Source organism: Natrix helvetica, assembly GCF_964273705.1.
Source record: "Natrix helvetica genome assembly, chromosome: 5".
NCBI classification, from domain to species: Eukaryota; Metazoa; Chordata; class Lepidosauria; order Squamata; family Natricidae; genus Natrix; species Natrix helvetica.
The window spans coordinates 51,817,932-51,939,827 of record NC_138551.1 but is presented as its reverse complement, the minus strand read 5'-3'; the positions used below and the strand labels follow the sequence as shown (position 1 = coordinate 51,939,827).

At 39.5% G+C, this 121,896-nt stretch overlaps 1 protein-coding gene and 1 long non-coding RNA gene across 4 annotated transcripts; one reads left to right on the top strand and one right to left on the bottom strand.

Annotated features, from left to right (window-relative positions):
* Positions 1-20,425: 20,425 nt before the first annotated feature.
* Positions 20,426-86,283, bottom strand: TRIM8 (tripartite motif containing 8). 3 transcript variants are annotated; one of them, XM_081954365.1, is made up of 7 exons: positions 86,141-86,283; positions 81,493-82,174; positions 30,116-30,211; positions 28,873-29,106; positions 26,386-26,417; positions 25,502-25,617; positions 20,426-21,785 (listed from the first exon to the last, which is right to left on the bottom strand). In XM_081954365.1, exons 2-7 carry the CDS (start codon positions 82,060-82,062, stop codon positions 21,178-21,180), a joined length of 1,656 nt encoding a protein of 551 aa, XP_081810491.1. In that variant the 5' UTR covers positions 82,063-82,174; positions 86,141-86,283; the 3' UTR covers positions 20,426-21,177. The 3 variants fall into 3 exon arrangements, with proteins under 3 accessions (XP_081810491.1, XP_081810490.1, XP_081810489.1); XM_081954364.1 differs by lacking the exon at positions 86,141-86,283 and adding an exon at positions 84,787-84,976; XM_081954363.1 differs by lacking the exon at positions 86,141-86,283 and adding an exon at positions 82,382-84,648.
* Positions 86,284-105,562: 19,279 nt separating this feature from the next.
* LOC309392856 lies at positions 105,563-112,400 on the top strand. The gene is made up of 3 exons (XR_014175506.1): positions 105,563-105,692; positions 106,737-106,865; positions 111,889-112,400. It is a non-coding gene; the product is annotated as an uncharacterized lncRNA (long non-coding RNA).
* Positions 112,401-121,896: the final 9,496 nt, after the last annotated feature.

Sequence of the window (121,896 nt, the reverse complement as noted above, 5' to 3'; positions counted from 1 at the left end):
ATTTTATTATAAGTTACTATCTAGTAACATTGATGTAGTATCTGTCTTGATAGGGGCCCAGCTTGCTATATAAAACTGTCTCTCCTCACTAAAATATATATATATTGAGAACTTTTTTTCCTTTTTCAAATTAGCTGGCATTCCCTCAATCTGTTTCTCAAGATAGTTACAATACAGGTAGTCCTCGACTTACAAAAGTTCATTTAGTTTTGTTCAAAGTTACAATGGCACTGAAAAAAATGATTCATGACTGTTTTCACACAACCATTGCAACATCCCTCATAGTCATGTGATCAAAATTCAGATGCTTGGCAACTGACTCATATTTATGACGGTTGCAGTGTTCCGGGGTCATGTGAGCACATTTGTGACCTTCCGACATGCAAAGTCAATGGGAAAGCCAGATTCACTTTACAACTGTGTTACTAACTTAGCAACTGCAGTGATTCGCTTAACCGCTGTGTCAAGAAAGGTCATAAAGTGGAGCAAAATTTACTTAACCATTGTCTCACCTAGCAGCAGAAATGTTGGCCTGAATTGTAATTGTAAGTCGAGGACTACCTTTATAGAGAAATATACCAACTGATGAATCACTCTAGAAAAGTATAGTACACTGTTTACTTAATCAGAGCTGAACCGTTTATCCCAAGATTAAATCCAGGTCATAATTCCAGCATTAATACAGTATGACAATTTCTCATTCCCCTTATCTTTACAATGATACTTAGATTGAATCACTTGCTTTTAAAAAGAACCAGTCAGTCCCAACATATAAAATATTGCACTATGGCTTTCAACAACATCTAATAGTATGACATTTGGTTTTGATGGTGTTTGGGACACATCAAGTGTTGTTGAAAGTAGCATTTAACTTTTGATTAGTGCATCTGCCAATTGAAGATGGAGGATGAAATGGAATACTAAATTTGGTGGCAGTGAAAAGGAAACAAAATAATTCAGATTTGTATATATGACATGATACACTGATCGACAAACTAATCACCTTGTTTTAACATAATACGTTGTATAAATCCATCTTAATACGGCAAATGAGTCAAGATATCATATAAAAAGAATATGGATTAAAAAGTAAAACATGTTTATTAACACAAATATGTAGGATGCACAAACAGACACACAATGTGTCCAATGTCTTCACTAAGTTTAATAGAGTGGCCAAAGTGATGATGTTTCTTCCCCAGCTCTGTCCTTTCCCAACAGGGATACAATTCTCTTTATTATTTGTCGGGTATATATTGACACTAAAGGATATCTGTGGATGCACTACCCAAATGCTAAAATTAATTACTGTATAAAGGATTACTGTGCAGAAATATTTTACAGACTTTATGCTTCCCAATTATTTATATTGTTAGTGACAATCATTAACTATACAGTATTAGATCAGGCAAGGCTGGGCTTGTAAGGATAATTATTAACTACTAATTAAAAAATACAGTTGGCAACAATAGTTCACTCTTATGTTGCTTATTTTATAGGATGCAGATGCATGGTCACAGTGCTTTATTAATTCAAAATCTGCTATTCATTATTTTCCCCCCTTTAGTTCACTAAAGAAATCACAACAGCCAGCTGACTATGAGGTTGCTTTTTAGACTTCTACGCCTTTTAGCAGTATAAAAACAGATTTTCACTTTTTGAGAAAGACTAGTTTGAAGAGACTTCTTTTCTTGGTACTGGGCTTCTGAAGTCTGGGTTAGAGGTCTTCGCTGTGATTAAACAGTGTCTCTAAATAGAATCCAACTATCTAAAAAAATAATTGCTTTGGTATAGCACACCAAAGGCCTCTAAAAATTTGTAGAGGGGCCTAAATAAGTGGAATTCAGCTTTGTTCCTCACCTTCCAGAAAAACTCTTTTTATTCACCTGATCCCTATTGTCCACTGGCAAAATTGGGGGAAACTATTTGCACCTTTATAATTCTATCAAGGATAATTCAGAAGGAAAATCTTCAATGTGCTGGGTAAATCCAGGTTATCAAAGATAAACATTTTCCTTGAATGGGCAAGGCAACAATCTCTATAAAGAGGCTGATCCTCCAAATTTGATAAAACTGAAAATAAAAAATAACAGATCTTTCAAGTTGAACTTGACACATGTTGACTTTCTGAAGGCATCTCTATTGTTCCCTTAAGAACATCTCACCATTTAGTTGCTATTGTCGTCTTCTGGAATACTTACGAAGAAGAATACAGCGGCCTGACTAACAATATCCAAGCAAGAGGTGCAATTGAACATCCACCCTCTCTGTAAAGAACATTTATTGAAACCAACAACTTATTCAACAGATGCTGGCTGTACTGTTTTTATTGAAAATGATAGGTGTGGTGGTTGATTTTCTTGATTTTTTCCAACATCATCCTTTTCATGGTATAATTATTTAAAAATTTGGCTTCATTAAAAAAAAAGAAATTATCATTTAAAATCTCCAAATCTCTTGCATGATTACTAGGCTGCCCTGTGTGGATTGGCATAAAATGTGTTCTGTATTTTTAGATTTTAGGCAGAGATTTTTAAGGGGAATGATTATTTTTTCCCTAGAACTGGGTAGAAGGGAGAACCTTTGATCAAAAGGCTGAGAAAGGTTCCAGCCATACCAACTAGGTCAGGATGTCTCAGGAGTCTCAGCCTGACTGGTGACACTTCTTGGAAGAAGTGGCTGTAAACTCTAAATTGGGAGTGGCGAGGGAATTCAGAGAATTAAAGTCCACAAATCTTAAAGTTGCCAAGGTTGGACACCCCTGTTCTAAATTATCTCCCATCCCAGTCCCCTCTCCTCCTTCTATAATCTACATACCTGGTAAAGCTCTTATGGAATGAAAAAAGCAGTGTGATTCTTAGAAATATACTTCATACTCCTTGAGTTATGAGCAATTAGTCTCAGCAATTAGTCTCTATTAAAACAAAATATTCTGGTTTTAGAGACTGTTTGTTACTCTGGAATTCCTCTGATTTCTTTGATCATAACTCTGTTTAATTCTGTTTTCTGGAAGAAATAATTTGGTGTGACAATGATGGATCAGTTGGCACTGGCTTCTTTTTCTCTGTTCCTTCCAACTGAGACTTAAATTCACACCCAATGTGATATGTAAAAGACATAAAGGGAGGGGAATTGGTTCTGAATCACCTAGATTTGTCGTGTTCTTGTTAGGCACACTCAGTCAAGCCTCTTACTATTACAACAACTAACAACACTAGAAGGGTGTGTCTTCTCGTTCCCATCCTATATGCTGATTTATTTGCTTCACTTAAGAGTGCATGTGAAATTGAGTCAGTATTCTGGCAATAATCCCAATACTATAACCGTATTCCGTAATTTAGTCAGACTGGGAGTATGACAGCCTTGGTATATATGAATGATGTGCATGAGCATTTGATCTATACATTCAGAAGCTTTCCTTTAAGGAATACTACTGAACTTTGCTTTTGCAAGGAATTCACAATTCTCCCAAGTAAACAGCCACATTTGTGTCCTAGACTGTAGTTTGAAGATGGTTGCTGAGTCGTTGGAAAACCCTACTCCACTGAGCAAGAAACAAGATATATTACCCACAGATCAGCTCCAAGTATTCTATTTTCTGTAGCCCTGGGTACCTGCATTTTTAAAATAAAAAGTTAATATTTATGCAGGGTCAGAAAAGCTCCCAATTTAGATCCCATACCAAAATGTTGGAGCACTTAGGGACTTGGTGAGCTGATACCTCTTGGCTTGACTAAACGTTCCTCTGGTCCAAAAAAGTTTGACAGGTTGCTGTCAGTAAGGCTGCCACAGGACAGCTGGCTTCTCCTCAAAGAAAGCCGATTCTGTTCCCAGAGGGAAGTGTCACATCTGCTCATGTGATGTATTGAATTGGAGTGTCCTACTGTTTTGCAGTAAACCAGAAGGCAAAGGAAAATTTGTAAATGTGTTGTTTTGAAAGCCCAAGATTTTAAAACAAGCTTGAACTTTTAAAGGGTGGCGCTGAAAAGCAAAGCCATTTAAATGTGGTACAGTTTGGAATATTTGCCAGCTTTTTCTTTTGTCTGCGTGTGAGGGGTAGCGCGAGAGAGTGACTGAGAAACAGCCTATGAGAGTGTTTTTAGTAGCAGCATGAGTGTGTATCATTTGACTCAGGAAAGAGCCAGCTAACATTTCACTTCACTTATTGAACTAAGTTGTCTTAAAATGAAACTCTATTATTTGTACAACCCACTGAGACATAGACTAGCTGATTGGCCTAGACTATGGGGTGATGCCAGTTTATGTGGTTAGTAGTTGTTCAGTGTATCTTGTAATATTTGAGGGAACCCAAAATATAGGGTGAAATTTTAAGCCATGGTTATATCAAACACCAGTCTGATGATGTCATGTGAAAATAGCCAGTACTTTAAATACAGAAATAACACAAGCAAAACAGTTTGATCACATAGATCTGTCATATGTTTCAACGGTACAGTATCTTGCAACTAATATCAAATTTTTGTGCCTCACTATCAATAAGAAAAGATAAGAATAAGCCAATTTTTTTCCAGTCAGCCCAGAGGAAAGTATATGTCTACAATCACAAGTCAGATCAGGAGTAATTTGCTCAAGCGTATATTCAGAGCCTCCGGGCTATGCAGTCCACATCACAGCTCATTTAGGTTCCATTACAATGACAATCATGCCATTTAATAAAAAGAGCTGCACGTATGATGTTCTGTAGTCTTAAATACTTTGAATGGTGAAACCATCAGCCCTCCCCCATTTTAAACTCCCGAAGCACATAAATAATATCAAATGTTCACAAATGCAAATATTATTTAAGTAGACTCTAGATTAAAACACAATTGCAACAATATTGAAAGCTTTATTCTACTGTCCTATAGTTCAGAAACCAGTTTCAGACTTTCTCATAGTTGGTTCCTTGGTCGTTGATATGGTGTTCCATAGATTAAGTGCAGTGGTGGGTTCCTACCGGTTTGATCCGGTTTGGCTGAACCGGTTTGGCAGTCTGAGTTGTTGGAACTGGCAGTGATCCAAGACTGCCACGCCCCCCCCCCCCCGGACCAGTTCCTCGATCGGCACCATTGGAGCCGCCATCTTGCTTTTCAGTTCTGCACATGTACAGAACAATTTTAATTGGACTGTGCATGTGCGTGCAGTGCACATCGTTTGCAGTGCGCATCAAGCATGCAGTGTACAACAAGTGTGCAGTGTGCATCAAGCGTGCACACGAGCGAACTGGCAATAGTGCCAGCCTGTACCCACCCCTGGTTAATTGTGAGCATGGGAAGAATAAATTACATATATTTATGGGAGGCTGTAACCATACATTTATTTCTGTGATCTTTCCAGTATAAATTTTATTTTGGAATTAACATGGAAAATAACTATAGAGACAAAAATAGTTGTTAGAACTCATATAGCATGTAGATATTGTATGATAATGGCACACACACACACACACACACACACGAACTGCGCTAAACATATCTGCTATAAGTTCTGAATGACAAGATCAAGTTCTTCTAGAAATACACGAGTTAAACAAAGTTGGGGCTGGAGTACAGTAGAGTGGAAGGATTTCTGAGACTTTCAGGGGTGTTCTAATTTGGGTTGACATAAGACATTCTTGGTTTTCCATTATCATCACAAGATAGATCAGAGAATACTTATCTCTAAAAGGCAAGGTGACATAGAAATTCAGTACAAACACCATATGGATGTTGCCACAACTTTCACAGCTGTCTGTGACTCCAGATCACTTTTTTATCAGCTTGTTTTGTGTAACCAATTTGTAATGAGCTCAGCCAGTGAAGGAACATTGGTTGAGCAGCCAGTGCTAAGACAGAAGGATGTCTGGGGCTTGCAGTTTACGACCAAATTATTTAACTCTTGTCTTTGCAATTTACGTTTTGTTCTTATTTTTCTTATTGTTCTTATTTTTTCCATGAATTAGAGGGGTTTCTTACAAACTCCAATATTTTCCATAGAATAATGCCCCACAATGTGCTTATTCCTCTGGTAGTGTACCTTCCTGCACAAAAATCGGACCTATCATCCTGCAGGAAAACGAAGAGACTTGCAATTCTGCACTGATATATACTTTACATGAGAGGGATGGGCAAGCTGGTTATTAGTGCCACATATGGCCCCAAGATGTCATTGCCCCCCCTATAATTCGCACACACCCCATATAATTGCTAATGAAGAATGATATACGGTTCCTCCCACTTTGTATAAGTGGGAAACACAAAGAAATTGCAACATAAGCTCTAAAAAGTCTTATCATGATGAAAACAACCCCCCCCCCCAAATAATACCTCAGTTGCCAGCCAAAGTGCTGCCACATAGCCTCACCCACTTTGCAGGTTCGCCCGAAGCTGTAGTAAAAAAATACTACCGGTTCGGGCAAACTGGTAGTTCCGATGATCAGCCGTGCGACGATCAGCTGTGCCACACAATTTATATTTGCTAGAAAGCACAGCTGTTCCCCCCCTCGCTGCTCTACTTACCTTTCCATACTCAGAAAAGGCTTCTTAATCCTCGTTTTTCAGTGCTGCGTGGTAGCGCCTGTGGTGCACCTGCACATGAAGCAGGCATTTGGCATGCCTGTGCATGAAGCAAACCAGTAGCAAAGCAAACCGGTAGCAGACTTCAGAGCATTTCACTCCTGTTTCAACACAGCTGTGCAGTTGAAATAGTGTGAGAGTGTACTTCAATACCTTATTTTAGTAATTCCCAGTTCTTTGATTCATCCTTTGACCTGGGATTCTGCCCATATGATCCTACCTAGTATTTCTTTATAGACACACACACACATACACACTCACGCATAAAAGCTCTTAGTAGTTCTGTAGGTTGTGGTAATTTTCTGCAATCTAGTGTGTGTGCATGAATATACCTTCATTTTCTCTGAAATTCCCACTATGTTTACCTTTTCAGTCAGCTGTTTCCATAGTGGTTAGCTTCAGGTCTTAGATAGGCAGTACCAGTGGAGGGTTTCAATTTTTTTTAGAACCTATTGTGTAGGTGTGGCCTGTTTTCTGGGAGTGGCTTGGTAGTCATGTGACCAGGTGGGAGTGGCTTGGTGATCATGTGACTGTGTAGGAGCAGCTTGGCAGTCATGTGATTGAGTGGGAGTGGCCAAGTCGATGTCACTGAATTCTTTGCCCCAAAGAATGACCTACAAAAAGAAGATATAAAAAAAAGGAAATTTATTATTTTGTGCACTTACTACTGAAATAAGAATAAAATAAGTACACCAAACAATAAAACAGCTACTTACAGAGGAAATATGGCTGCCCTTGCTGGTCTTCAACATTACTGACCGCCTTACACACCCACTTCCAGCCCTTCTGCCTCTTCCTACTTCCTGGATTCACTCAGATGTTTTTAAAAGAGTGGAAGTGTGTGTGTGTGTGTGTGTGTGCAGAGGCTGTGAGTTTTAAAAACATCTGAGTGAACCCAGGAAGAGGGAAGAGGCACAAGGGCTGGAAGTGTGTGTGCTGTGCACAGGCTGTGAGTTTTAAAAACGTCTGAGTGAATGCAAGAAGAGGGAAGAGGCAGAGGGGATGGAAGTGTGTGTTCCTATAGTATCTTCCAGCCCCTCTGCCTCTTCCCTCTTCCTGGATTCACTCAGATGTTTTTTAAAACCCACAGCCTGTGCACATGCACACATTAGTCTAGCAGGCCCTCTGCCTCTTCCCTCTTCCCCAACATCCCCCCCCCTCAAGCCACTCACCAGTTCTTTCTTCTTCTGGTTCTTCTTCTGAGAACTTTTCGGCAGCATGGTGAGGATGGGTGGGGCAAGTGAAAGAGTGAACGACGGGAGGGAGCATTCCAGTACGGGGCCTCCTGACCAATGGGTACGGGAAGGCACGCTAAATTTCACCATCCGGTATGGCCGTACCGGTCCGTACCAGTTGAAACTCATCCCCGGGCAGTACCCTGATTATTCTTCATGCTTTTGGAAAAGAAAGTCAGCAAGACCAGTGAGGAATTTTAGAGATCTTGAGTCTTGGCTGAATAGGTTTTCCATACATGTCTAGGTAATTAAAGCCTGCAATTACTATTATGTCTTTCCTCCATTAAATTACATAAGCTGGTGCAGGAAAGTATTACAGAATTCAAATCTTCTGCCTGGCTAGGCAATCTATACTGTAATAGTACTCCTTCACAATAATAGCCTTCCTTTATATTCTTACCCAAATGCCCTGGATTAGACCTTTATGCTCAGATTTCTGGATCTCTATTTATGCATTCCTTCACATTAAACGCCGCTCCACCTTCCTTTTATCTGCCAACATTTCTTGAGTAAGTTGTATCATCACTCTTTGAATTTGTTTTGTCCCATTATGATTCAGGAACACCCACAAAACCATTTTGATCTTCCTGAATTTAGACTTCTAGTTCTTCGTCCATCCCTCCTTGCAAGAGTGCCACAGTAAAGAAATAATAATAAAAATCAGCTGCATAAGGCAACCACTATACACCTAATTCACACAACCTAGTCATAGTTCTCTTGCAGTATAGACTTATGCTGAATACAGAACTGCCTGAAGACGTCATTGAATGACGGGCTACAATAGCTTATCAAGAAGATGCTGTGGCCCACTGTTTGACAGTGTCAAAATATCTTTCTTAAAATCATACAATTTTATTTATTCCAACACAGAAATCCATTTCTGCAATTTCTCTTCTCTAATCCTGATGCTGTAAATAAGTCACAAGAGTGAATTTCTCCTACATCAGATCTTTGAAGGCTATAACTAAGTGGGAAAGCTACCAGGTTTTCCATTTCTGCTTTGTGACATCCCAAGATTGAGCTGGAATCAATTTTCTAGGCTTTCATTCTGAGGTCTGTGTTCGTGCACAAATGTAGGTATAAGCAAGTAAAAGGACAATCTGTGGTGATTCACCTACTCTTCACCTGGGACTTCAAAAGGCAAATGTGGGAATAGTAAGGAAGAGCAGGATTGGACAGGAGTGACAGGAGAAAACGCAAAAGGAAATCAGCCGTTATCTCTCAGCTATATTTGCATCTTAATGCCTTCCCATTTCACAAGCCACAATGAACGCTGCTGTTCAGTTTGGAAAGAACAAAGCCATTTCTGCTTTCGGCTGGGAGAGGCCAAATGGGTCACCTCGATTCACAGAATGATTTGAAACCTATATAGGTATATTTGAAACTGATTCGGGGGGGGGGGAAGCAATGCATTTTGAGTAGATAATAGAAACTATGAAAGTTATATTGAAGCCTAAGAATAAGAAATTGATTTAAATTCGCCTATTATAAAAGAAAGCCAGAAGTGATTTCATTGTATTGTGCACTTCCTTCATGTTTGGTTTTGATTAAATTCCTATCTTAAGTATTAGGGTTTTTTGTTTTCATCTTTTTAGTTAAAAAAAAAATTCTAATAAAATCTTTTTAAAAAGAAAAAAAAAGGAAAAGGCATTGCATTTTGTAAGCTTTTGCTGAAGCTATGTTTTAAATTGCATAATACTCTGAAACGCAATTCGCATTGAGGAATATTTATGTGTGGCCTAAAAGTGGGAGGGCAGATTTTGAGTATTCCCTCCCCTTCACAATTGGTGGCCCCCAGACAGCTTCTTATATAGTTATCAAATCTGTTTCTTGTTATTGCTCTTCATGAAAGTCGAGCTGCTGCTGGCACAGCCCCTTCATTTGATCTTGTCAGCCCATTTTTGATTACCTCTTCACAAATCTTTCCTCGTCACAAATCTTTACACAAATATGTTCAGCCTGAAAAGGCTCTTTCTAACATTTATTGATTGAACATAGATTTAACCCAACCACGATTTAAAAGGTTATTATAAGAAAAAAGGGCAATTAAATCATAAATAAAACTGCATAGTATGAGAGCAAATAAATAAAACTTTAAAAAAAACACTACCATAACATATTATCAAGAAATTAAGACAACAGAAACAATCTAATATTTAAGATTCCTGGAGGAAAAAAGGAAACACACAGCAAGACACCAAGCAAGTCTTATTGGGATTGGTGTCCATAAGCAAATTCCCAAACTGAGAAAGTTAAGAAAGAGAACTGTAAAGCTGATGAAAGCATGTGATACATATTGGACAGCTGAACCCTCCTTTAGATTTTCTGACTCCAAACTGTTCAAGAAAATATCCTGAACCTTTACCAGTAGTGTCATTTTGACAGGAAATGAACATAAATTGGGCAAACACAAGACTTCACCTGACCTATGGTTAGGCCTTAGAATATTAAATAATGGTAGGAAATTGTGAATTTTTAACTCTGGACTTTTAATGTTGTATATTGCCCAGAGAGACTGCATGTAAGTTGGGTGGATATTTGTTCGATAAATAAACCACATTTTTTAAAAAATCTAGTCATCCTTCCTAGATATTCGCTATCACATATATCTTCCAAGAAATATGAATAGTAACTTCTCCTTCGATCACCTTACTTAAGGTGACCAACCATCCTCCTTTAGGGAGGACAGTCCTTCTTTTGTAAGTTCTGTCCTCCCTCAAAAAATGTCCTCCTACATGTCCTCCTTTTCGATATTTGAAGACTAATCTGTTGCGCGTTATGTGACGTATTTGTATTTGACATGACAATTCGTCAAGACTCGGTATAGTGCGGTATAAGACGTGATTATGAGACGCATGCGCTCCACACGGGAGACCTTGAGAGAGCGCCGCGTGCAAGTGGCTTTGTTTACTTCTTACCGAAACACAACACGGCACATACGCACGCAGTAGACTCACGGCACGTCGGCAATTGAATGATTCACGGTAATTATTTCTTTCTCAGTGAATATTCAATTATACAGGCATGTAAGCATAATTACAATATAAAATGTTGCAAATGTTTTTATTATGCATATATCATATTTTAGTGTATTATTGTTGCAATGAATAAAATATTTCTTTTATTTACGATATATTTTTTCCAATTTATTTGTCCTCCTTTTCATTGTAAAAAAGTTGGTCACCTTAGCATTTTGGACAATAGAACGTGTTTTGTCCTCCTTTTCATTGTAAAAAAGTTGGTCACCTTACCTTACTACTTCATAAAACTGGAGCTGCTGCTAAGCAGACAAACAACTGCCTTATGCAATAGACATAGGGTAGTACGAAATGTCAAAATCAACAAATTACGTTATTTAATTTGTAATTGCATTTCACCAATAGAGAGAAGGGTGGCAATATTTTTTCCCCCATTATGGGCCAAAACCAACATGGATGCCTTTGATTGTAGGCATTCTGAGTTGAATGGGGAACATCATGGGCAGGAACTATTTACAGCTCTGACTCAGGCAGCAAAGTATCTTGGGTCAGCCCTGTTCCCACGCTGGCAGGTCTATGATTCATTCACAGTCTTTCTTTACTTCCATTTCCCACTCTATATGGTGGCCCAGTTTTTCCTGCACCTCCCATCCCATGCTGAATTTGTTTTTTCCTGCCAGATTCTGAATAATGTTGGGTCCTTTCTCTTAAATTCTCTCCTGGGTATCATTAATACTATTGTATTCAATAGAATATGGCAGAAGTATATTGTACCCTGAGGGACTAAGAACTTACATTGCAAGCTCTTGGGTATATCTGGGCTAAAATCAGACATGTTGGGAGGTGTTTTATTGTCATATTTTATTGGACAGTAATCCAGATGTTCAGCAGCTGTTCTTGGATCATGCTGGTAGATCTTAAAGATGGCTAGCAGACCTAGTAAGAAATCAAAACCAGCTTCTCTGTGCACAGGCTGATGATGCTTACTACATCAGTAAGAATTCCTAATGTTCCTGCGTGTATAAAATATCAGCTTTCACCCTCTTGGTACCCTCCGGAGATGATGAATAGAAAGATGATATTGGCTGGGAATTATGGAAATTGACATCCAAAGCACCACAGAAGCTAGAGGCTGAGAACAGCTGAGATTCATAACCCATTTGTGTATTACTGTAGCTGTTAAGCAATTACCCAGAGGTTGTAAGTGATCACCTATGATGAAGCAAATAATAGAAAGTTAAAGCATGCATCTTGAAGTGAAGGAACTAATAGCAGTTTAATTCATGCTATAGCTATTCAAGGATTGGTGCAGTGCTTTGCTGGTGAGTTCCTAATACAGATTTCATGCTGGAAAAAGGTGGCTTTAAAAATCAGAATATTGTAGTTAAATGAAGGTATTGCAGATTAGTTTTTCAGGAAAGCTTCATCATGCCTAGCATTTATGTCCTAGATCTAGGGTGACCCAATATTAAGGCACAAATGATGAACACCTTCCCTTCCCTTACACAGATATAGTTACGCTGAAGTCTTTAAACATTCCTGGATTTTCAGTTCAAACATACCTGGAGGTTACCAAACTGAGAAAAAGGTTTAAAATGTAAATATAATTTAGATCAGGCATATCCAACCCACAGCCCAAGGGCTGGGGTGGCCCTTGACAGCAATTAATGCAGCTCCACAAGATTTTAATATTATTATGTGTTATTTATATACATTAACTATATTATATATTTTAAATACGGCCCAAAATAAGTCCTCTTCACTCATTGCAGCTCGTGTCCAAAGATTGGACAGAATTGAGATAATTGATTCAAGACTTTTAGTTCAGGTCTTTGTTATTTTGTCAGAACTGATCTTACTTGCAAAGAGATGAATAGGTCTGGAATAGTAATAAAGGCAGGAAAACTCCCAAGGCCCCCTTACAAATGTACAGATTTGAAAATTGGTAGAATTACACCAAAATAAGGGATTTGTAGCCTAGAATGATCATTGCTCTCCCAAACTGCTTTTTACAAAAAATGAAAATTGCATTTGCAGCTAGCACTGCCTTAATCCTTAGTTTATAGTAGTGAAAAAAACGTATTTCAGTAAACATTTTGAGATACATTTTAGAACACAATCGTAAGACATTTTTCTTAGAACATTTGTCTGTCTGTATGTGAACTTGTATATATGCATGTGTAAATAAACAACTTTTTAAATTAAAAAATGGGGAATCAGTTTAGGTTTTGCCTCTTGGGGGAGCCTCATTTCTCAAACAGCGAGAAACACTGAATGCGGGCAGAGATTCCTTTGGCCACCGAAAGCAGAGATTCTGGCTGGATCTGCGACTGGGGGAACAGGAGGAAGCGAGAAGCTGTTGCTGCATCACAAAGACTGCAAAAAAAAATACTGATGAAATACAAAGCCTCTCATTCTCCAGTCTGAATCCTCAATGTGCACAGCTGTATGTTCTGGCACATCTGCACCTCCTGAGAAAAACAAGCAGCAACCCCCGCACTCTTCTCCAGGGAGGCATGCTTTGCATTAAACGTCTTGGGGGTTTAACTATTTGTTGCATGGAGTCACTCCAGGGCACTGAATTCATTGGCCTCTCACTATCTGGCCTGGCACACTAAAAGTGTCTGTTGATAGAACAGATACTGTTCTCTAGTGAAGAACAGGGGCTCCACCCTTTTATGGTATTTGATTAAGACATTGCTATTACTAAGCCCAGGCTTTTTTAAAAAAAATAACATCCGCTTCCCACAGACATCCAAATTCAATTCATAAGGAAGAATGGCTTTCTTTACAAATCCCCCCCCCCCAATTTGGAGCCATTAATAACTAGTTAGTTGCCAGATCAGGGAAAACCAGTCACAGCTTGTCCTTGGTATAAAGGGGTGCGCTTGGCTGTGTACCTGGCAACCTGGTTTGGACTTAGAAGCTACAAAGGTTTGTGCCAGATTAGTAAACACATAAGGGTCATCAGGCAATTCACTAGCAAACAGGAAAGCCTTCCCAAAGTTGGCAATGCTAAACTGTATGATTGTCCATGTATTCAGTAAACTCTCAGTGAAGCTCAATGTTTCCTTTTTGTTTTTGCTGCTTGCAACATAGGGAATTTACTATCTTATTCTTACTATCTGTATATATTAATCCATATAACATTCCTTTCACTTGTTAGTAGGAACAAGTGACACAAGCAATATTCTAGATAGTATACCTTTCTTTAAAGAATTGAGAGAGCATCTGAAGAAATTTTGCAATTTCTTTGAATGAATGAATTGAATGAATGAATGACGTATATTGGACAGGCAAATACAGTATTCTATCTTGTGCTAGCTCAATAGGTCAAAGACAGTATCTTTAATAGCTCCCAGACAATTATATGTGTACTCTTTATATCACATGTAAACAATGCACAAATTCCTTTTCATGAATGTATTTGGATAATTTGTCATGTGTTGCCCATGAACAGATATTCCTTCTGACTGTTTGGAGGGGTCTCATTCTCTCATTAACTTTTGGATCAGAGGGAGGGGAAAAATGTTGATACACACACATTGTCATTCTCTAACAGCACATAATCTGTGGATAAATGCATCCAGATTTGAATTTGCAGGAACCTGAAGACTGTAAAAGTATGCTATCCCACTACTTGCAGAATTCCTTGGTTACCTGAATGGTGAATTGAAATATTCAGTTGAACAAGACGCCTTGAGAAGTTTTATCCCTCAATTTCAACCTTATTTTATAAAAAAAAAGAATAAGAAATAATCTATGTGATAAAAAAGGATAGATCTGATGAGGCACCTCTCATGGACTTTATTCTGAATTGGCCTCAGTTGCCTTTCAGGTATAGAGTGGAGCCTTTGCATGTATAATGCTGGACTGTAGCTACTGAAACCTCTTTACCACTGGCGATGCAGGATCAAGTGGGAATTGGTTTCAGCATTGTCCATCCTTGTGTTGGTTGTACATATTATGTTACCTCTGTTCTATTTGCTTAAAAATATGGCAGCAAAGACCTGCTGTGGCGAGAAATGAACACTGTGGGTGGGTCTTCCTAAAGCATGTGGAGGTCTTCCAATGTTTTTTCCATCTTTTCTCATGCTAAGGAGTTGGATAATACCCCCATTTCAGTCTTAATAAATCAATCCTCTTTTTTTCAACCTGGCCACCCTTTTCCCCTTTCAACAGATTTATCACATACTTTAGTCTATAAATGATTTAGAAGGCAGTAGAATGATGAGCTAGGATTTTTATTACCCTTTGATGGCTAGTTAGGCAGTTCTTTCTGTCAGATATACATTAGAGCCGCAAGCATACAGTCCTAATGTAGTTGGCCTAAATAATGCAGATTCCATTGCCGTATCAGAATCAGCAAACTTTCTGGAGACACTGATCTTCTACGGTTTGTTTTCCAGAGTTGTTGTTTTTCTAACTTTTTCATCTTTAACTTACCTCTTGGGTAGAATGGTAGCAAGGAAGTTAAAATATCTTCCAATATTACAAGTTATTTTACAAACAATTTTGCCATAGGCTAGCATTCAAACCGACAGTAAAAGATGAAAATATGGAAATCAGAAGGGATTCCTGGTTGTTTTACATAAATCCTTTGGTTAAACAATTTCCCTACCTTCAAAGCACCACAACAGGCAATAAATTTCTCTGTACTGTTAGCTATCCAAGAAGAATAAAATTAGATTTTTTTGATCGAGAGCACGTTGATCACTAACTTTGGTGTTATGTCTGCTGCTGTTATTCTTATTTGAGCTTTGCTGGACAAATTCTGTATTAACAAAGAGCATCTTGAAAGGCATCTTTTTTAAAATTTCAATTTGACAAATCCACCCTCAAATAGTCCCACGGAAGAAATCTTCACAGGAGCTAGAAAATGATTGTTCCTCTATGCTTTTAGACTAGCATATAAACTAATAGCCAATGAAAAACATTGCCATTTTTTTCTACACTTGATCGATCTAGGGAACACCCTAAAAAACTATTTTGCAAATTGACCTGGTAATAAAAGGTCAAAAAAAAATGAGTACTGAAATTTGAACCAGGGATTTCCCCACCTATTTCAGTTGCTTGAACCTTAAGCAAAATGACTCAAGTGGTATTTTAAATATTTTTACATTGCTGAATTGTATGTTATTGCTGCAAGATAATTTAAAGAGAAGAGAGTATTTGAATATATTCTAGTGAAGGTAGAATCATTACTTGGATAATGAAAGAGCTAGAACTAAAAGAACTTTTTTGGTCACGTATTTGATTCCATTTTTATATTCCCAGAGCATTTGAATATGACAAGGTTGTTCAGACCATTTATACTCAGCTCCATAAGGCTTAGTGCTGCAAAATCTCTTAGGAAAGTTATCGCCTTTCTTCCGACAACAAAAACAGCATGCATATTTAGCAAAAATGTCATTCTGCCCCTTCAGCCCCTTGCTGTGAACTGATTAGGCTCTTAAAAAGAAATAAGACTAATGCATTCACTCAATCAAGAACTAAGAGTGTGGTTGGAAAAAAAATCCTAATTCTAGGAAGGTCATCAGCTGTAGGTTATAGAAAGACTTTGGTATTTCACATCCTTTCTTATAACTATGAATGAACGTTATTAAGCACTTTTCTCCTCCCTACTGAAGCTAGTCTTTATAATCTCGTCTTTTTTTTTCTATCCACCTTGTTTGGAAATCCTACTCATTCCATAGTTCCTGGAATGCCCAGGTGAGGAAACTTGGTACTTGGAGCTGTATAAAATATTTCCTGGGAAGGCCAGGATCTGCAGTGGAACAGCCAATGACGCAGAGCAACTTGAGCTGCACCATGGACATGGGCAGTGCCAGAGTTCTTACATGGAAGTTTCTGAATCACTCATCGCCAAATGGCAAGAAACTGTATCACTCAGAGATAAAATGAGATTCTGTATACTACAAAAAAGGGCCCCTGGTCGCCCAACTTTGCACTACTAAGTTATACTCACTATCCATCACAATTCTAGCAACTAAATGACTTCTTTCCCAGGTGGCTTTGTAAAAAAGGCGGCACTAATGATTCTTACACATCAGAGCCTTGTCAGGTACAGCAATGGCACCATCCTTAGTTTTTTCCTCAGAAACATGCAACTAATAAAATGCTACCCCTATGGTAATATTTTAAGACGCAGAAAACTATAATGGAATTATGATTTGTGCATTCCCCCAAAGGTTTCTAATCTGCTGGACCTCCTACAAAAGTAGTTTGCAATATTTCTTGGAACAATTACTCAATGCACCTTTGAGGTCGCCTGGTTTCTAACTATTACTACATTTTGTTCTTAAATCTCTCCAGAGCTAAGTTTGTACGGTCTGTTTAATGCCAAAGTATATGAAAGTCAGAAGTGCCCTTCTCAACAGGAAGCGGAAAAGCAGTACTTCTAGAAGAAAATATAACAAGTAACTCTTTTGTATAGTACCGTAATGTACAATATTACTTCCTCTGCAATTTACTTTATAAACATCCCGCATAAACAGTTTTTTTTTACTAAATAGTGGCTGTTAGAATAATATCAATGAAAACCAATAATTTTTTCCAAGATTGCCCAGTTAGAAATGGAAATCCAAAATTGCTGTTTTTTATCTAGCATGCTCAGATGGGCATGAAAGGAGTTGCTTACATCGCAGTCTTCAATGCCTTTTGATATAGTGGTCTGCCTGAAGAGTGAGTTGGAATTAATCCATGGTTACCATTCACTGTACCACAGTAGACTACAGGAAACACCAGATGAAAAAATCTATTCTGAGTCAAATGCAGGGCAACCTCAATATACCAAGTCTAGAAGTAATGCCTCTTCCAGAAGTGTCCATCAGGAAATCAAGAGGAGGAAAATGCATTGTATTGGAGAGACATAAGCTCCCCACTCCCTTTTCTATGCATTGTGAGAGTGTCTGCAGGTGACCTTTGAAAGAGATGAAACTTGTTTTGCAAAGGTACAATGTTGTTTTGTACTTTTTGACAAAAGCAACGGATCCTGAAAATGCATCTGGTCTTTTTCATCAAGTTTGAGTTAGGATTAAAACTTGTTTCTTTGAAAAGAGCAGTTCCTGCTTCAACTCTGAGAACCATTTCTTATGAGGAAATGTTACTTTCCACCAAAACAAAAAACACACAGATAAACAATGTGTGAAGAACTGATTGAATGTCTTCTGTGGGTTTATGGCCTGCTCATTGTCATTTTACATCAATAACAGGACCTTAAGGAGTTTCCTAGGCTTCATCGAATCTTATAGATGAATTTGAAGGCCAAATAGTCCATAGCAGAGACCCATTTCTGTACTGAACGTCTGTGTCCAATCCATGTAATAGGACCAAGGTTTAAGAAAGAAAAGATATTTGTGCATGAGGGGAAGGGATGTTTCAAAAGATTTCATCGATATGTGCTTTCCTATTTGGAATAAATAACACCAGAATACTGTTTTAAAGTGAAATCTGCATTCCGTGTACACTTGTGTTGAATTAATCCTCCTTTGCATGTAAAAAAATGACAGGCCCGTGACAGATGTAATTTGCTCTTAAAAACTACCAAATCTGACCTTTTAATTATCTTGCAAATCTAAAATTAAAATAACTCTGGGATGATTATCTACTCCCTCATTAAGCCACCACTGAATATTACAAAACTTTGTTTGAAGTAACATTTGATCAAAAGTTGATATGCAATCAAGATTGGTAAACAGAACAGACGAACAAGATGATTTTAAGTTAAAAGCTAAATAGTGGTTTTTCTTTAAATAATGAAATTAAATGCTATTTAACTAATGTCAATGGAAGACACTATTTGCTAAGCTCTTCACCAGGAGAAACCACACACTAGTCTATCAGTTTCCAGCAAACATTTTGTCTTTTTCATATAAACCAAACAGAAGACAAACTTAAACAAATCTAGAAGTTAATGGTACTGCCAGAGTCTTGAAACCTGATTATAGTTATTTTTTTTGTAAATAAAAAAAAAGGATTCATTTTCTGCTTGCATCATATAATGTATTAACTCCTACATTGTTTGATAGAATAAACAGTGAAGGGGGAATGCTGGAGACATTTAAAAAGGCTATTTCCAAATACGTTTGTTGGGCAGATTTGTTATAAAGAGAGCCTCTTGCTTGCTGTTATTGCTTTTTGGGTGCTGGGCTTGTTTGCTTTTTATTATACTGATTTATTTTAATTTTCTTTTGAAGAATGTATGCCACTGAGCCCTGTTTAAATTGGACCAACATCTAAGTTCCAGTAAATAAATAAATAAATCCAAATGATTGATGCTGGTACTAGCTGTGGATTTCTTGTCCCTCCCTTTATAAAAATAAATTCTGTGCCTTTTTTTAAAAAAAATGGCAGAGAATTGGAAGTTAGGCTGTGATATTACAAGATCTTTTCTTAACTCCATCGGGATACTTCCTATATAACAGATGTGGCAAGACCAATCACAAAGGTAAAAGGAAACTTTTTTTTTTTTAACTTGGGCCTCAAGGCATCTAAACCCAACTTTCCCACTGGGGTCGTTTGCAACTCCTGAAATTTCCATTCAACATTTTCAAAGGTTGGGAATTCTGAGAGTTTATAACCCAATATATCTGAAGAAAAATAGATTGAGAAGATTGATTCAAAAAATGACCAATAGAAAGCAGCTCTAAACCATAGGGTTGGTTTAAAAAAAAAAGCAGTACAAACCTCTATAGGTTTATGTAGAAGCGTATTCCATTGAGTTAAGTAATCAAATGTTGCAGAAGTGTGCATAGGTTTGTTGCCTAAATGTGTTATAACAGCAACATATGGACAATCAAGATTAGTTTAAAAGCAGAACCTCAGGTATAACTCTGACAAAGCTTAGAATGTGATATTTTTGTTTTAAATAAAGGAGATACCCCAGAAAGCAAAATGTGGTACTATATTAATAATCTGCTTTGCTTATCAAGTTATTATGACCGTCTCTTTCTTAATTTGCAAATCTCACATTTTTACATTTTAACCAAGTTTTAGCAAATAAGAAGCAAAGTCTGACCATTATGCAATGCCCATATCATTCTTAATTATAGCACCCATATACATTATATGTATCGTTTATTCTGAAATACTTTTCTGATCATGTGTTTTCATTACCTCCAAACAGAAATGACATTGCTATTTCATAGAGTAAGGAATTGCCAGATATTTCAACCCATTTTTTCAATATTTACCCCATTATCTATTTAGAGCAGGGGTGTCAAACTCAAGGCCCACATCCGGCCCATGCAGTGTTTAGACCTGGCCTGTGGGAGTGCTCTGGAAATAGAGAAGGACCGGCCCATGAAAATGGAGCTTTGTTTTCAGCCGCGACAGCCTCCTGCAGCCCTCTGCCAGCAGAAAACAAAACTCCCATTTTCATTGGCAGAGGGCTGCAGAAGGATCCCTCCAGCCCCACCCGCTGCGCTAGCCACGCCCATCCTGGCCACGCTCTCCTGGCCCCCCAGGTCAAAAACAACCCTGATGCGGACCTTGATGAAATCGAGTTTGACGTGCCTGATTTAGAGTTTGTCCCAAGGGCATGCATAGACAAAGAAGAGTGTGATCTATTTTTTTAAAGGCTTTCTGAGCAACATATCCTTTTTTCCAGACACAGTTGGGTAAAGTAATGCCCACACAGGCAAACCAGAACAAGGCATTGCACTAAGTGATCACATTTATTTGAATATTTTGTGTGTGTGTTCTAAAATTGGTTACAGAATAAATACCTGCATCTTATAACAGGAAGTCCATTTTTTTTTAATACAAAGTGCTTGTTAGAGGAAGTTGCATCAACAAAACACAGGAAGCCATGTGTGTACTTAGGCACACACTTCCCTCCTGGAAACTAAAACAGATTTTTAATTTTTTTTTAAGTTTCTTTTCCCTTTTTTGTGCATTTCATTTCCTGCCATTGTGTATTTACAAATCTCTGAAAGAAGAAAAAATGCCAATATGTACGATACGTGGCCTTTTAACACACAAAAAAAAATCAGCCTTAAAAAAAAAACCTCTACAAGTGTCATTTCTTAATGAATCAATGATAGAAATTTGTCTTAAAAATGGGAAGGAAAAATAATTAATAGGAAAACCAAAGAGCCCAGACTTTGAAATAAAAAGGATCATCTGTCCCTTTAAGTTTTCCCCACAGGAAAGTAGCAATGTCACATGATCCAAAGCAAATACTTGATTGAAATTCTTGTTAATTTTTTCCCCACGGTTTCCCATTCCCAACCTGATAGAAAGAAAGGAATTTTAAAGAATTAAATTAGAAATAACAGATGACAACAATGCCCCACTCTGAATCTGGCATGTGGTAGGGATAGATGGAAATGGATTTGATTGAAAACAACAATAAAGACTAGATTTAAAAAATTCAAAAATCAACAGGATTCTACCAAGATCAGATGGTTAACTGGTGACATAGTGTTTGGTGGAAGGCTGACCATAAACTCTATAGAAATCCTGGCGTCCATGTTGCTGAGATGCATCAATCCATTCTCTCACTGCCAATCCTGGAAGCGACTGAGGTACAGATGGAGCAGGTGGGAGTGGGTGGGAATATTCCTGTGACGACACTGTCCATGGAAAGTGGCCGGATCGTGGATAGGGCTGATGCCCACTGTGATTGGATACTGAGGAACAGTAACAGTTGTCCACTGAGCAGACAAGAATTTTGCGCCCACCATACTGGGACAACACAGACTGCTGAGATGATGTGCTGTTGGGATAGTGAGAAGGGTTGAACATGGAGCTGGAGTGAACTGGTTGGGGGCCACTGGGGAGTCCTACTATGTGCTGTGTGGAGCTACAAGGCACCATGGGTTGTGCAGACTGGCCTTCACCAGCCGAAGCCCCCTGGCTGACGTATTGGTTGGCAACGGGTCCCGAGGAAGGCTCCAAGAAACTGGCTTCTGGGAAAGCTGTGGAGTGCTTGCGTTTTTCGGCTCCTGAGTTACTGACGCTGCAGGGGTACATAGGGATGCTCTGCAGGAATGGCACAGGGGTACTGAAGGGACCTGAAATGAAACAGAGAAAATAGGTGACATCTCCATTAAATGTCACTCTGCTTTTTCAGCTGAGTGATTAATGCAACAGCATAGATCCATATGTTTGCCAGTAATATAATCAACTCTGGCAGATAATGCCAGAGACAGACATGATCTCAAAACTGATAGAAACTAGGAAAAGAACCCCTGTTTATTCCAGCTATCCCTTGTATGCTTTCCATAAAAGTAATCTCTAGGGGCCTCCTCCATTTAGATGGAGACGTCTGATGGATTTCTGTTCTTATAATGAATAAATAGAAAGAGAAAATATTTTTCACTAAATGTTATCTATAATCTGCGGGAAAGATGACAGGGTTTTCCAATAATGGAACAATAACAATGTCAAATATAATTTTGATGCAGAACGTGAATTTCTGGAACCCAGAACAATGGGCTCAAAGATTTAAGCTTTCCAATGTATTAATTTCTTCACCTATATAAAGATTAGATAGAGTGGGGGTTTACAATCCTGAAAGAGCTAGGGGTGCATTCTCACAATAATTTTCCCAACAACAGGCAAATGTGAAATGCTTGTCCAATCATCCAGTCTCATCCTTGAAATACACAATTTTGGACCCTTGAGGAATTTCCTATCATTGACCCAGTAATCCATTCACGAATCAGCCAAATTTGACTCTTGTACTATCTACAACTAATTAACCTCCTTGTTGCTCCTTATTTCACTTCTAGCTTATTTTCTATTTACCTTTTCTCAATCAGATTAAGTGATTAATGATTATATGGTGAAAATAAATAATCTGATCCGAGGCAGCTTCTTATTTACTAATTTAAGGTAACAAACAATTTCAACCAACATGTACCATTTGGAGACTGATTAAAAAAAAAGGTCATATTATGTCAAATAGGAAATACTAACACTATAATACAAATACTGGTCACTTTTACCAGAAATATGTAATCTGGGACATATATACATTAACAAGCAAACACTATTTATATTATTCCAGCAAGAAACACTTCACTGAAGACCAGGAAACTCAGTGAAAAGGCACTTTTGGTACGTTTTCATCTTCTGAAGATTAGGTTGCTGGCCATTTTCATGCATGATGCACTCTTCAAATATTATCCAGCGTATATAAAAATGGAAGCAGAAACAGAAACAAACATTTTACGAAAAACCTCAAAATGCCCCAAGTGCCTGGAAATTGTCCTTTATGAGTAACTTACATTGCACTTAGCCCAACGGTTGACTTGGTAGCCTATAATCATTTGAGCATGAATCATTTACAAGTAATGGTAAAAGGTAGCTTTGGATACATAAAACTCCCCAACTTTAGCCTCAATGGAAATATGGTCTTACCTAAAATCTGTAGAAATTCCATTATTATATAAGTAATGGATTGGGCAAAGCTGGTAAGTAAAGAAGCTATCTCTTTTCAACATGGTTATAATTTCAGAGCAATATTAAGCTAACATAAAATAACTCTCAGACACATAATGCATAGTAACATTTTTATGGAGATACTCAGTCACCCAGGTCATGGTTGTCCCAAAGGTGCTTTTTAAAGAGGCAATTGAGCTTTCTAGTTTTTCTTTGAAGACGCTTCACTTCTCATCCAGAAAGCTTCTTCAGCTCTGACTGGATGGTGGAGAATGGAAGGATTTCATCCCCATCATCCAGTCAGAGCTGAGGAAGAAGCTTTTGGATGAGAAGCAAAACGTCTTCAAAGAAAGAACAAGGAAGTCCAGTTGCCTCTTGAAAAAGTACCTTTGGGATAGTAACATTATTAGGTTACAACAGAATACAAAATATAAAACACATAGTAGAGGTAATAGTAAGACCATATATTAAAGATAGAATAAAAGAAGCTGCAAATTGTACTTCCATGTCACCCCTTCAACTGACTTCAATCAGATTCACATATGCGGTTCTCAACTTTTGGATTTGTTGAAATAAAGGGCCGTATTATTATTACATCTGCATGTAATAATAATGTGCATAAATAATCAGGAAGTCTGCAATTGTGGCAAGATGTATTATTATTTAATATTAATATGCCGAGTGGTTCAGAAAGATTTTTGGAGGTAATATCTTACAGTCATTTTCTAATGAATTATTTCTATTAATATATATTTGAAGAGACTGTACAGCATTTCATATTACACTTGGAACATTTGCCCATTTAATACAATATCATGGAAGCCTTCTTCTCATATACAAATATTTCCATATCAGCAGAGTATAAACATTAAAATAATTATTCACAAATATTATAAATTAGGAATTGGTAACCTTTCCCATCGCCATAGCATGCTCTCATTCAGTAACGCAGAAATCTTTGATCAATATAATTAGCTGAAATCTAACGAGAATACTGAAATTCACAATGTGTCAATGTTGAATTCTTAAAACTTGATGATTTATCATTTTGAAGGATATAGAAATGCCATTCAGAAATGTCCTCAACATTCTAGAGCCAAGGGGCAATATATGTATAACCCCTTTTCATCCTTGCCTCATACATTTTAACCCATTAACAGCTATTCCAAGTGCAACTGAACACAGCCATATCACAGCTGGTGAAAATAGCAGGCTCCAAATGTTTTGGATAATAATCTACCACTCTTCACCTCTGGTATCTGACAAATAATAATAAGAACATATTGGTTGCTACAGAATTACTCAGGGGACTTAGTAGTATAGCAGTAATTGGAAGAATATCTTAAATAAAAGAGATCTAATGTCTCTTTTAACGTCTTTCCTAGATTAAGGCCATGCTCTACAGCACAGAGTAGAAATCTTATGGCCCTTCCAATGCTTTTGGATTACCAGTTTCAATCAAAATGGTAAATTGTGAAAGCTGGGAGTCTAACAACATTTGGAAGGAAACAGATTTTCTATTCCTATTCTAGACGTTAGGTAGAAAATAGCCAAGACATCAGAGCTATTTTTTCCAGAACTACTAAGACCACTCTGTAAAAAAATGCAGAATGCCTTTTTTTTCTAAACTATATCTTAATCTTAGTACATCTAGAACTAACAATATATAGTGAAAATATTGTGAGAAGAATATCATTTTGTGCCACATCCATGCCACAACTCCTTAACCCCTTTGAATTAAAATTAAATTGCCAATTAAAAAAGCAGCACACTGTAAAGAACGTAAAACAAATGAAAAGAAATAACACAAAAATAAAATGTTATTTTTTCCCTTAAAAATAAATTGTTGGAAAACCATGTACAGATTTAAGATTGGGATCCTGTCTGGGTTGGTCACTGGGACCCGAGGTCTAGTCTTCTGAGCTTTTGGACTCATCCTAAAGTCCATATTCAGGGAACATCTCTAGCAGAATGTGTGCTTTGGGCTATTCTATGTTTATCTATGTGATACCTGGTTGCCTGTAGCTTTTGATATAAAATCCCTATTCTATAGAACCCAGATTCTTCTCCTGGGATTATTTCCTTGAAATACAGAAGCAAATCTGTGAATATGTTGTGCAGTCTTTTGCTTATTCCTAGGGGAAGAGATGTAAAATTCAATTCAACGACACTCTCAAACCAAAAAAGGTCCTGTTCACATATATGTCACATTCCCATTACCCTGTTTCCCGTGGTTTCCAATTTTCAAAAAGAATTGTTTTAAAAAGATACTCTGTTCCCGATTCATGCAAATTGGAAATTCAGTAGTGAGTATACAAATGATGAAATGGGTAGTATCACTCACCTTCCAGGAGCTTCCGCAACTGTTTTTCCTTCTTGGCAATCTCATTCAGGAAGAGCTTGGAATTGAGGTGGCCAATTTTAGGAGGGGGCAGAGTGCCTCCCGTGCAGTTCTGAGTCCTTAAAATGAGCATTACAATCTATTACAACGTATTTTTTAAAATGAAAGCCAGCTGTAAAAATATCCACAGTGCCTCTTATTAGGCTATCTGATTCTTTCTTGCGGCTCCATCCTTCTGCTAATTTCAGGGAAGCCTTAATTGTTCAAAAATTTCTCTCCCAATGGATTCTGGCAAACTCGTTCTCCCTATATCCCTACGAATTTTCTTTCCTCCACATATCCTCCTTTCTTCTTGCAAAAAAATTTATGTAAATTTAAGACTTCCCATGTCTTTTTAAGAAAACAGTGTTCTCAACCGCCAAACGTCATTTAAACTAATATTTTTTCTTACATATTTCTGTCACTACTAACAGAGAACAGTTTATTTATGGAGATTCTCTGGTTTTGCAGATACAGGATTTTGCATAATTCAAAGCATCTTTTTCTTCTCTGATTTGAGTGGACACAAGTAACACAAGTGTGTAGCAGAAACTAAAGCAGAAATCCTCCCAAACCATAGTTCCATCAATGCAGAAGCAAAACTTGTATTTCTTGTGTTTGAGAAATATAGTTGTCATATTCTTGAAATCTCTCTCTGAGTAAACTACACAGCAGAGAGTTCCATTACAGTGCAACAATAACCCATGGTTATAATAATGGCAGCTGAGGAAAGAAATCAGCTTTGTTAATGTTATCTTTACAGCCACTCAGATGGCTATCTGGATTTCCTGCATTTCAAACCCACCCTCTATTATGCAATCCCAAATTGCAGCCAATAGATTTCTTACCTATCCATCAAGATCTTCACCGACTTTGTATTCTAGAACAGAATAAAGAAATACAATTAGTAGTTGTCAATCATATAAATCTCTCATGGCACATAAGTTTTCCCAATTCTGCAGATATCTCGGGTGTTCCCACTGATTATATAAATTTATTAAATTCATCTCCAACAACCTATAGGTCACTCTATAACCAAACTACCTGATGCTCACAGCTCATAGAGTCATGTGTTTTGCATATTATCAGATTCATTCTCAGCATTTTCCAAAGTTTTTCAGTTAACAAGAATGGCTTCTGGGTGAAACTCTAGAATCTAGTGGCCACCATTATGAATACTCTCAAGGTAGATGGCAAATGTTTCTTCTCATAAAAGATAATCTGGATTTCTTTTCAGAGTTGTTGTAAAGTTCATGAGAATATATGTAGAGCATTTTGAAGTACTATATTACTACTCTGCCCCCCAACTTATACAGTATTACATTATGCTTCTACCAATAACCCTTCATTTCTCTGTTGTAACTGAAATATATGGGATCAGTATGGAATCAGCTATTCAAGTTCAATCAGTGGTGTACAATATCTTATGTTAATTGCAAAAAATACTAGTAGTTTGCACAAAAATTCTTGGTTTTAGGTAGATTTGCTATGATCTCCTGGACTACAATAATGAAAATAAGAGAGCTCTCTTAATTAATCTTACACATTTAATTAATCTTGCAAATAATCTTAACTCTGAAACAAATAGAAGAAGTTACTAAGCAAATATTTTGAGTTAGGTGAAAACCCAATAACTTTATCTATTGCTCTATAACGAGTCTAGTTTTTATCATTTTAGCTGTAGTATATGGCAAGATAGACTCAGGATTTTAGAGCACAAGATTATCACTATTGCTGTCATTTCACTACACTTCCTTGACTTCATGCATCTACTGAACGTTAACCTCACATTCATTTTTTTAACTCACTCTGCCATTCTTCTAGTAGTCTGGTTTGGGACTCTTGCTGAAGCACAATTAAGTGTAATATGATATATAAACCCACTTGATGAGATATAGTAGAATGTAAATACGTTGCCAATCAATTATTGAGATTTACAAGGAAGCCTCTTTTTAATAGAGCCATTAATATTCAGGAGGCAAAGAAACTTCCTAAACTGGGTATTAGGCCATTTGGTGTACATGAAAAGATTTTTAGATAAGAATGCTGAGTAGAACCTTATTTGAAGTAAGGTCTACAGTAATCTTTTTACTCATTCATCTGCAGTATGACCTAAGGCGGCTACATTTAGAAAACAAATAGGAGGGTTGACTAGGCATCTCCAACCCAATTTGGATTTGAATCTCAAATCCAAATACATAAGCCTAAAAGATGTTGATTGGATTCTGTCCTTGGGCCACTTGACCCAAAATATAATAGTTTTCTTTTATTTCAACTACAATTTCTTTTATGGCGGGTAATAACATTGTTATCTTTGCCTTAATCTTTAAGGCAATTTTCTTGTCCAATTTAAGTCTTCAGCTCTACTTAAAACTAGAACATATATTTTATTCATAGATAAGGAAGAACGAACTTTAAAAAAATATTATGCTACCAAATTATCCAAGTTTAACATTTATCACCATTAAGTCCTTTTGATCAATTCTATATCCTTGCCAAGTGGTAAGATTAACCATATATTTGGATGTCCCCATGGTATACTATACGGTAAAATGAAAGATAAAATAATGTTCTACATGGGCTAATTTTCAACTCTTAATAACTTTAATTCCCACTGTTAATTTTGACACTGCTAATCCATATGCAGAAACTGTATGGGTCTTAGCCTTAGTTCGGAATATGAATGTTTAAATCCATCCATGAGAGCTAAGAGTAAAAACCTCTCCTACTATAGCCTAGAATTTTTCTATCAAACTTTGTTCTACTTCTCTTATCACTTCTATAAACCTTTTTCAGACATTCTCATCCTTTGTGGACAAAGTAGCATTTAAACATGCAGAAACAGTGACAGCATTTCTATATCAAACAGGGAAATGGAATAATAATTGAATACTCTTTTCTATAGGAACATATATTCTTTCATTCTCTGCACAATGTTTTTGTGTGTTGCTGCAGAAGCTTAAGAATTATTAAAGAGAGAGAAGCCATAAACAATCAAATAAGTCAGTAAAACTGACCACAGAAAGTTAATCAAATTGAAAGTAATATCGTTTTGCCAGGTAAATATGGAAGGATTCATTAAGGTAACTTGAGAAAAACAAATGCAGAGATGGGAGATGGCATATGCAAGCTGAAAAGGTTATAATGAAGAAAGGGGAGAAAGAAGAAATTCCTATTGATAGGATGGGAGACAAAGATTAGAAATGAAGTTACAACTTGTGAGCTTAATGAACCCAGTACTGGTTTGAAGCGACTGTTTAAAAGCTCTGAACCCTTCTTTTATTGTAAATGCTCAGCCCAGACCTCTCCTTCTCCAAACACATTCCACTTTTCACCTTCATGAAGTTGATGTCTTCTGTCTTGTCATACATGACCTGAACAGAGCTTAGCAGTTTCTTGGCCTCCTGCATGCGTTCGCTCAAATGCAGCACCTGGGCAGCATTCTCATTGCAGAATTTGGCTTGGGCCTTGTCAAGGATCTCCATTGTTTTGCGCAGGTCCTCATCAAGTATCTGATGCATCTTTTCATACTGTAGGCGCACCTCATCCTTCAGCTGGCTTACCTTCTCCTATTGGTACAGAGAAAGAAGAGTGCCCAAAGTCAATCTCCTCTCTTATTTACTTACTACATCACTCATAACGGATAGTGGTGGTAATGCTTGATTCAGAAAATTTATTCTAGGCAATTTTCACTCTCATTTTTTTTACACAGGTTCATTTGCTTTGCTCTATTGTCCTATATAAACGTTAAAAGAATAAAGCTACTTCAAGATGTGAATTCAACAGAGTGGTGAGGGTGTGCATCTTAGCAAATCACACATAGCAGCTGTGAAGCATCATCTACAAGAAAATATTTTTTTGCTTTTCTCCTTGATCAAGATCAGGCCAAATTAATCCTAGATCAAAATGGCAAAGACTGCATTCCAGCAGTGAATAAAGGTTTTTCACAGACACATTGTGGTACATCAATGCACCCCTTTAGCCCCACCTCCTCTACTACACCAGACAAATATGCTAGAAAGACAATTTCCCCATCTAACAATCAGCTGAAGTATGAGGCTGAAAAAAAAATTATATCTCATATTCAGTAGATTATTCATGCCCTGGGAGAGGAAGCTGCACTGGAAGACAGGGGCTTAAGAAAAAGGGTCTACGGCAGGGGTGTCAAATTTGCGATGACGCATTGTTGTCACATGACGTATCGCAACATTTTTCCCCTTTGTTAAATCAGGGTGGGCGTGGCCAGTGCATGACGCATCCGGCCCACAGGCTGCGAGTTTGACACCCCTGGTCTAAGGTATGAAAAATACCTGTAGATTAGTGGTTCCCAATGTTCATGCATAACGTAAGACATATTGAAATGATATAGTTAACATTAGAGAGCTGTAGTGAATGATGCCTTTGGTGGGGATTCTCTAATTGTTCCATGCATGGAGGAACAATAATATACGACTATGCCATTTATTTTGTAGGGATTCCAAAGATTAAACCTTCACTGGAAATTCCCCTATCAAGAACATTTTCTCGTAAGATGAATAGAATTCTTTTGGGTTGTAGCTTTAAGTAAATTAGAATTACTTCAACCAGGCGCTTGTCAGATTCCAACTTGTACAGCTGCTCCTCAATGTCTTGCTCACGCTCTTCCAGACGGTCCTGCTGCTTCACCAGCATCTTCTGCAAGAGAAGGAACAAGCGGAAGAAAGGCTGTTAAGATGCTGTAATGGAGAGAGGAAAAAACTGAAAAGGTATATAATAATTGCAATGAATGTTGGAAATGCTTGTGAGGACTAGTTCATTGCGTTCCACTGTTCTTTCTGTAAAAAGTAACAGAACGACAGTGGCCAGCCTAGATTTGTATTCCAGTAGTTAATCTTAAAAGTGTTCAGTAAATTAGAAAAAGAAAAAAAATGATAAACAATTTGTTCTTCCACTCACCATCACTACTTCTAGGGTAATATACTATGAACTAGAACGGTACATATTACAAATGTGACTCTTATTTGTTTAATCAATCAACTTATAGGCCATCTCAACTGCAGTTGCAATTCTAGGTGACTCACAAAATATAAATAATTAGAACTTTAAAAAGAACAAAAAAGAGAGAAATAACGAAGTGAAAACAATTAAGAACAGTAGGACTGCTAAGGACCACCTTGAGAAAGCAACGTATCATCAAAAACATAGATCAAAACATTGTGCTGCAAATCACCTGACCCTCAGCTTGATGAAAAACCTAGGCTTTTTGCAAAAGGAGCAAGGTTGGGGCCACACAAACACTGGGTGAATGCAGCTTCTCTTGAACTCCCAATTTTTTTTCAAATTCTTGAATGCCATGCAAAGATATTAAGACTAAAGACACGTGCCTCAAAAAAGGTAAATCCATTGTGTTACGTAAGACTTTATTCAAATCATTTATTTTGTATTTTGTAAGCACCAGGTATGTGCCAGGAGTGGAAGAAAACCCCCCTTCCCTCCCTCTCCCTCCCACACACACACACACCAACTACATGAATATTTTGCTAATCAGGAAATATTATATTGGGATACTTCTTGTTCTTAGATGGACTTTTACATCCTTAGTTGTTCAAATCTTTGCTAAGAGCCATCTTACCGAACTGTATCTTTGTTTCTTAAACTTTAAGAGATTAAAAACAGAATTTCCACCCAAAATCACTTTTTCAGGTTGAAGTGCAGTCTAGCTGTTCTATACATATTAGAGATGATAAAAATAATACAGCTATGATAACAAGACATTAAACATAATAAATACATAACTATGCAAAACATCCTTAGATAATTTCCTTTGTATTTATTTTATTCTTGCTATTATTATGATCTTATTTTTCACCTTCAAAGTTCTTCCAATTCTGAGGAAATTATTTCTGAAATCTATAAACCAGTGATGGCGAACCTTTTTTGGCTCACGTGCCATTAGTGGGGGGAGTGCAGGGGGGTCATGTGAAGGCGTGCTGCACCCATAATGCAATGTGCGACCCCCCAGTGTGCATGCACGCACTACAGGCATGACCCCCCACCCATTTTTGCATGCTTTTTTCGCCCTGCCCAGACTCCAGAGGCTTTATAAGAGCACGGGGAGGGTGAAAACAGCCTCCCCCGCCCCCCCCGGAAGCTGACAGGGCAGCGCCTTGCATGCCCTGACAAATGGCTCCGCGTGCTCATCTGTGGCACGCGTGCCATAGGTTCGGCATCACTGCAATAAACTATTGTGTAAACAAGGGCGTTTTTACTTCAATTGTCTAAACTATAGCACGTTTTAGGAAACTTTAATATAAACATAAATAACTGATAGCATTTTACATCACCTAAAAATTATTGATACTACTTTGCCCACTTATTATGCACTAAGCAGATAAGGCCATTTCTACTTAAAAAGCTGTTTCCCTGGGGTCATTTGGGTAGGTAGAAGGAGAAGAGGCAAAGAAAGAAAAAGATTCCCCACAGAAGACATTGGACTTATGAAAACACTTTAGGCAAACAGGTCTTCAGATAACTAAGCTTCCTTGTTGAATGTTACAAAGAACGTTACTGTAATTTCAAACAAATGAGTTTTCTGTGATAATGAAGAGCTAGATAAACCAGTCCTGTAGAATTCCTTCCCTTTGCTTTAATAAGCAGCTTCTACATACAAACAGAATGCAGTTTGATTTCAGATAATATTACTCAGATATGAAACTTATTTTTACATGACTAAGGTAATTTCAACTGTTGTATGAACTGTCTACCTTTGACCACTTATCACCCAGGTAACTGCAGGTTACTTCTCTGCCCTACTTCAATGGAAATGAAGTTGTTTTATTTTTTCATTGTTAGGAAGATGATGAGGCTGAAAGACACTGACATGCCCAAGGCCAACCCAGGCAGATTCTTGTCACAGCAGATTCAAGTCATCCTAGTTCAAGCCCAGCATTAAATCCTTACATTACACTGGGGAAGAATTCTCGTCAACCTATTGTCATTACTCACTAGATAGAATGGTATCTCAACTAGCTGGCAATAAATATTAAGCTAAAAAAAGTTTAGAAACACAGAGAAATACATAGCTCAAATAAATATGCTGATGCCATATATGAAAAAATCAATGCCACACCCTAAAATTTGTCGTAAGTAGTAGAGGATTAACACTGTTTTAATTACACGATAGCCCTGGCTTGTATTATTTTGAAATGCAAATTTTTCCATTTAAGTTTCATCACTAGCATTTGGGAATGGATAGCATACAAATAAGATAACTAAATAATCTATTACTGCTTAAAATAATGCATTTTGACATAAGTAATGTACCTCTGGACATCTATTGAGAAATGACCTTCACATTTTATATTTGTCTGCAACAAGCATGTGAATGTGTAGTGTAAGTATCATATTCATTCATTGTGGTCTGCTATATATGTGACATCTGGCTAGGAAAATCTTGTGAAAGAGTTTGACTGTTATTGGGAGCAAGGGAGAGATTGGGGTGGTTACTGTGTTTTGTATTTGGGTTTTTATTTCTGTAAGCTACCCACAGTCACCATGAGTGAGTTGGGTGGTCACAGGGCTGTCTTAACGCATGGGCCTGATGGGCACTTGCCCGTGGACCCCATACTAATCTGTGTATGTTAACCCTTCAATGTACCTTGTATCATATAAAATACAGCAACATATTTATTACATTTTACTGCATTTTTAATTAATACTAACATGCAAATATACGTTTAATTTTATCGACCATTTACATTTTTATTCCTGCGAGTAGTTGTTGTGCGAAACCCAATACACTGCTTTGCCCGGTGCCCATAATGCTGTTAAGATGGCCTTGGGCGGTCATATAATCTTTATAAATACATAAATATTGATTTATCTACAGAATTTGTAACCCGTTCTGCCTCCTGAGAATTGAGAACTTGGTGCCCTGGAGATGCCACCTCTTCAAGAAGAGCTAGGTCCCCTAAGCTTCCATAGTATAGATTTATCATGGGCTCTTTTGACTATACTAAATTGATCAAAAATTGATTATTCTAAATAAATAAATATCTATGTATTTCATTTCATTCTCTCTTCTCTGGCTACCTCCTCCAACTAATGAAATTCAACTGACACCATTCAACCTGAGTTCTGCAGAAGGAAATCATTATCTGTGTACTACTAGGGAGTTTTAAGCAGTAATAGATTATTTAGTTATCTTATTTGTATGCTGCCCATTCTCAAATGCTGGTGATAAAACTTAAATGGAAAAATTTGCATTTCAAAATAATACAAACCAGGGCTACTGTGTAATTAAAATAGTTGGTATGTTATTTAATTCTAACTATTTCAATTTATATAAACTGCAGAGAATCAGAATCAAAGATAATTATAAATATCTATATAATTTATAAATAATATAGATAATGCATTTAGATGTAACAGAATACTAGAAGATTCATTCTTTTCTAGGGATAAGAAATATAGGATAAATCTCCTAAAATAAATCTCCATAGTCAGCCATTCTGAACAGCTGTACAGGCTAAGTGGAGATGATGTAACTTGTATTCTAACACCTCTGATGAACAACACATCTGGAAAAGCTATTTTAAATATTTAACTTTAAAATAATCTGTTTCTTCAAAACGTTATGCAAAATAGTTTTGTTTCCTACTCAAGCTATGTTAGTAATTGATAACAAAATCTCCAGGAACTGGAGATAAAGGAGACAGCAAAATATTTTGATTTAACACAAAGTATTCATGTTTCTGATGTTTGGGGAAGAAAATCTCAGGTGACAGCATATTTGTCATTATCAAAACTTTTTAAAAATATACAATTACCATTTCAATAAAAGTGGGGGAAATTGAAAACAAGCTAACATAATTTACTAGTCCCCAAATTTTGTGTGTGTGTGAGAGAGAGAGAGCGGGGGGGGGGGGGGAGGGAGAGAGAGAGAGAGAGATAGTGCATGTCTATTCTCCCCATTTTTATCCATTCATTCTCTGGAGGGGAAAATCTACCTAGCAATAGGAAAATCAGTTCTGAAGGGTTTATTGCTATCATATATAGCTGATTAAGGTTTTTAATCAAGTACTTGATTCTTGTCTCAAGTAGAGAGAAGAGTAAATCAATATAAGTGCAAAGAAGGCCACTATCTTCTCTATCCATTAAGCAAAAATATTGGAACTCTTTCCTTGTTTCTATAATGTTTCCTGCAGGTCTCAGGTACCTTGAGCCATGTTATCTACAGAAGTTGGGATAAAACAATAGAGGGCTGCAACACAACGAATAAAACGTGCAAAACCATCCGTCTTAAGGAGAAAATAATTCATTTGTGCCTATTTAGCTAGCTCTCTCTAACCTATCCTTTAAAAGATTTCCCAAAAGTGATACCACAGGTTTCACTGAGGAATCCTTAGTCTTTTAAAAGAGAGCTGCATTCTATCTAGACGAAGTACAACTAGAGTTGTTTGTAAAAGCTCAGCTAGTTTATTAAGAAAAACTAAACTAAGCTCCGTGAAAGGCTCGGGCATGACTTGGATAACATCAGTGAATCCAAACAGAAAGTGGGATGGATCTTTCAGCATCCATTTAGAAATGTGAGCTGCATAGGGTGCAAATGCAATTAGTTCCTTGCCTAATTCTATTTACTCTCCTGCCAGTACAAGTGAAAAGCTGAGACTTTTTGCATTCCTCTCGGCTCATCCTCATTAAAGAATGGGGACATCCCACATTTGGCAGACTTCTCAGTTCTTTCCCTGAATTGAAACACTGATATGTTGGAGGGAGTGTTGTTCTGTTTCCAATTTTGAGCAAAAAACGATTCTAGCTGCAGTTAATATATGCAGTATTAAATATTGAATTTTTTTACACATATTTCCCCTTAATATGTCCAAAAGGCTGATTTCTCCATTTCCAGATATATTATTGCCTTCTGAAGGCTGTTCTACTGACCATCCTTGCGCAAGCAAAACCAAGTGCAATGAGCCTATTTATTTTTTCCAGGAACAAGTTAAATCCTTTCTGTTTCTTCCAGTGCTGGCATCTGAACCTCTACATGTTTGCTTTTGGGTTTGGCACTGAGGAGGGACAGGATGCAAATATCTGAAGACAGATATGGTGAAAATTCCCCTTAAATGAACATTGTCCCTTAAATGAACAAAGGAGCAAATTTAATATGTATTTTATGTAGATACAAAGTAATACCGTACTTGCTATGCCTTCTGTTGAATAATCACTAACAGGAATATTTATAGATACCAATGGCAATCACACTGGGTTGCCATTGTACAAGTACAATCATCTTTGATTTTGAGTGCAGCTAAAGTACAATATAAATATTCCAATGTTTCTAGATGAACACAGATTTCAAAACTGGGTAAATCTTTTGCTCAGATCTAGCAAACCATTACAACAATTCTGAGATTTATTCACTAATTTTGAATAAGAGATTCAGTGAAGAATTTGCAGTTTTTAGGAAATTTAATGTCTAGTATTAAAGATCTTTTTTTAAATGGCCCATAGAACGGAATGAAAAGTATTTTATATAGATCAGTATTTGACATATCCTTATATACCATAATAGTAAGTAGAATCAAACTTAATATCACCACAAACTGTTCAGCAATATAATGTCCTAAACACCTTTTGTCTCATTTTTTCTAGAAACAATGCAAACGTTTCTCAGAGAGCAAAAAGAGACCAGATGTGTTACTATCCTTTATTTTTTTGATGCCACTTATTGGAATTCATGTTCTATTTTAGTGCAAGCATTGGAAGTTCAGTGTATGTGTCAATGATATGAGTTCAGGGTGAGCAGAATAAATGTATTTTAAATTAAAATAAAATATTAGCCACAATCTCTAATGCTGGGCTGTTGCAATCAATCACAACCATTCAGAGAAATGAATTTAGAAGAGATGCTGTCTTGAAAAATGAAGCATCTCCTGTCTGTCATTAACCCACTGATATGAAAGAAGGATCTATGTCACTGATTCAAAAAACTAAAAAGGAGTCAAAGACCTGAGAGGATCAGTTCTAATATTATGCTGATATAGGATTTTTCCTCTTATGTCCCCTAACTCAAGCCAAATGACTCATCCAGTTCCATTTAAATAAAGTGGTGAGTATCTAGTGGTGAGTTAGAAACCCTGGAAAACTTACCAGCAAATCAAAGACAAAAGAAAACCATATGCCATTGATTCATTATTTAGGTATTCATTTTCCATCCTGACATTTTTAGTTTATCAGGACCTCTTTTTTAAGAAACCTGAATCCAGGATCAATTCTAATTCAGAGGAAGAGTAACAAAACTTACTTCATCTTTTAATTCCCTACTCACACACATAGATTGTATCTGCTCTCATTTATATAGCCACATTAAATTGTTATTTTTTTAAGTCTATGACATCTCAGTTTTTTGTTGATCAATTTGTTATAAGATAGTGATAGTTGCCTCTTATAAAGGGAGATGATCATACATCAAACAAATGAAGGGAACAACAGAAAATTACTATTTAAGATTGTCCTTGTATTTTACAGTTTACCCAACAGAATGGTACACTCTCCTCTTACATACTTTAAATTTCTTCCAGATATCTACTCCTTGAATTTAAGAAAAAAGTGATTTCTTTTACATGTGCTATTAAAAATAAAAAAAATATTTTACAATGTAAAACTGAGACATGTGGGTCTTGATAAAGCATGTATTGCAAAAAATAAACTTACATTTCTCATCATTGTAATTAACCAAGTGTATGTATGACAAACCATGGCTCATAAGCATACTACCCATATACTCGAATTTCATTTTATAACTGTTAAGTCCCATGTGAGAGCTAGTTATAACTAGAAACAATGGGATCTGAAACTTATATCTATTTATCTGTCTATTCCTGTGGCAAATTGCAAGATTTCAAAAATGGGGCAACGTAAAATGCTTAATATAATGTTTCACTTAGACCACAATAGCCTTTCCACACATGGAATCCTCTAGATATGTTGGATTGCAATTCTTACCACCCCAATTTACTGCCAGCCAGTGCTGACAGGTATGCTGTGAGCTCAAATTTAACACAACTTGGAGGGCATTGGGTGAGTGAAGGAGAGATTAAGAACAATTATAGCAGCTCGTTCAACAACATGGTTCATCTAATGACTACTTCCTTATAGATCATAAATGACAAATCTGCTTTACCCCTCAGCAAAGTCATATCAACTAAAAGACATACTACATTTATCTTCAAAAGACAAAGTAAAAGTTGGAACTTCAAACAAGATAACAAGCAATCCTTGGCTCGACCTCTACAAAAGTGTTTTGAGTTTTACATCCCCACCCTACACAAGGCAAGCTTATTAAATGAAACAGAATACTTTGCTGCATTTAGTAAAATCTCCCTTAAATTACTATAGCTGGTTCCCTAGCAACCGGTGACACAATGGTAGACAGGAAGAGTGCAGACACAATTCTGCTGTCTGAAAACAATAGACTATTAAATGAAAGGAAGTAGTATTCTACTTCCTTAGAGCAGCTTTAGCTATTAGAGATCCCCGTTTACATTGATTTGGAGACAAGACTCATTCAGGTAAGTTCCACAGACTGTAACACGAGAGAACCTTGTGCTTGAATAACCTATTTCTCTCTCTTTCCCTGCCATCCTGTTTCAATTAGTTATTTTCAATAATTTCATGGGGTTTTAGCAACAGTAATAGTTTTGAATACTACATAGACAATCTGAATAGACACATACCTATCACTGCCTGTTGTTCCAGCTTCTTACATGTTCTACTTAAGTGACTCTTTTTGGTTAATAAATCTCTTAGTTAAGAACTTTTTAGATTCATATACACACAATTACTGCCATAAGATTTCACTGATTGAGAAGTGATGTAAGAAATATTTTGAATAATAAATAAAAATGACCATTTTGAATTATCAACACACACACACACACACACACACCTATATACATACATACAATCACCAAATTTATATGCTGCTCATTTCACAAAAGAACTGACTGCCGGAAGACTGCAACTTCAGTGCTTATTGGAAAGTGGCTTTCAGCAGAAACTTAAGCAAGTTTCATTTCTGTGGTAGAGTTGTAAGCACAAGGCCTTGTATTCACTGGAGTGCAATTATGAAGGTTAGGGTTAGAGGCAACTGCAATAGTACCAGTGGTGGGTTGCAAATCCCATTCCAACTGGTACGGTTGGAATGGGGCCGGTGGAGTCCTCATGGATGAGCGCAGTACGCGCATGCGTCTTAGCGCCTCCGTGTCTTCAACTGTTCCACGCCCAATGCTGTACGTGCCATGTGCCTGCGCAGAAGCACATAAGCCTTTAAACACCAGTATGGAGCGCAAGTGGGCCCTCCGGAACACTGTACCGTACCGGTATCTGGTGCTCTGGGCTGGCTCCAGTATGCCCGTACCAGGGCGTACCACCTGCAACCCACCACTGAATAGTACAAATGTTTCTGTATGGCAATTGGAGCTGCTTATTTACCCTGCTTTTGGGCAGCATCAGTTTCTGGGAACATTCACACAACACCCTGTTAAAAGTTGGTATAAGTCTGTTCTGATTACATTACTGTAGCATTAGGAATAGCTTTCAGGAAGGGATTGCAAAAGTTAAAAAAAATAATCTCCCAATTCGGTATCATTTATATTTTAATTATTTTCAAATAGGTACAATAAAATTAGCAAAGGCATTTAACATAAAATAACTTTATTTTTGTAAGCTGCCCAGAATCATTGAGAGTGAGTTCGGAGACCATATAAATTCTCTAAATAAGCAAACATTTCCACTTAGGAATTTAAAGAAAACAACCATGTGCAAGAACAATTTTTTAAAGATAATTTTAAATTACCTTCTCAAAATTCCCACCTTACTCAGTGATGGCTGATTAGAATCCTATGCATTGTATAAGCCATGAATTAGAATCCAATTGAGAAAGAAAGTCTTAGAACTATAGTTCAATATTTGCCATGTTCATAAACATTACACAATTTAAGTCAACTACATGCAAATAGAAATCTATCGCAGCTGGCTAAAATTCCATATCTTTTCATACATTTGTGCAGGAACTCTACCAAGAATTTTCTGTTGAAGAGTTCATGAAATGTAGGCTAACCTCATGGCAACCAAGCAGGAAGAGCTGAACTTGGTGGAGCAATTCAGGAAACTTCCTTTCTTTAGTCTTATGGCACAAAGCCAAACCAAATGAGATGACACCCTTGAGGAGTAATGGAGTCAAGTGTGCTGACTACATAATTTAATGGGCCATAACTTTAAGTCATGCATGATAAGACCAGGATAATTAAATTTCATGCTTTAGAAATCCAAGGTCAGAAAGGCGTTCCCAGATCCTTATACTATATGTTGCATCACTCAGTCAACTGTATAGTTCTTCTCAAAAATTTGGTCTGGTCAGGTACAGAGAAAACTCAACAGCTGCATTGGACTTGTCATTTTCCTATGGAAAAATTCCATCTGATTTTAAGTTGAAAGTATTACAAAACAAATTAGAATAGAGATTATATGAAAACTTTTTTCCATCTTCTTTTGCCAAAAACTAAACCATTGACAAGAGCCAGTTTGGTGTGGTAGTTAAAGCAGTGGCTAGAAACTGGGAGACAGGAGTTCTGGCCTGGCCTTAGGCCCAGCTGGGTGATCTTGGGCTAGCCACTTTCTCTCAGCCCTAGAAGAAGACAATAATAAAACACTTCTGACAAATCTAGCCAAGAAAACTGCAGTGACTTGTCCGGCCAATCTCCCCAAAACAGACAAAATTGAATGGAAGAAAAAAATCCATTGCACCCTCTTGCTTTTGCTTCCAAAAACTGGAATTCAAGAATACTGAATACTAAAGAAGCATGAATACCACAATGAGATTTAGGAAAGCTACCACAGAAATTGCCCTGCAATTCAGACTTCATCCCATCCTTGTTTTTCTTATAGTTGCAACTTCGCCCTATTCCACAAAGCCCCCTCTTCCAAGTATATTTCTGATAGAGAGTCAGAAGATTATTTTGTTTATAAAAGGAAATGTCAAAATATAGAAATAAATTATAAGGCAGAGAATTCTTGACAAAAAACTAGCATATGTAAAATTTCCAGAGGATTCCCCAAGGATAGTAATAGAAATCTAGGGCATCTCTCTGAAATGAAGTATGGCTGATTTTAAGATTAACATGCCATAGAAAACTCCACTCATTATTGTTATCACTAATAAGATGCTTCCTGGCCATGAAGTGTCCTCAGACCTGGGACTCTCCAGACATAGTGCCAGAATGCTCAGCAGTGGCCAAGTTTATTCTGGGAAAAGAGGCTAATACATACAGGGGGCTCTCAAATTGGGGAAGGATGGCTGCACACATCAATTACCCCAAAACCTACAAGAACAGTTTATTTGTTAATAATAATTTATTTACAGCAAGATGAGAGTAAGAGTAGAATGAATGGGATTCAGAGAAGGGGTGGAGTGACCTTTGGCTTCTAAAACCTGAGTGTCATCCCTTTGACTCTGCTACTGAGTGCCGGGTTGATCTTATACAGGTTCGTTTTCAAGGACACAGGAGAAAAAATAATTAGCATTATCTGCAGAGGCTGTAGCCCAGTTGTCATCATATCTCTGTTTGAAATAATGCAGAAGAAAGAGGTATCAGCCCACTGAGACCCTGAAAGATTTGATATTTTTTGTACGTTGCCATGGAAGAGATCTGCATTTCTTTTCCAGCAGGTTGATTTTTCTATTTGCAATTGACACATTCTTTTGGCACCAGCAGGATTATTTCAAAAGTAGTACCTTAAATACTAATGATGAGTGCAGCAGAGAGTGATGTGCTTCCAAGGACACACTCAAAAGATCCAGAACAAGGGCAGGTCAACATGTGAATGCCTTCAAGAACAGAACATTTGTGGGAGAGGAGAATTCTATTCCATGTTCCTTCCCTTTGAAACAATGAATTATAACTAGACCCAGAACAGAGGCTGACCCATGCTTATACCTCAAGAATGAGTGGGTGGCCCAAGTACAATCTAGGTGTTTTAGACTATAACTTCCTTAGGCCTTGATCACTCCTGGTTTGCTTATCCCTGCCATCAATATTCCATTGTTAGTTTCCACTATTAATCTCCATATTATGCTGCTTATTTCACATGCAGGAAAAAGATACCTTATGGCTTTGCTTACTCGCCTGTGTGCCAGATGGAACATTTTACTCTGAACTGTTTTTTTTTTCCTGTTTGTGGTAGTAATGTGACCCAGATTTCATTGGATGAGTGCAAAAATAGGGCAGAGAGAGATGACAGGCCAGGTTTTAAAGCAAAATTAGCACTTGGATTCCTCTTTCCATCCAGTCAGCTTAATCTTTACAATCACTGAAGGAAAATGTGCTGAGGGTTCCTATCCTGCAAATGGTGAGGAGGTAGGATCCAATGAAGCAACTTCCATTCTTTAGAACAATATTTTTCAAATGTCAATTTGAATAAGTGGCTTTTAACTCCCAGAATTTCCCAGTCAGAATTTTGGGAGATGAAGTCCACATAACTTAAGAGTTGCCATGTTTGAAAAATGTCCTGTCACTCAATATTAGAAATGCCCTTTTAAGCTTTTAAAAATGTAATTGTTCTACAGAGCATATGGGTGCTAATAGTCTAAGGGCTATTCAGATGAGTTAGAATACATTTTGTTTTGATAGTTTTGTATGATTTAAACTATCTTGAGTCCTCTGTTAAAATGGGCAGTCTAAAATTATTGCACAAATATATAAACAAATGCATAGTTTACTTTCTAAAAATTCCTTGATTCTTACCATTGTGTAAGTCACCTGACACAAGAAACCCATAAATATTAGCTCATCCATGTTTATAACACAAATATCTCCACAACAAAATTTACAACTAACCTATATGTGCAGTAAAACTGCACAGCCTGAGGGCACATACATAACTATACTAAGCCAGATTGGGGGCCTAGTTATATTTCTGAATGCCGTTCCACACAAAGAACAGTCTCTTTGTTTCCTGGATGTTCTTTGATGGCAGACTGCTAAAAATGCAGCCCACAAGCATGTAATCTGAAGTGGGACACTCTAGATTGTCATGCAACTTTGATACACATTTGGATCAAACCCTCTTGGAGCTCAAAAAGAACATGGCTACAAGTGAGAAAAATGGGGGTGACCAGCTACAACACATAGACTTTACACCCATCCCTTCCTTCCCTTCCCTGCTCTTGCTAGGGGTTAAAATTCTGCACTGTGTTTTGCTGCAGTTATAGTGTCCTCTCCTGCTCTGGGGAAAAGAAAATGATACTGACCACCGAGGAACTTGTCTACTCAGATTCTAATTAGATTACACTCCCTCGCGCAGCAAAAGGAGTGGAATGTTGCCAGCCATAAACGCCCAACGCAAAGGCCTGCATCAAACTGCAATCCATCTATCCTAAGGCTATGTGGGCAGGCGGCTTGCTCTGGCCCAGTTGCCAAAGCAACAGGGGGGCGTCGCCATGTGCATTGGCGCTGTAGGGGACCAAGGGGAATGAGGTCAGCAGTACTGTATGGCCTCGTCAATCACAGTAACATTAGGCTAAGGAGCTAAAAGAGCAGACCTTATCCTCTTTAGCGAAAGGAAAAGAATATGCCATATTGAAAAGCAATTCAGAGAAAACTGGAATTGGGGGGAGGGAAATAATAGTCAGTCACTCCAGGCTTACTTGTTGAAACAGGACCAAGAGTTAGGACCAACAATGAGGAAGTGGCATGGAGGAAATTCCACTCACATTTCCAAGATGGCACTGACCAACCCTACTTCTGAATTTATTATTATTTATTAGCGCTTATAGACCGCCCCCTCTCCCGAAAGGGACTCGGGGCGGTGTACAGTCCGTATCGAAATACAACAAATTAAAACATAATAAATAGATACATAAATACGTATATGAGAGGAGGATAAAAATATGCCAAACTGTACAGCTAAATAAATAAATCAGAATATACAAAGTTTAAAATCCCAATATCATATAAGATTAAATTTAAAAGAGACTATCCCTCTAAAAACCAGTGAAAATGTGTATGCCAGGAGGTAGACGTTATAAATTATGCCAGACCAGCCAGTCGGAACAGGTGTGTCTTCAATTTCTGTCGGAAGGAGCGGAGGTCAGTAGTGGTTCTAATGTCGGGGGGGAGGTCATTCCAGAGGGTTGGGCCCATCACAGAGAAGGCCCTACTCCTCGGTGTCGCCCGTTGGCATTGCCTCGTGGACGGCACCAGGAGAAGGCCCTCCCTGTGAGAGCGAATTGGCCGCAGGGATGTGTGTGGGAGGATGCGATCCCGCAGATAACTAGGCCCTATGCCATGGAGCGCTTTAAAGATGGTAATCAGAACCTTGAAACGCACCCGAAAGACTACAGGCAGCCAGTGCAGCTCGCGCAGGAGAGGTGTTACGTGGGAGTACCTAGTACTCCCCATGACTACCCGCGCGGCTGCGTTCTGGACTAGCTGCAGTCTTCGGGCGCGTCCCAAGGGATGCCCCATGTAGAGAGCGTTACAGTAGTCTAGGCGAGACGTCACCAGTGCATGAGTGACTGTGCGTAGGGCATCCCGGTCCAGAAGGGGGCGCAATTGGCGCACCAGGCGAACCTGGTGGAACGCCCCCCTTGCCATGGCTGCCACATGATCATCCATTGACAGCCGGGCATCTAGGAGGATGCCCAAATTGCGTGCCCGTTCCACAGGGGGCAATTGTTCGCCCCCTATGGCCAGTGATGGAATCAGCTGGCTGAACCGAGGTGCCGGTAGCCACAGCCACTCGGTCTTGGAGGGGTTGAGCTTGAGTCTGTTGTCCCCCATCCAGACCCCGACGGCTTCCAAACACCGGGACATCACTTCGACAGCCTCGTTGGGGTGGCTTGGGGTTGAGATGTACAACTGAGTATCATCGGCGTACAGATGGTACTCAACCCCAAAACCACGGATGATCTCACCCAGCGGCTTCACATATGCGTTGAACAAAAGGGGCGAGAGGACCGACCCCTGCGGCACCCCACAAGAGAGTGGCCTCGGGGTCGACCTCTGCCCCCCAGTCAACACACATTGCATCCGGCCGGAGAGGTAGGAGCCGAACCACCGCAAAATGGTGCCTCCGACTCCCATCCCCTCCAGCCGGCGCAATAGGATACCATGGTCGATGGTATCAAAAGCCGCTGAGAGGTCTAATAGGACCAGGATAGAGGAACAACCTCTATCTCTGGCCCTCCAGAGATCATCAACCAACGCGACCAAGGCTGTCTCTGTGCTGTGCCCGGGTCGGAAGCCGGACTGGCGTGGGTCTAGATATACGGATTCATCGAGGCGACGTGGAAATTGCTGCGCCACCACATTCTCAACAACCTTCGCTAAAAAGGGGAGGTTGGAGACTGGACGGTAATTAGCTAGCTCCGTTGGGTCAAGTGAAGGCCTCTTGAGTAGGGGCCTCACCACCGCCTCTTTCAAGGCAGTCGGTAAGGAACCCTCACTCAATGAGGCGTTCACCAGGCCCAGAAGCCAGTCTCGCGTCACCTCCCAGGATGCCAGTACCAACCAGGAGGGACACGGGTCCATTGAACATGTGGTGGGTCGCAGCCGTCCACGCAACCCGTCTAAATCCTCGGGGGCAACAGAGTCAAACTCCTCCCAGAGTGGGCTCACAAGACCCACTGTTGACGGCTCGTCCGGTCCACTGGGGGGGGGCCCATCCGCTCCGGATCTGAGCGACTTTGTCCTGCAGATATTCCCCAAACTCCTCTGCTCTTCCCTGCAAGGATGCCCCCCGCGTCTCCTGCGACAGGAGAGAGCGAATCACCCTAAACAGGGCGGCAGGGCGGTTATCCGCAGACGCAATGAGAGCGGCACAATGTCTACGTTTAGCCGCTCTCAATGCCACAAGGTAGGTCCGTAAATAGGCTCTTACCTGTGTTCGGTCAGACTCGGAGCGTGAGGACCTCCACCTGCTCTCTAGACGTCTCCTATGGCGCTTCATCACCCTTAGCTCCTCGGTGTACCAGGGAGCCCGGGTGGGTCGCTGCCGTAGGAGAGGTCGCAGAGGCGCAACCCGGTCCAAGGCCCCCACCGTCGCCCTATTCCAGGCGTCGACTAGGTCCTCCGACCGAGCGCCGGTCAGGGCTACAGGTAATGGCCCAAGCTCCGTCTGGAACCTATCTGGTTCCATCAAGTGCTTGGGGCGGTACCAGCTTTAGCAAACTGGCTCCACCTCCTCGCGGTGGAGGGTAGCGCCAGGGAAGTCCAGCCGGAGACATGAGTGATCTGACCATGACAGGGGCGTAATATCTAAATCCCCTATTCCCAGATCACTCGTCCACTGCTTAGATACAAAGACAAGGTCCAGTGTGTGGCCGCCTTCGTGTGTGGGGCCCTGAATTAGTTGGGTCAGGCCCATGGCTGTCATGGAAGCCATGAACTCCCGAGCCACGTCAGACGCTGCTCCCGTCGACGGCACTAATTTAGAATTAGTGTAACCTACACAAGGCCCCGCTGTACTGTTGCCTGTTGATCAGGAGTGTAGGGTAAATGAGGCTGCACTCTTATCCATGTTCACCAAGGATTAAGGGCCATCAGACTTTAGTAAATGTACCAAGTATCAGGCCATAAAATGGAAATACACAGCACACTTATTTCAAAGGAACTCCCTATTAAAATTAATAGGGATTACTTGGATAGGGCTATCAAATATTGCCTGCAAGTTCTTTTTAAAACTATATATATTTAAAAGCACAATCATAAAAAGGAGCAGAGAAAGAAATGTGATCACCTACTGAAAATCAGGGGGGGAAATCAGTAATTGGCAGCAAAGAGATATAGACATCCTTAATTCTTTGTTGCCATCTAGTGGTCATCCACATTTTTACCATCTTGGTCTAATACATATGGCAGTGTTATTTCCGGAGAAACTTTGACTACCTTGTGTGGAATGATGGATACTGGTAAAATGTTATGCAAATAAAGACAATAAAGTCAAAAAGCCAAAACGGCTATGTAAAAGGTAGTAATTTGTGGATGAGAATTCAATCACCTAAAATGTGGTGGCAATCATTAGTTCTAATCTGGTCTCTAATTTCAATGTGGACTTCTCCAAGATCTGTAAAGTCTTGCACCTCAAACTGTTATACATTAAAGCAAGCAATTTACCACCTGTCATTTAAAGACACCTGCACAGCAATATGCCAGGAATTTGAGGTTTACACCTATAAAAGTTCAGAAGTAGCTGTAAAATACAACACTGTCTTGAGTTAGAAAACCAAAAACAAACATTTCTGGGGCAATCTATATGAAGATTTTAGTGTCACATGCTATAATAATACATATGTTGCTATACCTAAGGCTGACCAGTTGGCTTCCTATCTTTGGAAGCACTTCAGTTTTACAGAGAACATATTAATTATCAATAGGAAAAAAGATGCTCCTTATTTGTGTGTTAATACAATATTTGTGTGTGTTTATTTTTGGCCTGGACATCACATTTTTGTCTGCTGTGCCTTAGGGCTATCCAGAAGAAGTGGTCAGAGTGATGTTAGCAGAGCTGGTGAACGCTATAGCATGCAATTTTTTTAAACGAGAGCTTTATTTGAGTGCTGGTTAAGCAATATAGCACCCATTTTTGCTCCTCAAATTCCTTCCAAACAAAAATGTTTTTCTTTTCATATCCAACATTCAAGAGAACATGTAGCCAACTGCCCTATTTCAAAAATCATAAAGTAATTTTTGCAACAGGGAAAATTCATTATGCTTCCTATATACTGAAGCACTGAAAGCCAAGAGTAATACACCTCTTTATTTTGAATGAAATTCTTCCTTTTTATTCCTATTCAGAATCACATAACTAAAGATTGCAATATTTTAGCTTTCTGTATTTCCTACATTATTATTTTCATATCACAATTAGTTTTTTGTTTGTTTTTGCTGTGTTGTTTTTTTTACAGTCCTCATTTAAAATTATTTGGATCCTTGCGTTTTCAGTTTACTCTAATTGGCTTTACTCTTCAAATAAGCAGAATTTGTCATATGTTTTATCTATACATAGAAGCTGCACTGTTTTATTTCAAATAACAGCTTCAAAAAAAAAAACTTCTAACGTATGTTATTTATGGCTCCTTAGAAAAAATGTAGGAAATATTTGTAAAAGTATAGTTTACCAAACCAAGATGTCAAGCTATTCCTAATTTCTCCTTCAGAATATTAAGTAGTGTTTTTTGACTGATTATTGATTCAAGGGATTGAGGGAAAGAAAAAGAACGGTCTCTATTCCAAGTATATCAATCAAGCAATCAAGGCAAAGGGTTATCTTGAATAAGGCAGTGTACTGTATTTGTGGACATTCAAATGGCAAAATGTTTTTTTGCAATTGTGTTATGGAATAATCTGGCTTCTATTCTGAAAATGACATAGTCAAGCAACTCTGTGTTGGCAGCTTCTAGAAAACAAAACCAATGGAAATAAATATTTTAGATACTCTGTTTATGGTGCTACATGAAAGAAGATGTTGACTGATATGCAGTGTATACATGTATGGGTTCCAGTTTCCTGCCTCTTAAAGTAATCTACCTCCTGGAACTTTCAGAATCAGAGCAGCTGCAAGCAGGCCAGGTCTCCTATCAGACTTCCGGCATCTGTTGACCGGATAGTACAATTCCATGTTTTTGTTCTATGTCCCTTCATCATCAGCTGAGCTCTATACCTCCATGTGTACATCTTTCAAAGTTTCACGCCACCTCCAATCTCACTGATTTTTTTCTGGGAACCTTGAATAGAATACATACCAAGCGGTAATCAGTCTGATTAATAAATAAGTAAACAATAAGCTAAATACATAGGACTCCTAGGTGTGTGTTAAGTCTCCATTCTGTTAATGGAGACTACAAACTTTGTCCAACAACATTCAAGGTATTAAAACAGCTAAAAAGATGCACAAAGAGAAGCAGAGAAAATGCTCTAGCAATCCCTGGCTTCAAGATCCATTCATATAGGTTGTGCATTTCTGGGAAGCCTTTTGCACAACAGTCACCTAATATACAAAACCTACAACATTTCTCAATAAGTGTATGTTCTTGCATTACTAGGACACTTAAATGGCAATAATCCACAATCCACTAATGATTCCAAAATCCAGCAGAATTATTTTAATGATTTTAAGTACTGAGATAATTTGTAATTTGGTCTTTTCCTAGAGCTCTCTCCTAGCAAATCAAGTTCACATCTACTTAGCTTTAGCAATGCTACCATATTGAGAGCTCCAATGCTATTTCCTTGGCCCTGCATTTCAGCTTTGTGACTGAATTTATGTATCTGTTTTTAAAATAAGTACCTATGAATCTAAAGCGTACAACTAATCTGTCATAAGACTTGGAATGGTGGAGAAAGAAGCTGGGCAGAAAATTCACAGGTCCTTGACTGCCTGGGGTACTTAAAAATTTGCATCAGAGTATTAGCTTTAAAAAATTCCTATGTTCAACCATCAGAATATATATTAAAAATCCAGGGAAAATAGACACTATATACAGATACAGCTATTCACTTCAATGAGATTTTTTAATTTTCTGTGGATTTTAAAAGTTGCTGCAACTGCAATCTAGATTTCTGATCAAATCATTGTAGTTTGACTTATCTTCTTCCTTCTTAGTCTATAGTTTGGACAGCATTCAAGCAAAAGTACTTTCAACTCTTTAGTAGTCAAGCTTCAATTAATTCCTAATGAAGTAAAGGGCTAGGGAAAGGACTGAAATATATTATGTACTGATTGCATGATGGAACTGCACTTCCAAATAAAACTGCTGTTATATAATTTTGCTGCCAATGCATAAAAGAATCTGGGATTCTTTGACCTCAGCATCTCAATGCTATGTTATAACATATATTTGATCCTCTCCATCAAACAGAAGCCAATCACTTCTTTCTGAGAGAGAATCTTTGAGACGTGAACTAATAAAAATTGTAACCATGATGTACAATGATTCTTAAATTTATTTTTACTTTTTAAGAAAAGAAAAGTTTCCCATCAGGGCCGATTTCCCATTCAACCTCCATATAGCAGTGCTAATTACAAAGCTGCTGAAGCATCCTGAGTATTTTGCTAACACACCCTCCAGCTGTCTCCTTTAAAAAAATGCAGTAAAATCAGCTTGGATTTTACTTTTTTTTGAGGGGGTGGTGGTTCAGAATTCTAAAGGCCTGAATTATAATCTTTTATGAATCCTATCGTTAGAACAGCCCAGGAACACCAGATGTTCAAGCAAAGCTGCCAACCAGCAGCTGGCTACAGCTTGCAGCACAGGGTTTTTTGTTATTGTTACTTCTAAAAAGCAAAATGATATAGATCTATACTTTAAACAAGCACACTGCCAGGCTTTATAACATCATACAAAGTGGGGAGGGTTGTTTCTTATCTAGGGGTTGGCAGAGGTAGAGAGAATCTTGAAATGGATCAACCTTTTTCCCTCTCTGGGCTCCTCCTTAAGGGCAAAGCAAAACCTGGGCTTTTGATGAGAGTGGGATACTCCTTTTTTTGAAGGCCTGTCCATACAAGCCAAAGAAAATAAGCACAGAGCAAACCAATACTCTTCCTGTACCAGATTGGATAGACTAGACTCAATAGATTTAAAGCTCTACTCCTGTTTTTAGAGTAACTTTTTAAAATCAAGTATTTTGCAATACATGTTATCTATCTGTGTGTGTGAGACCGGAGGGGAAGTTGACGACAGTGACTTAAGAGAATTAAAATTTATCTTAAAAAATCCTATTAACATTTACCCATGTAATTGGTATTCAAGAGATAATTGGCCATGTTCTACCCAGGTACCTGGGTAATAACCAAAATGAGGTTTGGGAAGGGGCTACTATGGAACTTGTTTTTGTTTGCTTCCTGAATTACCTGAATACTTGCTGTATAGACACTTCCTTCTGGCACACATATACATCTGCTATAGAGGATTATAAACTTGACAGAAGAGATTGGAGTCCAGGCAGGAGGATAGTCTACTACTGTCTTACACCTGTTTGATTCTAATCTTATCTCAAAGGATAGAAAAGAAGATATATGAGCATTTTACTTTTTCTTCCTTACTGGATTTTACAGGCCTTTTTATCCCTATAAGCTTAATTTATTGCTCTATATACCGTATTTTTCGGAGTATAAGATGCACCCTTTTCCCTCAAAAAAGAGGCTGAAAATCTGGGTGCGTCTTATTCACCGAATACAGCATTTTCTGTCTCCCGAAACTCCACCCCCTTCATCAAAATTTCAATTCAATTTATTTCAATTTATTTGTGCTTCTAGACCGCCCCCTCTCCCAGAAGGGACTCGGGGCGGTGTACAGTCCATAGAGAATATCACAAAAATACAATAAAAAATTAAATATGTACAGTTTGGAGGAGGTTAAAATGCAATTAAAAGAACTGTACAAAGCTAAATAAATATAATTTTTTTTAAAATCCCTAAAACAGACACAACAGATTAAAAAAACCCTAAAATAACCAGATAATAATACATTTGCCAGGAGGGACAGTTGTAATTATGCCAGGCCTGCTAATCGGAACAGGTGAGTCTTCAATTTTTGCCGGAAGGAGCGGAGGTCAGAAGTGGTTCTAATGTCGGGGGGGAGGTCATTCCAGAGGGTTGGGCCCATCACAGAGAAGGCCCTACTCCTTGGTGTCGCCCGTTGGCATTGCCTAGTGGACGGCACCAGGAGAAGTCCCTCCCTGTGTGAGCGAATTGGCCGCAGGGATGTATGTGGGAGGATGCGATCCCGCAAGTAACTAGGTCCCGTGCCATGGAGCGCTTTAAAGATGGTAATCAGCACCTTGAAACGCACCCGAAAAACCACAGGTAGCCAGTGCAGCTCGCGCAGGAGAGGTGTTACGTGGGAGTACCTCGTACTCCCCATCACAGCCCGCGCGGCTGCGTTCTGAACCAACTGCAGTCTCCGGGCGCGTCCCAAGGGCAGCCCCATGTAGAGAGCGTTGCAGTAATCCAGGCGGGACGTCACCAGCGCATGAGTGACCGTGCGTAGGGCATCCCGGTCCAGTAGGGGGCGCAATTGGCGCACCAGGCGAACCTGGTGGAACGCCCCCCTCGCCACGGCTGCCACATGGTCATCCATTGACAGCCGGGCATCAAGGAGGACGCCCAAATTGCGCGCCCGTTCCACAGGGGGCAATTGTTCGCCCCCTATGGCCAGCGATGGAATCAGCTGGCTGAACCGAGGTGCCGGTAGCCACAGCCACTCGGTCTTGGAGGGGTTGAGTTTAAGTCTGTTGTCCCCCATCCAGACCCCGACGGCTTCCAAGCACCGGGACATCACTTCAACAGCCTCGTTGGGGTGGTTTGGGGTTGAAATATACAGCTGAGTATCATCAGCGTAGAGGTGATACTCAACCCCAAAACCACGGATGATCTCACCCAGCGGCTTCACATATGTGTTGAACAGGAGAGGCGAGAGGACCGACCCCTGTGGCACTCCACAAGTGAGTGGCCTCGGGGTCGACCTCTGTCCCCCTGTCAATACACATTGCCTCCGGTCGGAGAGGTAGGAGTCGAACCACCGCAAAACGGTACCTCCGACTCCTATCCCCTCCAACCGGCGCAATAGGATACCATGGTCGATGGTATCAAAAGCCGCCGAGAGGTCTAATAGGACCAGGATAGAGGAACAACCTCTTCCTCAGGATAGAGGAACAACCTCTAAAATGGCCGTGCATAGCTTTTAGAAGGCTTTCAGAGAGCTCTTGGGGGCTGGGGAGGGCAGAAATGAGCGAAAAACATCCCGTCCCATCCCTAGCAGCACTCTACAAGCCTCCTAAAGGCTATTCACGCCTTTTTTTTGAAAAGCGAACAAACCAGGCCCGTTTCATGAAAAACGGGCCATTTTGGGGAGGTTTGCAGAGTGCAAAAACTTTTTTTAAAATTTTCCTCTTCAAAACCTTGCTGCGTCTTATACTCTGGTGCATCTTATGCTCCGAAAAATACGGCACTTCAAATCTACTTTTAGATTTCAGCCATGATTAATTTATTCTCTCCCCAGTTCTTAATAGAACACAATGTTACATTGTTTTATTTATGCTTAAATATATTATTTCTCTATGGCTGGAACTTTTTATACTTTGTTTCAAGCTGGTAATTGTCAAAAATCTGTCTGTCTGTCTTACCTACCTACCTACCATTTTGCTTTTTCAACATCTGGATTGGATGCCTTAAATGCAAATCTACTTGGACCAATCCATGCCAGGTCATTTTTACTCAAAGAGAAATTTTCTGCTGTTAAGATAAGCTATCTTTTATCTTAAGAAGTAACAGGTTCTTTCTTAACTGAAGCCAGCTTATAATCACACAGGTAGGGTATGACATTTCTAATGCAACCTGCCAAATTTCAGGTTGAAAAATGGATTTTGTATTCAAGTCCCCTACTCAGGATTAAGAAAAAGGGAAGCATAATTAGAATCCCAGATAGATTTTGCATATGCCCATCCAATAACTGAAAGATTAAGCTACCTCCAGCTATGTTTCAGCATAAATTGACATACTATTATTTATTTAATTTGTAACAGCAAAGAGCTGAATTAATGCATTATTTCTAAAAGAGGGGAAATAACATTGCCATAATTTGGAGAAAGGGGTACACAACATCCACAGACCTAAACTGCAAAATATTCTGAAATTAGAAGATCATTTAATGATATAATGTGAGACTAAGCACTGGAAGAAGTCACTTCCAGTGCCTGAACATCAATGTACCCAAGCTGCAGAACACGTCGCTCCAAGGATAAGAAAAATTAAACGTAGATAAAAGAACAGGTATACAATATCTAACAAAATCAGAGGCAGCAATGAATAGACATCCTTTCCCATTGCTTTCCATGTGACACAACTAGAGGGAGTAGATTTTGTACTCCTCCCCAACAGTATAGGGTTGCCTATATTTTAAAAAATACAAAAACCCTGCATGAGATATTTATGGAGTAAATATTAGAAAACACCTTTGCTTTTATTTTTCATGAAGTATTCATGGGATTCACCTGAAACTGTATCTTTACAGTCCCACTGAAACTCAATCCAGAACATCAAGTTGTAGAAATATTATATTAAATCTAGTCTGAAGGAGTAACTCATTATATTGCAGTTGATACTGTTCAGTTTTTGCTTCACTAAACCAGAATAGAGAATAATATTTCTTGTTTTCTTGTTAGAAAATGAGGCTGGAAGGAACAATAATAAAAGTTATATTTATTCAGTACAGTACACTAATTCCCTTAAAAGTCCGCTATTCTCTAAGTGGTTTAACTGAAGAATATATGCTGTTTATTTATTATGACTTTTCTAAGCAAAGGTAGACAAGAAAATTTAATCCCAGATTTTTTGCCTGTTGACATAATTCAGCAATGAAGACATTTTTCCAAGCAATAAAAAGAACATTTTGATATACATCATGGATCATATTATATAAGTTTTTGACTAAGCAGCTAAATTTGTTGGGGACTTACTGCCATAGTCTTTCTCTATAAAATCTTATATAACCTATTTAGTCAATTCCCTTTAAATGGTAGGAAAACATTTTTTCTTATGAATTCAACAGGAGAGCTGTAATAATGGCAAGAAAGAAAGAGGGGCTTTATAATCAACCCCATAGAACTTTTTGGGACACTTATTTGCATTGCTTATAACAGACTAAAATGGAGGTGTAACTAGCTTATATTGATAAGCACAAGGAAGACTAGTCCATTTTTTTCAATGGCATTTCCCCAAACTAGTTCCAGCTGTATTGAATTACTGCTAATAGGTGCACCAGGTTGGAGAAAGCTAATTTAGAAAATGGATTCCATTTTATTATTTTTTATAAAGATATAGGGAGAAGGTTCCTCTTGATTAAACACTATACACTCAAAAAGACAATACTGTCAGCTAAGTGCTTGCTAATTTTGTTTCCACACTCCACATGCCAAAATTCTTGCATTTTTGTCTTGCTTGCCTCTCTTCTTCTTCTCATCTGAAACAAGGAACAAGAAACTGTCCAATTCATCTCGGTTGAAAGAAATAAACACATGGTGAGACCATCCAAATACAAATCTCCAATGATAAATTTCTATCTTATCTTCCATTGGCCAAAAAAAAAAAGAAGAAGAATAAAGTTATTAAAAAAACAACAGGTCAAATAAATTGTGTTTGAATTTTGTTGCATTTTTCAACATGATAGTTCATAGGGTTTAGAAAGCTTTATTTATGAAACAAATTTTGATTAATGATTATTATATCAAGGATAAATACTACAAAAACAAAATATATTTAATTTTGGAAAATTATTCTCAATCATGCACTCCAAAGAATTCCTAAAGCCTCTATCATAATAGATCTTACTGGCAGAAATGTAAACAGGCGTCCATAGAGAACTCAGTTTACAGGTATAGACTTATCCTAAAATTATTTCAACATTGCGAAGGTACTGTTTTATTTGGTTTAATGAAAATCAATATGGTTCCGATTACAAAAAGCAACAGCAGTTTTTCGCTTGGAATTTGCACCATCAAGACTATGTCAGATATAATGCAACTTGTCAGTTTCCAGATGTTGTTGAATCGTATCGCTCAACACTCCTTAACAATGTCTAAGCTAACTAAGGCTGCTAGGCACTATGACTGAACAACATCTGCAACTTACCTCTGGTTTAAAATGTGTAATTTCCACCCATTTTCTGAAAAGATTTCCTGGAAAGCATCTAAAACATAATGGACCAAAAATCCATTATTCAATCCCTTGTTACTAAAACATTAAACTCACAATTAGCTAAAAGATGTGAATACAGAAAAAGGAATAGCAACCCACCTCCCGTGGCCTACTATTCTGATGTCATAACCATATATTATGACATTATGTTTATAATTGTAAGTGCACTTTTCAGAAACTAAGATTCTTTGAATTTACTGAGATTGACTTTTTTTATATAGATTACATTGCATAACACTTCAAGAAATAGCATTTTTATTGTATTAAGTCCTTGTACCTCTTAAATAACCAGTATATTTTCTCTTGCTCTCTCTTTAACAGAAAAGTCCCCTATGTTCTTGTTTTCTCACACTAACAAAAACTGTCATTTATTTCTAAATGTTCAAGGATTTTGTATTGTTTCTATGAGTTTCATAGATAAAATTAATGCTGCATATAGCATTGTGGAATTAGATTACCTAATCATATTATGAACAAACTGCAAGCTTTGTTCAACAGATTTCTTTTCATTATGGGATTGCTGACATAAACAATTGTGTAACTTTTTTGTGTATTAAACCTGCATTCTCATCCATTTTCAATCATGGATTTATCATCAAGTTGATATCACTGATCTTAAAACTCAAAAACAATAATCTTTCCTTTAGGTGTTCGTCTTAGGAAATGTGGGTCAGTCTGTGAGTCATTGCTTTTTGTTTCATTTACATTATCTAATTTGTTATGTCCACAAAGAGAGTACAAAATGACAAAAAAGGCAACCTAGTTTAATGACTCTTAACCAAGATAAGGGTCTGGTTCAGAATAGTCTTGCTTCTGCAATGCAACCACATTGAACCTCAAAAAGTCTACAACTTCATGCTACTTGAAGTAGGTTCTATACAAATTACTAAACACAGACACAAGCTTTACTCCTCTTTGTCCACAGGTTAGGGACCCTGTCAAGATGCCCAGATGCATCACATTCAGCAATTAAAATCAACTATATAAGATTGTATAAGAAGTTTAAGCAGTAGGATATTAGATTAGAAAAAACCCAGGAATAAGGAAGTCTATAGAGATTTTCAGTCGTCGAGGTCATGGTTGTCCCAAAGGTGCATTTTCAGGAGGCAACTGGACTTTCTTGTTTTTGTCTTTGAAGACATTGAATGGTGTGGTAGTAGGAATGGAGTTCCAAAGAAAAAATTGCAACCAGGAGCACTACTCAGGTGACCCCAAGGACACAGATAAACCTCCAAGTGTTTCAACGACCCTCTCAAGGGATGCAAATGACCAGCTGTCTGCAAGGAATATAAATTCCCCACTATCCTGTCAGAGCTGAAGCAGCTTCTTGGATGAGAAGCGTCTTAAAAGAAAAAAAAACAAGGAAGTCCAGTTGCCTCCTGAAAAAGCACCTTTGGGACCAGGAATAAGGAGTTATCAGTTTAGTCAAGGTAACCACAGCTAAATATCTAGAAGTTCTTCAAATTCAAGTACAGTATTACATAACTAGCTTAAATAAACTATTCTTGTTATAAGGCAGGTAATTTGGTTAACAGCTTCAATCTCTATGGCTTTTATTTTTAATCTGCCACCATCTCCATATGCTAGCTGCATTCTTAGCTCAATTTAAAATATTGTTTTTTAAATTTTAAAAAAAATAAGGCAGGAGATAGGCAAGGTACTGATTAAGCATCTACCTTCGTATTATGCAAAAGAGGCCATTCTAAAGACACTTCTGCTCAGAAACATTTTTATCCAGCATACATAAAAGATTTCTTTAGCATCACTTCCAAACTGGGATACTTCTCTTTGATTTCCTCCATTTAGAAATGGTGTTGATACATTTCTCCAATCTAGTTTTTTACATTGTACTGGTTTCCTTTTGTTAAATAATATTTTTATGTAACTTTATCTAATTTCCATGACAATTATAGACAAACGGCATTGGTACTTACCTGATACACCTCTTCACATAGTGGGGGAGGAGTATCCAGGATGGGTTGACCTTGTCCTCTCTTAATTGGGCTGAGTCAGATAAGCTCTTTGGGCCACGCCTTGGTCGCCATGTTCCACCCAGTTATTGGCGAAGAACTCTATCCGACTCACTGTGTCATCCATTCTAGACTTTATTTTAGTTTCAAACCTTTATTTATTACTTCAACAGAACAGTTCAACAAACAACATAACAATTTCGCAAAATACCTATATCAGGGAGGGGCTAGATACCCCCCCCCCCACTATGAGAAGAGGCGTATCAGGTAAGTACCAACGCCCTTTCTCCATAGTGAGGGGAGGAGTATCCAGGATGGGACGTACCAAAGCCTACACGTTCCTAGGGAGGATTACACATTTGAATATATGCCCAAACTTATGCTTGGTGAAACCTCTTCCCCGCCTTGTGAACAGCCTGCAACACCCTACGTCCAGTCGGCTCTGATGTTCTCCACCCCTGCTATATGTTCTGCCCTCAGCGAATGCTGTCTAAGGCCATAGGCTATCTGAGGTGCTTCTGCGATTTCCCAGTCAGACATCCAATTCTGAGTTTATGGTGGGTTCAGGCATGGGGACCGGCCTCTCTGACTCTTTTGCCATGGCTAGAAGGGTGCTATGATTCTATGACTAGCATTAGCTCAGAAAATTTCTTGAATGTATTATGAATTCTTTGCGTTCAATTCACTTGTCGGCCACTAGGGTGCGTTGCAAGACTTTGTAGATGTAGGCGCAGTTCACGTGTCATCCTCTAGAGTGCATTGCAAAACTTTGTAGATGCAGACGCAGTTCACTGGTCAGCCACTAGAGTGTGTTGCCAGACTTTGTAAATGCAGGCGCACATCACTTATCGGCCACTAGGCGTTGCAAGTGTTGGCCTGAAACACTGGATTGCAGTTTGTAGAGGAGCCACTAGAGGGCACTGCTTGTGCCTACTGTTTGGAGTGATTGGTAATGGTGCCTTCCTTGCAGTTAAAGGATGGAAGGCTGAGTCAATCTTCAGCCAGTGAGATTTGAACTGCCAAACTGCAGCTAGCAGTCAGCTGAAGTAGCCTGCAGAACTGCACTCTAACCCCTGTGCCACCTCGGCTCTAGTTGCCAAGGCTATTCTGCTGGTTAGGTTGTCAAGCTGACTCTCCAGTTTTTGAATTCCTAAGGGTCTTTACCCGAACTCAGAACCTGTCTTCGACCTGGCTAGCTTGGTACCTTCTATTGTACCAAGTTGAGCCCTTCCCAAATAATTCATAAACAATAGTAACCAATCCACAAGAGCATAACAATCTCTTCAGCTGATCTACATCTGCCTTTTAGCCCTTTGGCTGCCCGAAGGCTTTGCACATAGAAGGTAAGCTGATGTTGGGATGGTTGGGACGTCTTTATTGCCCCTCGTTGTCAGGACAACTTATTAAAGTTCAAAGGATGTGGGAGGTCAGGTCTGGGCTAGCTGACCTCTTTTTCATCCAAGTTTCATTTCCATGGAGATCTTTCCACTTTTACAAACCACTTAAGGAGTAAGGCTTGGAATCTGAATCAGGTTTCTCTTTCTTTGTTAGGCCACATGTGTTTGGCCTTAACAACAGCAGATCAGATTACATAGGTTGGGAAAGGGTGGGGTTGCTTCATCATGTGATTCCTGGATCCCTTCCCCTGGAGCTCAATTAGATGGAAACAAGGTCGATCTTGCTTTCAAACAAGGAGAGAGGAAACATGATTTTCTAACTTTGCAGGATCTGCTTTCTCAGTGTATCAGGGAAGAACAAAAACAGGCTTTTCAGAGCAGATTGAATCAGCTAGGTGGTAGACGCTGCATTTCTCATGCAACTCTTAGCCCCCTTTTAACACATTTTCTTAATCACAAGAGAGTCCTTCATCTCAGGAGAGATAATCAGCCTTTCTCACTGAAACGGGATGTTCCTCTTTGTTCCAAGAGGGGGTGGGGGAAATCCTGGCAGCTGATTTCAGTTAGACTGCAAACAGTTTGGGATTCAACTTCAATGTCCTTTTTACTCGAGGGGAGCTCAAAATAACCTCATCTTTATACTGTTCTGCCTCGGGTGGTTGCCCCACCCCCATGCCTGCAGAGGTAGAAGGGAGGCTTGAGGAGAATGCCCCTTAGTGAGGGAGACTGCCATCCCTGGATAGAGCCCCAGATGCCTGAGGTATCAATGGGAATCCTCTCTTGCTGGGAGGGATCCTCCTCTGTGATCGCATCAGGCTCCAGACCAGGGGAAGCCTTCTTGCTGATGGCCTTATGGCAGATGCGCCCTAGGGCTTTATGCCTCTGCCTTTCATATTTAGAGGCAGGTTTGGGAGGCTTGGAGCCGGAGCTGGAGCTTGCCTCTTTAGCCGCCCTGGAGGAGGTGTGCTTCATTTTGCTCTTTGCCTTGCCGCCCTCACCCTTGGATGGACCTTCAGGGGTAATCTCTAACCTGATTGGAGGCTCTTCTGCCTCTCCAGTGGGGCTGCCGGCTTTAGAAGCAAGGACTTGATTCCTGACTGTATTCTCCAAGCTGCAGGGGGCCGCCATCTTGGGCCACGTAGGGACTCTCCTCTCCCTTCTTTTTAAATGGCGGTGCGGCAAATACAACAGCCCTGCTGGTCAGAGCTTTGAAAAAGTGGCTTGTGCTACTAAGAGCTGCTGCGCTCTCTCCTGTGGCCTCCTGCTGTTAACAGCAGCTCGCTGAAAGCCTTGCCGCCCCCTCCTCCAGCTGCTTTCCTTTCTCTTCCTTAAAGGGAAAGTTTTTCCTTAAAGGGAAGACCTTCTTTAAAGGGAAAGCCTCAGCAGCGATCTGAGCCTCGTTGCCCTGTCTGAGCTTCTCTGGCTAGTCAGGCACTCAGAAAAGGATTGAATAGGGCTTGCATAAATCGTGATAGCAAGGTTGCCGGAACACAGGATGACAAAGCCCGAGGTGTCAAAGGGAATCCTCACCTGAAGGGAGGGGTCCCCTTCTGCAGCCCTGCCAGGTGAAGAGAAACCTGGTAATCTTCCCTCAGGTTCCAGGCCAGGGGGGGTCTTCCTGCTGCTGGCCTTGTGGCCAATGCGCTCCAAGGCTTGGTGCCTCTGCCTTTCATACTTGGAGCTAGGCTTGGGGGATTTGGATCCATAGCCTGCCTCTTTAGCCCCCTTGGTGGAGATATGCTTCCTTTTTGGCCTTTGCCTTACCTCCCCCGCCCTTGGCTGATGCCTCCGAGATGGTTTCTAACCCTTTTAAGGGCTCCTCAGTGCCTCCGGTCGTTGCTAGCTGCAGGGCTGAGTGCTTGGCTCCTGCTGGCCTCCTCTGAGCTGCTGGGGGCCACCATCTTGGACCACATGGTTTCAAAATGGCTCCCGGCTCCAAATTCAAAAAGTTCCTCTTTGCTGGAGCACGTGGAAGTGGCTTGTGCCTTTGCAGGCTGCCGCACGGCTTCCGCTGCCACTGGGGGCTCTCTCTCGCCTCCCCCTGCCTCCCGCAGTTCTTTCTAAGCCTCCCCGGCTCTCACCTTGTTCTCTGGCGATCGCTGCCAGTGCAGGCACTCCGGGGCGTTTTAAAACGCCCGGTTCGTCAGTCAATCCCTGAGGGGAGCAGTGAAGCGCTCCGGCACCCTTAGAGCCCCCTTGGGCATTGCCCTTGCTGCAGAGGCCTCTGCGGAGCTCGCTTGCCTGTCTTTGGTGAAAGTCCTCACTTAGTGCCCTGGGTCTCACTCTGTGACCTGGGCTGCGCGCCACCTTAGCGGATGCTGCGCGGGCTTTCTACCCCCGCTGGGGGGTTCCTCAGCCTTTAGTGATTGATCAGGCAGCGTGGAGGCAATTTCAATTGCTTTTGCAGCAATTTAAAAAATTTCCTTTAAGTTTCTTCAGGATCTCAGGATGAACACAGCCATCCGTTGATGGACTGAGTCAATAACTGGGTGGAGCCTGGTGACCAAGGCATGGCTAAAAGAGCTTATCTGACTCAGTCCAATCAAGAGAGGACAAGGTCAACCCATCCTGGATACTCCTCCCCTCACTATGGAGAAATAGTGAATGCAATGTAAAATTTATCTGTCCAAAAAAATAAAACTGAGAGATAATATTCTGCAATTCTTTGTACAATCTATAGCACTAATTTCCAGAATCTTTGTTGTTACTGTAGAGGTACCGTACCATAAAAATTAGGATGCTTTTTTTTTGTCTTTGAAGATAATAGAAAACTGATTGCCAGAATTCTTGCTGAATAACATGCACAATCCCATGCATCCATACATGACTTGACAAAACTAAGTTTTAAATCCATCAGTTCTGATGTATTTTTACTTTTAGTCATCCAGAGCAACAATTATTCTTGATAATTGGTTTACTAAGGGTCAAGTAGGCTCTGATTCTGAAACATTCTTGTACAATATTAATGTTTCATTTTATTTAATTTGTAAAGTAGCTAAAAATCAAATTAAAAATACTTTAACATTTTATTCCTGAAATATTCTACTAGATCGAATTATATTTAAAGAAAAAATTGTGCGGCTATTATTCTATTGTAGTATTTATAAATATTAAAATGAGGAGGAAAAAATAAAGATATGTTAACTATTAACATATGGACCCGAGGATTCAATTAATATTTCCTTGGAAATATTTCCATTGTATTGATTGCCCAGCATATAAGCACAATATGAAGCTTTAAAATAATTTATTTTCTAGGTAAGGAAGCACATACATGATAAGGAAGAAAATTCAAAATCAGTAATAATAGAAAGAGTGGATGGGAAATAAAGTAGCATCAAGCTTTGCCAATTATATCTTTCTTGAAAAAAAAATGGCTAACATGCAGAATCATGCACATGTTCATTTGGCAAACTACTGAAGAGGTCCTTCAGTAATAATATTCCCAAGCTAGTGACCCGGAAAATGAAATAAAAGGAAAAACTGTACTTCTGTGTATGGACGATTATCAAATAGACTAGACATACAATCGGTCTCCATATCCATTCCTTTAATCATGATTAGTCCCATATTTAAGCTTGCATTAACTTCTCCAGAGATTTGCCTTTCCATAACAGACATTTATTTCACAACAGCATTCACCTAAAAAAGGGAAAATATTTTCTATAATATGCAATACTATGTTAAATTATAGTAATGATGACAAAGCTGGTTGGGAGATATTCAGAAACAGTCCTGTGGTTTTTCCAACATTTCTGGGGTCATAATGGAGCCAGAGATCTTACTTCTTTTACCCTACACTGCCTGCAATTCAATCAACCTACCCCTATTTATTCCCCCTATCCCAAGCCACAGGAAAGCAGCTTTTTATGTCAGCGTATGGTACACCAGAACAAGAGAACAAAGGGATAGGCAGGCTGGTGCGCACGCGCGCACACACACACACACACACAGAGTCCTTTGTCTGGGAAAGGCCATCCCTTCCTGGCTCCCAGTGAGATACAGAAACACAGTTTTTGCTGATCAGGCCATCCACTCTGAAAGTACAGTGAAATTCCTGGAGAACGCAATTTTGCTTTTTGTTCCCATCCATTCAACTAGCTCCTTATAGAAGCAAAAGAAATACTCCTACTTCCCAGTAAAACATGATCAATAATCTTGCGTGTGCAAAAGAGCATCTGACCTCATTCTTGTTTGCAAGGTCAGCAAAAAGAAACACATAGCAAGGGGGGGGGGGGGGAGGAAGAACCTGAGGAAGCAAGTAGAGCAAATGAAAAATGTGTCTCCAGAAAGAGATTTAAAAATCAATTCACTAAATGGAAGCACCAAGGAAGCTATTCGAATTGAAAATTTTGAAAATAGTCTCAAACATTCTGGTTTCTTCAAAAAAAATGGATTAATGGTACACTGTTTTAGGATGAGGAGCTGAGATAATTACTAATCACATCTCTTCTTAAAAGCAACAGACTGCCCAAGCAGATTGGCTTGCCAGTATTTATTCCTACTTCAAAAAGAGAGCGAAAGAAGACAGTAATCCAAACCTTTACTTTCTGCCAACTGTTTCATCTGGATCTATCTACAATGCTGTGTTTTCAGTTTAGCCTCAGTGTCTGTACAGTGTATTACAAAAAGCTCTTTACTGCATATGCATGAACATTTACGTGGGTGTCAGGGAGAAAGCCAAGCAACAGAAGATTCTACATACAGTGCAGAATCAAAGCCAAGACACTGATTATTCAAGTCACCAATTATTTGGAGTGGAGCCACCAATTCTTTGGTGGAGCATTTGTACTGTACATAATATTCTATTTTTAAGCAAGGCAGGCAAAAACATATCATTTTGTAGATGTCTTCTCCCCATGCAAGCTGAGACTTTTTTAAAGTGAATCTTTAACATATCATGTACTTTTATATACTGTATATGACGACAACTTACATTCCTCCAGTAATGTCACGTACCTGGCTAAGTCATTATCATCATTAAGAAAAATTCCACAATTATTGGCTTCTCACAAAGTGTTAAGCTAGAAAACCTAAGTTTACAAACCCCAATGATTGGATTTACAAAGCAGTTGGTTAAAATCAACCGAACCATATTATTATTTAGCATGAAATACAAATTCAACTTAAGAAATTAACAGGCAAGGAAACTGTTAAAAAAGATATGCCGTATTTTTCGCACTATAAGACGCTCCAGACTATAAGACACCCATTAGCTTTAGAGGTGGAAAACAAAGGGGGGGATCCCAGCATCCATCCAGTATTCATCTGGCTAGGGTCCTTGTAGCAAACAGCAAACAGCCTGACTCCTCCATGTATGCCGCCTCCACCGGAGAACGCTGGAGCCAACTGATTGGTAGTTGGATCGGCCACCCGGAATACCACTGATCAGCTGTTCTAGGCAGCAGGGATCACCACTGCCTGTTCATCATTGATCACCCATTCACCACCGATCGCCACCACCTATCACAGCCGATTGCTGGTGGCGAACGGGTGGCGATAGGCGGCGGCAATCCCCACCACCTACAACAGCTGATCAGTGGTATTCTGGGAGGCTGATCCAACCGCCAATCAGATGCTCGGCAGTGAAGGCTCCAGAATTCCCCGCACAAACTCTCCTCCTCCCCCCCCCCACAATATTAGCTTGATAAGACACAAAGACATTTCCACCCAATTTAGTAGGGGGCGGGGTGTGTTATAGTGCAAAAAATATGGTACTTCAGGTTTTGGGTTATGTGAACGAGAGATCCAAAATGATAAGAAACTATGTCAGTACCTCTATTAGACCTTTTCAATTTAGTTTTGCTACCATACCTATGGGTGGATCAAAGCATTTCAAACATTTGAAATAAAATACATATTTTTTCAAAAGTTTTTTGAAAAATTATATCAAACAGTTGTGTGATACAAAAATACCGACTCATTAAGAGTTACTTTAAATCTGTATATAGTTATTTACAACATGATTGAGTACAAGGTTATTTTCTATACATGGTAACTGAATGCTTATCTGGATCCCTGCTTATTTTAACACTTGATTCTTATTCAAAATGGCATTTTTAGATCCTAGACAATCAAATCCTAGATTATCCTCATTGGTAATGATTGGTTTACCTGATTTGACAAAATATTTGTTTTACCCTTGGGATAATACAATATTAGACTTGATGGTTTTTGTTTCCAATAAATTCCATGTGACTTGACATGTGACTCCAATAAGTAAACCAGAGATCCTTATACATGAATTACACATTGATAAGAACTCATATGTTCATAATCTAAATTTTTTCATGATACGCAATAACCAAGGTTATGGATTCTGATCACTGACTCCTAGATGAACATAGCCAGCCATATAAGCCAGTTATAACAATGCAAGCAGATTCAGCTACCTTTTAATTAGACCAAAGATTACAGAGATAGGGATAAAATATGTGCATTCTGTTTGTGCATAGAGCCATAGCTTTAATAAACATTTGTTATTAAATTATGAGGCAGAAACTCAAAAGATGCATGATGATACTAAAATAAAACCAAAAATTTCTTACGGAATGCTAAATTAAGCATTCTCCATATTTATCCTGCCCGGTCTGTCATATCTACTACAGAAGTATGGTCTTTGTGGAAATGAATCTCAGTTTCAGGTATTTATTGGAATTTTCCAGTGCAGAATGTTAAACTATGCATCCTTTTTGAAGATTATCAAGTGCAGATATCAACCATGTGCCTCTTCGGTTTAGCAAGATACAGTATATCACTAGCAGAACTTTGTCTTAATCTTAAAGACTTAAACACTGAAGAACTGGTATATTTACTTTTTTGGAATGGGAGCTACACCTGGCTTTTCAGTGGCACGCTGGGGTTCCGCCCATGGAAAAAGTGAGCAGAACTAAGATAAAAATCAAGTTCAATTATTAAGATTGCTGTTCAGGTATTTTATTATTTCCCCCTTCTGTCACACTGAAGATTTAATTCAGCAGCCACTTTTTCAGCCCTTTAAAGGACACATCCATGTTTTATGTAACTATTAACACATGTGGATGAGAGCCATGACTCATCCATCCTTGAGAAAAATTCCTCATGCTCCTACTTAGCTCTCTGTTAATGATAACATTCAGTCTACTGAAGATAGCTAGCACTTGGTTCCAGGAGAATCTCTTCCTTACCCCATAACTTAGCAAGAAATCTAATGAGTACAATTATCATTTTGAATTAGGGAATAAACTAGGCCTGCAAAATTTTAATTTGATAGACTAAGATTGGATTCCCATGCTCCAACAGGAAACAGAAGAGAAGATCGATCAAGGTCAAGGGAAAATTACTACTAGCTTGAAAGAATGAACTGTACATGTTGTACTTATCTGAATAGTTGAAATGGAATAGTTTCAGTTGCAAAAGATCTGAGAAGCTATAGGAAGGAGTGTATTGTTTCTGCAGGCAGCATCCAATCTACTTTTGTTATCTAATCTGCTTCATACATGTTTGAACATACCATACATTTTGTAAAATGTCATTTAAGGAAGAATTCCAACAGTATAAATTGCTTTTTTAAACACCATTTTGGAATTGTTCTTTTTCCTTATATTATGGATTCTTCTATGAAAACCATGTTTGATCAATATGTGTCTGTTTCTAAGCAAATAGAGGACAGCAAAGTAATGGCCCTTGATAGATCAAGCCTAAACTGATGCAAACTACCGCAGGCACAAATTGCAGGTTAGAAATAGCTCAAGTTCCAAAATAGGTTTCTCACTCTGCTGTAATCTCCTTGTTTCAGAAAATTAATACCGCAATAAGATAGGCTTGTAATGAAACAAGTTACAGAGAAAGATAGATGCAATCTAGATATAACATCCATATGATTGGCAGATGTCAACATCAGATGGTTTAGAAGGAGTATTTTTATACAACTGCATGGGAAGACTAGGAATTTAAAAACAGATTAGTGTTCAAAGTACTTCCCACACCTTTCCAATAATCTTTATACCTTGTTTCTAAGGTAGGTCAGTACAATGATTTTGAAACTTCTGAAACAGGAGGTTGAAGTTTAGTGTTTTACACCATCTCTTGAGTTTATGGCTGGGCAGAAATTTGTATAATGACTTCCTGCTTCATACCATTTTCTCTTAGCTTCTTCTATACCACTGCGAAATCTTTTTGCATCTGTATATCTTTTTGTACCTGAGATAAGTATATTTTTTCCTTCAGATCAGAGGTAAAGAACCTGCGACTCAGTACTCTATCCAACTCCCAGCAATCTTACCATGAGCCATACTGTTTTGGGCTGCTAGCAACTCTAGCACAGCATTGCTGTATTTGAAAGGATATATAAAAGAGTGTGAAAATGTCTCTGGAAAAAGATTCAGTTGTCATTCTGAACATTTAACAGTTTACTTTCCCATCATTTATATGGAAAATACAGAAAATGTGTGTGCTTTAAAGTAGGTTTAAGCGCTTAATAAATTAAACATTGTAATAAATTCAAAAGTATCTAGACCCCCTCCTCCAATAAAATCTGGAAGATAATATACATGCTTCACTGGTTTTCCACTATTGTTTGGCCAACTAAGAGGCCCTTACTAAGTTCTAAAAAGCTAGATGCAGCCGATAGCCATCAAAAGGTTGCCTATCTTTATAACAATTGAAAACTTAATTCTGAGTAACCAGCCTATGCTCTTACCAGCACAGCTCAGAATTTACTTACAATAGGAAAAAAATCAGTAAAATGAAGATATTCGCTACAAGTAGTCCTCAACTTACAACAGTTCACTTAGTGACTGTTTGAAGTTACAGCAGCACTGAAAAAAGTGACTCATGGGCATTTTTCACACTTATATTGCAGCATCCCCATGGTCACGTGATTTACATTCGGATGTTTGACAACTCACATTTATGATGTTGCAGTGTCCCAGAATTTGTTGTGGGTCTAATGACTGGATAGTTGATGCTTTCTGAGCAGAGAATGACCATTGGCTTACCTGAAGGGTCCTTTTCTATGCGCTGCAGGAGAGTCCAAGCAAGGGTTAAATTCTGTCTTTCTGCCCAATGTACTGGATTGAAATTTCTGACCACGCCTCCTGGTCTCCCGGTATCTTCAGAAACAACGGCCTGCAACATTCTCCTGCCAAAGACAGCATCTACTGATGCAAATTTGTCCAATTTGTAGTATCTGACAAATAACGATGGAGACACCCAAGTTGCCGCTTTGCAGATCTCCTCAACTGACGCCTGAGTGGCCCAGGCCGCTGTTGTGGCCGCACTGCGTGTGGAATGTGCAGTCACTCAAGAAGGAACGGGCCTGCCCTGCTGTTCGTAGGCAAGGGAGATGCAAGCCTTGATCCATCTCCCAATGGTAGACCAGGTGACCTTTCGACCCAACGAGGTCGGTTGAAAAGCGACAAACAAGGCCTCCGACTGGCGAAGGGGGGCCATGCATCTGATGTACCTCTTGACTGCCCTCCAAACATCGAGAGAGTGCCAACGACGCTTCCTTGGGTGATTCGGGCATGGACAAAAGTCTGGAAGGACAACTCCTGGGCACGGTGAAAATACGAATTAACCTTCGGTACGAAAGACAGATCGAGACAGAGGAGAACCCTGTCTGAGTGGATGGTACACAAATCGTCTCGGACTGATAGGGCCGCAATTTCCGAAACCCTGTGAGCTGAAGTAATGGCAACAAGAAAGGCAGTTTTAAGAGTCAGGTGTCGTAAAGATGCATGACGTAGTGGCTCAAAGGGGGGAGGGGTCAGTAAGTGCCCTGACCACAGTGGCAAGATCCCAGGGGCATCAGAGGGCGTCAACCACTTCCGCTCAGGGACACTGGAACCTGGTGAAAAATCGGGGGAGCTGAGCGTTCTCCAGAGTGGCAAACAGGTTGACCAGGGGATGACCAAACTTCTGAGATAATTGGTGAAAGAGGCGTGGATGGAGGCGCCACTCCGAGTTGTCTAGGCAGGTGTGGCTCAGCCAGTCCATCTGGACGTTGTTCACCATGGAGATGTGCTCCGCCCAAATGGATTGTAGGTGATGTTCCACCCATCAGCCAATCGCTTATGCCTCCGACATGAGGGACCAGGACCTGATACCCCCTTGGCAATTTATGTGTGCCTTCGTTGCCACATTGCCAGTGAGGACAAGGACATGGTGATGCTGGATGTTGTGCTGGAACTTCCGAAGCGTTAGCCTGACCACCATCAGCTCCAACCAATTGATGTTGTGCGAGAGGTCACGAGCTGACCACTGTTTTCAAGCCACTAGGGTGCACAAGTGAGTTCCCCAGCCGAAGAGGCTGGCGTCGGTTGTGACAGTCAGCCTGGGTGATTCCTTGAAGTAAGTCCCTTTCAGGAGGGCTGGTGAAAGTCACCACCAGAGAGAACGAATGACTTTGGTGGGTAGACGTACCTTGACCGGTGAACTGCTGGTTTTCGCTCTCTGCACTGGCAGGAGAAACCATTGCAGATCTCTCGTATGGAGCCTCACCCAAGGAACAATCGAGAGACACGAGATCATCTTCCCCAGCAATTGTGACAGGGTGACAATGCGAGTGCTGGTGGAGAGGCAGACCTTTTGGACCAGTTCTTGGAGACTTTTGATGCGGTTTGGTGACAGATAGACTTGGCAAGATGAAGTGTCTATCACGGTCCCCAGGTGTAGAATCCTGGTGACAGGATTCTATGTGTTGCTTGCGCCGGTGACAACAACTGAATCAAAATGTCGTCTAGGTCACACTGTAGGCGGATCGGTCGCGATCTTACGTGGGCGGCGACCGCAGACAGGATCTTCATAAACGTCCTTGGGGCTGACGACAGGCCAAATGGGAGAACCCTGTACTGAAAGTGGGACCCAGCATAAAAGAATCTTAGGTAGCGCCTGTGCTCGGGTCTGATGGGGGCGTGAAGGTACGCCTCCTTCAAGTCTATTAATGTTAGGAAGTCTCCTTGACGAATGTAGCCCAAGATGTATTGGAGGGACTGCATTTTGAACCTTTTGTAGGCCACATATTGGTTCAACTTCTTCAAATCTAGTATCGCTCTCCTCCACCACCACCACCTGAGCTTTTGGGCACTAGGAATAGAATGGAATAGAACCCCCTGTGTTCTTGCCCCGGGGGACTATAAAAGACATCCTAATGGGCAATGGACTGAATTGAAAAACTGAAGATACCAGGAGACCAGGAGGCATGGTCAGAAATTTCAATCCAGTCCATTGGACAGGAGGACAAACTTTAACCCTTGCTTGGACTCTCCAAGCAGCACACATGAAAATGGAAAGACTGATGGATAAGGCAGGCCTTTTGGGGATCACATGGTTTAGGAAGAAAATCCTCACATGCTTTATTTATATTTTTAACAAAGATTGAATAGTTTCTAGAATTAAAATAGGAAGACCAGTCTATCTTTCATGTTGTAGAAGCCAGCTTTGTGCTTATAAAATAAAGTTGGTCTTCAACTTACAACCACAATTGAACCCAAAATTTATGTTGCTCAATGAGAAATTTGTTAAGTGAGTTTTGCCCCATTCTATAACTTTTTTTTGCCACATTTGTTAAGTGAATCATTGCAGTTGTTAAATTAGTAACATGGTTTTTAAGTGAATCTGGTTTCCCCATTAATTTTGCTTGTCGGAAGGCCGCAAAAGACAATCACATGAATCTCCCTGGACCATGTTTGTCATCTGAAACCACAGCAAAAGTAGAGACGTACCAAGGCATTCATAAATGCATACATTTTATTTCTTTGTTTTTATCCTGGTCCATATACAAGTACACTTGGGTTTTTAATTCAAAGCATTCTTCCTCATTCAATGCTGTGGAATGCTATTCAGCACAGAAATTACTCAGCTGACCAGACTAGCCTTTCTGGAAAACCACAGAAGAATCTTCAGCAATGCCCTCTCATGCATGTTTTTGGGAGGCCTTCCATTATCAAATCCCCAATTTTCTTATTCTGAAATCACTATTTGTCCTAGTTGCATTTTTTTGCCCTGAAGAAATAAGTTATCTTTAATTCTGTTAAACCAAAACATGGCTTTATAATGAAATTAGAGGCACTTGCAAAACAAAAAGTACTATACAGTTAAGCGGATTTGAAATGCATTTAAAGAAAATAAAATCAAGTCTCTTTTGTTGGAATACTTCGCCCCACAACTCAAAATCAGATCTGACAGATATCCCATACAGAATAATGTAGAAGACATATGATATGCATACTATATATTTCAAGGTAGTATAGAACTCAGGACCACATCTATTTGGAAATATATTTGTAATTAACAGAATAACAGAGTTGGAAGGGACCTTGGAAGTCTTCTAGTCCAACTCCCTGCTCAAGCAGGAAAATACCATTTGAGACAACTGGTTGTCCAATGTCTTGTTAAAAATTTCCAATGTTGGAGCACTCACAACTTCTGGAGGCAAGTAGTTCCACTGATTAATTGTTCTAACTGTCAGAAATTTTTCCTAAATTCTAGGCTGGTCTCTCCTTGATTAATTTTCACCCATTGCTTCTTGTCCTGCCTTCAGGTTCTTTGGAGAATACATTGATACTTCAATCAAAACATTTCCTCTTCTATATAGAAAACTAATAGGGACTCCTCAGAATGAAAATTTATCATACACAGGAAATATTTTATACAACCTTTTATATAACCATTTTATACAACCTTTACCTATATAAGATGTATGTATGTATGTATATGTATGTAGTATGTATGTGCAGAGCTGATATGTTTCTTGAATTGAAACTAACCCAGTCGCTTTTGTACTTTATTTACATAAGTAGGGGAACATTATATTTATTAGTACAGAATTCTGAGCAAATCTGAAAAAGTATCTCCAGACCTAAATCCACAGCATGCATATGCATTTGCATATATAGAGAATCCTGAGGGATGTTATATATCAAGCCAGAAGAATAAGTTAGGAAATACCAAGCTGGTTCAACAGAGAAAGGCCCTTGTTTTCCCACATATCAGCCAGTAACCTACTTCAAACATGCAAAGTAGGTGGTAGGGGAGGGCAGGAGAGCTAGGAACACAAGGGCCCTGGGGAAGCCAGCAGCTTTTACTCTTTGTTATATCCAATCATAATTGTTTTCTCCTCCTTCCCTCCCTCCACCTCCTCTTCCTCTCTGTCATATCTCAATGGCAGAAAACACACAGCACTTTGTTTTGCAAATGGTTCCAATGAGCATCATACTCATATGAGCAGGGACAGAAAATCAGGATATTTAAAACACACACAGAGAGAGAAAAAAACAGGACTCTAAGCAAAACAGAGCCAGCATATAAGAGAGAGCGAGGGAGAGAGAGAGGAGGGTGGATTCCAAGCAAAACAGAGCCTTGGACACAGGAGATGAATGAGAAAGAGGCTTCAGAACAATGTAGACAATGCTAAAAGCACATCTTCTGCCCTTTTAATTAGTGGGAGGTCAGTGGGAATGTCAAGCTTTGCCATCGAGTTCCTCTTTTCAGGGGAGAAAAATTAGACTTTTAAATGACGGTGCTTTAGGTCTTTTTTTCAATAGGATTCATATAGGAAAAAAGAATGGCTTACTATCCCTTTGCATGAAGTACAGCACCAAAATTTACCATTGCCAAAGGAATGTTCCCCGTCTTCCAAAACTGCATAGCTATAGAAGTCTAGACAGGGAACGGCACCAGTTATTTCAGAGAGAAGACCAAATTATCATCTTGTGAAATAGGATACAGCAAATTTTTGCCCTTCAATCAAGGTTCATGGTGGCAGTAACTAACTACTCTGTGCTTTGCTCTTCATTCAAGCATGGCTTGATGAGGATGGGCATCAATGAAAGCCACAGAGTCTGATCTCCATTCTCCCATCTAACCACAAGGTCACTGAGGGTACTCACTTTTATTCCCATATGCTTTCTTTTTGTCAGATGGTTAAAAGGAGAAGCAAACCAAAATTAACAGATATATTTCTTCAAGCTTGATATAAAAATACATCATTAGTCTACTTTGCAGGGATTGGGGGATATTTGTATTTCTTTCAATTATTAAAGACTGTATTCTGTGACTATGACTATGAAATAAATACAAATCCGGCTGCATCAATAACATTTTTGTAGTTCTCAAAACAAGAAACATTTTATAAACCAGAAATAAAAGGCAAACACAAATGGCTAACTTATTATGAGATACCAGATACTAGAATTTTGTGAAGAGGGATGCAAAATAAAATCTAGAGAAGAATTGGTGGCAGAGGGACACAGTTGCTAATGGTCTTCTTATTTACAATTATTGAAAATATTTAAAGTAGACAAAAAAATGTGGTTTTGAACAATGCAAGACTGAGTTTGAAAAGGAATTACATACAAATGATGGATATGTAATTGCTAAAATGTAGAAGTTTATTGAAATATGAAACAGAAATTGAACAAATAAAAAAATGCAAAGGTAATCCAGCAGTCTACTTTTGACTATAATCGGGATTGGAATTTTTATCACTATACAATGTAGTTATTAAATGGCTCATTACATGATTGGGCTTGATTTTACAACCATTTTTATCATGGTTAGTAAGTGAATCATATGATTGTTAAGTGACACGAACTGCTGTTAAGAATTTCAGCTTCCTCAATTGACTGTCAAAAGGGGGCTAAAATTTTGGTTATAATATACATATGGAACAACAGGAAAATATGTGGTTGAAAGGGTTGAAATTTGCATTACGTTGTAATCTTAAAAACAATTTTTATAAAATGATGTGCCATTGATTTATGTCAGCAGGGAAAAATGTCTAGAATGTACAATATAAAAACACTTCAAATTCATGTTGGAAATGTGACCAAGACAGATTTTATGTTTGGTGGATATGTAAAAATGCTAGAAAATGATGAATTCAAATATATACCTGATTTAGAGGATTTTAAAGATTAATGTATAATTGAGACCAAAGGTCAGTCTTTTGGGATTGATGGACATAGTCATGGAACCATGTTTTTGTATGATAACTGCAATGAGATTATTGTCTGCACAAAACAGAAAGCTTCGGCAATACCTACAATGGAGGTGAAGATTATGGAGCTTGCTGAGGTGGCAACTGACATCTCTGATTAGAGAAAAAAAAAATCTACATTTATTGCTGATGGAAACCCCTTACGGATTTTTTGTGGAAAACAGGAAAAAAACAGACTTATGGGGGTTTTGATTAGACAGGATAGATTATAGAAAGGAGACATTTAACTTTAGAAAAAGAGATAAATTTATAATTGTAGTTGTAACTGCTGTAGAAAAAAAATCAGAAACCACCTCTTTTAATATTTTTCTTTTTTTTCTCTTTCTTGCACTTTTAGCTTTCTCTTTGATTTTTTTCCTTTCTTTCTTTATATTAGTTTGTATTTAGTTTTTAACTTTTTTAAAAAAATATATTTTAAAAAGTCTTTGTGACAACCTCTCTATTTCACGCCTTCTACCCACACTAGTGTGGTCTGCTTGCTTCTGAAACTCCATGTGCTTGATCCTCATCTACAGCTTCCCTTCACAGCACATGTTTCACCTTGCCTATTTGCATGATGACCCAGAATAAAGCACATGGAGAGGTTCTGCAATCCCATAGATCGTACTACAAAAGTTGTCTGGGGAGAAGTGGGAAGAAAAATAATTCAGCTTTATGAACATACAAAACACTCCTTTTTTAAGCAAATGTAAAAATTCCCAAGATAACTTCGTGTTACATTTCTTTAGGTCGGAACTTTACTCCTGGGCAACATTGAGGAGGTAATTGGATAATTAGACCTTAACCTCCAAAATTTCTGTGGAACAGTCCTTCCTTCTATCTTATACATTTAATTTTCTCACTGCTAATTTCCATAAAAACAGAAGCCCCAGCTCAGAAAAAATGCAGAGGCTGTCCAAATCAGTCAGAAAATCCGCAAGAAAGATGAGGAGGAGCAAAATGGCCCTTACAAACCATTAAAGAGCACTTGGGAAGCATGGCCAAAGGTAGAGGGAAATGGAAATGGCTGCATAGACTAGGGAACTATGAACTATGGAAGTAGGAGTAAATTCAGGATGCAGAAAGCCAAGGGATTAGAAGACCACAGCAGGCATTGCCACTTTCAGGGAAGAAAAAAAGGGGGGGAGGGGAGGGGGCTGCTGTAGAGAAGAAGGCCTGCAGCCTCACATCACATTTAAAGTGATAGGCAGAGCAGAAAATGGAGCTGGAAAAACAGACAGCAACATGTTTTACAGGCCACCCAGAGACAGCTTGCCTGTGCAAAATTATAACTGTGACCTTATAAGCATTTTCACCCACAAAAAGAAAGATGAAGACAGAAGGCAGCTGGGGAAGAGAGGAAGGACGACTGTGTTAAATCATGCTTAGGCCATAATACCCTTTATGCTGAATGATTTTTAAACGACACTTCAGCACAGCTCCTGACGAAAGAAATCTTCAGAGCGACACTCTTAACCATTTTGTTTTCTCTCACATGCTGGTTCCTGCATGCGGTTTGGGTGGAGCTGTTGTAACTCTGCCTTTTTCAACACACAAAAAAGCATTGGGCCTCTTTGGGGCCAGGTAACAAAATTCCTGTCAGAATGTACTCTAGCACAAAGGCCATCTTCTGTCTCTCTCTCTCTCTCTCTCTCTCTCTCTCTCTCTCTCTCTCTCTCTCTCTCTCACGCACACACAACTGGCAAGGCAGTCAAATGGGAGAAGCATTTGATGAGCGCATGATAAGCCAATTTGCAAGACATAAACTAACTGCTCCTTGCCTCCACAGGCAAAGCAACCCAGACTAGGCCATACTGAGGGTTCAGGCAATCTGTCCTCCTGTCTCCTTTGTCCACTTGCTATGCTGTCATTAGAATTCAATCCTGAAGATGCTCTGAGTATTCTTCCCTTATAAAAATCTATTTGCTTTGGACAAACTCTGTTCATTTTAAATGAACAAGAATAGCGGCCTTTTTTTCATTTATTGCAGATATGGGATACATCAGATGCCATTCAGGATGTTTCAAAGTCTTAAGAGTCTTTCTTTCATACTTGGTAGGCAGAACAGAGTATCTCTTCTGGAAGAAAATCTACGTTCACAGTGATATAAACCTTTGCCATATCGCATAAAAAACTGAGGTGATGGGAAATTGCATTTTAAAACAAAAATTTAAAATATGGGCAGAGGACTAAGTTAGAAAAGACATCCACATGACTGACACAACAGCACTCTTCATTGCCTCTCATCTTTTTGTTCTTAAAATTTTTATTGGTTTTTTAAAAAATTTACAAAGGAAAAAGGGTAAAAGGTTATGGAACATTTTGACAGCTACATCGTGCGGGGGGGGGGGGAGATGCCCCCCCGGGCCTCGCAACTTTTACAAAAAGGAAAAATAGAAAACTATAAACATTTACATAGATATTAGCAGTTTTAAGTTTAACACCAAATCATCAGTATGTTTCAATCATTTTACTTTTGTCACTTCCTTAAAAATACATTGTAACAACATTTGGAATAGTGTTTCAATTCACTTTTGTGATCTGAGTTTTCTCATTGTCTCCTCTCCCCCCCCCGCCCCCCCTGTCCACTGGCAGAGCCTCAGCCCCTCCCTGCTTTGTATCTTGTGTAGGATCCCCCACATCACCTAATAGAGCAGTATGTTTTTTCATGAAAGCCTCTGCTTCCGCACATTGCCTCTCATCTTAAAGCATGTTACAAAAGTCTGCCTATCATAGAGAAATATATATGTATATGCAGAATAAGGACTAATTGCAAGGTGCTTATTTTATTCTGTTTTAAGTTTCATTTGTTTTTTTAAGTTTTGCTATGGCAAGATGGATAGTCATAGAAATCAAATCAATAAGGTAATAATAAATATATAAATGCTATGAGCTGGTTTATTATAGGTCTCAAAAACTGACTTTTAAGTTAAAAATAGAAGAAACCTAATGAATCTTTTTAGCGACAAAAAATAGCAGTAACGTTACAATACAAGATAACAAGCATAAAAAGGTTCAGATGTGTGTTCAAGTTTGTTTCCTCTTTTGTTGAGGTTTCTGAAAATTTTATTTTTTTATTAAGAGGCAAAACCAATCTATTAGCTCTTCTGCAAATTAACAATGGAACCTTGTAGAACTTAAGAAAATATAAAACAATAATACAATTTGCTTTTGTATTCTGGTACTAAAAAAATACAAAATTTGCTGCTCATGCAAACACATGACACGACTTATCTCTGCTAGTTCCAAGCAGGCTAATTCACTGCAATTTTTTACTAAGAATTCTTAAATTAATCACGTTTATTTCTTTTACTCATCACTAATTTTAAGACACCAAAGTCACTAATAAAGGGAAAAAATAATCCATGGGAACTAGAAATTAGTTCATACTTGATATGACAATCATGTTGCACCAACTTCATATATTTAGCTATAATAAATCTGAATGGAACATGTGATTGCCCCAGTGTATAAACACTTTGGGACAGACCCATGTAGGAGATACAATTAGTTTTTATCCAATACATTTTTAAAATACTAAGTTTCTTTTTCAATTTTATTTATTTTTCAGAGCGCTCATGAATGTGGCATATACCATGAAACAACTCCTAATCAAACCATAATAAATATTGTTTCTTAGACCCAAAAGTCTTAATTTTAATAATGCTTGAAATCTTACATCTCTTTCTTGCCTTATTTACCTCAGGACTGGAAAAATTTCTATAATCTAAACTACCTATGGGTTATGAAAAATGTTCAAGCATGCCCATTGTAGAAACAAACCGAACATCCTTAATTCATTCCAACAAACCCCTTATTCAATTGTAAGAGACAGGCTTTCATTTTATTATTGTAGACTTCAGTTTTTCCAAAACTTTCCCCATTATTCTTAGAATGTCTGCGTTTTACTTCATAACATCTCCATGTTCCTGTTTAATTCATTTTCTTTACTTCTACTGCAATGAAAAAAATTGTTTTTTTTAAAGCCTAGGTCATGGGCATTAAGAAAACTGTGCAATCTGTATCAATGGTACAAAAGAGAAAGAGATGTCCATGACTGCATATATGGACAGCATTTAAAAATTGTTAGAAAAGGAAGTTAGACAATGGCTGAGATGAAAAAATATTCCAGGATATTAGTCGAGACATGTGAAGGTTTCCATGGGAAGACTGGTATTCTTTAATGAAGAACACTAGAAAAAAACTTATTCAGAGACAAGAAGAGATGTAGACTACACCCATTACTGAAGGATATTGATTGGATATGCCACCAAAATATGGATGGTATGCACACAAAATTTCTAAAAGTAGCAAATTGCTGTTTCATTTCACTTATAGTTTAAAATTTAGCATTGCAGGAGAAAAAGATGGAGCGAGATATGCACTCATCAAAAGGACAAAATGTAAGTGCTGTATTTACACATACTTGACTCAATTGATATAAACAAAACAGAATAAAAAGACAAATGGATGACCACTTATCTTGCCAGCAGTTTACTGAGTCGCTCATATCCTTGGAAAACTTACGTGTAAATAAACCTATAAAGTTAACTTCAGTTAAACACATCCTCAGAACTTTGAATGAGAAATGGTTCAGATAGGCTAAATAGAGTTATGTATGTTTAAAAAGACTAATGATAAATCACGTTAGCTTTCAAAATATTCTCCTATGAAAAGTGCTATATTGAGCAGGACAAAGAGAAGCAAAAACTTTTTCCCAACAATAAACTCAACTCAACACGTAGTGGTTTTGTTCATTACTATACACTGAAGTCAAAACCAAGAATTGCCCAGCCCAAACAAGGACACAGAGTTCAGCTGATTTCCAGACAATGTCTGCTTATTCAGGGAAATACTACCAGACAATCTGGGATGACTTTTTACTAATTCACTTCATATGCAGCCTGACTATCACCAGTAAATAAATACAGCTTGCCACATTATATGATGGAAGGTAATGAAGGACACAAGGTAAGTTTCTAGAAAAAGTTGGGTGTGGACATAACTAAAAATTCCAGAAAATTGACTCATTATCAAAAAGGAAGCTCTGAATTGAACTATTAGTGGGATTTACCAGTCTCAGTTCATCAGTCATTTGCCAAATCTCTCCTAGATTTGAGGAAAAAGATATATTTTCTGTTTGATTCAACATTCCTTCCTTTTCTCCCTCCTATCTATAAATAAAATAGAAGAGGGTAGAAGCCAATCCTATGAGTTTTTCAATAGTTCTGCCAGATCTTCCCTTCTTCCTATATAGGTGTGCAGAGCCAATAACAGATGAATTTAGCTTCTCCTCTTTACTGCCACCCAAATCTGCAAAAAGTAGAGGGGGGGGGATGATATTTCTGTTCAAACTCACTCTACTCAGAATACCTACCCTCATCCCAGCCACAAGATTAGTTCTGCAACTAGAAAATAATAAAAAAAGCAATTTTATTAATGACTTATCACTCCCCCATTTTAGCAGCTAAATGATGAGTCATTTTGGCAACACTGTAATATACACAAGTTGTCTGTTTTATAGCCACTGCTGTTCATTTATTGTTAAATATTTATCCTACACAATGATGCTTGAAAGGAATCTATGGACCTGTTTGTGCAGATTTTGAAGTAACTGGATCAGATCAAAAAGAGAAGACAGGGCCCAGCCAGCCTGTCTTTACATGCAGGTGTTGTCACACAGCTGTTCCACAGTCTGACTTTTGCCACATACTCAAGATCACACCCTCAAACTCAGTATTAATCCAGAGTAAACACCACTCCCTGTTTTCAGCCTCATGATCACCAGTACAGATTACAACTTCATTTCATAGATAAACATGCATGAAGGGAAATGATGACATAGAGGAAAAGTCTATCAAAGCCATTTTTAATGTTGCCAAAAGCTAGCTGAACTACTTTAGGTGATCTTATGACTGTAGTCCAATAAATTTTCATGGCCTCCATGATATTTTAATCTTTTGTAGAACTTCCATGTATAGAACCCCCTACTCCAAAGACCCCTGAAAATTCAGCATATCAGAAACCACTGAGATGTCAGGAATTAAAGCAACTACAGTCCAAAGTATATATGTTCATGGCCAGGCTGGCTAGAATGTAAAGGAATGCAGGCAAAAACATCTGAAGAATACAGAATACATTCCCTTGCTCCACCACTAAATGATGGCCTTTTTGGAGAATATCTTTTGTTCCTTTTGGATGATTCTGAAGAACCCGTCTCATATCTACCTTCATAGCATGAAGTCAGTGTAGGAGAGAGGTTTGAGTTCATATGGTACAGTATTCCTTTCTAGGAAGTTGGTCACAAAGGAGGAAGGGAAGAAGAATGGTAATTTGACAACAAGTCTTACAAAATAAGATGACTGCAATGTAATAAAGTCTTTACTTCCAACCACTGGAAACAAAGCTGCTTAAAACCAGATTTCAGTACTGTACTTTCAACCTTTAGGTCCATTGGGCTTTTTGTGCATCCCATTTCTGAATAAGAGCAGAAAATACAGTTACGTCTGAGGAAATGGTTCCTAGAGTGAACCAAAGAGTACTGTAATGGGCATTTTATTTTGAAAGGGAAATTCAACAGCTTCACTTGCTATACCACTGAGAAGAGTCTATCCTATATAGAATTTTGTATCTTCTAATAGGCCTATACCAATCTCTACTAGCATAAAATGATCCACAACTTTAGATTTCCTGCTTTCTGAGATTTGCAGAGAAATGACAGTTAAATAACTGTTTTTTTTTCCCCCAGGAAAGAAAAGGTATAATACTATTGCTACACCACCACCACCCGTTTTATACCTTATTGTTTGAGTTCCTAGTTACATTGAAAGACACCTCCCCACCACACACATTCCCATTGCTTTATTCCTCCCTTCCCCTCCCCCAACATCCTGTGCAGTCTCAGAGGCCTGTTTTCCTTGTCAAGATTTCTAAGGAGGTCTGAAAAGATAATGTCAGCTTTTGTTTACTTCTTCGTTTTCACGTTTAAAATATGAGAACGGTACCAGGATAAATATATAGAACAACCTGCAGTAAATCTAGGTAACAGCAATGGAAGAGCATATTCTGTAGGCCTTGCACACACACACACAAAAAGGCAAACGGCAGAAAAACAAAACTAAACAACCACTTCTAGCTTTACCTTTATTTATTTATAAAGAAAGGTCACCTTTGGGTAGAATGGATCATCTTATTATTGTAAAAATGTACATTTGAGCAAAAGGGGTCACATTTCTTGTTGGAAGATAAAACTGTTCTTAGCAGAATTAAAGAGCAAAGCTACTAAAACAATAGTGATCCTGCTGATGAGCAATCAAGAAAAATAAGAAAAAAAAGTTCTTGCTGCACTTTCCATTACTATTTATCATTTAATGTCAATGGTTCCTCTTTGGCCTCAGATCAAAACAGGGACAAAGTAAACCATAGCTGACGGTAAACAAAGAACTAGGGAAGACTAGACAGCTAAGAAACTGACCTTTACCTGAAGTAAGTACTAATTCCTTGATGCTCTTTGGTACAGCACCAAGCACTGAACTGGCCAAAGATATTTTGCTGTCAGGACAAAATAAAGCTTAGTAATTTAAGGAAAAGTTTTTATTTATTTTTTTTAAAAATTAAATAATAACCTCCTCTATTCCACTTAAACTGAACATTATGTGTCAACACCCACCACCTCAACTGAAAGCATTACACTATCTGGACAGGCAGCAGGATGGATTCTAGGCTGCCCACAATAAGGTACCACAGCAGAAGGGAAAGGGTGGGGGCTGCTTCAGCACCCCTCCTCAGCAATTCCCATCCACCTGAGAAAACTGGTTGACTAATAATGAGGTTGCACCAGTTGTATTTTGCAGTCAAGAAAGCTGTATTTAAGTATGAAGCAATGTTCCTACTTACCCTGATCTCATTGCGTCGGATCTCCACGTCACATACTGAGTGCCCTTGGTGTGCACCACTGTAGTAGCAACAGAACTGGCAAACAGCAACCTGTTCAGCTTCGCAATGATACAGTCGGTAAGCATTGTGCTGGGGGCAACTCCAAGCCCTGACGTCATCCGCCTCCACCAGGAGGTGCCCACGTGCTGTAGAGGGCTGTTGCAGGTGTGTCTGAACGTGGGACTGACAGCATGGAGCTTCACACCTTAGACAGATCTTCTGTGCAGGCAGAGGTGGCCCACGGCGGCAGAAGACACAATGTAAGACTGAGGGAGTCTTTTCCAAATTAAGAGAGTTGAATTTCTCCACAATGTTGGTCAATTTTAAGTTCTTTTCAAGGTTGGGCTTCTGGTTGTAGGCCTGATTACACTCAGGACAACGCACTAGCCCCGACTCTTTGGCCCAAGCCTCTCCTATGCATCCCCTACAAAAATTGTGCTTACAAGGAAGTTGGACAGGTTCCACAAAGACATGCAGACAAATAGGACATATAAGCTCCTCTTCAAAACAGTTCTTCCAGTTTTCAGCCATGTCTCACCCAGATCAGAACTTTCCTTTTAATCTCTTTAAACAGTCAGTTTTTGGTCTACTAAAGCAGATGATGACGAGTTTCCACTTTTGCAACAGAAAGGCCACTAATTTGCTAATGAACCAAAAAAAATAAGAATGCAATTAATGCAGATCTCCTAAAATTTAAAGTAATATATTCCCAACAAGCCCATTTGTATTAAATATAATTAATAATCAGTACTAAAGTTGCAGAATAGATATTTCTAAAGTTTGACGCCAAACTTTCTTAATTCTTTTAAGGTTTTTACTTCTGATTCTGAAAAGCAAAAGTAAAACTTACCGAGAATTGAAAAAACTCCATACAAAATCCAGAAGGAAGTCCAAATGCCATATAAACCTCCTATATTAAATACTAATTACCACTTTTTGACCATTTAACATCTGAAAGGAATTTGTATTCCTCGTGACTAAATTCAAGCCTCCCTTTTCAATTATTTTTCCTCCGTAAGAAATTAGTATTTGAGTCTTTAATTGAATCATTAAAAAGCTGGAGATAAATCCATACGCAAAGGGCAGGAGGAGCAGCTAGCTTTCTAATGCAGCTGAATGGTGCAAAAGGATATTTTTTCCTTGGCTTTGGGACAGTGCAATCGCAGTAGGAAGACGGTCAATCGCTCAGATGAAATTCCAGCCTAGAGCCAAAAGGACCCTCCCATTCTTTGCTCTTTTTACAAATAGGAATGAGGAGAAGAAAAATACTTTAAAAATGTCTACTTTGAAGAACAGCAATAATCAGAGACAAATTCAGTGGAAAAACAACCTATTCTAATACTCTGTGGAATTCTTTTTTCAAGATTTGCCTTCTTTCTAATCTTTCATAAGACTAAGGTGAAAACAATACTCCCAACTCCAAAATCCTCAGCCTTTTGGGGAGTGATGGTTTGCTCTCGCTGGAAGGAAAACAAGTATGCCTTGATCAAACTGAAAAGGAATTTCTCAACTGCTAATGAAAAGCCCAGACCCCGCCTCTTCCCCTTTGCTTCTCTGTTTTCCCTTCTGACATGAAAGCTATTTCTCCTTTTGGAACCAGCCTGCAAGGGGGTGGGAGAAGAGGAAGACAGACAAGAGCTAGAAGGGAACTGCTGAAATGTACAATTCCAAGAGGACCTACTCAGTCCTCAGCCATTTTGAGTTGGTTTTATTTTTAATTTGTGGGATTTAGGGCAGAGAAATAGAAACAAACGTGCAAAAGAAAAGGGAGGGGAGCTGGTGAATGGCACCACCCTGCAAAGTGAGTCCCTATGGGGGAAAGAGAGAGAAAGGCATACAGGAAGGAGAAGGGGAGAAGCGGGAGTGTTCTAAATGGGGTTTATATAGCTGCAGCTGCTGTCTTAGTTTTTATGATCAGATCAAAGAAACCCCCACATACTCCTTGCAATCATCTCCAGCCATCTTGGGTCCCTTCAGTCTCCCTTTTAAATAAAAATGTATTTTTTTTAAAAAAAAATCTGTATCTGCACCTCTCTTCAGCACCTCTCTAATCACAACAGAATGAGCTAGCAGACCAACGGATCGGACCTGTCTCACATAAAAAAGAAACAACAGGAAACCCAGCCACGATTTCAGCCCTAACAGAAGAAAAATTAAACGGGGGGGGGGGGGGTGAGGCTACTATCACCACACTATCGCACACAACGAAGACAAGAAAGAATATGGGAATTCCGGAAGAGGAAAATAGGGTGGTAAATTAAAAAGCAGGTCCATTTATCGATTAAGATCCAGCACAGAAAGCCTACATGGATTTTCAAAAATCTTTTCCCCATTCAAGGCAGAGGAGTGATGAATCTAAGCTAAGCTCTGCCTGCTTCGCAAAGATTTCCTCCCCCTTCACAGATACCAATTAAAACCTAACCACCTCCTTCCCCTCTTAAGATTTGCAATATAAAGCAGGTCCGAAGTAGGGAGTGGATGGCCCAATAAAACCAATTAAATGAAGTATGCTGAGCAGATCGAAAGGGTCGCTATCAAGGAGAAGGGGAGCAGGCGCCGGAAACGGGCAGAGATGCTGCTGCCTCTTCTCCTCCGCTTCTCCCGGGATGGCGAAGGCGCCTTAAAGGGTCGAGGTGAACGAGAGGAAGAACCGGAGTATGAAGGAACTCAAGGGCGGAAAGATGACTAAAGATCAAGGGCGCAACGCAGGATTTCCCCCCACCGGCCTGGATTAAAGGAACAGCAGCTCAATGCGAGCCCAGCTTCTTAGTTACCCAGAGCCAGGGCCCCTTTAACGCGCGATTGTCAATCGATCAATCAATCGGCTCCGATGAATAACAAGCGTGGAGCCTCCAAAAGCGCAAGGACAAAAAAGAGAGGGGGGGGAGGGGAAGGAATCGCCGCGCAGTCCGGAGAAAGCCGCCGTCCTAGCTCGGGCCCTCTCCTGGATTCAATCCCTCCTTCTTGCCGGCTTTGCGCCCACCCTAGCCGCAATCAGCGCCAGCCATTCGCTCCCCCCCAGCTCGGTAGACCTTCGACGGCGACGATGGCTGCTGGCGCTGCTGCTCCTCCTGCCGTCGCCGCCGCGCTGCTCCCCAACCCCTTCTCCAGGGCCTCACGTGACCGCCACAATTTGATACATTAAACACAACGCGTCCGGCCTCTCTTAAAGGGGCAACGCCGGCTCCGGCTTTTAGGTCGGGCCTTACAGGCCTCTCTCGCCTTGACTCTTCCCCGCCTTCCTACCATACTTACTGAGCGAGCGGGGACCGCTAGGAGGCCCGTTGCCGTGCCTGAGGAGAGCCAGCCATTGCTGAGCTCCCTTCTCTTCGCTTGCCTTTGCTGGATGTCACGGTATGACTGAGTCATAGTGGGCTGCTCCCGCCAGCCTCAAAGGGAGGGGAAGAGCGTGGCTAGAGCCGCCAATGGAATAGGCGCAGGAGGCTTTCTTTCTTCCCGGTGCCGGCAGCAGGGCGTCCCAGCTGGGCTTATCCGGGGTGGCCGTTGCAAAAGTCAGCGGATGGCACAGATAAAGGGAAGAGCTCGCGGTGGTCCCAGAGGCTTTGAGCCTCGGTTAGCGATGCCGGGGGTTGAAACGGGATGGCTTTGCTTGCCAATCGGGGGGCGGTGGGGTGTTAGCCCTGCTGCTCGTGGCCTTTCCCAGCCTTTGAAAAGGAATAGGCTGTTGTATATCTGCTTGCCAATACTGTAAGCTTTTTTTTTCTGATCGAAGCATGGCTCGGTTTTCTACGCTGTTGGTGAATTACTAACTGCTAAAATTACCAGATGAACAAAGAAAAACGTCACCTTACCTACAATATTAAAACTTGCTGCTGATGCCCCGTCCTGGAAGTCCTACAAACGGAGGAGTGTATTTGAAATTCAACACTGCTGTGCTATGGCCTCTGGTTCATAGAAGGCATCATCTTTTATGTTATTCCATCATTTAGCTTTGATGTATTGCCATCATTGCGCCAAATCCTGGCACTACAATAATAGCAGAGAAATCGTTGGATATGGGAGAGGTTGGGGGAAGTTAAAAAAAATCACTGGATTTTCCATGATTGGAGCTCACTTGTTATATAGTACAGATATGAAACTGAGTAGGAATCAAAAGAATGTGCCCTCTAGTAAAGGGACAGTTTGAAAGGGAAAGGTTATCACAATTCTTTACCTGAGGACATGTTGTTCCCCTTGGAAGCTAACTTGGTTTCTGTGTTTTTTATAAAGGGAGTGAAGATAAGGGATGGCTTTTCCTCATGCTGCATCATCATTATTCAGCGTCGTACATTTTTCCATTGCTAAGGCTTATTTGAGTGGAGAGCGTAGCGGGTTACAGATGTTTTATTAAATTTAGCATACTTTTTTTTTGCTCGCCATCTGAAAATCCCTAAATGGCTTGTAAAGGTTGTAAATAAGAACGTCTCTGCCTGTAGGCTTAAAAGGAAGATACAGGTTTACGCAACACACTGAGTCACAATTGCCTTAACTATGATTTATTAAATAAGGTGCAATAACCTGGCTTTACAAAACAAATCAGTTTAGACATCACAATAAAGAATTAACCAAACCACATGTAAGCAGCTTCTACATTCTTCTAGATTCTTACCTAAAGTTTTGGAAGCCTTAATTCAGCAGATGATGAATCTGGATCTAAGCACAACTGAAGTGTTGCTGCTGCTGCTTCTTTTCTCCCAGCTGGCCTCAGTAGGAAACACTATTAAAACTGATACACTGGAGCTTGGTTAACTGCTGCTTGATACTAGCTCTGATGAAGGTTGATGTAAGCTGTGTTGTCATATAGCAGCAAACAAGCATATCTGTTTGCATGTTTTCATATGTCAAGTGATATTTAGGACTTGATTCCTTGTATCTAGCTATTCCAGGTCTAGAAAACAAAGTAGAAGGAAAGATCTAACTACAGAAGGATCTGTAAACAAAGCCATTTTTCTTCTCTAACTGGTTATCTATGCTGTTGTGTGCTGTGACATTTCCTATTGGATGTTCCAGCATTACTTTATTTAGAGTGGTTTCTGCATGCATTCAGAACCAATACAGTTCATAACACTTCAGAATTAGAAGAGGCTTTTGCTGTTCCCGGGAAAGGCCTACATATTCCCAAGTAATGGCATGCCTGACTTCATATGAGAAAAGAAGACATAGACAGATTTTGTCAGCATTTGCATGTACTCCCTCTGTGAGTGTATTGAGCATTTACATTTGGCCACAGGGAGGAGTAGAATTTTCCTCTCTGTGAGAGGCACAGTTCTCAGTTACAATTTCTGGATGACATGCAGAAGTATTCTAAGTATGCTTCATTCACTGGTAGCAGCTGCATTTACAGCTCACTTATACTATATTGCAGTTTTCCACCTGTGTGGATGTAGGGTAAGTGAAGCAAAGAAGTTTTCTCTGAAGAAGGAAAAAGAGACAAACACTATTAATACTGCACAGCTATTACAAATACCCAATTATATTTTGAATGACTACATTGTTATTCTTTTAGGACAACTTTTTCTGTAATAGTTGACATTACTGTTAGATTTTGAAAACAGAATATGCTCAGTGATCTTTCAAATTTGCAGGGTTTTTTTTTTGGTGTAATTAATGGATTGGATTATTGGAAGGGAATATTAACTACAAATAACTTGCTAACTAGAAATCCACCTGATTTTTGCTACCATCCCTTTGCTACCAACTGTTCTTACAGGGAGAAGAAATAAAATAAAATAAATATTGAAAGCTATGGTCTTTAGATCCTTAATCCAGTTCTATACAAATCAAATTATTGCAGCAACATTTTCTACTTTAAATGTTAAAAAATATTCAGAACAGATTTTTTTATGCTACCTACTGAGTATTCTGTTATTCTGAAGATTGGTGAATTCCCCTGATTGTTTTTTTTTTTTTTTTTTTGAAATACCGGTAAGTGGTAAATCAGTTATCAGAACCTTCCTGCCAATATTATCTGCAGCAGCTTTTCCATACCATCTAAATCCTGGAAAATATGCAAGGTGGAAAATATTTTTCTAAAGCATAAAGTAATTTTTAAATTATTGAAAACTTTCCTGTTTATGTTAATGGAATAGGAATGGAATAGCATTGCATTATTACATGTAATATATAGTACCAGCAAGAAACATAATCAAGATTAAATAAAATCTTAATTAAAATAATAAAATTAAGCAGTCTAATTGTAAATGACGTGAAGTAGAATGAGTAGAATATCTATCTTCAATTCTTCAGACTCTCCGGAAGGTAGAAGGAACTTAAAAGAAATAGGTTTTTCCTAAATTCTTATTTATTATTTTTCAAATGCCTTAAGGATAGAAATTATGTTACTTACTAATTCATGTTTGCCATCTGGTCTGTACACACTATTAAATGGGCAATAGAATAGTGCATTATCGGAAATTCAGGAAAAAGTTGGAGTTTTGCTAATTAAAATAATATGGGGTTCATGATCAGCAAACACAAAGAATACAAAAATATATAGATTAATTTATACATATAAATACAAGTCCAGGGCAAATGAAAATTAAGAATAAATTCTTTTGTTTGAATTGCTGCATACTTTGAGGCATGTTATAGCAAACATATTTTCTGGGGCTAATATTAGGCCCAGAAAATATTTTTGTGATTGTGGGGATACTTACTATATAGCAAGACTTTGATGATTACTAAGATGCTATGTGTGAGGCATGTTAAACATATACAATGTGCAATATGGAAGCTTAACATTATGTTATTACATTTTGTACAACCATGTAAGTAATATGCATCAGTTGCTCAGATTAAATATCTGAAATAAGAGCTTAGTTGCAGAAAGCTTATGCAACCACAAATGTGTTAATTAATCCTCAAGGTGCCATAGAACTCCTGGGTTGTTTTAAATTTCATATAGGGTTCTATAGCATGCCATAGCACTTGCAAGAAATATTCTGTACTCCCTTTTTCCTGGATTGTCAAGATTGGTTGCCAGCATTTATGCTGTATCCACATACTGGTGTGTTTTCCTCCCACAAATTATAATTGAAAGGTTTCCCCTATTTTGTCTGAATACAAGTAGTCCTCAAGTTACAACCACAATTGAGCCCAAAATTTATACTGGTAAGTGAAACATTTGTTAAATGAGATTTGCCCCATTTTATGACTTTTCTTGCCACAGTTGTTAAGTGAATCATTTCATTTGTTAAGTTAGTAACATGGTTGCTAAGTGAATCTGGATTCCCCGTTGACTTTTGCTTGTCAGAAGGTCGCAAAAGCTGATCACATGACCTCAGGACTCTGCAACCGTCAAGCATCTAAATTTTAATCATGTGACCATTGGGGATGCTGCCCAAAAAAGAAAGAAAAATGGCCATAAGTCAGTTTTTTCAGTGCTGCTGTAACTTTGGACAGTCACTAAATATTGTAAGTCAAGGACTATCTATATTTAGAACTTCAAACAATATTCCTCTGAATGTAGTAAATTTTTTTTGTAAAAGATTAAAAACCAGCTAGTTGCATGGGATTTAGTATTGTTAATATGCTGGTGATCTCTACTCTATGCCAGGCATGTGATGCTGTTCAAATGCCTGCTCAGTAGACTAAGGGCTTGGATGGGGAGAAATTGGCTATGACTCAATTCTAGCAAGCCAGAACGGTTGTAGGTTTTTGATCGTCTGTGGTCAGGAGATATGACACTTCGATACCGGAAAAGATAGCACTCCCCCAGATAGAAGTGATATGTACTTTTGAGATTCCCCTGCTGGAAAAACCAGTGTCAAGTGTAATACTAGTAATCATCACCATTTTGTAGGCCAATTGCACCCAATCCTGAACCTCATTGGATTATTGCAATGCACTCTACATGAAACTGCCCTTGAAAGCCCCATCTGGAAGCTGTAACTATTCCATATTGCAGTGGTGCCTGTAGTTTTGGATACTTCTTTGTTCACCCATATTACATTACTATTGCATGAGTTGCACTGTCTCCCAGTTGTTTTCCAGGTGCAATTCAACGTGCTAGTTACCACTTTTAAAGCCCTGGATGATGCAGCTTACTTGCAGAACAGTCTCTTCCACTAGGTCAAAGGAGTGTGGGGGGGGGCATGCTCCAGGTCCCTTTCCTAAAATATTATCCTTGGAGGCTTGCTTTCTCTGTAGACATCTTGATTCTTTGGAATAGTCTCCTGAGATTTAGGAGGCCCCTACATTAGACAAGAATGGAGCTGACCTGTTTATAATACAAGTAGGTTGGCACTTGGAGGAAAGAGTTTGATTTGTCGTTTTTATATTTTTTTCACTGTAAGGCACCTCGGATCTCTGGGTGAGATCGGCAGACAGGAAAACGGTATAGACAGCCAAAGTGTACAAGAGGACAATCGAGAATTGGAGAGATGGTATTAGAAAGAATGAGTTCAATAAAGATGCTAAGAACAACAGGGGCAGCTTCCGATATATTCAAAACAAAACACTAACAGTAACCAGCTGGGCACGCAACTGCCCCCCCTTGTTAATCAACATAGCGTCCTAGTCTTCTAACACAGATGCTAATCTAGGTCAAGAGACCATGCTGCCATGGAAAGTGTTTGAAAGTCAGGCCTGATGAAAACAAAAAGAGAGAAAACACTCTACCAGCAGAGTGGACATAGGCCACAATTTGGTAAAGTTCCTTACTTCTCTGAAATTTGTGTACGCTGTTTTTGCAATAACTAGCTATTAGATCTAGTTTTTCATTAAAGAAAATAGCTTTCACATCATGATTTGGCTTTGCATTGATGTAAAAAGACCAGCCTATGAAATAAAGTAAGAAAAAGAGCAAAATCTAATTTGATGGGACATCATCTCAGAACAAGGAAGGTGAAGACACTATGAAATGAAAGTGCTTTCCTGATTATAGAAATATATACCATGTTTCCTCGAAAATAAGACAGGGCCTTATTTTATTTTGACCCCCGAAATAAGCACTGGGACTTATTTTCGGGGAGGTCTTATTATTTTTGAGGTATAGGAGCATGGTCACCTCATGGCTGCTGCTGTGTTGCAATATTTTCGGGGAGGGCTTATTTTAGCGCATGCCCTCAAAAGTCCGATTGGACATTATCCGGGGAGGGCTTATTTTCAGCAAAACAGTACAAATATCAATTTCAAAGGTTGCCCTAAAATCTTGTTTCTGCTTTGTATCCTACACTCATACCGGTAGTACTAAAAAAAAGATGAATGCTCCAATTTTCTTCATTTGACACAATATCTCATTTTTTCTGCATTTTCATATAGTTTCACAAAATAGAATATTACGGTAGTTAAACAAATAAAAAGGCTTTAGGTTCATCATGCCAAAGGAATCTCTGAGTTTAAGGAATCATTTCAATATTTGGAATTTTTGCAGCGCTACTAAAACCATATAAAAAACCCCATACACAAAATTCATAGCTGAAATAGTTGAGGCTCTAGTTTGCTGCAAGAAGTTAATTTGTCTGTGTCAGTGTTAGGAAAATAAGTTACTAATTCACAGGTATTTAACTGGGTCATGATCCCAATTGGGATGTCTTGAAAATACAAACCCTGTTGTTGTTTTTAAAAGCTTTATCTGGGTGAACAGACTTATTAAAATGTGCATGAATGAATGAACTGTGATTACTCATTGAAGTTTACTGTCTTCTTGATCAGGTGATGTGTTGACAGCTGATATTGTCACAACCTCAGACTGCCTAAACCTGTTTCCCACCTGAAAATTGCCATAAAGACAGTCCAGGTAGAATTGTTGTGATGTCACAAAATGACATACTAACAAATGCTACAGAACTTCTGAAGCGCAACTGTTTGGAGAAGAAAGTGATCTGGGTGAATAGATATTAATTGGAAAGTCCCAATTAGTTTATAAATTATTCATCCCTTTCCTATGATCATAGTCATCTACACCAGTCATTTAATTGAACGTGCCCTTTTCAAATTAGCCAGAAATTTTACTTCTCTTTTTAATTTGTAAGCTTTGTATCTCACTTTTTATTCAGGAGATCAAGATGATGTTATAATACTCCCTCTTTCTATTTTTCCCAACACCTATACCTCTGTGAGTTAGACTGAGTTAACAGAGACTGAATAGCTTAAAGTCACCCACCAAACTTTTGAGACTGAAGGTGAATTTGAATCTGAGTTTCCTTGGTGCTTGTCCAACATCTTAATCTCTTCACCACACTGGGTCTCTAATGCTGTGTCAATTACCAGCTTTTGTGATCAATAGATTCTGCATATGGCCACAATGTCATATTCGAGAGATTTAGGGTAGTGATTGCTGTAGAATATTTAACTAAGTCTTCCTGGTCAAACCCTGCTATATGAGAGCAAGTACGTGGTCCTAGGTAAAGCTAATTGAACTTTACATACAGTATTAGGATTTTTGTTTTATTTTAAGATTGTAAAATTGTTTCATTGCATGATCTCAACCCCTCCAAGACTGAGTGGCTATGGCTACCGGCACCCCGGTTCAGCCAGTTGATACCATCACTGGCCATAGGGGGCGAGCAACTGCCCCCTGTGGAACGGGCGCGCAATTTGGGCGTCCTCCTAGATGCCCGGCTGTCAATGGATGACCATGTGGCAGCCGTGGCAAGGGGGGCGTTCCACCAGGTTCGCCTGATGCGCCAATTGCGCCCCCTACTGGACTGGGATGCCCTACACACGGTCACTCACGCACTGGTGACGTCTCGGCTGGACTACTGCAACGCCCTCTACATGGGGCTTCCCTTGGGACGCGCCCGAAGACTGCAGCTAGTCCAGAACGCAGCCGCGTGGGCCATTATGGGGAGTACTAGGTACTCCCACATAACACCGCTCCTGCGCAAGCTGCACTGGCTGCCTGTGGTCTTTCGGGTGCATTTCAAGGTGTTAATTACCATCTTTAAAGCGCTCCATGGCACAGGACCTAGCTACTTGCGGGATCGCATCCTACCACATACTTCCCTGCGACCAATTCGCTCTCACAGGGAGGGACTCCTCCTGGTGCCGTCCACTAAGCAGTGTCAACGGGCGGCGCTTAGGAGTAGAGCCTTCTCTGTGATGGGCCCAACCCTCTGGAATGACCTCCCCCCCCCCCCCCGATATCAGGACCACCACCGACTTCCGCTCCTTACGACAAAAACTGAAGACTCACCTGTTCCGTTTAACCAGCTTGGCCCATTCATAGTTTTATCTTACCTCCTGGCAGATATTTTTAATTGGGTATTTTTAGGGGTTATTTTTAAACATTGTTTTAATTGCTTTACTTTAGGTACAGTTTTTTACAGCCTCCTCTTTTATGTATTTTAAGTATTTAGTATTTAACTATGTTTGTATTTATACCTATGTATTTATGTGTTTTAATCTGACTGTACACCGCCCCGAGTCCCTTCTGGGAGAGGGGGCGGTATAAAAGTTTGAAATAAAGTAAAGTAAAGTAAAGATCTTATTTAACAAACAAGTTTTGCTGGCTTCAAACTTCTTGGCCGTAGGACCGCAACCTAAGGTGATTCTTTCCCTTTTAAGTCACATTCAGGAAAGTATCAAAATCATCCTGAACTAACTTCTAAGCAACTAGGCAAACTCTTCAAAATCTAGGATTTGTCTAGGTACAGGGCAGAGTTAAATAAGTTCCAAATCAAAGCATATCTTTTTGGATCCCATCTTACTGAGACATAAAAAGTTTCTTCGCTTATAGAGCTACCGTAAGCAAAGTTTTGCAAGGAGAAAAATGGATCAGTTTTGACTCTGAATATAATATGAAAAATATTTGATTAAGTGTTATGCAGATAGACAGCAATAGTATATATTACCTTCATCAATAAAAAATGGAAAAATATCATTTTTATTTATGTTTCCACAAACATGAAGAGATCAGTTTTAAGAGAGTTGAAAAACCTTCTACTGAAATGGTGGGAAAGTGGAAATAGGAGAGAAAAATAGGATGGAATTATATAAATAAAATGTGCACTAGCAAGATTGACTTATTTGTATCTTTATACATTTTCCTAGAAATAAATAAAACTGTGCCTTTGTGGCTTAGTCCCAAGAAGAGAGCCCTAGACTATAACTCTCATCCTGGAAACTCACAGGCTGAACCAGAGCAAAAGCTCCTAAGCAACCGATTTTTAAATTCTGCCAGTGATTGAGGAAGTAATACAATGCTTAAAAGCTTATGAACCCATTTTCCTCAATAAATAAATGAACAAGTATAATGTTTTTGGTGCATTTGTTTAATTGGGTTCTCTATCTACTTTTGGGAAGTGTGGAGAACAGATCATGTCTTTTAGGTCATCTGTATGCAGAAATATTGAAAATTCAGAAGGTTGCACAAATGGTTACATACCCCTGCATATATTAATCTAAAGCATATCCAATGATGCTATAGATTTGCTATCGATTTATCTAGTTCTCATGGAAAACCTTCAGAATTTCTAGCCATTATTGTATCTATATAGTTTAGTCAGGCTTGATGAATATCTGCAATGGCTGCCATAGTTGCAGTTTGGGTTTTTATCCTCCTGAAAGCCTCCATCCTGTGGAATGTGGACCTTCAAAACGTCAAGTCATTTGGTGCACATCTTCACAGTGTTAAGAATGACAGAGCTCTTAGTTGCTCGCACAACTGTGATGTTCTATACAGTTCCTCAAGACACTTTTGGGCTCCTGCTTAAATAAATTCTGGATCTCCTTTTAGCATGCGTGATAGCCAAACACCGAAAAAAACATCAGACTTGCTTTGGCACATCTTGTTCCACTTTGTTGGTGTCTTTGTAATTAAAATGCACATTTCCCTGGGATTGCTCAGCATCTGTGTGATCCGGCCTCTTTAAGGAGGCACTAGCAAGCACAATGTTTATGATTTCTCAGTGTCCCATGTTAGGCTGGTGATGTGAGCATTTTAAAGGTACCATTAGCCCTAGGACAAATGTGGCAAAGTCAAAAGAATTTAAAAAGCTAATAGATTCTTGATCCAGTCCATATAATTTACTTTTTCAGGTATGTGTGTGTGATTTTTTTTTCTTTTTTTTTTTAAAAAATACAAAACTCAATTTTTTAAACAAATGAACAAAGGAAGAAAAAACACAAAACAAGCTATTTAAAAAGTGCATTAAAAATGAAACAAACAAACACATACACACATATTATCCTACCTAATGGTAGTTGAATACTACTTAATACATTACTACAATATTAGTTCCCACTCCTTGCGGAAACAGGCCTCCCCAAACTGTGTGTGTTTGTGTGTGTGTTTTTTTAAACAATATTCTGTTTGATGTGGAATGACAGTTCTGATAAATAAACATGTGGACTCCCAAAGCCACTCATCCTGCCCACTGCATTGGAATGGGCTTAGGGAAGATTGTTCTACCAAATACCAAATCCTGTTTCAGTCCCACTTAGCAACGCTTTGCCGTGCCTATTCCTTTAGGGAACAAGAGATGGAATGTGTGCAGCAGAGGAGGAGCAAAAGTATAGGGTGATGTATTATGCATGGCCCATTGCACAACACATCTATTTCTAATTCTGACATGTTGGCAGGTATGGTTTAATTATGCATTATGTTCAGAAGTACTTCCTTTCATTAGTCCTGAATCTCCCCACATTTCATTTGTGACAAAAGAAAAAAGGAAAACTTCCCTTTACATATTATACCTACGTTTGCCAATATGAATTAGAAAAAGAGTAGAGGGGGAATTCAGAGATAGTTGAAGAGTTTGGTTCAGTTGAGTGTGAACTTATACAAAGTTTATCATGCTCCTCTAATAAATCCTCTCATCTTCATGTGCTGGCAGCAGACTATCCAGGATGTCTCATGGAAGTCATGTTCTTCATCCTTCTAGTTTTTGCAATGGGAACTTAGGGGCTGTTACTTCACTCCCAATTGCCTATGCTTTTTTCCCTTTGAGTGAGATTTTTTTTTAAAAAACCCTTCATTTATACAGTCAGGAATGGCACTACTATAGACAGATTCTGGGGGACCTTATTTATTTTGGTCCTTCTAGCTCTTACCCTGCTTGTGGCTGTAGAAGAGAGAAATGATCAGAACAGCCACATATGGGGACAAGGTTTTTGCTCTTTTTGCAAATTAATAGAATAGACAATTAACCCTCAGAGAAGCATTTTTCTCAACAACAATGAGTAAGCTGATTTAGAGAAATTAGTTTTGTGCTTACCAAGACTAGAACTGTTTGGGAGTAAATCTAAGCTGCTCTGGACTAAATTGATGGGTAATCCCCTAATGGTTCATTTAAAATACAATGCAAATAGGGCCATAGTGTAGACAATTGTGTTGAATTCTACCTTAGACATCATCCAAGGCCAGATTGGATAATTGCATACAATTCCCTCTAGCATGAAATCTACCAGATTTTTCTTTATGCTACTTAAGTTAATCAGCAGATGAAGTAATATTTGACAAAGCAAACAAAGTGAAGCAAAAGGAACAGTCTCTCTTTGTAGACCTTCTAGTTCATAGGTCAGGCCTGTAAGCAGGAACAAATTGCTACACCAACTACAAAAGGCATACATCACAGCAACATTTATTACTTCAGAATCAAAGGAGATGCCAGTGTTACCATTTATAGCTTATAGATTTATTATCCTCAGCTTATTGACGTCAAGATGAATTGGGTGTATATGACTCCTATTATTCTTAGTGAGCATGGGCAATCTTAGGAGTTCCAGTAGTTGAAGTTCAAACATATTACATTATATGTAATTATGTACAATGGGGAAAAAATAGCAAATACATTTGAATTTACAAGATGAATCCCATCTAAATTTATAACAATCCCCAAGTTTCTTTCTTCGTCAAATGACATCCTTGTTCTTCTGAATAGCAATATAAAATAAATATTTAAACATTTCCACCACTATGGAAGAAGATGATAAACCTTATGAAGGTAGATTGTCCAATAAAGAAATATATTTGTAGCAAAGGTCGAAATGAGGCGTCTTTGGTGCTTTCTGAGCTTGGTTGCTTTCTTGCAGAAGTTTCATTACTCAATCTAGATAATATAATAGATGCTAAACTCTTCCAGCCATTTTTACTGGGAAGAAGTATACACATAATAAGATGTTTGACTAATATTGCACTTCCTTGTTTTGAGATGTGTTCTAAATATATTAATTTCTTGACAACACCAGGCAAAACTTAAATTCATATTTCAGAAAAGCTGTTTGTTCTTGTGGATGCAGCTTTATCCTTTACCAAAGGCAACAGAGCTGCTTATTGTATGCAGCTTTTAAACAACATAATAGCAGAGGCTTCTTGGATAAACAACACTCGTTACAATTTTCACTGCTCAGTAATAATCATAATCATAGAACCTAATTCTAAACTGATCATTTTCAGCGTCATCCCATTTTTCCTAATGACCAATTAACAGAGGACTCTTCCACAAGGCACAGTTTCTATCCCCTAATTCCTCCAAAGCAGTATAAAGATCTGTCAATAATTTCAGCTCTGCCAGCTCCCAAATGCTGAGCAGAATGACTCAACTAAAGCTCTCCCTCCAGCTGACCAATAGAAGCCTCTAGAAAGCAGCCTTCCATTAGTTCACCTCCATTCCACAAGACAAAGAAATAAAATACATCGTTAGCTCCTCTTCCATGTTTTCTGTACATATTGCGTACTTTTATCTAGGCTTTTGTAAAGAAATCTTAAGCGTCTGAAATATGGTGAATGAAAATCTCATTCAGAGCAGTAAAGATGATAGGATATCATGTATCCATTTTGCAAACAGATCCTTTTCCCAGTGCTTTTAACCATGATTGTAGACTGGAACAAGGGCTGATGTAGGGGAATAAATTGTAAACAAAATGTGGACCTGCAGAAACTTCAATTCATTGTAATGGCATTTCAGAAATCAAGCTGCAGCAGAGCACTTTTCAGACCCATTTATCCCTGTCAGAAGAAAAGGGGGAAACAATTTCTTAAGATACAGGTGACAACATGTACTTCCTGAACCTGCAGTCTTTCTAGACACACTTTCTAAATCCAAAAACAAGGAGAAACCTTCTACAATAGTACTTTGCAGTAATTCATAAGTACTATATTACAATATGGTCAGGCCTTCTCTCATCAGGGAGAGTTACAGCTATCAAACAAGGCAGCAATAGTTCAGTGAATTCCAGGCTACCTTGTATTGGAAGAAATGTCCATCTGGGTTCAGTTCCAAGTGGGGGAAAGACATTGGAAACATGGAGACTGCATGGAAGGATGGTTTAATGGTGAAAAGAACCACATGGGTTTGAAGTCCTGGGTAGCTGACCACATGGCGTGGAGAGAGATACATATTTATACTCTCCCTTGGGCCTTGCCCTAGAGCTTCCTGTTCCTGTGGCAAGGGCAAGTATCCTATTGGTTGCTGTAGGGGTCATATGCAAATCCTAGGAGTTTGTCTGAGATATGTCTGCTTGAACTGTGGGCTGATGTAATGTCCCTAAATGATTTGGCAGTGATGCAGTGAGCCCTGCTGTTGGATGGGAAGAGGGCTAATCCTATCATGTCCTGAGGGCCATGTCTTAATCCCATCACCCTGGAGCTGAAGGGGGGACAGGGAGCTGCTTTGTCTTCGAAAACATGTTTCTTCTTTTCTCATCCAGGGAAATGTAATATTCTGCCTTTTTAATATTTCCTAGAACATTTCATTCTTCTAGGAGAAGGGTAGGTGCTAACTTTCTACACTTGGGTGGCTGAAATGAATCCTAGAGTACACTAAGATGGCACTTGCTTTTTCAGGGAATGTCACCCCATTTGGGTTCACAGAGCTATGCAATTCAGTGAGTGCTAATCCATAGTGCAGTGATGGCGAACCTATGGCACGTGTGCCACAGGTGGCACAGGGAGCCATTTGTCAGGGCACGCGAGGCGCTGCCCTGTCAGCTGGCCAGTGCGCATGTGCGCGCTGGCCAGCTGAGTTCACCATTTTTAAATGCCATTTTTCCGCCCTCCCCAGGCTCCAGAGGCTTTATAGGAGCCTGGGGAGGGCAAAAAGAGCCTCCCCTGCCCCCCCCCCGGAGGCCCTCCAGAGGCTTCAGGGACGGCCCGGAGGCTTCCCTGATGCTTTCGGAGCACTTAAAATGACCCTCCGAGCAAACCAGAAATGACTTCCGGTTTGCTCGGAGGGTCGTTTTAAGCGTTCCGAAGGCTTCAGGGACCGTCCGGAGGCTTCCCTGACGCTTTCGGAGCGCTTAAAATGACCCTCCGAGCAAACCGGAAATGACGCCAGACAATTGAATGAAAAAGAAGCCAGACAATTGAATGAAAATCTGCATACACAAAACAATAATGAATGAAATGAATTTGGTGGTAGCGATTTAGGGCATTCTACAGAAATCACTGCTGTCTGGGATAGCACTCAATCTTTTCAGCAATTATGTGGATGAAAGTACACATGGAAAAGTTGTAAAATTCAGAACTGAGCTGAAACAATGTGACATTTTAAGCAGTGGTGGGATTCAAAAAAATTTACTACCGGTTCTGTGGGCATGGCATGGCTTGGTGGGTGTGGCAGGGGAAGGATACTGTAAAATCTCCATTCCCTCCCTTCAGGGGAAGGTTACTGCAAAATCCCCATTTCCTGCCAATCAGTTGGGACTTGGGAGGCAGAGAATAGAGAGGTGCGGGGCCAGTCAGAGGTGGTATTTACCTGTTCTCCAAACTACTCAAAATTTCCGCTACTGGTTCTCCAGAACTGGTCAGAACCTGCTGAATACCACCCCTGCTTTGGGCCCATCTCCAATTTTCCCTTTTAAAGGAGGATTGCTTAAAAAGGTAGGTCCACTGAATTTCAGAGATTCCCGGGGGGGGGGGATTATTTGAACCCTATTTACTCAGAGTTCAAACCTGGTATAGGACTAAAATGGCTTTGATCATACATGTGAATGAACTTCTTGCCAGAGCAGGATGGGGTTTATGCATCCATCCTTTCTCCCTTGACCTCTCATTGATTTTTAATGCTGTGAATCATAATAATTTAGCATCGGCTGCTAGGAATGTGAGGTGAAGTTTTGAGTGGATTCTTCTCTTTCTTCTGGTGCTTTCCTTCCTCCTGGGAAAAGACGTCTAGCCTACAGTCCCTTTTCTGTGGAATACTTAAGGATTCTATACTCTATTTCTATTTAACATCTAATGGAGTCATTGGCTGAGGGTAAGACATCATCAATATACCAGTGACAGACAGCTCTAAATCTCCTGAGTCAACCAAATGATGCCAAAGAGGTTCTGTCTTAGTGTTTTGAGGCTGGTTGGGGAAGAAGAAACTTTAGCTCAACGCTTGAAAAATGGATGTTTTGGGCCCGCTGGATTTAATGTTTTCCCACCTTTGGTTTTGGATGGATTTGCACTACCCCATAAAGAACCAGTGCATCATACAAGGGTTCCCCTGAACTCAGAGCTCCTGTTTGAAAAGCAAATGATGACTGTGGTAAGGAGGGCTTTAGCTAACTTTGTTTTGTGTGCTAGTTGTATTCTTTTGTGGAATTTGAGGCACTGTATGAGGCACTGATCCAGTGGTGGGTTCCGGATCCCGTTCCAACCCGACCAGTCCAGTCCAGTTACTGTCCAGCAATGCTTCCATGAGCCTCCACAATGCTCCAGCTGCTCAGTGGAGCATCACACAGGTGCTGTATGTGCCCTGCGCCTGCGCGGAAGCGCCAAAGACTTTAAAGACTGGTAAGAAACAAGGGCGGGCGGGTGGGCCCTCCAGAGCACCGTACCGTAATGGTACCCGGTGCTCCCGGCATGCTCCAGTATGCCCGTACTGGGGCATACCGTATGCAACCCACCACTGCACTGATCATACCTTAGTTACCCACCAAGTGGATTACTGCAATGTGATCTATGTGGAGCTGCCTTAAATGAGATCCAGAAGATTAAATCGGTCCTAGCCCAGCCAAACTTTTCTTTTGGAGGCATGGAGGTGTGGGAAGCCTCCCCCACTCCTAGAAGAATGAAATATTTTGGGAAATACTAAAAAGACAGAATATTATGTTTCCCTAAAGGGAAAATGGAGAAACATGCTCTTAAAGATAGAAACCAGTCCTAGTCCCCAAGCAGAAACTGGGTAGCCCAGCTTTTAGAAATGCAGATTTGCTAATCCATTCAAGACAGGCTATTTTGAAACTCCTTGGCAAAATGGTAGAATTAGAAAGCAAAATCCTCACCCAAGATCCAACCCTTACCCAAGATCCAACACAAGATGAAAGCTATTAACCACAATAGGAATTGCCGAACACCCTTTCAGAACACAAGCCCCTTCATTGCATCACCCCCAGAGCAGTCCAAACTTCAAAGTCACAGAAACCTGGGAGCTCAGATAAACAATAAGCCAGAGGTTGACCAGATTAGCTCAGACAAATACCTAGGATTTTCATTTCCTCTTTTGCTTATAGAGCCAGCTATGACCCCTATGTAATTAAACATCATTAAACTTTCTTTCCAATCAGCCTCCGTGTTGTTTCTAGCATTTTTCTCCCAGCTTGGAACTGACCCAGATGGATTAACGCCATGAGATGTTATTGCTACTGCTGAGGGTTTATTGCATTTGATCTTAGTGACCATTGTACGTTTTTATGCTTTTGCTGTTTTCTTTGTATAGAATGGCATTTGCAAGATGAGTAGCCATATAAATCTTATAAATAAATAACTTGACCATCAATGTTTAATATGTAGCATTCTGATCAATATCAGCAAGTCTTCATTTTACTTCCTTGTTCATTTGGGGATGCTGCAGCACAAGTGGGCGGTTTGGGGAAATATAATGTGGTGCCCAGCTACAATTAAGAAATCTGAACTTAGTGCTCGGAAAGAGGATCCATCATGGTAGAAATGCAAAGTACAAAGTAGCTGTTAAGTAAGTAAGCTCCCCATTAGGTGAGCGAGTGTGCAGAGAAGCGTAATGAGAGTGGTATGGAAGAACACGCACAAACCAGCATACAGGGACACTGAATAGTATAAAAATATAGTAGTTTACTATGTGGAAATATAGAGGTATTCAGAGTCCAGTTAACAGTCCAAGTCATACACGGTTCAGTCATTCAGTTATCAAATAGTCAGTCTAGCACACAAAACAGCTAACAGTAGCAAACCACAGTACCTCACAATACACCGATCAGCGTCTAACAAACAGAGAGCTAACAGTCATTCTGGCTCCCTCTTATGGCTGCTTGAGGTAACAGCAACCCAATCACATCTCTCTAGCATTTAAAGTAACAGATACATTTGTTACAATCATGGCTTATATACATTGCCAAGCCAAGACTAGGGTTACATCCCTAACAGTAGCAATTAAAACAATCATTAGATATTGATATATTGAAAGGGGCTCAAGGAGAAATAAAATTAATATAAGATTTGGATTGAAGAAAAGCACATGGAAAAATATTGTAACAGGTAGATTCAAGGACAAAGAGATTTGGGACTAACAGAACTGTTTGCTATATCCATTCAGCTACAAAAACAATTATAGCAAAACAAATTGCTCAAGAAACTTCATTTGGAGATTTTTTTTAAAAAGTTACTCTGACTTTCTAACGATGGCTGTTGGGTATAGATTAACATATTCTGAAGCTTTGCATGTGTTCGTATAAGAACAACAAAAACTGTTGATCTCATCAGGTTCTTCTTAATTTGTTTTTCTATTCCCATCTCATTTTAATGTTCTATGCTAACAATCAATCTGTCCCTTCCAAGTTGTGGGAAATCATTGGTATAATGTTCAACCAGGGTAACTGCTTTACAGCAACAGATGAAGATTTTCTTTTCCAATGTTCTTGTCACAAAACAGCTATCTTTACATTGTTTGCAATCATAATGCTCATCTTGCTCCTTCAAAGCAAACTGCAGTTTCTTTGACTTACGCATAAATACTTTTTTTTTAATGCTTGGACGTTCACTAGACAATTTTATATGATAAAAAGAAGCTAAGTGGAGAAACTTACATGTCATTCGGAACTGGACATTAAGAGAGATTCTTATTGTCTCCTCTTTGACAATATCCCCCCAAAAGGCCTGTGCTTTTTCTCATCAGAATCCATGCAGAATAGAAAGAAACACATGGGAGGGCATAATAGCTGCAGATATTCTTGGGAAAGGCTGATTGGTCTACAAACATTTCACAGCCTTGATATTCTTCCAGATATACCACCTAATGAGAAATAGCTTATTGGGAATAGACCTATCAATTTTCCCAGCTGAAATACGCTTATTTTACATTATTTTGGATAGTTTGAGTCAGCCAGGAAACTAATAATTTGATATGTTCATTATTTAATTTATGTTTTATTTTTTTAAAAAATACAATAATGGATATTCGATTGATATACATCTTGATATATTAGGTCATTCATGTGCCGTGGTGTCCTAAGTTGTGCCAGGCTAGCTAATTAGATCCAGAAATTAAGATTGTAACTCTGGACTTAACACTGACCATGCATTCTTCTCAGAAATAAATCCTATTGAGTTCAGTGGAGCTGCCCCCTAAGACATATAGGAATCACAGTACTTATTACTTCTTGAGCTAGGCTTCTTCATTGGCTTCCCGTTTCAAAGGAAAGCAATCAGAGCATCGTGAGCAATAGAAACTCTGCCTAGTTAGTACTTCTCACGAAAGCAGCAAGCTGTTACTTGCTGCGTTGCTCAGCCCTTTGGCTATTATTCCCCAGCCTAGTCCACATTTGCAATCTTTTCTGATTCGTGTTCTTAGCTTCCCTGATAACTTCGTAGCCAGTTTCATAAACTGACAGCTCAGTTTTGTGTGGTATTTTTTTCCCCCTCTTCTCCCACACTTGAAGTTTTTGCTAACTCTTTTTGTCCATTCCTTTCGAACGAGTGTAATATTGCTATGCAAAAATTGAGACACCAAAAGAGCAATGGCAAGGAACTCAACGTCATGCCTTGTTCTTGAGCCTCGTGTTTGTCATCAACTTGACTGTGATCTACCATGAATGGACCAATTCTCTTTGGATTTTTAACAAAGGCCATTATTAGATTTCACATAGATAATGCTTAGGATTATATTGCAGCTCTACCTTCTCATCAGGGCTGGAGCCAGAGCAAATCTTCTGTCTCAGGTGGCAAAGGTGGAAGTTGGGTGAAGCATGTTGGAAGAGAGACACTGACTGGATCCAATAGTTTTGCCTACTGGGTTTTTTTTCCCCCTCAGCTTGCCTGCTGTTTTCAGTTGCAGCAACAGAGGTAGTCGTATCAGTTCTGCCGCTTCAGCTGGCTATTGTACACTTAGTCCTCGACTTACAACAATTCATTTAGTGATCATTCAAAGCTACAACAGCCACTGAAAAAAGTGACCTTATTGTCATTTTTCACACTTACGACCTTGGTAGCATCCCCGTGATCATTTGAACAAAATTCAGATGCTTGGCAACTTATTCATATTTATGATAGTTGCAGGATCCCATGTGATCACTTTTTGCAATCTTTTGAAAAGCAGAATCAATGGGGAAGCCAGATTCACTTAACAACCGAACAATTGTTCAGTTATTAACTTATCAACGGTGTTTCTTATCAACTGCGGTGATTCACAACTGTGGCAAGAAAGGTCGTAAAATGGGGCAAAACTCACAACAAATGTCCCACTTAACGAGATTTTGGGCTCAATTGTGGTCACAAATCAATGACTCTCTGTATTTTGAATGGGGGAGGCGCAATCCCTTTGCTTCAGGCAGCAAAATATATTCACCCAGATTTACCTACTGGTCATAATAGGGGGGGGGGGAAATATCAATACAATATGTAGTGGCAGTAGTATATACTACTAGTGGTGTCCTGTAACAAATCCCATTGGAAGCAATAGACCTTATTCTTTGGTCAGTGTGGCACTACCTCTGACTAAAACCTAGGATTCTTTTGTAACTTGCTGCTGAGACCATTTTTTAACATTGCAGCTCAATCTCATGCTCTTTGCTTATTTTGTCGTTTTTCATTTGCTGAGGCTTCACTTGCTAAAAACAGCCACTTGCACTACGGATATATTTGTAGAAAAATATTTTTGTTGCAATTTGTCAAAGGAAAAGAAATGTTGCTATGTACAAGTGTCCTTGATAATTCTTTGTAGGAATACATCCCTACGACCTATTCGCTCGCACAGAGAGGGACTTCTCCAGGTGCCGTCCACTAGACAATGTCATGGGGCGGCGCCTAGGAGCAGAGCCTTCTCTGTGGCGGGCCCAGCCCTGTGGAATGACCTCCCCCCGGATATTAGGACCACTACAGACCTCCGCTCCTTCCGTGTTAAGCTCAAGACCCACCTTTTTCAAATATCTGGCCTGGCCCAACCATAACTTCGTTACGCTCCTGAGGGGTTTTTAATTCAGCAATTTTATTTAGGGGATTTTAAACTGTGTTTTAACTGTGTTTTTAGCTGTGTTTATTGTCTTTCACTTGCAGGTCTACTCTCCTCCATGCACAAATGTAATTGTCCTTGTTTTTTCGTATGTATGTGTGTCCTATGTGTATTTTATCTTTTTGACTGTACGCCGCCCCGAGTCCTTCGGGAGAGGGTTGCGGCTAATCAAATAAAATTTGATTGATTGATTGATTGATACATAATAGTGGGGGAAGTGGATAAAAAAGATTATACTTTTCTGTTTAAAAGAGGTTTAAAGCATCTGCTAAGGTAAAAATGGAAAGATGGAACAAGGGACAGCATGACGTCTTCAAATATCTATCAAGAAACACAGAGGAGAACTACTACCAGGTGGATAGTAACATTTGCATCAAGAAACACATATTTCAGCCAAGAAATCTGAGAGCTGCCATCTTAGTCCATCTGATAAACAAACCACAACATGGAAAAGTTGTACCTTCTATCCAAGATGCTTCTGCTAAGAAACATACAGATTTGGTACAAAAATTAGGCTGCTTGATATGGACCAGAGGGATATTATTTCAGATGTACATTCAACTGTGGCAACTTAGTAGATGACTTTAAGTTAACATATCTGCTTTATACCTTTAAGCTGCTCCTGCCCTGTGCTAATGTTTGCTTAACACCAAACTGGTTTAATGGGGGGGGGGGGAGGAAACCTGTCCTAAGAAACTTCAGTCCAGTCAATAGACTTTCGCAGCCCTTCACTGAACAATTCCCCTCTTTCTGTGCCTTTCCAATTTACTTTTTTACAAAAGTAATTGGCAATCCCTTTCTTTTATATAGGTAAGTGTTACTGGACAGGTGTTTGTGTGTGTGTGTGAGTGAGAGAGAGGGGGGGAGAGAGAGCATATACATGAGAGAGTTAAAGAATCAAAATATACAGATACAAAGGCACAACAACCAGCGTTCAAGCCTAGGCAGGGGGTTGGACCAGAAGACCCCCAAGGTCTCTTCCAACTCTGCTATTGTATTGTATTGTATTAAATAAAGCATGCTTTGTTGCATTTTCCTAGTTTGGCTGAATAAGATCTACTGCGGCTATTGGAAATGCATAATCATTGTAGTACTTACCTGACATGTAGGATGTCATTGGTATGAAACCCGGTAAAGGTTTCTTTTTCCTTTTTTAATGTTTTCCCCACTGATCTGTCTTATGTTTGTACAGGGATTTTTTAAAAAGTTTTATTGATGCACTGTTCAAGACATTTCAAGCAGAAGGGTTTTACAGAATGAAACTTGAAAACTGGGAAATGATGAAACAGCAACAGATGAATTTATTTAAAGCAAAAAACCAACACGGTGGGCCAGGAAAAGAAAATTAATATTTTTACTAGCTTTCAGACCAATGATGTCCTAGATGTTAGGCAAATAAGAGTACATTCCTGCTTCTAAATAGTAGTCACAGTGCAGGCAAGCTAGAAGTAATACTATCAGACATCACAACTTTTGTGTCGGAGCAGAAAAATACAGATAGGGATTACATTTGTGGTGGACCAAAAGTGAATAGAAGACAATGACATCCATTTCTATGTTCCAGAAATGGTTGTTGCTCCATACTTGCAATGGGGAATCTGACAATGTGGGCATGACCATTATCTTTCATCCCAACCTATTTCGAAGTATGGTTGTTGTAAGGATTAACCTGCAGGAAGGACTCCTACATAAGGCACTTTGAAGCATAGATGAAAGTTGGCATAGAAATCTAATAAGTAACAGTTAGCCCAGATATATCAATGGGCATGCAAATAATGTTTGTTTATCTATATTACCGGAATGTAAAGGAAAGGAAAATGCAGGTAAATTATTCATTCTGTCTTTGTCTCTAAGGGCATGCAACAATAAGCCACTGAGCCATGATGGCACAGTGATTAGAATGTATTGCAGGCTAATTCAACTCACTGCTAGGAATTTGATCCTTACCAGCTCAAGTTTGACTTAGCCTTCCATCCTTCCAAGGTCAGTAAAATGAGGACCCAGATTGTTGGCAATATGCTGACTCTGTAAACTGCTTAGAGAGGGCTGTCAAGCACTATGAAGTGGTATATAAGTCTAAGTGCTATTGCTATAAGCACTACCATTTAAAAATGAGGTGAAACTGCTGTTTTGCAGTCAGGGGCAATGTATATTAGATAACAACCAGTTCTCAAGCACAAAAGGGGTGGGGCAAACAGCACTGGGAGACAATGCCAACAGAACCAGTGCACTCAGAGATGGGAAGGGGTCAACTTAACTCTTTGGTCTTAGTCCCTTCACTTTTAGGCTGTCCTCATCAGGGGTCTTCAGCAGAGGTGGGTTGCTCCGGGTTTGTCCTGGATCGGGTGAACCGGTAGTAGTGGTGGTGTGAGGCTCTGCCCATGCGTTGCATGCATGAGCGCACCCGAACCGGTGGTAAAAAAAAATTGGCAACCCACCACTGGTCTTCAGTGGAGCTATTGTACTGCCCCTTGTCTTTCTATGTATGCTGCCAAGCAGGATGGTCCCGATCCTTTGAGTCTCTGCTTTCTGTTCATCAATGGAATTACTCAACTATTGCCTTCCAAGTTTCAGAATTGCTCCTCTCCAAATGTTACAAAAATATAACAGCTGGTTACATTACTGCATAAATAATAGTCCTGCATGCAATAGTCCAATGTTTCACAATCTTTGCAATTTTAAGATGCAGAAAGCCCTAGACATGTCCATAATGGAGCCTATGGCTGTATGTTATAATGGTCATAAAATGGGTTAGTCATGTGACCAATATCATTTTACAGTCTTTTTAACAACTGTCCTTAAATGAATGATGCGGTTGTTAAGAGAACCTTATAGTAGTTACAGTATATGAACCAATGGTTCGCTATGGGTGCAGTTATATTGAAAACCAGGAATAAATGCCAGGTTTTCGGAAAACCATCATAAAATGGGACCATGTAACTATGGGATGTTGTAAGCAGCTGTAACTACGCCTGTATTATTGAATGACCTGACCGTTGGCACTTCGAATCCAGATCATAAGTTCCCTTTTTCAGGTCATTTGTAACTTAAAACAGTCACTAAGTGACTACTTGTAAGTCAAGGACTATCTGTATGTGGTCTTCATTAAGTCCATATATCTTAAAAGTTGGCAAAGTTGAGAGATATTGCTATAGTCTATCTCAATTTTAATTTACTGGGGAAAACTATATTTTTTATTCTTTTCAAAGAAACAGAAATTTGGGAGGAATTATGTCCATTGCCAATTGGCAAACCAACACTTCGAAAACACTAACAGAATAGGAGAGGGAAGCCAAGAAAAGAAAAAGATCAAGTTTGAAAATGAACCAGATCACACCAGATGCTGTAAACAAATGCAGGAAAAAAAAATCCCCCCCACCCACATTCCTAGAAACAGCTGGCCAGTGGCTTCAATTTCTGGTCCCTAATCTGTTCTAAAGCTTCCTTCATTCTATCTTCCAGTAATGCCCCTATTAAGCTGAGATGTCTCTCTTTTCTACTTCTATCCTTTTTCAGGGCTGGCACAAGAATTTTGCTGCCTAGGGACAGAGCCTCTAATGATATCCACCATCTACCCCAATTAAGTACATAGAAACAAAGACAGCCAGGTATTTTGGTGTATCATGTGAAAATTCCACAATCACTGATCTCCTTACAGGCAGTAAAGGTCTGGAGCAGCAAATTAAATAACTAGCAATTTGCTATTCTTTCATAACTTCCAAACTTGCTGCCTGAGGCGGCTATTTCACTTTCTCTGTTTGGTAAGTCCATCCTTGCCCCATTTTCCAAATATATATTACATTACATACATACATACATACATACATACATACATACATACATACATACAATAAACAGGTGTACTATTTAATGAATGCGTTCTGAAGAATACAACTTTTTTATTCTGTTTCAATCATCTTTGAAGGGTAGTGTTAATATCTGTACCCTTTAACTATGGTACATCTTCTTCCAAAGTTTATAAAAGTATATTATTTCATTGCTGTAACTGATCAGAATTTCAGCATATTAATCATAGCTTTTATTCTTGCAAGTGGTTTAAAATGGCAGAATTGTTTTCTAAAGTAAAAATTATCTTCTTAATCTCAATTTATCAAACCCAAAAGCGGATAAATTTAAATTTTGAAGTTTATGATAGTTGGGCCCCGTTCCTACATATTTGAGTGCACAGTATATGGACAGTAAGTATTATTTTCTACCCACAGGACAAATTATCAGCAGTGAGAAATTATATACATATAGTTGTTAGATGTACATCAATTGCTATTTTTTTAAAAAAAAAACACCTCAAACTATCACAGAATTTGACCAATGGATCATGATTTTAATTACGTTTTCTTAAATTTATTTAATTTATCTAGAATCTATTGTCAGTACTGTTTATATTTTGTTCCACAATCTTCTTTTGCAATTTGAATCCATTACCTTTTGGAAATTCCACATTTCACAACGATGGTATTAATCAACTTTGGCCACAGTTCTGTTTGGCACGACAAACAAAGCTTGCACAATATTATCTTCGACTGTGATGCATTTGGACTAGTTTCCCCGTCCTTCCCAAATTTCCCTCCCTCCCCATTTACTTTCAGAGCTTGTTATATCTCAGCCAACTTTGCTGCTTTTCATCCACATGTCATAATTACTTTTAATTTACTATTTAAATAGTTTTCTCCCTTGTCATTTCTTACATCAATATTACCTCTTAAAAAGAGAAATATAGGGCAGGCAACAATGCATTGGTGCAGTAGTAGATGTTCCATTCTGCATTTTTAATACTTATTCTGCATTAATTAATTGGGGGGAAAACTTGCACTGATTATCATCAAGCAAAATCTTGAGCTCCTCAATGATATTGTCATTGGGATTGGGGGAATATGAAAATGTAAATGGCTGTTGTGAATGTACCATTTTGCTTTGTTCTTAGATGTGCATCTTAGATGTGATCTTGTGCTGACATTGGCAGCAAATAAATTCAATAGATTAGATAGAAGATAGATAGATAGATGATAGATAGATAGATAGATAGAATTGAGAGAGAGAGAGAGAGAGAGAGAGAGAGAGAGAGAGAGAGAGAGAGAGAGAGAGAGAGAGAGAGAGAGAGAGAGAGAGAAGGAAGATCATGGGTGTCAAACTCACAAGTATTGGGACTTTTTTTCCCTTTGCTAAACTGGACATGGGTGTGGCCAGCGTGTGAGCCATCCAACCTGCAGATCAGGAATTTGGCAGTCCGATAGATAGATAGATAGATAGATAGATAGATGGATGGATGGATGGATGGATGGATGGATGGATGGATGGATGGATGGATGGGCGGGCGGGCGGGCAGGCAGGCAGGCAGCGGGTGGGTGGGTGGATGGATGGATGGATGGATGGATGGATGGATAGGCAGGCAGGCAGGCAGGCAGGCAGGCAGGCAGGCAGGCAGCAGTAGGTAGGTAAGTAGGTAGGTAGGTAGGTAGAGGGGGAGGGAGAGAGGGAGGGAGGGAGGGAGGGAGGGAGAGGGAGGGAGGGAGGGAGGGAGGGAGGGAGGGAGGAGAGAGAGAGAGAGAGAGAGAGAGAGAGAGAGAGAGAGAGAGAGAGAGAGAGAGAGAGAGAGAGAAATGCTGTGCTGTTTCGCCCAGTCTGGCCTTTGCTATGGTATAATATACCAAGCATCAATTATAACTGTAAAAACTATTTAGACTCAGAGATACAATGGCGTAATAGAGCCTTCTCTACTTTTGACATTTGGACACCAGGTGAACATGCCTCAGCTGTAGGGAATAACAAATGCCCAATCACTGCAAACAGCTGCAGTTGGTTTGAAGACGGAATCATGCAAAGTCATAGCCAGAAGAGCTTTGAGAGACTGTAGCACAGGGTTTGCTTTCTGAGTCAATCAAATCAGTCACCTGTCCATGATAATTATATTGGTTAGCAATTAGACCTTTGTCTGGAGCCATGCAGTTTTATAAGTCCCACTATAAATAATATTTTTTAAGCTCTCAATTTTGTGTGTGTGCTTTTTTAATGTCCTATTATAGAATGCAAATTAGTTTTTAAAAAAGAAATATATATATAAGGATGCTTTCTCTGGCCATATTTCTGTTAAGATCATTCAACCAGGGAGCATACATTGGCAGCAGGAACAGCTAAATCTAGCCGCAAGCAAAGCCACTGCTCTCTTAATCTCTTAGATATGCCAAATTACAGATGCAAAAATCCAGACAGCCACCAGGTTTGGGTTAGGTTTGGGCAGGACTGGATTCTGTGTTGCCATACAGTACAACAGTTTTCCCAGACAGACCTACTAGTAGTCTTCTGCCCCCTTTTCCCATCTGTTTCCTTCACACTTTGTAGGCTTAGAGACAGAAATATATTTTTGTCAGAGATCAGAAATGAAAATGTATAGTGGATATTTTCTTTCCTGTTTACCATTTGGACTATTTCTCTTTCTTGTTATTATATTTTTGTAAATATTCATGAATTATATTGTTTTGATACAATGGTGTTTGTACAGAAATAGTTAAAATTGTGGTCATTCTATTGTTTAGATAACCTAAACTATTAGACTTAAAAAGAAAGGTTGCCACAAAGAAGAGGGAGTCAAACTATTCTCCAAGGCACCTGAGGGTAGAACAAGAAGCAATGGGTGGAAACTAATCAAGGAGAAAAGCAACCTAGAACTGAGGAGAAATTTCCTGACAGTGAGAACAATTAATCAGTGGAACAGCTTGCCTCCAGAAGTTGTGAATGCCCCAACACTGGAAGTCTTTAAGAAGATGTTGGATAGCTATTTGTCTGGAACGGTATAGGGTTTCCTGCCTAGGCAGGGGGTTGGACTAGAAGACCTCCAAGGTCCCTTCCAACTCTACTATTGTATTGTATTATTGTATTGTATTCTCTGTCAGTATTAATTACAATTTAGGATATGAGCATAACATTATTTGACTTTTTCATACAAAATTGAGTGCCTAACATTTGTTTTGTTACTTTTCTCTTCTCCCAGGATGTCCCCACTCTGATGAAATTAAGCTGGAACCTTCAGAGATCCAACTCTACTTACTCAAACCTAGGTTTTAAAAGAAAAGGAAGCTATCTACCTACATTGCAACATAATTTTATGGATCGTTGCTCAAAATGAGCCCTGTTAATTTCAATAGGATTTATGTTCTAGCAAGAATTCCTAGAATATCTGAACAAAAGTAATGCTTACCAGTTTCAGTGAAACCAAGAGAAAATATAATATTGTATACAGGATGAATATTAAAAATTCAATATTAATTTCCAGTTAAATTATATCACAGTAAAGAGGACAAAAACGAACTAATGAACATACAGTATATTCAGACAGTATTTCCTGCTGGAAGTTGGACAATTTTTTTCCTTGCTTCAATTCCAGTGAATTTGTTTTTAACAATTCAGACTGCCTTTATTCTTTTTAAAAATTGTTTTCTTAAAGTTGCTGTTTGTACTCTGCTGAAATTTGATTTTATAATAAAAACAGGCAATACATTTTAATTAAATGCACATGATAATGATAGTTTAAACTTTATATGCGTTTTCCATTATTCTTTAAGGCTGGGATATGCTTCCAGATAATTCATGCTGAAGTACTTAATAAAACCAACAGCTGTATTGAAGTAACCATGATATCTCAGCTGGGGTGATTTGCAGCAGAGAAGTCAGAAGGAGTGGGGGAAGACAAGAGTCCTATTTTACATAGCATAGACCTGAAACGATTTTTGAGATTCGGGTCTCAAAAAAACATGGAGAGGGCCAGCTTGAACTCCGTGAGGAGTCTGTTCTAAAGTACCTCCACTACCATAGAAAAGCATCACATTCTAGTCTTATCCCCCCAAATCTCTTGAAAATACAGGAGTGCAACTATTAACATATCTTATTCTAGTTGTTCTAATGAGTTTGATCTTCTACTTGTGAGAGCAAAGGAGGCAATCCTGTTGGTATTCCGGTGCCAAGTGATCAGGGACTTTATAGGTTAATACCAGTATTTCAGATAGTATCCAGAAACAAATTGGTAATCAAGTCTGCAGAACTGATTTTACATGCTGCCAGTGATGAGTGCCAATACCATGCCGGCTACCATGTTCTGAAACCAGTTATGGTTTTCTGACTAGTCTTTAAGACCCATGTAAAGCATATTGCTGTGGTGAAGCTGGATGGTAACGAGGACATGAGTTACTCTATCCAGGTCTTTTTGCCCAGGTACAGCCATAATGGTGCACAAACTAGCTGGTTATAGATCCCTCTGACTATGGTTTCCATCTGCTAGTCAAGCAGGAGCTGTGACTCCAAAGGACCTCCCAAATTGCAGACCTGCTCCTTTATAGATCATGCCTATCAGTCAATCAATCAGAAAAATCTGGAAGGGACCTTGGACGTCTTCTAGTCCAACCCCCTGCTCAAGCAGAAAGCCCTGTACCATTTCTGACAAGTGACTGTCCAGTCTCTTCTTAAAAACCTCCAGTGATGAAGCACCCACAAACAACCTGCCATTCCCATATCTTTCACCCGTTATCATCCACTTGTTTTTAATATCTTTTTCTTCCTCAAGGCTGCCCACCCCTCAACAAAACGAAGTTGAATCCTCCTGAGATTCCACTCTGATGATCTGGAGCCCAAGTTTTAAAATAAAAGGGAAGCTACCATATTTTTTGGAAAGATGCACCTTTCCCCCCAAAAAAGAGGGTGAAAATTTGGGTACATCTTGTACACCAAATGTAGCCATGTCCACCCATTGGCCTCCGCTTCCCAGCAATTTATCTCCTTGCAGCAAACAGGAAAATGGGGCTTGCGGAGGCGGCAATAGGCTATGGCAGTGATGGCAAATCTTTTTTGGCTGCATGCCAAAAGCGGGGGGAGCACAGGGGGGGGTGTCGTGCACCAGTGTGCCACACCCATAATGCTATGCACATGACACACACACCGTGTGCACATGAGTGCGACCAGCGACACCCCCCAAACTTTTACCGTGGTTTTTTCACCCTCCCCAGAATTTTAGAAATGGTAACTTCCGGTTTGTCCTTAGGGCCGATTTTCGACCTCCGAAGCCTTCAGGGGGCTTCCCTGAAGGCTGTAGAGGGCAAAAACCAGCCCTTCGGACAAACCAGAAGTCACCATTCCCGAACTTCCGGGTTCTCTGTAACTCTATTTTTCGCCCTCAGGAGCCTTCAGGGGCCTTCAGGAGGCTTCCCTGAAGGCTCCAGAGGGAGAAAACCAGCACTACGAGCAAATCGGAAGTGACTTCGGGTTTGTCCATAGAGCTGTTTTTCGCCCTCCGGCATCTTCAGGGAAGCCTCCTGAAGGCTCCGGAGGGCGAAAACTGGTCATATGAGCAAACCAGAAATCTGTTCCTGAACTTCCGGTTTGCCTATAGGGCCGGTTTTTTGCATTTCAAAAAATGGCCTCAAAAGAAGGCCGAAGTCAGCTGGCCACCCACACATGCGCACTGGCCAGCTGACAGGGCAACACCTCATGTTGACTAATGGCTCCGCGTGCCACCCGTGACACGTATGCCATAGGTTCGCCAACACGGGGCTATGGCAATCCCTTCAGCCTGAAACAGGTGATCATTGGGATGCCTAGCCTGAAATTGAAAATGAAACTTGCTGTTTGCTGCATGAGGCAAATTGCTGGGAGGCAGAGGCAGATTTTTTATATTTCTTCTAATCAAGCTAAACTGAAACAGGATGTTTGCTGCAAAGAGGTAAGTCAATAACTATAGATGCCTATAGAATGTTCAAATTATTAGACTTATTTTTTAAAGAGTGCTTTATTATTGTTCTAGACAACCTAACAAAATGAAGAAGCTTTTTAAAATAAATGCTTGATCTGAAGAGATCCAGTCCTTTGTATCTTCTTTTAAATAGCAGAGAATAACTTATACTTCCAGAAAGCCACATCAATTTTAAGAGCATCTATATAAGTATAGTCTGAAATGTAACACCACAAACTGTGTACATTGTCTGTACTGTTTGCTGTTTGCTGCAAGGAGGCAAATTGCTGGGAGGCAGAGGCAGACTTTCCCCCCCTTGTTTTCCTCCCCAAAAGCTATGTGCGTCTTATACTTCGGAGCATCCTATACTCCAAAAAATATGGTAACTATCTACATTACAGCATATGTCTTTCAGCATTTTCAAATTATATGGCTGCTTCTATGTCAGAATCTTTCCACTTTTCCAATATCAAGGAATCACAAGAAAAAATCGATAAAGAACTTGGAGTATTCCAGATGTTGATGAGCCACAGTTATCAACAACCCTCCTAACATGGCCAATGTTAGCAACGCATGAAAAGTCTTACATTTTCTATCCTTCAACTTTGGAGTGTGTGTCTGAGTGCGCAAGCAGGGTGAGCTCTGTCAGATACTTCTCTAGAGAGGCAAGGCCAAAGAAAGAGATTAGTTCCTGGTCTGCTTTAATATTATCTATCAAATTAGTACAAAAGTGGATGCCTTTCCTAAAGAAAAAAGTCTTCTTAAAACCAGACATGTCACTGACTGGTAGCACCGACCAGGTCTAGTCAAAGATTTCAAGGTATCTGGTGGATTTTTAATCATTTCTGTCCCAGAAATGAGACTGTGCATATTGCAAATGCTTGTGCATCCTGTTGGAAAAATTGTTTCATGCTCAGAAAAAGCGAACAATTGTATCTCTTGAATACATACAATACATTTCAAGGAAACATTGCTTCATACCGCTTTTAGGAAAGAAGGAGTTCATGCCCAATGATTGTGTCTCTGCTTCACAAAATGATTATAGCTCAAAGATACTAATGTGACGGTGGTACAATGTTGCCATGATAAGATTTTATAGGGCATAATTGTCAGAATAATAAAACTGGTGATTGATCTGATGGCACCCCAAAAAGCAGCCACTCGCACATTTATGTGCCGAGGTGCCGAGGGGCGGCGCCTAGGAGCAGAGCCTTCTCTGTGGCGGGCCCAGCCCTGTGGAATGACCTCCCTCCGGATATTAGGATTACCTCTGACCTCCGCGCCTTCCGTGTAAAGCTCAAGACCCACCTATTCCAAGTAGCTGGCCTGTCTCAACCATAGTTTGATCATATCGCTCCTGACGGGTTTTTTTAATTTTGTGATTTTATTTAGGGGATTTTAAACTGTGATTTTAATTGTTTCCATTCATCTGTCTACCTCCTCCATGTATATGTCTATATTTTATGTATGTATTGTCCATATTTGTATTTTATATGTTTTTATTGTATGCCGCCCCGAGTCCTTCGGGAGAGGGTGCGGCTAACAAATAAAGTTTTATTATTATTATTATTTATTATTATTGCTTTCCCTCTCAGTTGTACTGAAATTTACTTTGTGGGGTTAAAGAAGTCCGTGTTTTTGAAATACAAAATTCTTTTTAGTACTTGGAAATGTTTATGCAGAACAAATAAATCCTCTGCAAAAATCAGAAAAAATGGAATGATTTTGCTCGGACATTTTGGTTGTGAAGAAAAATATCCTCCTCCCATTGGTATAATTTCATTTAATTAGTACGAACAATGATTCTTGTACAAATAATAGATAATAATGTCCATTGGTGTCTAGTGTTCGTAGAGTATATGCTGGTCTTTTCCATATCTGCTATCTCCCAGAGGTGTTGAACCATAATTCCCACTATCCTAATCAGCAAAGCATTCCATGTATGGGTTGAGATGGGCATTCTCAAATTTATAATGTAAGTTATAGGGTATGAAATTAAGGGAAGGCTGCATTCAGCTAGATATTCAAAATGCAATTTGTTACAGTCAGATTAACATGTATGCTTTATGGCACCGTCTTCACTGAAATCTTTAAAGATACAGAGCAAAAGGCAAAAGCAGCAATAGCATACATTATCATTTTGGAATAGGACTCAGTTATATTTTATCTCAAACAAATTCAATTGTCAGCGTTCTAAATACCATGTATGAAATCAATCAGAGACCAGGCAGAATCATCCTTAAGGTTCCAATTTAATCATACAGGCAAGTTAGCACGTCTATGGAATTCCAACTCTAATGTTCTTCCTGGAATTCCACCCAGTTGAAAGTTCATGATCTATCCCCACACCCACAAATCCATCACATGTTCCAATCATCATCTTCCACGCTGGCATCTACACCCCTCTGCTTCCGGTCAGGTGTCGAGGTGCGGAGACAAAAGATGACCTTGAGCTTCTATAAAAGAATGACAACATACATTCCACAATTCTACTCCTTTCTATTCCCCCCTCCCAACTGCTACACTAATGAAACACATAGGAAATCATAAGAAAGTGTGGCAGGCCAAAGATCCTAAAAGAAACATAACTACAGGCCTGACATCAATATCTGCATATTAGTTTTTCCAATAAAGTTTACAGTACCAGTAAAGGACAATATTTGTAGCTTAGGTTGAAATGAGGGGTCCTTGGTGCTCTCTGTGCTTGGTTGTTTTCTTGCAGGCATTTCATTATTGATCTATTTTGCTGGCTAGAACTAATAGAAACACCTGTCAGGCATTCATTTGGTTACCTGAACTATAAACTTATGAAGGGTCTTTGCTGCTCTCTGAGTTTGGTTGTTTTCTTACAGACGTTTCACTACCAAAACTAGGTAACATCAATTGTGCTAGTGTTGAGTGGGGTTTGCTCTCAGTTTATATTCTAGTGGCTTGCCCTGGCAGTATTGGTGGGGATGGTCTTAGAGCAGGAGTGTCAAACTCACATCATCACAGCAGCAGCATGTGACGTATTGGGACTTGTTTCCCCTTCGCTAAATGAGACGTGGGTGTGGCCAGCATGTGACAATTCCTGCCTACAGGCTGGGAGTTTGACAGCCCTGTCTTAGAGGTTCTTTAATTGGACTGTTTACCATTGGCAGTTCCTTGATTGGGGTATTGTTTACTTGATTGTTGGCCTGATGTTAATCTTGGAGTTAATCTACACACATATGGGCACTGATTGCTGGTGGAGAGGTGTTTTAGTCATATAATATAATGTAAACTGAGAGCAACCCCACTCCTTACTAGGTGATGATGTTATCTAGTTTCGGTAATCAAACATCTGCAAGAAAGCAACCAAGCTCAGAGAGCACCAAGGACCCTTCAAAGTGTATAGTTCAGGTAACCAAATTGATGGCTCCCAGGTGTTTCTATTCTAGCAAACAAATTAGATGAATGGGGATGACCATGTTAATGGCTGTTACCAAAAGTCTACCCCACCTTTTCATGCACATTGCTATGATACCTGTGAACCTAGGATATGCTTTCATCTCAGTAAAGACATACTTAGAGACTTCATGCAGCATTGATGCAGCCCTCAATGATATTAAGTTTGACAGTCCTGGTCTAGCCCATATTCAGTACAGATGTTCCTGTACATAATGAAATTCTATGTTAGTATCTATTCTTTTCTGAAAGCCAGTTTGGTGTAGTGATTAAAACTTAAGGCTAGAAAATGAGAGACTATGAGTTCTAGTCCTGCTTTAGGCACGAAGTAGTAGGTGACCTTAGGCTAGTGGTGGGTTTCTGCCGGTTCGCACCGGCTCGGGAGAACCGGTTGGTGAAATTTACCGATCCGGTGAGAGGAGGTTCGACCGGTGGACCCGGAAGTAACTTCTGGAACGCCTGCCCTGGCCCTGTCGCTTGCTCACCCTGGCTGTTGCAGCTGGCTCGCTCCCCTGCCCGTCCGCACTAAACTAGCCCAGCCTGCCGCTTACTGATTGGCTGGAGTCCAGCCAATCAGTGAGTGGGCTGGAGGCGACCCGTTTAAAAGCGTGGCGCCAATGGCCAACATTCCTCTCTTGTTCCCGAGCAGCTGTCACATTGAGCTTGCTGATCGGTCCTCCCTTCACTTTGATGCATCTTCCAGCAGCTTGCTGCTTCCCTCAGGTAAGCAACTAAGCGTGAGAGGGGGCGGTGGAAGGCTAGCTTACGCCAGCTCGTGGCTTTCGCAAGAGAAGGCCTTCCAGGCCTTGCCTTGCAAAAGCTGCGAGCTGGTGTACGCCGCATGGCCGAAAGCAGGTGGGCAGTGGCGGTGGCAGGCTAGCTTTTGCGAGGAAAGGCCTTCAGGTCTTGCCTCGTGAAAGCCGCGAGCTGGCGTACGTTGCATGGCTGAAAGGTATGGAAATATCAACAACCAGGAAAGCAATAACACAAGTAAGTACTTGAGTGTATCTCTTTCATTGTGTTATTCTTATGTAAGGTGTAAATGCAAGCAATTAAAGTCTTGCTTTCTGTGTCTCTCCTTTGTGCAGGTTGTTGGAGCAAAGTGATACGGTGGTGTGCAGAAGACCGGCAAGCCAGTGATCCTTCATCTATAAGTAGCTGTCTTTATTGCTGGGTGTGCTCTGTGCTGGGTTCATCCTTGAGATAGTGAAGTGCAAGCAATTAAAGTCTTCCTTTCTATGTCTCTCCTTTGTGCAGGTTATTGGAGCAAAGTGGTGAGGTGGTAGTTCAGAAGACACAAAAAAGGACAGTAATTTTCCTTTTCTATTATTTTGTGTGCTTGTTTCATCCTAATGCAGTGCATGCAATTAAAGTCTTGCTTTCTGTGTCTCTCCTTTGTGCAGGTTATTGGAGCAAAATGGTGAGGTAGTGGTGCAGAAGACCAGCAAGGCAGTAATCTTCCCTCTGTAAGTAGCTGTCTTTATTGTTTTGTGTGCTGGTTTCATCCCAATGCAGTGCATGCAATGGAAGAGTTCGTTTCTGTGTCTCTTCTTTGTGTAGCCCATTCATTGGAGTCAGTGATACTGAAGACTGGTAAGAACAGTCATCTTCCTTCTATAAGTAGCTCTTTTATTGTTTTTGTACTTATTTTAATCTTATTGTAGTTCATCCATTGGGGCAAAGAATTCAGTGACATCATCTTGGCCACTCCCACCCAGTCACATGACTGCCAAGCCACTCCTACCCGGTCACATGGCCGGCAAGCCACTCCAACCTGGTCACATGGCCAGCAAGCCACTCCCACAAAGCAGGCCATACCCAGAGTAGGTTCCAAAAAATGTTGAAACCCACCACTGCCTTAGGCCAGTCACTTTCTCTCAGCCCTAGGAAAGAGGCAATAGCAATCAATTTCTCAAAAACCTTGCCAAGAAAACTGCAGGGGCTTGTCCAGGCAGCCTCTGAGAATCAGACACAATTAAATGGAAGCAGAACACCAGTAATTAGAAAATAAACACATGGAAATATAAAGCATAAACATGTAACAATTGGTAGAATAATTGGGTTTACCTTGCAATATAAATTATGCATATCTATCTATACACATTCATAGAGATGCATGTACAAGCTTACACTTTTATACTAGGCACTATTATTGAGATGGTATCATATATTGCTATGATAGCAATAGCAAAAGCACTTAGGCTTATATACTGCCACAGCACTCTCTGTGCAGTTTACAATGTCAGCATATTGCCCCAACCAATCTGGGTCCTCATTTTATCAACCTCAGAAGGATGGAAGGCTGAGTCAGCCTTGATTTTCCTCCTACCATAAGGATTGAACTCCAGACTGTGGGCAGAGTTTGCTTGCAGTGCTTCTATCCAGTGCACTACCAGGACTCTGATATTCACCAGATTATGTTGCAGACTGAAGAAGTCATATGAATACACTTATGGGTGGTATGTCTTCCTCAATCTCAGTCCTCTACCAGAGACCTGGGAGCTTGAGGGTTCTGTGCAGTATCTTGGTTGTTCCCAGCACTACATTTTTCTGGATAATGAGTTCTGATGTCATTCCCGGAATCTTTTGGAACCACTCTCCCAGCTTAGGAGTTACAGCCCTGAGATCTTCTACCATCACTGGGACCACTTTGGCTTTTACTTTCCACATCCGCTCAAGTTCTTCCTTCAGGCCCTGGTACTTTTTCCTAATGTTGTTATCACTTGATACAGGTACATCTATCACCAGCACTGTCTTCTGGTCCTTTTATACTACCACAATGTCTGGCTGATTGGCCAGTACCTGTCTACTTGACTGAATCTAGAAGTCCTACAGTATCTTAGCTTTCTTATTCTCCACAACCTCTTGTGAGCTCTCTGATTTAGACTTAGGAGGGTCTAGCCCATATTCATTACAGACGTTCCTGTACCTACGTTCCATGAGCTACTTAATTGTGCCATTCAGTTTATGTTGTTCCTGCCTGCATCTTACACCCTGCTACAATGCATTGGAACTGCTTCTGAGGCCTCTCTGCATAGCCTGCACCTCAGGTCCTGTCTAATGTAGTAGACAGTGCTGTCTTTTGGTCCAGCACTTTCCAGCCCCTGGAAGGATTTTCCCAACATCTGAATTTCTCAATGTATAGTACCGCATTTCCCTGACCCCTGGCACTTGGCCTTATTTTCAGGGAGGTCTTATTATTTTTAAGGTGCAGGAGGAGCGAGTGTGGTCACCTCATGGCTGCTGCTGTGTTGCAATATTTTTGAGGAGGGCTTATTTTTGGGGAAACAGGGTAGTTTTGATAGTTTTATACATTCATAGATTTATATTTACAGACAACTGAGGTAATTGTCATATTCAAACATTCAATTGTCAACATCACCCTGAAATACCTGAGATGTTTTTTGGGGAGCTGCTTTCTTAGAAGAAATCTAGGACTTAACTTGCTTATAGAAATTCCTTCAGTGCAGGCACATCAACTTAACTGACATGAAGAGCAGCTTCTACCAGAGAGAAGAAGAGAAAGAGAGTGAGGGAGAGGTGTGTACATAATACAGAAGTAAACCCTGGGTTTTTTTGTTTTGTTTTGTCCTCACATTGCAAAAGATTGGCAGCTGCCCTAACCCAGTCTTGTCTGTTCTGGCCACCTCCGCAGTGTTTTCATAACAGACTTTCTGTATTCCTAACTTTACTTTGTCCTGCCTTGCAAAAGTTCAGCTCTGGCTGGGTTGGAGATGTTCTGAATGATTAAGAAGGCTCTCAGAGGGATAATACCCTGGGGTTACCCAAGAAAAGCCACATTGCAACTATCGTATTTTCTCTTGCTGCAAGAAGTATTAGTGGTAAAGGGGAAAA

Coding starts and splice junctions, on each gene's coding strand:
- TRIM8 (XM_081954365.1), bottom strand. CDS start 82,062: ATGGCTGAAAACTGGAAGAACTGTTTTGAAGAGGAGCTTATATGTCCT. Junction 26,418..28,872: donor AAGACATCAACTTCATGAAG/GTGAAAAGTGGA, acceptor ATTCTGTTCTAG/AATACAAAGTCGGTGAAGAT. Junction 21,786..25,501: donor GTTGCGGAAGCTCCTGGAAG/GTGAGTGATACT, acceptor GTTTCATTTCAG/GTCCCTTCAGTACCCCTGTG.